Below are 144,179 nucleotides of genomic sequence, written 5' to 3' on the forward strand. Positions count from 1 at the left end.
GGTCATTTTTCTCAGCTCCTTTCAGGGAGCGGCTTGCATAAGCTATCACTCTTTCTTTTCCCTCTTGAATCTGGGCTAACACAGCCCCCAGGCCTCGCTTGCTAGCATCAGTATACAGATGGAAGGGCTTGCTGTAGTCGGGATAACCTAACACGGGAGGCTCGGTCAGTTTCTTTTTTAACAACTGGAACGCTATCTCTCTCTCTTCATTCCACTCAATGAGCACTGGAGTTCTAGGACTTTTCTTGGGCTGCCCCCTCAAGAGTTCCTGGAGAGGATCGGCTATTTGAGCAAAATGGGGGATGAAACGTCTATAGTAGCCGGCAAAACCAAGGAAACCCCTCACCTCTTTGACGGTAGTGGGTACCGGCCAGTTACGGACAGCCGCTAACTTATCAGGGTCAGGTTGTACGCCCTCTCCGCTTACCACATGCCCCAGGTATTTTACCGCAGGTTTGAGCAAGTGGCATTTAGATGGCTTTACCTTCAGGCCATATTTGACAAGGATTTCAAAGACCTCTGCTAAGTGTTTCAGGTGGTCTTCATATGTTTTTGAGTACACAATGACGTCATCTAGATACAGCAGCACTGTTTCGAAGTTTTTGTGACCCAAACACCGCTCCATTAGTCTCTGGAAAGTTCCTGGGGCATTACATAACCCGAACGGCATACAATTGAATTCGAACAGGCCCATGGGAGTGGTGAAAGCAGTCTTTTCCCTATCTGCCGGGGCCATGGGTACTTGCCAGTAGCCACTGGTCAAGTCCAATGTGGAGAAATAGGCAGCGGAGCCCAGAGCAGTTAGTGACTCTTCAATGCGGGGCAGTGGGTATGCGTCTTTGTGGGTTATTTGGTTAATTTTTCTATAGTCCACGCAGAAACGGATACCACCATCCTTCTTCTTTACAAGGACCAGGGGTGCCGCCCACGGGCTACGACTGTCCCGGATTACATTAGAGTCTTTCATCTCTTGGATCATTTCTTTTACAGTCTGATAAGAAGTAGGCGGTAAGGGTCGGTATCTCTCCTTGATAGGAGGATGAGAGCCAGTAGGTATGGTGTGTTGTATGGCACTAACCTCTCCATAATCAGCAGCATGTTTACTGAAGGCCTGGTGGTGCTCTTTGACAAGCCGTAGTATCCCTTCTTGTTGATGTTGGGGGGTAGTCTCGTCCCCGACATGTAGCTCTTCCCACCAGGGTACTTGTGACTGGGGCACCGGCGGACATCCGCTGACTGCAGCTGGCGGCTTTTCTGTCACTGGAAGACGGATGATGTCTTGGAAGAACACCTGAGAAAGCTGGGCAACAGGGTAATGCTTAGTAAGCGCCACAGGATGATCACTCAGGTTAATCAGACGGACAGGTACTTTACCTTGGGAGACGTTCACCAGGCACTTGGCAGCTCTCACATAAGGGTAGTTCTCCATCTGGATTGGCTCCACCAGGGCTGGATAATCTTGGCCTTGGACTCCCAGGACAGCACGACACCATAAGAGAGTTTGGGAATTAGGAGGCAAAGTCACAGGCCTATTATCACGAATCTTGGCAGTACAAATTTCTCCTTTCCCGTTAGCAAACCTCTGCTGGGCACTTAACACAGTGATAGTCTTTTGAATCACCCTCTTGGACGCAGAGGAAGCGGTGGGCAGAGTCTGATGTAATACGGCAAGTATTTCAGCATAACAGTTTTTGAAGACATTGGTGCCTAGAATGACAGGATGTCCTCCTCTGTCGCCGGCCTGTACTACTATCACCCCCTGTTGAGGCAAGGTGACTTCTCCCACCTGCAGGGTGGGTTCCCAGTATCCATGGATCTTTACCGGTTTGCCATTGCTGGCGATAATCTCTACCCAGGATTCAGGCGGCTGGGTCAATTGATTGGTGTCCCAGAATCTTTCAAAGGCGGGCAGCTGAATAGTAGTGACCTGAGACCCAGTATCTAATAGGGCTTCAAAGGGGACCCCGTTAATCTCCACATTGATTTTAGGATGGGATCCTACATACCGTGGCATCCAATTTGGATCTTTTGGACCTAGTGTTCTACCTCCCGAGGGGTGGTCCTCAGCCTCAGGGGTTGCCCGTTTAACTGCCAGCAAGTGGATTCTGTGTGTCCCATCTTTTTGCAGTATGTACACACGGGCCGCTGGCGACCCCTATTGCGCCTCCCAGGATCCCTGGGGTGAGTCTCTTGGTATGGAGGTGAGAACGGCTTAGAGGGTGACAGGAACTCCTCTTCTGACATCATAGGTTTTTCCCATTCCTCCATTTTTCTGCACACACTCTCTCTAGGCTTTTAGTGAGGTGATTTACTTGCTCTGTCAGCATGGCAATAGTATCGGTAGCTGTAGCTTGAACAGCTTGACCGGCCTCAGCTCGGTTAATGATAAACGGTTTTGACCTGCAGGCTGATAACTCAGGTGGGGTGCTCAACTCTGTAGATACTGCTGACCCCAGAATTTTTATAGCCAGTTCTTTAAAGTCCAGAAAGGTACTGTTGGGGTGTTGGGCGGACAGCATCTTTAATTGGGTCCTTATTTGCTCACTAGCCACTCCAGTAATAAATTGTTCCCTCAGGGTCTGATCCTGGTTATCAGCTTCCTTGGGATCTATCTGGATTACAGCCCCCAAAGCCTCCTGAAGTGATAGGGCATAGTCACGGAGGGACTCACCGGACTTCTGTTTCTTGCCAAAGAAGTGCATCTTTATCTCTGAGGCAGTCCTCGTTTCAAAAGTGGCCCTGAGGCGGGTGAATATCTGCTCTAGAGTACTCCTTTCAGCAGCAGGCCAGGATAATACCTCTCTGCGGGCAGCCCCCTCAAGTTGCGCTAGCAAGATTTCCATTTGCTGATCGGCATTTATGGGGTACAGTTTGAATAAGGCCAGCAACTTTTCTTTAAAGTCTCTTAGGGTATGGGCCTCTCCGTTATAGCGGGGAAACCATGGGGCCCCAAAATAGTAAGGCATGGTAAAGGGCATCATGCTGGGGGCTATAGGATGATTAGGAGCCGCAAGCTCTCCCGGGTCCGGCCGCTCGGCAACTCCCGGATCTGACATGTTAACTTATTACGAGGTGGCCGCTGGTGACTAAAGGGGCCGGAACAATCCCCTTCCCTCCGGATACAAGTTCTTACCGGAATCGCCGGGTTCGCGCAGGCCAAATCTCGTGAGACTCCGGACGTCCTGTGTACGCGGTGACGTTGCTGACGCAGGAAAAGCAGGGCCGCGGCGGTGCGATGATGAAGAGGGGCGGGATTCTCTGTGTCTTTGAAGGGATCCGCCCACGGAGGTCCTCAGCAGCGCGGGAAACTTTACTCCAGGCGGCCGGTGGCCATCTTGATCACGATTCCCTGACAGCAAGCAGGGTGTTGCAAAGTCCAATAAATCACAGTCCACAAATACGATTTTCCCTCTGGGGGTAGCGCAACACAGTACAGCGCCTCTGATTCCTCCTAGGCACAATTTTAATCCACCGGCTTGGAAATAAAGGGTTACAGTCTTTGCCATACGGTGGTGAAATTGTTAAAGCACACAGTTCACACTTCTCTGCACTGTAGAAGTATGCGGATCCTGTTCGTGACGCCAAAAAGAGTGATGCAGTGTCCCAGGGGGTCAGTAGTGTATGCTGGGCTTTGTAGTGCAGATTGACCACTAACCTGGGATCCACTGTCGTCTTCAATTGGGGCAAATACTGGAACAGGCAGGTATTTAACAGTTCGTGACGCCAGTGTCAATTAAACGGTGACACGCCGTGTATGGTATTGTAAAAGAATGAAGCAAGCATAGGATAGCCAACAAAAACTGGAACTTTTACTGAATATCAGTGAATACAGCTGGTTCTTGGGAGTACAGTATGGCCGGTCTTAGCAAGGCATTATACAGAGTGTTGATTACAGGGGATGCAGTACAGGCGGCTTTTCACACTATTCCTGACTGGTCCTGCTACATGTCACTTTCTCTCCAAGGTCTAAGGCCCTTTATCTGGCGTACCCTTGAAGCTGTCCTTATCTAGTACCTCCTCTGTTATCTTGAGTACCTCTTGCTTTATCTGATCGGCCTCTGTGGTATTCTGTGTCTTCAGGCTGTTTAGCTATGCCCTTCTGTCTTCTATGCATATGGACTCAGGAGGAAACCCTCTCTGCACTGAGTCTGGAAACTTCTACACTTCCTGAACTAGGCCCTAGCCTATTTATACTGAACTGGGGGCTCCCTCTGCTGGCTGTGATAAGGATTGCCAGTAACCGGCCTGACTGGCTTAAAGGGAACTACACATTCAAATCTAGCAGTGTCGGGTAGCCTACCCGTATGCTGCAAGTATAGTACAGAGCCGCGAACGCGCACGTCGGCTCTGTACTATACAGGCCAGGAATAAGTCACCATGGCGCATGTGCGGCGGCGTGCGCGTTCAGGACATTGCGCAGCGTGGCCGGGAGAAAATCTTCAGAATCCAGGAATCCAAGAAGTGAACGTCGCGCTCAAGGAAGGTAAGTATAAAAAGGGAAGGTTACAGTCTCAGGGCCCTTTAAGGTGTTGCAACTCACGTATTAGGTGAGGAATGCCAGAGTGGGATAATGTCTCTGTGTAATAGTAGGTACAGTGTCAACAGTGTTTCCTGCCTGGGTACGGCTGGACTCCTGGATCCTGGCTCACTTGCAATAAATGAGTGTGTTACTAGTAGGAGTAATTGAGGAATGAATGAGATCCAGTCTTGAAGTATAATTCAACTTGTCTTTACTGAAGGCAGCATTAATCCACATGAGATACAGCAGTAGTCTTTTAGGTCCCAGCAGGTATTTGGCAATGTATGGCAGGGATCAATATCTTTTCTGCATCTTGCATGTGCCTGGAGCTCTCTTGCAGGATTAGTCGTCTGCTTATGGCTCTGTAATATGTGGCAGGAATCTGTCTTCTGCTCTGTCTATCTTCTGCTGTGTATGGGCCTGACTAGCTGAGGAGGAATTTGGCTTCTCCTGGTCTCTGGATAGTGTGAGAAGGCACAAGGTGCCATAATAGATGATAGATACGTGTCACTGAGGTGCCTGGCCTCAGTGAAATGAACCGGTAATGCTAGAGGTAGTTTAGCTGCTAGCTGCAGCTGATCCGGGCCGGGTTTCATTGGAGTAGTCAAAGAGCAGGGTGGGATGACTACTCCCACGTATCCAGGCCAGGTGTTGGCTGGCCTATTTAAGCCAGGAATCCCAGGAGAGCTGGGGGTGTGGTTCCTAGTCTGGAAGTGTAACAGACTGGGAGTAAAGATGTGTGGTGTGTTGCTGTGGATAAGCCTGCCGTGGCCTAATCTTTTTCCCCCTCTCCAGCGGGTGGTGGAACTCTGGAACTACAGAGGACTGTGAGTTAGACCATTTCATATGAACTGTGTTTCTTTGTGTTTACCCGCTGAAGTAAGCGAGCATTTGTTAAAGCTGTGTTTGAACAAAATAAAAGACTATTGTTTAAATGACACCTGAAGTCACAGTTTGAGCTGATCCCCACAATAGTTACTTACAGTTATGCTCACAGGGAATGGCTCCTCCTGGAGGACTGGAGGTGGCAGCTTGCTTGTCAACCAGCTGAGGCTGAAGGCTCAGGCTGGGAATGGAGATCTTTGGCCTCAGCCAAGGCACGATCCTGGGTTGGGATCCCTAGAACTGGGAGCTCCTACCAGCACAGCCTTCCCCTAGCTGGGGTGGCTGACACACTAACGCTAACTTCCTTTCCTCCCCATGAGACAGGACATGGGGCCAGCCCACTTCTGCTCATAGAGGGGGAGCTAAACTGGAATAAACCATTCCAGTTTAGAAACACTAAACTGTCTAAGGTCCTGCTGACACATTGCTGGTGTACATGAAAATTACAGCAAATACATGAAACAGGCCTAGAAAATGCACATTATGAAGGATGTAATGTTATATTATACAAAATGACAAGATAAATACACTTAACATGTGGTAGCGGGGAAAAAGAGTGCAGTAACATAACTTTGGGATGTTACAGTAACAAAACACAGAATAAATAATACGATCACGTGAATAAGGCCTCCTGGCCACGACCATATGTTTTTTTTTTTCCGTCTTTTGTTTCCATTGTGTTTCCGTTTTTCCGTATGGCGTATACAATAATTACATAGCAGAAATTGGGCTGGGCATAACATTTTCAATAGATGGTTCCGCAAAAACCGAACAGATACGGAAGACATACGGAGTACATTCCATTTGTGTTCTGTTTTTATTTTTGCGGATCCATTGACTTTAATGGAGCCACGGAACGTGATTTGCGGGCAATAATAGGACATGTTCTATCTTTCAACGGAAATACGGAAACGGAATGCATACAGAGTACATTCCGTTTTTTTGCGGAACCATTCAAATAGTTCCGTATGCGGAATGCAAAAAACGGCCCGTAAACGAAAAAAAAAAACAACGTTCGTGTGCAGGAGGCCTAAGCCTAAGAGACATCTTTCTTTGCTGAAATCCCCTTTTAGGGGTAAATGCACAAGTTCAGGATTTTTGTGCAGAGAATCTGCGCTGAAATGCGCAGGTGTTTGCAGGGAAATCCATGTTGAGAATCCGCATCATTGGTGTGGATTTACTTGCGGATTTGGTGTGGATGTTCCACACACAAATCCTAAACGTGTGCATTTACCGTCAAAGGGTTATTTCAGCAGAGAAAGCTGATTCTTAGGATTATTCACATGATTAGATTATTTATTCTGCGTTTTGCTACCAAGTGACCATTTACTGTCCCATTGAAGTGAATGGAGAAAATCTGGTCAGGAAAAATAAATTGACATGCTGTGAATTTTAAAATCCGCTCCGCAGATCAAAATCCGTACAATAAAAAAAAATTTGCATCATGTACATGAAAATTTAAAATTCTCATAGAATACAATGTGCATGACCTACAGTCATGCGCAGAAATTCCACACACAATCCTGATCGTGTGCATTTAGCCTAATTTCTGAAGATCAGAAGGACCTTAGTGGTTGTTATTGGTAAGAACGATTTTTTTTGCATTAGTTTTATGCAAAAAGCCTAGTCATGCTGGTGTCATAAATCAACACTCAACTTCACCCCTTCTGCTGAATAGTAAATATCAACTACATAATGCAGCACACACTGTATTTAAAGGGGTTGACCAGTTTGAACAACAAAAATAAATGAATAAAACATAAAAACAGCCAATGATGGGAAATGGCATAACATGCTGTAATACAAGCAGCATTACCTACCCATTGGATCCAGTGCCACTTCTCTGATTCTTTCCATTGAGGTTAGTTTACTGGGATGTATAGAAGGCATAATTTCGAAACATAATCAGTGACTGGCCTGAGCGGTGCATTTTTATTGGTAAACAATCAATTTAATCAGTAATTAACTATACTTTTAATGTCCATCAGTACTAGATCCATGAATGTCAAACTCCTCCTATGAATGGTTGTGCAGGTCAGGAGGGATGAGAGACTGTTAGCTGCCTCTAGCCACCACAAGGGGAAGCTCATTGAGAACATATTTAGAACACTGAACTCAATGGTTTTATATAAAGAATCAGGAATTTGAACATGACCCATATGAGGGTTTGGAGGGGACACCTGTTGGGGGGTGCTTGAAAGTCATGAGGGCCTGGTAGCACCATATGTTTAAAAAGGGGCCATATGTTTAAAAAGGGACCTATCACCTCTCCTCACATGTTACTTGTGTTAAAATGTTAACAATAAGTCTGTTTGCATGCTGTCACTTTGTGTTTTCTTTTAATCCAATCATCAGATGGCTCATGTGTAGCTCTTATCTCTGATTTCCTGACCTCATAAACCCTTATTTAAGGTCTATTCTTATCAGTTTGATAAGAAATGAGCTATAATGAATGTTTATGAGGTCCGGAGATAAGAGCTACACATGAGCCGCCAGATGACCGGATTCAAAGAAAACACAAAGTGATATGCAAGGTATTCCTACACTCCGCTACGGTCTCTAATGGTTAACATGAATGTCATCTGTGTATTTATTTCCAGGTCCTTCACAAGTGTGCATTAATATTACTGTGATGCTCATGTATCATGCCTGGTTCACCAGCAGGTGGCAGCATATATGGAGATAGAAACAGATACTTAGAATGGAAATCCCCATTTCATTCTCCCCCTTTGGGCAGAAGTGGGCCAGTCCTGCTTCCTACCAGAAGGGAGGGGCAGCCGTTCTAGTTAATTCCAGTTTTAGACTCCATGTTGGAGCCGATAAGACCTGAAAGACATAGCAGTCAGAGGAAATTGTTCTTTGGCTGAAAATAAGTTATTTACTGAGTGTCAGGAGAGGAATAACAGTCGACGACACCCCATTAAAGGGTACCAGAACAGACCTAAAGTACAGAAACCAGACTTAAGCAGAGTTTAGTTCAGCACAGAGCAAGAAAGCAGAGTATTTAAAGGGGTTTTTCCATCTCAAACAATGGGGGAATATCGCTAGGATATGCCCCCATTTTCTGATAGGTGCGGGTCCCACCTCTGGTGCGCAGCCGCCTTCCATGTGCAGTCGCCTTCCATTCATTTCTATGGGGCCGCCAAAAATAGCATAGCTGTGGCTTGGCTATTTCTGTCTGCCCCATAGAAATGAATGGCAGCAGGGCCTGCTCGTGCGCTCCTTTTCACTTCTATGGGAGCAGCGGGGAGCAGCGCTTGGTGGTGGACTTACCCCGGGAAATCCACAGCTCTCGCTTACACCTATCAGACAATGGAGGCATATCCTAGCGATTGTCTGTGATGGGAATACCCCTTTAGGCAAGCCTGTCAGTACAGCAGAGAAAGAAACTAAAGCTATCAAGTTTGCCTGCCAGTTTATGCCAAAGCCTGCTGGAACCAAGACAAAGCCTGCAAATCATTTGGATAAAAGTTTATTCAAGTAAAGCTGTCGTTGAATTTCATATCAAGGTCTGGTTATTTTTCCTTTATCCCTCAATTACTCCCCTTTTTAATGCTTTGGAGCCAAAGCCTGGGCTCCTGCTGTATCCAGTTACGAGCATAAAGAGACATTTAGGCCGCACCACATCATTCAGCATTCCCACAAAACCTGGGGTGCAACAGGGCCCTGGGGGGCGGCACAATTGCAGATAGCATGCAAACAGAATGATTTTTATCCTCTGTCCTCAGAGACTGCTGAACTTTTTTTTTTAACCCAAAATAAGCAGAATGCAATAATAAAAAAATGCCCCTGAAGTTGTGTGTTTTTTAAAGCCTTTAAGGTAGAGTGATCATGAAGTGCTCTTCCCCATTACATCTTGCTTCCTGTCACAGTCAGTAGGAACAAATTATCCCCCTGACAAGGCATGGGATTCAGCCAGTTCCCTCAGGTTCTCCAGATCCGGTTGTTAAAATTACAGCCGGATTGGAGAACCGTGTTACCAGCTGAATCCCGATCCGGTGCTCTGGCGGCAGCAGCTTAGGATGAGCGCCTCCATTCCATAGTTTAGCTCCTTAGGCTTTTTAAAAGTTGGGTGGTATCTGTGTAGTGTGTATATATGGTGTATTTATGTGTATGTGTATTGCATATATATGGTGTATGTATAAGTAAGCATGTGTAGAGACGCCGCGTGTCCGCCGCTGAGTAGCGAACCCAGATATTTTGTAGGCAGCCCTAGCAGAATGCACGAGTTCCTCTCTGAAGCCTCATGTCTCTTCTAGTGATTAATAGTATATATGTACTTCCGTTGCTTCTGGTAATAGACTATAAAACTTTTACTAGCAAGAAGAACACATTTATAACAGAGTGGAGGAGGAATTGTTAAAGGCCAGCCATGACAGGCGTTCCCCAGGGCCTTGTCTCATTTCTCTGCCCACGGATTCAGCGTAGTCTCTGATCTTCATAATTATGTAGCAACTTCTTATTCCCTTTGTTTTTCACTTGAAGTGTATTTGATGCTTGCTGCATTAGCAAACTGTCACTCAGCCAGTGAAAAATGGAAAAGTAAAAATGTTATTGTGGACAATAATGTTGCTTCTCATTGTTGGCTATTAGCACCCCCACAAAAGAGATGGATCACTTTGATTAAATACAGTAATCTTGATAGCAAAGCACTTTCAAAATGTGCTTACAAGGGCGTATTCACATGTATCCATTTTGCTGTATTTTGTCCTCTGCAGCAATTTTTACTTTACCACAAAGGCCAGCTGTAACATTGTTGTTAAAGGGATCTTTAAAAAAAATAAAAAAAATAAAAAATGTATCTGCGGCAAAAATATGCCTAAAACAGTTGATTGGTGGGAATGCTGGGTGTCAGACCCCCACAGATCTTACATGGTTGACCTTTCTGGAAGATAGGTCATCAATATCTGACTCCTGGATAACCCCTTTAAAACCTGGGGTGATCAGTGCAGGAGGGGGTGAGATGACATCACCAGGAGGGAGGTGAAGTAGTGGGGAAGGATATGTTATGATGTCATGTGACAGAGCTTTGTATGGTGGAGAAGAAAGTGAAGATACGATGGATTCAGTGTGATAGCCAGAGAAATACTGGGAGTGGTAATTCTACCCTCATATCTCCTCCATATAATGTCCGTAAATATCACATAATAACGGCCTGAACATACAGGGAGTTGTATTTCTCTCCTATTATAACCCTTCCCTGTAATTTCCTCTGATATCACATAAAAACAGCCTGGACATGCTGAAAGTTGTAGTCAGGGGCGTACATAGAAATCACTGGGCCCCATAGCAAGAATCTGAATTGGGCCCCCGAACCCCGCCCACTACCCACCCCTGGGCCATCCCACCTCTTGTCCTGGCTCCTCCCCTGCCACCCCCCCCATTTGCCAATAAAGAAATGTATACATACATTCGTACGTATTCGTACTGACCCAGAGAATGAAGGGCACAGGTCAGTTTTGCGGGAATGCGGTAGGAACAAAACCCTGTGGTATCTGTATCCATGGGACTACTGTGGATATTCCATAAAAGTTTTATCTGCAGTCCTATGTAACATTGCAAATAACACAGTGATAACTCCGAGTACAGATAATGTAGTAGAGGTCACCTGTAGTCCTATGTAACACCACAAATAACACAGCGATAGCTCTCTGAATGCAGATAACACAGTGATGGCTCTCTGATTACCGAATATGTAGTAGTGTTACCTGCAGTCCTATGTAAAACCACAGATAACACTAGTGATGATAATGTGGTAGTGTTACCTGCAGTCCTATGTAAAACCACAGATAACACTAGAGTAGATCATGTGGTAGTGTTAACTGTGTCCTTAGTGTTCCTCCCTGTGTCTCTCCCACGGACTTTGCGCTGGCGGCGCTGCCTCCTCTTCCATCTTCTTGCTCCGCACAGAACGTCCTGCTGCAGCTGCGTCAAGACATAGGAACACTGTGGGCATGGTGATGGCGACATAAACACAGACACACATACATACCTGTCTGCTTTGGTAAAGCCGGGCATAGATGGGCTATGTCAGGTTTTAGCAGAGTGGGCACAGGACAGTGGACACAGGGCGCTATATGTATGCGAGCACAGCTGAACGAGTGCAGGGCCGGAGCCCGCATACACATCACTCCTCCTGCCTCTGTCCACTGTGCTAAAGCCAGACATAGGCCATCCCCCACATCTTAACCCCTTTGCTACCAGAGCCATTTTGTCATCACTTCTCTTACCCCAAACCCCTTTAACTCTTTGCTGCTGATGCTGAGTGTGCACATTGTCACCAATCATACCCCCCCCCAAAGGTGACTGATTTGTTGGGGGATGGGTGGCTTGGGGGAATGTGATTGGTGGCTATGTGCACACTTAGCATCAGCAGCAAGGGGTTAGAGGGGTTATCCAACACCTAATGCCCTCCGAATGCCCGGGAAAGGGGGGGTAGGAGGAAAGCACACTGTCCTCTGTGAGCCTTCCCCTCCCCCTTTCCTGAGTCCTCTATGAGCCCCTCCAACCCCTAATGCCCCCCAGAATTCTCAGGACAGTGTGCTTTCCTCCTACTTCTCTACCCCCTGGGCATTTTGGGGGGCATTAGGGGTTGGGGGCCTCATAGAGGACAGTGTGCTTTTCTCCTACTACGCCATCCCCCTGGGCATTTTGGGGGGGCATTAGGGGTTGGGGGGGACTCATGGGGGGGAGGCTCATAGAGGACAGTGCGGGAGGAAAGCAGACTGTCCTCTGAGCCCCCCCCCTCCCCTCCCTCCCTATGAGTTCTCTTGCTGGCAATGCTGCATTATCCCTTCTCATACACAACATAACCACCAACCAATCAATCAATCAATCAACAAACCACCACCCGTGTCTGGTCAGGAGCGGGCAGTCTTTCAGTCTGGGCTGCACAGTCACTCACTAGTGTCACTGCACTTGCTGTTGCCGGGACACGGCAGGGCAGTGGCAGATGACTTTTTCAGCATGTCACTGTGACTACTGGACCTCCTGCCCTGACCACCTGGCTAGCCTAGAACTGAAGCCTGAGCAGTGAGCATTGAATTAAATTGTCAGCTCTAAGGCCCCAATTCTGGCTCCCTGGATGGGAACTAATGTGCCATGCATACCATGATATCTATGGTACATAATCATAATCTCCGTTACTAATCCTTAATTGTCTGGATATATTGCAAAATATCATGGGTAGCAGTGCGTTACTTGTTAACCCTTTGCCAATCGGGCAATTTATGAGGACTTGTTTTTTTTGTGGGACAAGTTGCACGTTTTAATGTCACCATTTAATATTGCATATGATGTAGCATACAATGAAGCTGGAAAGAAAATTCCAAATTGGGGGGGGAATTGGAAAAGAAAATGCAATTCCAACAGTTTATATATATATATATATATATATATATATATATAATTTTTATTTTTTACAGCATTCCCTATGTGGTAAAACTGACCTTACCTTCATTTTGTGGGTCAATTACAAGGATACCACATGTATATATTTTTCTGATGTTTAAAAAAAAAAATATTAACTTTGGAAAAATGTTAATTTTTTGCATCAGCATATTCTGAGCCCCATAACTTTTTTTTTTTTTTTTTTTTTAGTTCTGTCTACATAGGTGTAAGGGCTCATTTTTTGTGGGATGAGCTGTAGATTTTAGTGATTCATCCATTTTGGAGTCTGTATGACTTTTTGATCAGTTTTTATTGAAAAAAATGATGAATTGGCCATTTCAATTTTTTCTGTGTTCACCATATGGGATAAATAAATTAATATTTTAGTTGTTTAGGCATTTTTTGGATGCAGTGATGCCTATGATTTATTTATTTATTTATTTATTTATAATTTTTATATTTATTTTTTATATTTTAAAAACCCCTTAGGAGACTTGAACATGTGATCATCAGATCGCTTCTCCCAGAGAAAGCAATGAATTACCATTGCAGTCTATGGCAGATTCGATACATTCCTATGGAGCCCTGCCACAGGCATAGGAATGTATTGCTTGGTAGACTTCAGCTTTCTTGCTGTGATAGCTTCAAGCCTTCCTAAGTAGGGAGAGGGGTGTTTTATAAGCTTTCTTTCCAAATAAAAGGAAGTGGGGAGGATTATGGCCTGTGGTGGTCTTCCCTATGGACTCATGCCCTCCAATGCACTTCTGCTCTACCCCAAGTATGAGTGTCCTTGGTTCAGAGGTGTAAATGGCAATTACACCTTCCAAAAAAGGGCAGGGTCAGACTGTCTTACCAGAGGAACTTCCTTTGGGCTCCGGCTCTGACACAGTAAGGGACCCCAAAAGTTCAGTGAGTTTGAAGCTAATCACTTGCCACTGTGGGCTTCTATTTTTGGGGGTTTTGCAAATAACCTATTAGGCACTAATAGTATTTCCTTGGTGTGCATTGTTAAAAACAGTGTTCATGACACAATTGAAATTAGATGTTCATATATTCTGTATAAATGGAGGTTGGGCCCTCAGAATAATTTATACTAGTTGACTCACGATAACCCTGTCAAATACTGGAAAGGGCGTCACCAAAAAGTGTTCCTGTGTTGTAATTGTCCGTAACAAAGGCCAGATAAATACCTGATGAAAACCCCCAGATAAAACCTTCTATGCATCATCAGTGCAACTCTCTAATACATGTTGTGATGATATAGCTAGCGCAGAGTAATGCTCCCAGAAGGCTTCATTATTTTTTATATTTACCTTCTGCCACGTTGGGAATAAGACATTTCTTCTACATTATCCCATGTGAGTCTTAGACATATGAGAAAGAATCCTCTCCATGGGCATGAAAGTTCACCTCTTATGCAGTGGCTACAGTTAATATCTTAGGATCATAAGTGTTGCAGAAAGAACATACCCCCAACTTAGGGATCTAAAGGCATGCATCAAAATAAGTTTACTCTATACTCCTTTAATCTGTCATACAATAATCCAGAAATTCTGTATATATGTGTTTGAAGCTCAGAACCAACCAATACTGTATTACATAATTGCATTGCAAAGTATGGAAAAAGACACCAGTCCATCGTGTTCAATGTTTCTCAGATCAATTAAATAAACTTAAAGGGGTTCTGCAGTTTGTTTAGACTTATGATCTATCCTCTAAATAGATCATTCAGCATCTGATCGGCGGGGGTCTGACACCCAGGACCCCCGCCGATCAGCTGTTTGAGAAGGCAGTGGCACTCCAGGAGCGCTGTGGCCTTCTCACTGTTTACCGCAGGCCCAGTGACGTCACGACTAATATCAATGGCCTGGGTGGGGCTAAGCTCTGTTCACCTGAATGGAGCTTAGCCCCAGACAGGCCATTGATACTAGTCGTGACGTCACTGGGCCTGTGGTAAACAGCAAGATGGCCGCAGCGCTACTGCCTGCGCCGCTGCTTTCTCAAACAGCTGATCGGCAGGAGTCCCGGGCGTCGTACCCCTGCCGATCAGATGCTGATGATCTATCCAGAGGATAGATCATCAGTTTAAACAAACTGCAGAACCCCTTTAATTGTTCGATTATTTATAACCCTCAATGACGTTTGCCCTTACATAGTTCCTTCACTCTAACTGTAAAGAATCTTCCTTGTATTGATGCCAAATCGCCTTAACTGCCCACGTAATAAGTGTACCGTGTCCTTGGAATGTATAAATGTCGTGCCAGTTCTTTGTAGTGACCTCACATGTATTTCTGAATGTAAATGAAATCACCTTCAAGGCATCTTTTTCCCAAGCTGAACAAGCTAAATTTTTAAGAGTCTCATTATAAGAGAGACCTTCAATCCCATTTAATATTTTGGTCTCCCTTCTCTGATCCCTTTCTCCCATATACTCTGTGGGGATTCGCTCTGGTAGACAGGTTAGCGGACGCAGTGGAGAGGCAACAACAAAGTCTTTAACTTAGGCTTCATTCACATCACCGTTCAGCCTTTCCGTTCTCCTGCTCCGTTTAGGGGCAGGAGAACGGAAAGGACAGATGAGCACATAACTGACGCCAAACTGAGTCAAACGGAGCCCTTAGGACCCCATAGACTATAATGGGGTCTGTTATGTTTCCGCTCAGAAGATGATTTTTAAGCGGAGACAAAAGTTGTGCATGCAGGACTTTTGTCTCCGCTTAAAAATCATCTTCTGAGCGGAAACATAACGGACCCCATTATAGTCTATGGGGTCCTAAGGGCTTTTGACTCAGTTTGGCGTCAGTTATGTGCTTATCCGTCCTTTCCGTTCTCCTGCCCCTAACGGAGCAGGAGAACGGAAAGGCTGAACGGTGATGTGAACGAAGCCTTAACCACTTCAACCCCGCTAGCTGAAACCCCCTTAATGACCAGGCCACTTTTTACACTTCTGCACTACACTACTTTCACCGTTTATTGCTCGGTCATGCAACTTACCACCCAAATGAATTTTACCTCCTTTTCTTCTCACTAATAGAGCTTTCATTTGGTGGTATTTCATTGCTGCTGACATTTTTACATTTTTTTTTATTAATCGAAATTTAACAATTTTTTTGCAAAAAAATGACATTTTTCACTTTCAGCTGTAAAATTTTGCAAAAAAAAAACGACAGCCATATATAAATTTTTCGCTAAATTTATTGTTCTACATGTCTTTGATAAAAAAAAAAATGTTTGGACAAAACAAAAAATGGTTTGGGTAAAAGTTATAGCGTTTACAAACTTTTCCAATTTTTTTATACAAAGTTGGCATTTGACCAAGATATTTATCTCACCCAGCATGGGTATATGTAAAATGACACCCCAAAACACATTCCCCAACTTCTCCTGAGTACAGCGATACCACATGTGTGACACTTTTTTGCAGCCAAGGTGGGCAAAGGGGCACATATTCCAAAGTGCACCTTTCGGATTTTGCAGGCCATTTTTTACACATTTTGATTGCAAAGTACTTCTCACACATTTGGGCCCCTAAATTGCCAGGGCAGTATAACTACGCCACAAGTGACCCCATTTTGGAAAGAAGACACCCCAAGGTATTCCGTGAGGGGCATGGGGAGTTCCTAGAATTTTTTATTTTTTGTCACAAGTTAGTGGAATATGAGACTTTGTAAGAAAAAAAAAAATCATCATTTTCCGCTAACTTGTGACAGAAAATAAAAAATTCTAGGAACTCGCCATGCCCCTCACGGAATACCTTGGGGTGTCTTCTTTCCAAAATGGGGTCACTTGTGGGGTAGTTATACTGCCCTGGCATTCTAGGGGCCCTAATGTGTGGTAAGTAGTTTGAAATCAAAATGTGTAAAAAATGCCCTGTGAAATCCGAAAGGTGCTCTTTGGAATGTGTGCCCCTTTGCCCACCTAGGCGGCAAAAAAGTGTCACACATCTGGTATCGCCGTACTCAGGAGAAGTTGGGGAATGTGTTTTAGGGTGTCATTTTACATATACCCATGCTGGGTGAGAGAAATATCTTGGCAAAAGACAACTTTTCCAATTTTTTTATACAAAGTTGGCATTTGACCAAGATATTTATCTCACCCAGCATGGGTATATGTAAAATGACACCCCAAAACACATTGCCCAACTTCTCCTGAGTACGGCGATACCAGATGTGTGACACTTTTTTGCAGCCTAGATGCGCAAAGCGGCCCAAATTCCTTTTAGGAGGGCATTTTTAGACATTTGGATCCCAGACTTCTTCTCATGCTTTCGGGCCCCTAAAAAGCCAGGGCAGTATAAATACCCCACATGTGACCCCATTTTGGAAAGAAGACACCCCAAGGTATTCAATGAGGGGCATGGCGAGTTCATCAAATTTATTTTTTTTGGCACAAGTTAGCGGAAATTTATTTTTTGGGGGTATTTTCTCACAAAGTCTCCCTTTCCGCTAACTTGGGACAAAAATTTCAATCTTTCATGGACTCAATATGCCCCTCACGGAATACCTTGGGGTGTCTTCTTTCCGAAATGGGGTCACATGTGGGGTATTTATACTGCCCTGGCATTTTAGGGGCCCTAAAGCGTGAGAAGAAGTCTGGAATATAAATGTCTAAAAAATTTTACGCATTTGGATTCCGTGAGGGGTATGGTGAGTTCATGTGAGATTTTATTTTTTGACACAAGTTAGTGGAATATGAGACTTAGTAAAAAAAATAAAATAAAAATTTCCGCTAACTTGGGCTAAAAGAAATGTCTGAATGGAGCCTTACAGGGGGGTGATCAATGACAGGGGGGTGATCAGGGAGTCTATATAGGGTGATCACCCACCTGTCATTGATCACCCCCCTGTCATTGATCACCCCCCTGTAAGGCTCCATTCAGACGTCTGTATGATTTTTACGGATCCACGGATACATAGATCGGATCCGCAAAACGCATACAGACGTCTGAATGGAGCCTTACAGGGGGGTGATTAATGACAGGGGGGTGATCAATGACAGGGGGTGATCAGGGAGTGTATATGAGGTGATCACCCCCCTGTCATTGATCACCCCCCTGTAAGGCTGCATTCAGACGTCCGTATGCGTTTTGCGGATCCGATCCATGTATCCGTGGATCCGTAAAAATCATACGGACATCTGAATGGAGCCTTACAGGGGGGTGATCAATGACAGGGGGTGATCGGGGAATCTATATGGGTGATCACCCGCCTGTCATTGATCACCCCCCTGTAAGGCTCCATTCAGACGTCCGTATGTGTTTTGCGGATCCGATCCATGTATCCGTGGATCCGTAAAAATCATACGGACGTCTGAACGGAGCCTGACAGGGGGGTGATCAATGACAGGGGGGTGATCAGGGAGTCTATATGGGGTGATCATGGGTGATCAGGGGTTCATAAGGGGTTAATAAGTGACAGGGTGGGGGGGTAGTGTAGTGTAGTGTTTTGTGGTACTTTACACAGCTACCTGTGTCCTCTGGTGGTCGATCCAAACAAAAGGGACCACCAGAGGACCAGGTAGCAGGTATATTAGATGCTGTTATCAAAACAGCGTCTAATATACCTGTTAGGGGTTAAAAAAAAAAATCACATCTCCAGCCTGCCAGCGAGCGATCGCCGCTGGCAGGCTGGAGATCCACTCGCTTACCTTCAGTTCCTGTGAACGCGCGCGCCTGTGCACGCGCGTTCACAGGAAATCTCGGCCCTCACGAGATGACGCATATATGCGCCACTCTGCGCAGGGCTGCCGCCTCCGGACCGCACATCTGCGTTAGGCGGTCCGGAGGCGGTTAAACAGTTCAGTGTTTATTCACACTTGGCAGGTTAACAAAATATAAGCAGTCACCTTAGTTTAAAGCCTGGTGTTCCATTAACACCTTGCTGCAGGTACCGCATAAGAAGGTCAAGTCCTGGTGTTCACTTCACACCATGCTGCTGGTACCGCTTAAAGAGTCCCAGTCCTTGATGTCGTTCCCTTGTCCTCCCAGACAGGTCGCAGGCATGCATCCAGCCACAAGCCTCATACACAGACACAGCCCTGACTCTAAGCGCGGCTGCCCATTAAAGAACAACCAGGTGCTGCCAAAACTCGGACTGGCACTTAAACTCCGGTCCGGTATTTGAGCTCACCTGGCTGGAAACCAGACCAGCTGCACATGTTGGGAGGAAAATACCTGCCTGCCCATACAAAACCCCTCGCTGTGTCACATACCCCCCCTTGTTCAACCCTGAGGGGGTGAACACACGCCAGACAGTGTACCCGGGACAGGGCATCCACGTTTCACTGTAACCAGCCTGCTCTATGTTCCACTGAAAACTTCATTTTGTAAGGACAAGAACCATCTGGTGACCCGAGCATTCCTTTCTTTGGCCTGGCTCATCCACTTCAGAGAGGAGTGGTGGGTCACCAGACGGAACTTTCTTCCCACAGATAATAGTGAAGAGACTGACATGCCCATTTAATGGCCAGGCACTCTCTCTCCACTATACTACACCTGGTCTTGGCTGGGTTAAGCTTCCGGCTGAGGAAGACAATGTCATGCTCCTCCCCATTGACAGTACAGCATCGAGACCTACCTCGGAGGCATCGGTCTGCACTATAAACTCCATTTTAAAGTCGGGCATCACCAAAACCGGGGACCCACACAGGCCGACTTCGAAGCGGAGAAAGCCTTTCCCACCTGCTCATTCCAGTGGACAGTCACCGACTTGCGTCCCTTCAAAAGCCCTGACAGTGGTGCGGCCACTGTAGCAAAGTGGGGGACAAATCTCATAGTATCCTTGGAATGCCTTTATTTGCTGAACAGTGACAGGTCGGGGCCAATTCCGAATTGTCTCAATTTTGTTCACCTGAGGTTTGATAATTCCGCGCCCAATCACATACCACAGGTACTTGGTCTCTTCTAACCCTATCGCACACTTTTTTGGGTTAGCGGTTAAGCCGGCCTTCCTAAGGGAGGCCACTACAGCCTGTACTTTAGGTAGGTGACTTTCCCAGTCAGTGCTGTGGATAACTATATCGTCCAGGTACGCCGAAGCGTACCGATGATGTGGACGGAGTACAATGTCCATTAGAGAAGAATGTTGTGATGGCACACTCACATTTGGTTTAATGGACTGTATTTATTAATTTTAATTGGATAATCGATTTACGTAGTTGTATATAATTGATTATATATGTAAAAATTATGTATTAAAAATAGCATAAAAATGGAATTATAAAAAGGAAGTAAATAAAAAGGATTGTGTTGTGTTCAAAGTGTTGAGATAGTCTATTCAGTTGATCCTGGAATTCAAGGTCGTAAGAATTCAGTCGGTTGGAACGTTTTTCGCGGAGTATTGATAGTCTTCAGTACGTATACGGTGACGATATAAATAGAAGACAGTCCAGTATAAATTCAATCACGTGTAAGGCGTGCAAAAGTATATATAGGTGAAAAAAATTGTATTCAAGAAAAAAGGTATAAATTGGTGCGCATACACTCAATATTATTGTGCACAATAAAAGTAAAAACGAAAAATCAGTGTTGATTATAATGTTGGATTTCAAATAAGGTGGGTAATAGTAAAAACAATGTCAAACATTTGCTGATCTCGAAGCTGCAGCGGTTAATCTTCTATTTGTCGGATGTCCCGGTAATAGAATGTCCGCTCCTTAGTGGGAGAGCAAGTATCTTACCAATAGTATATATAGATAAAATCTATTAAATGGTTTGCCTGATATAGCTCTTTCATATAACCGTCCTGTTTGGTAAAACAATTATATTCATATGAGGAGGAATAATTAATAGTTGGGAGAGTTTACTTTACCCCTCTTCATCCGTTGCGATGTACTCCTTTGAGCAAGGACCTGCGTGGCGTCCCACGTGATCGCTCGCCTTACCATGTGATGTAGCACGTGATGATGATGCTTGTCGACGTCACACGGTGTCTGAGTTCCTGATTGGCCAATCTCTTTTGCTGCGGGATATTTGAATGATTATCGCCGGGACAGATATGTTCTTCTCCGATGATTTTTCATTCCAAATGGTGGATATCCTTTTAGTCCTCACTCGTTCCTCAGACCAGACGCGTTTCGGGACACTATTGGTCCCTTCCTCAGTGGTCAAGTTGTGGTGTGTCAGGAGCGAGTGAGGGATTTAAATGCTGGTTGCTTTAAGGGGTGTTGCCTTCAATTTGTTTGAGTTGTGTATAAATCCTGGACTGGATTCGGTTTTTGTAAATCCTGGTCTGGATCAGGTTGACAATTTAATATCAGATTGCAGAATAAGAATAAAATAGACATAAAATCAGAATAAAATAAATATATAAAAAATAGAAACAAAAATAGAAGGTAAAAAAGGGACCTATTCACATTGTCTATGTGGTAATATATTTCTCCTTGAGAGTTTTTTACAAATCTGGAAGTTGTGTTGTATATTTTAGGTATCATCTCTGGATTTGTATTTACTGTTCTTCCGCTATATACTGCTGACGATTATTTTATATATATGCGGTTACAGTGCGTTTTTTTCTTAAGAGTCAGATTTTTTGTGTAAATGAGGTATGGGTTATCTGTGTTATCTTTTACCGGGACTATATTGTTTGGGTCTTTTCTGGGTGGTTTGGGTGATGGTTTCTTTCTGTTATATGGTCTGTTACTTGTGCTTGTAGCTTGATAGGTGTTTGATAGTAGTCCTGATCTATTTTGTGTTATACTGGTTGTTTTACTTGTGTGTATCTGTGTCAATAGAGAGTATATTCGATTTTTGATATTAATATATTCATTGCGTTTTTGATGCGGTTTATGTGCGTTTTTTTTCCCAAAGTACAAATTGTATGGGATTCCTCAAGATTATTATTGAATTAGGGTTACTTTTTCTTTTCTTATAATTAACTGTGTGGTTTTATGTTGACCGTGGTTTGACATTCCGTTAATATTTATTATTAGGATTGTTTTCATTTTTCCATTTCTTTAACGGTGTCTGCTAATTTCAATGTCTGTGGTTGGTTGAATGTTGGGGATACGTGTGGGGGAGAGGGGCCTAGGTGGGAGAGGAGATGGAGGTGCTGGTAGACAGCCGGACCTCCATTTCTCTTTCCCAGAGAGGCACCCCCCCGTATTTTACAAGAATCCGAAAATCTCCATTTCCGCATTTAGACCTGCAGGTATTAAGGTGTCAAATTCATAGATTCTCTTGGATTCCATACGTGACATGTTGTTTATATGATTGCCTCCTCTCCATGGTTTGTTAATCTTTTCGAAAGCTGTAAATTTGAGAGATGATGGGTCACTATTATGGTAGGTTTTGTAGTGTTTGGATAATGTATGTTGCTCGTATCCTTTTTTGATGTTTGCTATGTGTTCTGATACTCTTTTTTTCAGTTGTCTTTTTGTTCTACCAATATATTGTTTACGGCATGGGCATTCCAGTAAATATATGACGTCCGTGGTGTTACATGTTATACATTCTTCTATTTGTAGTTTAAATGAGTTTTGTGTGGAACAGACTTGTACGGTTTTTTTGGGGAAATTCGTCACTTTGCAGTTGTTGCATCGCCCACATCTAAAAAAGCCTTTCATAGATAGCCAGTTGTGTTGTGCTTTTTTTATTTTCTGTTTTGTCGTGGGAGCTATTTTTAGTCCTAGATTAGGGGCTTTAGTGTAAACTATTGATGGTGTAATGTTGAGTGATGGTCCTATAGTTTTGTCCTTGAGTAGGTGATGCCAATGTTTATTAATGATTTTGGCAATATTTTTATGTTGGGCATTGTAAGGTAAAATTAGTCTAGCTTCTTCTTTTTGTAGTGTAAGGTCTTCTTCTTTTTCTTTAAAGAATTCCTGTCTATCCATTCTTTTAACTTTGTTTAGTGCGTTGTCAAGTAATTTGTCTGGGTATTTTTTGTTTGAGAATTTATTTTTCATTTGTGTGGCTTCTTCTTCAAATTTGGTGTTGAGAGTACAATTCCTTTTTAGTCTTCTGAATTGATTTGTTGGGATATTGGTTAGCCATTGTGGAAGATGGCAACTGGAGAACAGAATGTGGTTGTTTTTCATTACTGGTTTTTGGTAGGTACTACATATTAATTTGGTGTTATCTACTTGGATTTTTAAATCAAGGAATTCTATTTGGGTTTTGGTTATGTTGGATGTGAATCTTAAATTCAGATTATTGATATTGATTTCATTTAGAAATGACTGTAAGGAGCTTTCAGTATCTTGCCATATGAATATCACATCGTCAATGTATCTTCTCCACAGCACCAGACTTGTCCCGAGCCTAGGACCAATCACCTCCCGTTCCCATTCGGACATGAAGATATTGGCATAGCTCGGGGCAAATCTGGTGCCCATTGCCGTGCCGATTTGTTGTTGGTAGAAGTCAGAGTTGAAAATGAAATAGTTATGAGTTAATATAAAGTGAACTCCAGTTGTGATGAAGTTTATTTGGTCTGTTTTGAGTGGCGAATGATCGGTTAGGTGATTCTTAAGTGCTGATATACCCTGTGTGTGATCGATTATTGTGTATAAGGAATTTACGTCTAGTGTCCCAAGTGTCCAGTTTTCGTTGTACTCTATTGCTTCTAGTGTAGTGATGATGGCCTGTGGTGTCTTTTATATAGGAGGGAATTAATTTCACATATGGTTGTATCATTTTATCGATGTATTCTGACAAGTTAGATGTTATTGATCCTATCCCTGAGATAATGGGTCTTCCGGGGGGAGCAGTTGGATTTTTATGTATTTTCGGTATACAGTAAAAAGCTGGTAGTCGTTTTTGTGTGGATATGATGAATTTATGTTCTCGTTCCAATAAGATCTCATTATTTAAACCTGTAGTGCAATATTCTACCAGTTTCTTTTGATATTCTTCTGTGGGATCGTATTTTAATTTTTGGTATGTTGTGTGGTCCATAAGTTGGCGTATACACTCTTGGTTATAATTTTTGGAATCTAGTATGACTATCGCTCCTCCTTTATCTGCTGGGCGGATGGTTATCTGTTCCATTGCTTGGAGTTCTTTCATTGACTCCCTTTCTTTTTTTGTCAGATTATTTGAAGTTAAGTGTGTTTTCAATTTCCTGATGTCTTGTTCTACGCACTTCCGAAATGTTGCGATTTCTTGACTTATCTCCTGTCTTGGAAAATGTTTAGATTTGCTTTTTAATGTTGTATGTAGGTATTCCTTGCTTTCTGGTAACTGTGGAATAAGTGAGTTTTTTAGGTGGTATTTTTTTAAACATAATTTTCTAATGTATTTTTCAATGCCTATATAGGTTGAAAATTTATCCAGATTTATTGTGGGTGCGAAGTTGAGTCCCTTGTTTAATAAGGTTTTTTGGGCTAACGTTAGGTTTATCTGGCTCAGATTGACTATGATATCCTCTTGTTCTATCTGTTGTGATGTCTGTTTGAGTATTGATTTCCTTCTTCCTCTTCGTATCTTTCTCTTCGTTGGTATGGACGTGTTTTGGATGAAATCCATGTTTGTTGTGGTGGGTCCCGGTGGTAGTGGTTTTGTTGTCTGTATTGTGTTGGGCCACTCCGTGATTGATGTATTGGATTGTTGGTTTGTCTGTGTCTCAGGTTGTAATCGTGGGTGGGGGAATGTGTCTGGTTGTATTTCTTCTCCGGGATTGGTAGCGGTGTCGTCTTTTGTCTGGTTTTGTGGTGGGGGGGAGTTACATCTAAAAAATGTGGAGACGCAAGTGTTTCATATCTATTGGTTGTTGGCACATTGTAATGAGTGGGTGAATTATTCGTTGTGGAATTATGGTTTTTCCTATTTGTTCCATTGTTTGTTTTTTCTTTTATATGTTCTTGTTCCCTTCCTTTGTCTATGTTGGTGTGGTTATGATGGTGATTGGGTGGTACATAGTTTATATGTTCTACTATTTGGTTGTTTTGTTCCTCGTAGAGGTTATGACCAGAATTTTGTGTGGTATGTTCTTCATATTGATAATGTCTTAGTTTTTTTGTTTTTTTATGTATTATTTCTTTTTCTAATGAGTCTAAACCTTTGCATAGTCTTTCTGCCCATTTATAGTATTCATCATCTTTTTGGAATGATTCCATTTTTTCTTTCAGTTTCTCTATTTGTATGATAGTGTCTTCTAGTAGTTGTTTTCTTCTTTTAATTATTAGTTCTACCAAGATGCATGATTGTGCTTTTAAACAGGAGTCCCATTCTTCTTTGAATTCTGTGCTAAGTAGATCTAGTGCTGGATCTTTGGTTAGGGTTAACCCTTTTGGTATCTGTCCTCTCTCTAGACACTGAGTGAGTGATTTTATTTCCCATCTGTGTTTTAATTGCTTGTGTAGGAGTTTTTCTAATTCTTTAAATGTAATTGATAACGATATTGTTGGATCAAGTAGGGTTTTGCTAGTATTATGATCATCAAACGAGTAAGTATCTATTTTCTTACATTTGTTTTCCATATGACTCCAAATGTCCATATTTGGTCTGCTGGGAGCACACCAGGTAGGTGTATGAATATTGTAAGTAGAAGTGTTACTGAGGCTCACCAGTCGGTCAATATGGATAGAGGTGCTCTATCACCGGTACACCTAAAAACCGTGAGAAAGTGTTATATTGGAGAAGAATGTTGTGATGGCACACTCACATTTGGTTTAATGGACTGTATTTATTAATTTTAATTGGATAATCGATTTACGTAGTTGTATATAATTGATTATATATGTAAAAATGATGTATTAAAAATAGCATAAAAATGGAATTATAAAAAGGAAGTAAATAAAAAGGATTGTGTTGTGTTCAAAGTGTTGAGATAGTCTATTCAGTTGATCCTGGAATTCAAGGTCGTAAGAATTCAGTCGGTTGGAACGTTTTTCGCGGAGTATTGATAGTCTTCAGTACGTATACTGTGACGATATAAATAGAAGACAGTCCAGTATAAATTCAATCACGTGTAAGGCGTGCAAAAGTATATATATAGGTGAAAAAAATTGTATTCAAGAAAAAAGGTATAAATTGGTGCGCATACACTCAATATTAATGTGCACAATAAAAGTAAAAACGAAAAATCAGTGTTGATTATAATGTTGGATTTCAAATAAGGTGGGTAATAGTTAAAACAATGTCAAACATTTGCTGATCTCGAAGCTGCAGCGGTTAATCTTCTATTTGTCGGATTTCCCGGTACTAGAATGTCCGCTCCTTAATGGGAGAGCAAATATCTTACCAATAGTATATATAGATAAAATCTATTAAATGGTTTGCCTGATATAGCTCTTTCATATAACCGTCCTGTTTGGTAAAACAATTATATTCATATGAGGAGGAATAATTAATAGTTGGGAGAGTTTACTTTACCCCTCTTCATCCGTTGCGATGTACTCCTTTGTGCAAGGACCTGCGTGGCATCCCACGTGATCGCTCGCCTTACCATGTGATGTAGCACGTGATGATGATGCTTGTCGACGTCACACGGTGTTTGAGTTCCTGATTGGCCAATCTCTTTTGCTGCGGGATATTTGAAAGATTATCGCCGGGACAGATATGTTCTTTTCCGATGATTTTTCATTCCAAATGGTGGATATCCTTTTAGTCCTCACTCGTTCCTCAGACCAGACGCGTTTCGGGACACTATTGGTCCCTTCCTCAGTGGTCAAGTTGTGGTGTGTCAGGAGCGAGTGAGGATTTAAATGCTGGTTTCTTTAAGGGGTGTTGCCTTCAATTTGTTTGAGTTGTGTATAAATCCTGGACTGGATTCGGTTTTTGTAAATCCTGGTCTGGATCAGGTTGACAATTTGATATCAGAATTAAACCAAATGTGAGTGTGCCATCACAACATTCTTCTCCAATATAACACTTTCTCACGGTTTTTAGGTGTACCGGTGATAGAGCACCTCTATCCATATTGACCGACTGGTGAGCCTCAGTAACACTTCTACTTACAATGTCCATTAGCCTTTGAAACGTGGCGGGAGCGCCATGTAGACTAAAGGGTAATACCTTGTACTGATACAGCCCCTCTGGTGTGATGAAAGCCATTTTTTCCTTGGAAGCCTCCGTCAAGGGTACCTGCCAGCACCCTTTGGTGAGGTCCAAAATAGAAAAATACCAGGCTTGGCCTAACTTCTCAATAAGCTCCCCAGGGCATGGGATATGCGTCAACCTTGGAAACCTCATTAAGTTTGCGGAATCGTAACGTCCCATCCGGATTAGGTATTAAGATTATCGGACTGGCCCATTCACTTTTTGACTCCTCGATGACACCTAGCTGTAACATCAGCTGCACTTCTTCCTAGATGGCTTGTTGCCGCGACTCAGGTACCCGGTATATTTTCAACCAGATTCTGGCCTGAGGCTCAGTGACAATGTCATGTCGGATGATAGAAGTCCATCCAGGGAGGTCTGAAAACATATCCGTGCTTCTGCTGACGAACTCCCTTGCCTCCTGAGTCTGTTTAGAGGAAAGGTTGTCAGCAATCTTTACTGTGGCAACTGCTTCCCTTGTATCAGACTGTGGGACCGAAAGCACTTCCCCTAGAAAACCTGGCCGTGGACTGTCTTCAGTACAGCTTTCCCTATCTTTCCACGGTTTCAGTAAGTTTACATGGTACACCTGTAACATCCCAGAGTTATGTTACCAAACTATTTTTCCCCACTTCTATTTGTTGGTAAAATGTGCCTTGTCATCTAATGTGATTTTACATAATACTCCTCACAAATGTGCACTTTCTAAGCCTGTTACATGTATTTGCTGTAATTTCCATGTTCACCAGCAGGTGGCAGCAATGTTTAGCAAGGCCTTAGTTCAGTTTAGTATTTTTAGACTGGAATAGTACATTCCAGTTTAGCTCCTCCTCTTTGAGGAGGTGTGGAATGTTCCCACATCCTGCCTCATGAGGAGGAAAGGAAGTTACAGTTAGTGTGCCAGCTACCCCAGGCTACTGCTTGGGGAAGGCTGTGCTGGTAGGAGCTCCCAGTTCTAGAGATCTCAACCCAGGATCTTGTCTTGGTTGAGACCAAAGATCACCATTCCCAGTCTGAGCCCTTCATCCTCAGCTGGTTGACAAGCAAGCAGCACCTCCAGATCTCCAGGAAGAGCCATTCCCTGTGAGCTAACTGTGAGTAACTATCCAGAGACCAGAAGAAGCCAAATTCCTCCTCAGCTAGTCAGTCCCATACACAGCAGAAGATATAGATTCCTGCCATATTCTCCAGGCACATGATAGAAGCAGAAAAGATATTGATCCCTGCCATACATTGCCAATACCTGCTGGGACCCAAGGCTATTGCTCTAACCCGGCCTTTTTTTCTGGTGGAACGCCCCGGAACGGCGTTCCGCCACCTATTTTCGCAAACTCGCCCCGCCCCCCTCATGGGCGTCCGCCCGCCGCCGCAAACTAATCCAGTATGGCATCTCCAATAATAACAACCAGTCCCAGTGAAGAGAACCCCCGGCTCCTCCACATCCGGCGCTGACATGGAGCACGTGACCGCTCTCATCTCCACAGCAACCCGCTCTGACGCTTCCTCAGTAATCTGATAGGCCCCGCTCTATAGACAGCGAGACTCCACCTCTTCCGGTGACATCACACCTACCAGGAGAGGCTACATTCTAGTCAGTACGCAGGTATGTGTGTAGTCAGTCATTAACCCCTTCGCTGCCGACTCTGTGCCCTGGCTCCCCTCTGCCCTCCAGTCTTCCCTGCAGGGACGGTGCAGTGCTGACCTCTGCCAGGTTCACCCTCTGTATACATTACAGACAATGGAGAGGTGACAGGACTGGGGAAGTCTTCAGCTTTTACATCTCTGGAGTGATGGACCAGAGTCCAGCTTTGTACAGACCTCACCGCTGCAGTGGAGCATTATGTGAGGGGTGGACGTGCTGTCACCGCTCTTACCTCAGAGGTGGAGGATGTGCCCTGCTCTTCACATGCTCAGACCTCACTGAGGAGGTGTCAGGATCTGGAGTCCTGTACGTGGCTCCTGCTCTAGAATGGAGGAAGGGGGCAGACGGCGGCGGCACCTACTGATTCTCACATGGCATTTCTAGATACACACAGCTACAGGAGAATTCATTCAAAATACTCACTAGATGGTATCTCACCAGGCACGTCTTAAACAAATGAAGTGCCTCAGCTCAGATATTTGTTGGAAATGCACTCAATCCCAGGGCACCTACTACTACATGTGGTGGACTTGCCCAATATTACAGACTTTTTGGTCAGAGGTTTTAAGGTTGAGCAAACAAATATGTTCCTCTTCCGCTACTTGTGGGCTGCGCGGGCATGAGTTCAGTCACTTCAGTGTGCAATGCCGTCCTGCAGCGTGTGATCCTGCGAGACCCGCCGCTGTAGGTCACAGGTCTCGCGGGATCATGCGCCGCAGGATGGGATTGCGCACCGAAGTGACTGAACTCATGCCCACGTAGCCCGCAAGTAGTGGATCAGTGGAACAAGTACAAGGTGGGTGGAGGGATGATCTGTGGGGTTGCCCAGATGGCTAGGCCCTTCACAGTAGTTATTAACCCCTTTCAGCAGTCCCCCATTCACTGAAGGGGGGACTGCTGAAAGGGATTAATAACTACTGTGAAGGGCCTCTCCCCCTTCACAGTAGTTATGCCCAGATATGTGCCCCCTTCACAGTAGTTATGCCCAGAAATGTGCCTCTTCACAGTAGTTATGCCCAGATATGTGCCCCTTCACAGTAGTTATGCCCAGATATGTGCCCCTTCACAATAGTTATTCTCCCTCCAACCTCCAAATAACAATCATCCACTGTCCAACAGGCCCTTCTACTGTTTTTTATGACTACTTACATAGCTTCTACAATCCCTCTCTGGATTACAGGCCAGCCAGCCAGGCCCAAAGCCTGCCAGCCGCAGCCAGCAAGCCCACAGCCTGCCAGCCAGCAACCGTAATTGAGGTAAGAGGAGCCAACTTGGCCTAGGTATCAGTGAGCTATGTTGTGTTGCTATATTGTGAATAGGAACCAGAGTGTTGGAGAGACCCCCCTCCAGGCCCCATTAGACTCCATTGTAGTCTCTAATGGGAGGGGATTCTTTCGAACACACTCTCTAAAGGACACTGAGATAGCCTCTGCTAGAAAGACCCCTCTCCATGGCCCATTAGCCCTCAATTGTACATTTTACTGCATTGCTTTTTATTTAATTCCATACATTTACTTTTATAGCCCCCCCCCCCCCTTAAATTTTACTTGCATCCCTGTTCTCTAAAGGGGCGAGTGACATACTCAATCATACTTCACAGTAGTTATGCCCAGATATGTGCCCCTTCACAGTAGTTATGCCCAGATATGTGCCCCTTCACAGTAGTTATGCCCAGATATGTGCCCCTTCACAATAGTTATTCTCCCTCCAACCTCCAAATAACAATCATCCACTGTCCAACAGGCCCTTCTACTGTTTTTTATGACTACTTACATAGCTTCTACAATCCCTCTCTGGATTACAGGCCAGCCAGCCAGGCCCAAAGCCTGCCAGCCGCAGAGAGCTAGCCCACAGCCTGCCAGCCAGCAACCGTAATTGAGGTAAGAGGAGCCAACTTGGCCTAGGTATCAGTGAGCTATGTTGTGTTGCTATATTGTGAATAGGAACCAGAGTGTTGGAGAGACCCCCCTCCAGGCCCCATTAGACTCCATTGTAGTCTCTAATGGGAGGGGATTCTTTCGAACACACTCTCTAAAGGACACTGAGATAGCCTCTGCTAGAAAGACCCCTCTCCATGGCCCATTAGCCCTCAATTGTACATTTTACTGCATTGCTTTTTATTTAATTCCATACATTTACTTTTATAGCCCCCCCCCTTAAATTTTACTTGCATCCCTGTTCTCTAAAGGGGCGAGTGACATACTCAATCACAATTTTATACGGTATGGGTTGCTGTTCGCACGCCTCTTTGGCTCTCTCTCGGTAGGCCTACTTGGGAAAACATCTCCACTAACTCTTTGGCTATGAGTTTGGCCGAGGTATGTCGCAGGGGCACCGCCTCCAGGTACTGAGTGGCATAGTCCAGGACTACCAAGATGTGTTGGTGCCCTCTAGCGGACTACGGTACTGGGCCTATGAGATCCATAGCGATCTGCTCGAATGGAACCTCAATAATCGGGAGAGGGACCAGGGGACTATGGAAATGTGGCTGGGGGCTGGTTATCTGGCAGGTTTGAAAAGACTTGCAATGCTCTTCCACCTCTCTGAACACACTGGGCCAGTAAAACTGCTGTAGAATCCGGTCCTGCATTTTCTGCTGGCCCAGGTGTCCCCCAAGAACATGTTGGTGGGCTAACTCCAACAAGAGCTTGCGATACGCCTTGGGCACCATCAACTGTTCAATATGCTCACACTGTAGTTGATTTACCCAGTACAGCATCTCTTGTTGAACCACAAAACGGAGAAACAGACTCAGCCCCTGGTTGTTGAGTCTCACCCTCAACTACTACCACATTTTCCCAGGCTCGAGATAGAGTCGGCTCCTGGTGCTGTGCTGTACTAAAATTGACTCCGGAGACTTTGCGGTCTGCCAACTCCGGACCCGTCGGCAAATCCTCCACGTCTCCCATCATCACACTTAACGGGGTTGTCTCCCCCTTTTCCACCGAAGTGGCGGTCACCCCTGCTGCTGGCCCATTGGTCTCAAGTTCCAGAGGTTCTGGTCCCCCCCCCCTCCCCTGAGCCGGGCCACTCTGTTAGGGTTATCCCTGTCTCATGGGTATTGGTGACTCTCGCCTCAGGCCACAGTGATGGGAAACCAGGAATGTCTCTCTCAATTATTAGTTCATAATGTAACTTTGTGGCGACGGCCACCGTGGATAGAGACACCAGGGCAGTGGGATAGTCCTTTAAGTCTCCATGGATGCACATGACACTGACTTTTTGGCCAGTATACTTGGCGGGCCGCACCAGGGCAGCTCTTACCAGGGACACCAGCAGCGCCACCGCCAGGGTATCTCCCACTTGCACCTAGCACAGGTGACTATTGTCTCGGGGGTACCAGTTGCACACAACCTCCTGGCATACATTGAGGGGCGGTAGCCATAGTTAGTGTCCATAGGTTCCCCCAGATGGGGAGAGTCGGCCCTTATGTGACCAGGCTCTTGACACCGCCTACAGACCATTGGAGCTGGGTCTGTAGGGAGTATATCCCGAGCTAGTTTTGCTGGCACTGGCCGCCTGGTTGAGGGTGGAGATTTCCAGGGTTTAACTGACACCCTCCCAAAAGAACCCCCCTGCAGATTTCTGGTGGCCTCATAGCGCTCTACCAGGTCAACCATCTCTAGGGCATTATCAGGGGACACCTGGCCAATCTAGTGCTGGAGAGGGTACGGCAAAGCCCTCCAGAACACATTAGCTAACAGACAGTCCAGCATAGCAGTGGGACCCAGTAAGTCAGGCTGTAGCCATTTTTGCAACCGGTGTAGCAGATCATAATACTGCGGTCTGGTGGGTTCAGCCGGGTTAAATTTTAATGCACCCGTTGGGTCCGGACCAATACATTCGCCCCCAATCTTGCCAGAATCTCACCCTTTACGGTCAGGTAGTCGGCCACTTGATCATCTGGTAGGTCAAAAAAAACACCTGCTGGGGTCCAGACGCCAGGAATGGAGCAACGACTTCAGCCCATTGGTCTCGGGGTAACTTCTCCCTCACAGCCACCTTTTTGAATACTGCCAGATAGGTCTCGACGTCGTCCGAGGGGGTCATCCTCGGGATCGCAGTGCAGACAGCTTTCCAGGCATCGTGGATGTTCTGGGACGCTACTGCCGCTTGTAACGCTATAACATGCTGTAATAGCAGCTGGTTGGTTTCCTGCTACTGCTTGTTAGCCTCCCGCTGCTGCAAGTTAGCCTCCACGAGGGCTTTCACAACCGCCTCCATTTTGTCAGGGGACACAGGTTGTAAACTTGCCGGCTTGATATAAGACATACACCCGTGCCCGGAAAAACTAAAACTTTTTGGCCTTCAGGCCAGCCTCACTGCGTGTGCCCGCTCCAAGCCGCCAATTGTGGGGATCCGCTCTGGTAGGCAGGTTAGCGGACGCAGTATAGAGGCAACAACAAAGTCTTTAACTTAAACAGTTCAGTGTTTATTCACACTTGGCAGGTGAATAATGAAAATATAAACAAAGTCACCTTAGTTTAAATCCTGGTGAAGAAGGTCAAGTCCTGGTGTTCACTTCACACCATGCTGCGGGCACCACCTAAAGAGTCCCAGTCCTGGATGTCGTTCCCTTGTCCTCCCAGACAGGTCGCAGGCACGCATCCAGCCACAAGCCTCATACACAGATACAGCCCTGACTCTGAGCCCAGCTGCCTATTAAAGAACAACCAGGTTCTGCCAAAACCCGGACCGGCACTTAAACTCCGGTCCGGTATTTGAGCTCACCTGTCTGGAAGCCAGACCAGCTGCACATGTTGGGAGGAAAAAAATACCTGCCTTCCCATACAAAACCCATCACTGTGTCACAACTCTTATAACAGTTGGAGCCTAAAACTTCTGGGCTGGAACATCATATGATAAGAAACAGAAGTAACCGATTATGGATAAAGAGAAAAAAGGGGTACTGCATCAGCTGGGGTTTATACCAGTAGTACTGTGCCCAGGTTTCTGCAGAACAATGCAACACATCAGCCACAAAACCTCCCACACAATAGCTCTTAATAGTCCACTGCTATGCCCTAGTGTCAGCAGCCATATTAAAAGTATCAACCTATACTTACATACCTGCCAGCTTTTTAGAAGGGACATCAGGGAGATTCTGATAAATAAAACAACTTAAACATACGCACCACAGACCAGACCACCTGAATAAATAAAGACCACACAAATCAACAACAAAAACTTTATTTTAAAATTTAACTTAAATTTAAAAAAGGGCCGCCCTTCTGTGCTTTTAGACTGGGAGCAAATAATCATTACAGAATGCTACAGATAATAAAGGGAGAGCTATAAATCTACATTGTGTAATTGTACTGCAAAAGTTATTCCTACAAGTAACAAGTATAAACAGCTAAAATTAATCCCCACATGGCTTACAGATACTGTAAAAAGCCTATAAATGACAAAAATGACATTTAAGGAATACAAATCTGAGGGGTTAGCTGTAGCCTTTGAAATTTACAAAGGGTTTAATAAAATCTGTAAAAAAAGAGAGAAAATCGGCAGCATGGCCACGGGGCACACACGTTTGTGTGCAAGAGGCCTAACAGCGAGATAGATGGTCACGAGCGATCAGGAAAAGGCAGTTTAAAAAAAATGTTTAACTCTGTATATGCTGTGAGGATTCGCTCTGGTAGGCAGGGTAAGCGGACGCAGAACAGAGGCAAAAGAAAGTTTGTAAAACAAAACTTCAGTGTTTATTCACACAGGAGAAAAAAAAACACAGCAACATTGACAGTCTTAGTGTTCGTTCACACAAAGGAAAGTCCAAAGCACAAAACAGTCACCCTGTTAGCATGTTCTTTCAGCGGCCACAACAGGCTTTAGGGGGCCTGTTTCCCCGCATGCGGCCCTCAGTCCTCTAGTACGGCACCATGCCTCAGATCCCAAGACAGAGACTTTGATTCTGAGCCCAGCTGCCTATTTTGGGAGGAAAATACCTGCCTTCCCAAACAAAACCCCTTGCTATGTCACAATGCAAAATAAGGGAAAGCAGCTGCTGACTGCTTGTAAATGAAGACCACACAAGGTCTTCCTCTAGCAAATTATTGTACCTATTCGCTCTAATTGGCTCTTGGTCTACCATTTATTTCTTCAGATGCCAGGCGGTATATTGAAAACAAACAAATAATGACCTTCTTGCAAAGAATTAGTGTTGAGCAAAGCTTCGGATGTTACATCTGTTATTGTACAGCTTTAGCTGAATTAGGGCTATTACAATTTTAGTAATCGAGTATGACTTTGCATACTGCTCTCCTATTGTCTTCTATCAAATTTGGTATATACTATCTTCTACATTATAAAGACTAGCCACTACATAGTCATTAGATAATCTATTTGCACTAAGGGATTTGCACTTTTAATAGAAGAATCGCTACACTATGTGTGAAATTGTGCTCAACTAGATAATATCGGACCTATAGTCTCATTTACTGTTGTGAATAAAAGCACCAGCAGTACGCTGTCATCACAGACTGCATCTGTATATAGACACTCCTACAATGAGAACCGCTTCTTAAAAATCCAAAACAGAAAAGAAAAATCTGGCTCGCTTCAGATGAAGTATAATAGCTTTTATTCCAGCGAAGTAAAATCCGTAAACAGGTGTACATGAAACAATCTACGCGTTTCAGACCTCTAAGGTATGTGGGTCCTTCCTCATGACAAACATGCATATGAAATGGGAGCACCTCCTTATGTATCCCAAACTAACCCCTGGTTAATGAGTATCACCTGGGAGGAGGAGACATGAGGGGGTGTTCCCATGCAAAATGACAAAGTCAAAAAAAACTTTATAACCCAAAAGCAAAGCAAACGTGAGGAAAAGACTGAGGTATAAATATTGCCACTAGAACAATGATCATAATAATAAGTAAAAATTCAAACAGAGCAATAATCATAAGGTCAATAAATATATATAACAGAAAAACGCCATGGTCTCATATCAATATTGTAAGATGAGATCATGGCGTTTATTTAGTCCATGGGGCTGGCGAGATTCTAGCTGGAAGATCCAGAAGGCCTCCCTGTTAAGGAGTTTCCTTCTATGATCTCCCCCCCTAGGCGGCAAAAAAACACTTTCTATGCCCTTAACTTGTAAATGGGACACATCTCCTGCATGTGCAATTGCAAAATGCAGGCTGAATGCAGAGACATTCCGGTCGTTGTAATGTGGCACATCGGATATGTGTCTGCGAATCCAATTCTTTAACGGATTGGTGGTACAGCCCACATATAGCAAAGAGCACATTGTGCATGTGATAAGATACACCACATGTTTGGTGTTGCAATTAATATAAGATTGGATGTTGTATACTTTTCCATTTTTCATAGATTTAAACGTTTTCTCAGTGGTCATGTGGTGACAACAAATACATTTTTTGTGTCCACATTAAAAGTTACCTTTATGTTGTAACCAAGTGGCTTGTGATTTTTTTCCTTCTGAGAAAAAGCTAGGGCTAATAATGTTGCCTAGGATGGGTGCTCTTTTGGCTACACACTTAATTCCGTTAGACACAATATCAGACCAATCGCCATCAAAATTGAGTACATGAAAATATTTTTTCATAATCTTACATATGGCAGAAAATTCTTGGCTGTATTGTGTAACGAAATAAGTTGCTTGTTGGCTGTGATTAGTATCCACTGGTTGTCTACGTGCCGTGGACTGTTTGGGAAAAATGAGAGACTGTCTATTCATTTGTAAAGCCATTTTTCATAGCATGTTGTATATCCTTGCATGAAAAGTCCCTGCGTAACAATCTTTCAGTTATATTAGAAGCTTCCCTTTCAAAAGCCCTCTGATCGGAACAATTCCGACGGGCACGTATCAATTCACCCCTAGGGATACTATGAATGGTATGGGAGGGATGGCATGACTGGGCCAATAGTATAGTATTCCCAGCAAGTTGTTTGCGGTGGGTAAATGTATTAACTGTGTGGGTGGAGACCTCCCCCCTCAGGCACAGATCCAAAAACTGGATCTCAGTTTGATGGGTATGAAAGACAAATTGTATGCAGTCCACCTTGGAATTAAAATATTCCATAAGCTCCGGTATGGACGCCACATCGCCAGACCATACCATCAGCAGGTCGTCGATGTAACGTCCATACCAGAGTAGGTGGTCCAGGAGTGGAAAGGTGTCGATGAGGAGAAAGTGTCCCTCCCACCATGCCATAAAAATATTTGGAATGGAGGGAGAGAACTTGGCCCCCATCGACACCCCCGACACCCCCGACACCTGGAGATAAAAATTCTCACCAAACAGAAAATAATTGTGCCTGAGGAGGAAGTCCACCACCTGAACAACATATTCCCAAGTACCTGAGTGTAATCACTATAATGTTCAAAAAAAACACCTCAGTGAAATAACAGCCAGATTATGGGGAATATTAGTATATAAGGACGTAATGTCCGCTGTTATCCACGAATGGCCTTCCCTCCACTCAAAATCAGCAAAGGCTTGTAATACTGCCCTTGTATCCTTGAGAAAGCCCGGAATGAGTGGTATCAGTGGTTGTAACAGGGAGTCCACCCACTCAGAAAAGCGCTCTGAATAAGAGCCTATACCAGCCACAATAGGTCTGAGGGGTGGAGGGAATACATCTTTGTGGATTTTGGGTAATGCATGGAAAATGGGGGCTATAGGATGTTCCACAAAGATGTATTCCCTCTCCCTGGCACTGAGACAACCACATGACAGCCCCAACTCCAGGAGATTCTTCATTTCTGATTGGAAAGCCCTTAATGGGTCCCTGGGCAGGCGAACATAAACCCCAATGTCATCTAACATAGTAGTTACAAGGGATCCATATAAGCCTTTGTCCAGTACAACCACAGACCCCCCCCCCCTTGTCTGCCTCTCTAATAATGATGTCCTCCCTTTCCCCTAGATCACGCAGGGCAATTTTTTCTGCTGCGGTCATATTAGAGTATCCCTGTGCTCTAGAGGTATCATATAAGAGACATAATTCTTTCTCTACCAATTCCTGGTATTTATCAAGAGCAATTGATCGGGATTGGATAGGGTAAAAATCCCTATTGTGTGTTTTGAAAGATGGAGAGGTATTAATGTAGCCCCCTCATCACTGATAGCAGTTTGAAGGGAGTTACATTGGACAAGATCGGCGAAACTCATGGTGTTACTATATAATGTGGACATAGCATTAACAGTGACAGACTTACTACTCTGACCGCAAGTGTATGTAGTAAAAGGAGCCGTACTGTTGTGTCCCTAGTTGATAACAGAGTCCCGTGAAACTGGCAGCGGAGGAGAAACAGCGGTGTCAGGTGCATCTCCCAAAGGTTCCCCCCGGAAATGCTTCTTCAGTGTGAGGTTCCGGGCGAATCTATTAACATCTAAAATCGTGCGGTAAAGGTTGAAATGGTACGTGGGTGAAAACGAAAGTCCCTTTTGTAAAACCTTGACCTGTTGTGATGAAATAATGGATGCCGACAGGTTAATGACTTGTATGTCCTCAGTTATCTTTTCTGCCTGGACGGGTAGCTGTGATTTTTTTTCCGGTGCCTCCGGCCTGCCCGTCGTTTTTTGAATCTTTTCTGTGTTGGGCCTCAGATGTCAAGCGGAGGTTGGGATCCTTTTCCAAGTTGTTGATGGGGAGGTTAGCGGTATCTGGTGAAGACTCCTGTGACTCTCGCTCTGTGGAGCTAAATGATACTCAGCCAGATCTTTTCTGCCTTGAGCGGGATCTGCGTAGAATGGAGCGTGGCATGTTGTTACGTATCTCAGCCCAGGTATAGACTGCATTGTTGCTGTAATCAAGCAAGTCCCTATTGAATTTGCTCTGCTTAAATAGCATAAGATCCTCCTCTACCTTCTCTAGGTTGCTCTTTAATTGATTGTCTGCTTCCGCAAAACTCGGCATATTTGAATGGACTGACAATAGATCCTGTGCTGTTTTAATTTCTTCTCTCAAGTTAGAGAGTGTGTCCTGTTCATGGTGCACTATGAATTCCATCAATTTGAAAGAGCAGTCCGATAGAATAGTTTGCCATTGTGAGACAAAGGAGTCGGTATATATGGTGGTTGGATTTTTCTTAATCCGCAGGCCACGAGGGATAATTTTCTTATCTATGTATTTTTGCAATGATGTGGCATCCCACCATGTCCGTAACTCCTTAAGTAACAGATTTTCTAGCGTTGACATTTGCATTTTCATATTCAGTACATCCTGTAATTCTTGCTTAGGAACATCAAAAATGGCGTTCATTTTTCTTACCCTGTCATCATCATTCTCCACAGGGCGTAGTGAGATGTGTGCCATGTTCCAGAAGAAAACCGGAAAACCACGCTGTATTATTGAAAGTCCATACAGGGAGTGCACGCCACCAGGTAAGCAATATAGAAAATTGTAAGGCAGCTCTCACCTGCAGTGGTTGAATCACCTGTGGTGCACGGATGCCGCACCTGGGTGCGGTGAAAATCCAAAACAGAAAAGGAAAATCCGGCTCGCTTCAGATGAAGTATAATAGCTTTTATTCCAGCGAAGTAAAATCCGTAAACAGGTGTACATGAAACAATCTACGCGTTTCAGACCTCTAAGGTATGTGGGTCCTTCCTCATGACAAACAGGCATATGCAAGCCACTTGGTTACAACATAAAGGTAACTTTTAATGTGGACACAAAAAATGTATTTGTTGTCACCACATGACCACTGAGAAAACGTTTAAATCTATGAAAAATGGAAAAGTATACAACATCCAATCTTATATTAATTGCAACACCAAACATGTGGTGTATCTTATCACATGCACAATGTGCTCTTTGCTATATGTGGGCTGTACCACCAATCCGTTAAAGAATCGGATTCGCAGACACATATCCGATGTGCCACATTACAACGACCGGAATGTCTCTGCAGTCAGCCTGCATTTTGCAATTGCACATGCAGGAGATGTGTCCCATTTACAAGTTAAGGGCATAGAAAGGGTTTATTTGCCGCCTAGGGGGGGGAAATCATAGAAGGAAACTCCTTAACAGGGAGGCCTTCTGGGTCTTCCAGCTAGAATCTCGCCAGCCCCATGGACTAAATAAACGCCATGATCTCATCTTACAATATTGATATGAGACCATGGCGTTTTTCTGTTATATATATTTATTGACCTTATGATTATTGCTCTTTTTGAATTTTTACTTATTATTATGATTATTGTTCTAGTGGCAATATTTATACCTCAGTCTTTTCCTCACATTTGCTTTGCTTTTGGGTTATAAAGTTTTTTTTGACTTTGTCATTTTGCATGGGAACACCCCCTCATGTCTCCTCCTCCCAGGTGATACTCATTAACCAGGGGTTAGTTTGGGATACATAAGGAGGTGCTCCCATTTCATATGCATGTTTGTCATGAGGAAGGACCCACATACCTTAGAGGTCTGAAACGCGTAGATTGTTTCATGTACACCTGTTTATGGATTTTACTTCGCTGGAATAAAAGCTATTATACTTCATCTGAAGCAAGCCGGATTTTTCTTTTCTGTTTTGGATTTTCACCGCACCCAGGTGCGGCATCCGTGCACCACAGGTGATTCAACCACTGCAGGTGAGAGCTGCCTTACAATTTTCTATATTGCTTCTTAAAAATGTCTCAACAAAGTCCCCGCCACAGACACACATTTTTCACTGTGTATGCGGCTTCCTCAGGGGTCTTGTGGAAACTACCAGAAAAATTGCATGCTTTCTGACAGATCAGGAGGGAGTGCACTGGTCACTATTTGGAAGGAGGTGTAATAAGAGACATCTCTGCTCAATTTGCCCTTTGCATGCTCAATTTACTGTACAATAGTGGTGTAATAAACTTACCTATCCGAGCTACAGTGACACGACTGCATCCTTAGCAACAGGATGCAATGCTCGGTTTCTCTCTGCAGCGCACGAGCGCTGCGGATGACAAGCAGCGGGCATAATGACTGCCCAACTGCTCAATTGCAAGTGTTGTTTTGTTCTGACCTATGGAGCACTGGGCCACTGGACCTTTTAGGTTTTCATCCCAGGACCCGGCGCTCTATTTAAAGCCCCTCCTCTCCATTCACCATTGCTATTGATAGTCTTTTGGCTCACTAGCATGGTACTTGTTTAAATATATAAATGCTAAAAGCAGATAGGTCCCCTGAACAATAAGGCCTCTTTCACACGAACGTGTGCGCTCCGTGGCCGTATTGCGGACTGAATTTGCGAATCTGCAATACACGGGCCCTGTTCCGTGGGCATTCCGCATCACAGATGCGGACCCATTCACTTGAATGGGTCCACAAATCCGGAGATGCGGAATGGTGCGGAACAGAAGCATGGAACAGAACCCTACGGAAGCACTACGGAATGCTTCTGTAAGGTTTCGTCCCGTACTTCCGTTTCGCAAAAAGATAGAGCATGTCCTATCTTTTTGCGGAACGGGCGGATCGCGGACCCATTAAAGTGAATGGGTCCACGTTCCGCTGCGGCTGCCCCACGGTTGGTGTTCGTGCAATGTTAGGCCACGAGGCACACAAGTTCGGCAGAGTTACTAAATGTTTTTTTTTTACCTTGGCTTGTTTCCTGGCCTTCCTTTGTCTCATATTTTGGTACTGCGTAGGCCGTCTGGTTCTAGCCCATTTCTTACGACCCTGCTTTTGTGTTTGTCCATATTGTGTGTTTTGTTTGTCTTGCACATACTCTTGTGTAGGGACTGTCATCCAGCTGTGGTTCTGCCATTTAAAGGCTATGTGCACCTTTGGGGGGGCAATTTCTTTTATTATTGCATTTTACTCATTTGGAGCAAAAAAAAATTTTTTTATTGGTCTTTATTACAAATATGGAGCCTTTTGTTCTGTACAGGGATGAGATGCTCTAATTGAGGGACCTAATTTTTCTCTCTGCTCCATCAGCCAGCTAATCTGACAGGCCCCTTATCTCTGCTCTCTGACCTTATAAACACTCATTATAGCTCAGTTCTTATATTACTGATAAGAATGTGGCCCAAATCAGTGTTTATGACCTCCTTAGTAAATTAGCTATAAGGGTTATTAGATAACCGGCACAAAGTGAAAGTATCAGTCACACAGTTAGAAAAACGGTTAACCCTTTGTGACAGAACAGCTCAACATTTTTAATAAAGACCAATAGAAAAAATTATTTTAGCCCAAAAGAGGTAAAATGCAATCATAAAAAAGTTTGCCTCTGAAGGTGTATATTTATAATGCAAGTAGGTGGTGGAAGCGGGCTGGGTTCTAGTTCAGGGACTCACTGTCCTCGTCTGTCCCTACCTACAGTCGTCACAAGGATCATGTCACGACAGAGGCATGGCGGTACCGCTTTCCGACCACTATATGGAGCTACAGTGTCTAGTGCAGTTTGTAGTCACTGTAAAGAGCAGCAATGTGTCTTATTGCATGCTGATGATTAGAGAGAGCGCCAACATGTAAGGACTTTTAATAAAATGAAAGGCAAAAAGGATATAAAAGGTCACACTGTGCAAGATAATCTCTGGGTACTAATACAGTGTACAAAGCAAATGCACATCCTCAAGCTGTGGTGCACATAACTGGGAATCTATCTTCAATGTTCTTTGAATATTTGTGTCATGCACTCACCCCCTACAATAACACAGAACACTTTTACCCAGACTGGTTCTTCAATAATAATTGCAAAATGAAAAAGTTGTATTTCACAGTCTGAACAGTAGAGGTCACCCATGTATTGTATAGAAGAACTGCAACATTATATAATCATACAGGATTAGTTATAGTATTAAAACAACTGAGAGGTGAAGTGAATAACACTATATTAGGGGTTACTCTCTCTCCTTGCAGAGAGCACCTTAAAGGGGTTCTCCATCAATTAAGAATATAAAATTACTAAAAATACTTAAATATTACTTTATTATAAATATATTCCCAAAATACCAGTTATTAGTTATGATGGATCATTTTGTCTAGGGAGCAATCATTAGGAGAAATAAAATGGCCGCCCTAGTAGTTCACACTGAACCTGTCTTAATCACAACGGAGGACAAGTTAATTCATAACACTGAGGTAAAGAGCTGCTCTACTTGTCAGGAGTTATGCTCCTAAACACAGCTGATAAGGTCTTCAGCTGAATCTCTGTAGGAATGGATTTCATGAGGAGACATGAAGTACGGAGAGGAGGTGGAGATGAGGCTGATGAGCAGCAGCACTTGTATGCAGTCTCCATTACCACAGTCTGTCCTGTCTGTCCTCTCTGTACTTCATGTCTCCTTATGAACTCTGTTCCTACAGAGATTCAGCTGAAGATTTATCATCTGTATTCAGGATGATCATTTCTAACAAGTAGAGAAGAAAGGAGGATGAGGTAGCTCTTTACCTCAGTGTTCTGAAGTAACTTGTCCTGCTGTGTGATTATGACAGAAGCCATGTTATTTCTTCCTTGATAAAATGAGTCATTATAACTAATGAAAGGTACATTATTTGTGAATATATTTACAATAAAGTAATTTAAGAACATATTTTGGTTTTCTGAATTCCTGAAAAACTCCTTTAATCGGCGTGAGGAGACTTATAGGCCATACATGCTCCTCTGGAATAGGTCTACTCGAGACATGACTAAAATATTAAGTAAGCCAGCACCTCATCTGCAGACAGCTGTTTTGGGGTGATTGCCCCTCATCAGGACATAGCAGAGAGTACTGGCTTAACTGGGTGAGAGGCCTAACACTATCTTGTGACAATTACACCCATCAAGGATATATGGGATATTTTAGGCATCAAACGAACAGTCAGTTCTTGAAGTTGATGTGTTGGAAGCAGGAAAAGTGGGAAATCATAAGGATCTGAGTGACTTTGACAAGTTCCAAATTGTGATGACTGGACCATAGGATCTCTAAAATGGTAGGTGTTGTGAAGTGTTTCTGGTATGCAGTAGTAAGTGCCTACTAAAAATGGTCCAAGAAAAGGCACTATATGAACTGGTGACAGGGTCATGGGTGTCCAAATGCTAATTAATGTGTTTGTAGCGTAAAGGATAGTTCATCTGATCTGATCCCATATAAGAGCTACAATGTTCCAAAAGCTAAAAAACGCAATGTATGTCTGTAGCCTTGTTTTAGTCATACAGTATTTTATATTTCTCACCGTATCATAACATTTGAACACCAGTGAAAAAATGTGCACCAGATACATTACCTTATGAAAAATCAAAATTTTTTGAAATTGGTATACTCTTTTAAAGGGCCACTTCTATCAGAAAGGAGATTTTTTTTTTTTTTTATTGTCTGTTAGTCTTTAATTCTGGCAGCACTATACCATAGAAGTTAAATATTATTCTTCTGTATCAGCCAACACAAATTATAAGACCTTCTATACAATTGGTAATCCATGGTCATTTTGCTGCTGCTGTGAGGGGAAGATGTTACCTGCAAGGCAATCCTCATCATAATGGTACAGTAAAGTGTGTAATTGGGATAACAGTGTGACAGCTGTTTTGTTCTCTGTATAAGTCCAGTTAAAAAGCCACATAAGAGCATTTTACTTATCAGTATGTTATGCTCTAAGTCACTACAGGAGACTTTCTCTGGTCACTGTGATGGTCTGACTGGAAAAGTTAAGTAAGGCTGTTTGCTGTGGCATACAAGTCCAAAGAACGAGGAAGTTAAAAAAAAAGAAGCTATTTTGGGGCTGCAGAGAGCCTTTATAGTGGTGTAGGACACTGTGTCTTGCAGTAACACGCATAGTGAGTCTGCTGTGGTAGTGAGACAATACTGTGAGTCAGTATGACATGCAGATGACAGGCGTCGCTCTTAGAATCACTGCGCACTTCACTTATTGGGGCAGTCACGGGCCCAAGACTGACCAAATAACTGAAGTATCAACTCAGCCTTAGGCCGAATGCACACGGCCGTGTTTGACGGCCGTGAGCGGTCCATGGAACCACAGGCTGGATTCCTGCTGAGAGCAGGAGCGCACGGCATCATTGGTTGCTATGACGCCGTGCGCTCCCTGCTGCCGCCGCAATACAGTGGTACACTGGTATGATCTATACCAGTGTATTACTGTACTGTGGCGGCAGCAGGGAGCGCACGGCGTCATAGCAACCAATGACGCCGTGCGCTCCTGCTCTCAGCAGGAATCCAGCCCGTGGTTCCACGGACCGCTCACGGACGTCAAACGTGGCCGTGTGCATGCGGCCTTACAGGTCGATGTTAGCATCAAGAAGAAGTGCACTCCTTTTACACCCTCGTCAGCTGATTCCACATAGATTTCTACAGAACCTGTTTTATTAAACGCTTATACAAGTAGAGCCCCCCTGACAGAGTGGAGAGGGTGTCAGCAGTAAGTTTGTGTTGACGTCGCTATTTAATTTGCCCTTCCTCTGATCCGTCAAAACAATAACCCACCAAAAAACGGATCCTGTCTGTTGAGCATCTACCTTTACTCGATCAGCATTTGCTCAATAATCCATCAGTATTGCTAATGCCCAAAAAAACAGGAGTGGATCTGAAACAGAGATAACACATGAATGGAATATTTGCATGTCTTCTGTGTTTTGTACCCACTCCTGCTTTTGGCTACCAAATTATAAGTCAATTCTGATGGGTCCATACAGGCCTTACAGCTGCTACACAGACAGGATCCGTTGTGATTCTCCTTTTTCCTTCCTTCTGACAGACCAGAAGAAGGGTCAAATAAATTATGTCAGCCAGGCTGAAAGAAAAAATAATGGTACAGTCATGAAGTGGGGAGGGTAGGTACAGCATGAGAAGTCCACAGAGTGGCCCTATGACATAGTGGTGAGGTTGAAGCAGCATGAGGAGACCACAGAGTGGCCCAATGACAAAGTCTGGAGGTGGTGACAGCATCAGGACGCCACAGAGTGGCAAGGTGACATAGTGTGGAGATGGCAGCAGCAGCATCAGGAGATCACAGAGTGGCAAGGTGACATGATGGCAGCACAATATTTTCAACTAACTGAAGCTGTTCGGTTTAATTGTGAATAGATGGTAAAGGCACCCATCAATTTTATCGAAAAAAATAATAAAATTGAAATAAAAAATTTCACGACAACGTAATTCGGTCCTTACAGCAAAAGGAGCTCTTCAAGCACTCATCAATTTCCCTGAAAAAAAACATGTATGTGAATCTGACATGTCTTTCTGTGTTTCCCTTCTGTTTGTTGTTGTGGGCAGGATCCCACCTCTTCACAGGTTCTGCTCGTTAGCTGTTTAAGAGGCTCTATTTAGGTCCGCCTCTTACTGCTGACTTTGCGGTTGATATTTTCCTTCTGGAGTTCTATACTGGTTGTTTGTGGATCCTCTACTTCCCGCTCGTCTCAAGCTAAGTCCTCCTGTTTTCTCTTTTGTGCGTGTGTTGCTTCTAGGTCTCAGGGAGACGCTGGTCCCTTCACAGTGGAAGGTACCAGCAGCCTCATTCCCCGCTCCCTAAGTTAGGGTTTGCTACAGTGGTCAGCAGGGCTTAGGTTCCAGCATATGAGTTCATTCACCAACAGGACTTGCTCATACTGTCAGCAGTCAGGGAGAGGGTCAGGGATTGTTAGGAGGTTACCATTCCCTCCTCCCTAGCTTTGAGGCCTAGTCTGTTTACCTGTTGCTGTTTGTTTACTTGGTGTTCCCCTTATACCCACTTGCCATGACATTATCAACTGCCCCTACCGTCATTTTTTTCCTTGCTTGGTGCAGATATGGATACTGTTAATGCACTGGTGGATCGCATGCAGGGATTATCTTTGGAGGTAGCTGACCTCTGTAATTTAGTTGCACAGCTTCGCGGATAGGTTTTCTGGGGGGAGTGATAATTTTGTTCGGTTTAGAGAATCTTGTAAACTGTATTTTTGACTGCGTTCGCTATCCTCTGGGGACAAAAAAGAGTGGGGATTATTATTTTTCTGCTGAAAGGTGATGCTCAGTCCTGGGCCTTTTTATCTACCAATCGGTTCCAAATCTCTCTGATCGGTGGATGAATTTTTCAGATCCCTGGGCCTTATTTATGATGATCCTGACCGGGTTTCTCTGGCCGAATCTAAGCTGCGTAGTTTGAGTCAGGGAGAACGTTCTGCAGAGTCATATTGCTCTGAATTTAGGAGATGATAACTAATTCGGAGTGGAATAACCCAGCACTCCGTAGTCAATTCTGTCAAGGGCTGTCTGAGAGACTAAAATACGCCCTGGTATTCCACGAAAACCCTGATTTATTGGAGGCGGCCGTACGGATGGATAGACACCTGAGAGAGAGGTGCAAGGTTCCACTCACTCGGGATGCACTACCATATGGGGAAAGAGCCTCTTCTGTCCCGCGGGGTACAGAGACACTCGAGCTCATATCTGGTGATGAGCCTATGCAATTGGAACAGGTCTCTTCATGCCCTGGTAATAGGAACTTCAGGGTTCAGAGAAGACTTTTTATTCTGTGGTAAAGGACATTTTATTAAGGTATGTCCTTATATTAAACTTCAAGGTAGAAAAAAAAAAAAGGTTTCAACTAATGGGTCTGGTCCTCTTACTCTTTGCGGTGTGTGTGGGGAGTCGGAGAAGGTATTTTTGTCTTTTACCGGTAGTACCATGGTGGCGCTAGACTCCGAAAATATTGAATTGGAAGTATTTGACAGTGGGGCAGGGGTTAACCTTGTGGACTATCAGTTCGTTCAGAGTCATGGTTTTAAAACAAGCGCATTAAACAAGGGGATAGCTGTGTTTGCTATTGATTCCGCCTCTCTCTCACAAAAGTGTCTGAATCATATGATGCATGATATTCATTTGAGGGTGGGTGATTCCCATGTTGAGTCCATTTCTTATTTTGTACTGAAGGGTTTGTCTGCTCGTCTAGTGCTGGGTTTACCATGGTTGACCAGACATAATCCTACCATAGATTGGCAAGCAAGACAGATCAGTAATTGGAGTAATTTCTGTATAGACAACTGTGTCGGCACGTCACTTTCTGTGGTATCCACTAAGGTGTTACCCCTGTTTCTTTCTGATTTTTTGGAAGTATTCTCTGAGGGTGGATATCAGGAGTTACCCCCTCACTGAGTATGATTGTCCGGTCAACCTTATTCCAGGAGCTAAATTGCCAAAGTCTCAGTTGTATAATCTTTCCCAACCCTAAAGAGTAGCTATGCAAGAGTATATTGCCGAGAGTTTGGCAAACTGACATATTAGACCATCTAAGTCACCGGTGGCTGCCGACTTCTTTTTTGTTAAAAAAAAAAAGATGGGCCCCTTAGACCGTGTTTAGACTTCCGGGAGCTAAATTTTATCACTGTCCGTGATCCTTATCCTCCTCCCTTGAGCCCAGATTTATTTGATCAGATTGTAGGAGCCAAGGTGTTTTCCAAGTTGGATTTAAGAGGGGCTTATAATCTGATAAGAATCAGGGAAGGGGACGAATGGAAGATGGCCTTTAATACCCCTGAGGGCCATTTCAAGAACTTGGTCATGCCCTTTGGGTTGACTAATGTCCTGGTGGTCTTTCAGCACTTTATCAATGACATTTTTCATCATTTGGTGGGGAGGTTTTTTGTTATTTAACTCGATGACATACTAATTTACTCGCCCGATATGGAAACTCATCAGGAGCATTTAAGACAAGTATTACTGACCCTTCGAGAGAAAAAGTTATATGCTAAGTTAAAAAAAATATGTGTTTGCTGTTCAGGAACTGCAGTTCCTGGGTTACCTGATTTCTTCCTCAGGTTTTCTTATGGATCCCGAAAAGGTCCGTGCGGTATTGGACTGGGATTGACCTGAGAATCAGAAAGCGCTGATGCGGTTTTTGGCGTTTACTAATTACTACAGAAAATGATTCCTGAATGATTCTACTGTTGTCAAGCCTTTGACCGATATGACCAAGAAAGGTGTGGATTTCTCAGTCTGGTCTGAAGAGGCATTGCATGCTTTTTCTGCAATAAAGAAATGTTTCGCTTCTGCTCCCATTCTGAAGCAACCTGATGTCTCAGCCTTTCATTCTGGAGGTTGACGCGTTAGAAGTGGGAGTCGGAACAGTTTTGTCGCAGGGTCCTTCTCCCGGCAAATGGCGCCCTTGTACTTTTTTTTTCTAAAAAACTCTTCTGCTGAAAGAAATTATGATGTTGGTAATAGAGATTGGCTGGCCATTAAATTGGCCTTTGAAGAATGGCATCATTGGTTAGAAGGAGCGATTCATCCTATTACTGTAATTACTGATCATCAAAATCGGACTTACCTGCAATCGGCGAAGCGTCTGAACCCAAGGCAGATTTAATTTTGTGGTCACTTATTGCCCTGGGGTCAAAAACATCAAGCGGATGCTTTGTCACATAGCTTTCCTGGGGGGGGGGGGGGATTCGGAGGATCCTGCTCCGATTTTGGATGATGGGCTGGTGGTTTCTGCCCTTTATCCCAAACTTGAGGCGGAGGTGTTGGAAGCTCAAGGTGAGACACCAGAGTCCTGTTCTCCAGGGAGGTTGTTTGTTCCTTCTGGGCTTCGGCACAAGGTGTTCAAGGAACATCATGATACTGTCCTTGCAGTACACCCTGGGAGCAGATCCACTGTGGATTTTATTTCCCAGAGATTCTGGGGCCAGGTTTATGTAGAGGTGTGGAGGGTTATGTGGCAGCCTGTGAGACCTGTGCACGTGCAAAGTCATACTCGGCCTTCAGGATCTCTTCTTCCTTTGTCCATCCCATCCCGTCCCTGGACGCATTTGTCCATGGACTTCATCAATGATTTGCCTAGTTCCTCTGCTGGTGGTGGACCGCTTCAGTAAGATGGCGCACTTTATACTATTATCAGGTTTGCCCAATGCCAAAACTCTCGCTCAAGTGTTTATTGATAACATTGTGAAATTACACGGCATTCCCTCTGATGTGGTGTCTGATAGGGGGACACAATTAGTTTCCAGTTTCTGGAGGGCATTCCGTACTCGTCTGGGAGTTTAGTTGTCCTTCTCTACGGCTTTTCACCCTCAGTCGAACGGACAAACTGAGCGCACTAACCAGAATCTGGAAACTTATTTGAGGTGTTTTGTCTTTGGCTGAGTTTGCCTTAAATAACCGTAGACAGGAGTCCACTGATAAGTCACCATTTTTTGTTGCATATGGGTTTCACCCTCAGTTTGGTACCTTTTCTGGAACTGAGTCCTCTGGTATACCCGAAGAGGAAAAATTATCTTACTCATTGTCATCTATCTGGTGGAAGATTCAAATCACTTTCAAAAAATGGGCGAAATATATAAACGTATGACTGGTCCGGACCTGTGTGTGCGTGATTTGGTGTGGTTGTCCACTAAGAACATTAAGTTGAAGGTACTCTCTTGGAAGTTGGGCACAAGATTTATTGGTCCTTACAAGATCTCTGCGATTATTAATCCGGTGGCGTTTTGAACTTCCACAGGCTTGGAAGATCCATAATGTGTTTCACAGGTCTTTGTTGAAAAGCTATGTGAAACCTGCTGAACGATCTCCCTTGCCACCTCCTCCTGTTATGGTAGATGGTAATCTGGAGTTTTAGATCTCCAGAATAATTAACTTACGTATTCTTCGTGGTTTCCTTCAGTACCTTGTACATTGGAAGGGTTACAGTCCAGAAGAAAGAATGTGGGTTCAGTCGAATGATGTCAGTACTAGTCGCCTTCTGAAGGCTTTTCACAGGGCGCATCCGGATAAGATTGGTCCTGGGTGCCCGGAGGTCACCCGTAGAAGGGGGGTACTGCCCTGTGAGAGATCTGAGAAGACCAGATAGATTTGCAGCAAGTGAGTCTATCTGACAGGTCTTTCTGTGTTTCCCTTCTGTTTGTTGTTGTGGGCAGGATCCCACCTCTCCACAGGTTCTGCTCGTTAGCTGTTTAAGAGGCTCTATTTAAGTCCGCCTCTGCTGACTTTGCAGTTGATATTTTCCTTCTGGAGTTCTATACTGGTTGTTTGTGGATCCTCTACTCGCTGTTCGTCTCAAGCTAAGTCTTCCTGTTTTCTCCTTTGTGTGTGTGTTGCTTCTAGGTGTCAGGGAGACGCTGGTCCCTAAACGGTGGTAGGTAGCCTCATTCCCTGCTCTCTAAGTTAGGGTTTGCTACAGTGTCAGCAGGGCTTAGGTTCCAGCATATGAGTTCGTTCACCATCAGGACTTGCTCATACTGTCAGTAGGGTTAAGCGAACCCAAACTGTAAAGGATTAGGATTTTTTCAGCAAAAGTTCTGGTTCGAGTTTGGTGATTAAATGGCGCTTTTTGAAAGGCTGCAGAGCAGCCAATCAACAAGTGTTTAACTCTTGCGCCCTTAGAAGTCATCACAGCCATGCCTACTAATGGCATGGCTGTGATTGGCCAGTACAGCATGTGACCCAGCCTCTATATAAGCTGGAGTCACGTAGCGCTGCACGTCACTCTGCTCTTACTAGTGTCCACTAGGATGCTGCTGCTGTGAGGGAGAGAATAGGAAAGAATCTATCTGTTATCAGAACTTGTTAACTCTGCAATCTACATTGATTTTGTTTTGTGGGTGCAGTGCAACATTTTTTTACCCTGCCCTGAGCCCAGTGACACAGAAAAATAACTGTTATCCGTCTGTTACTTAGGTGGGGGTCGGCGGCCAATTTGTGCAAGTTTAGTGCACCAGCACAGCATATGTGCCAGGGACAATAATTTAACCCTGTTCTTTTAGTTCAGTGGGCAACATATACCCATTTTTTAAGTGCACCTGCACTGTATATGTGCCAGGGGAAGGCAAAATAATATAGGGAATCGTTCTGTGAGTTCAGGGACCCAGGGGGGGACATATTGACATTTTCTTCTGTAAAGTACAATCCAAGTAAAACCATCTGTTAGATTATGTGGGGACAAATTATAATTTTTTTTGCTAAAAAGTACATTTGCGCCCTGCACTGCATTTGTGACAGTCCAATACAAGTGTTAAATACTGCTGTTATATTCTGTTTAAAAAAAAATAAAAAAACATTTTGTGCAAGACCCTACATTTCGGGCCTTGCCTGCATTTGTGGCAATCAAATACAAGCTTTAAATACTGCAGTTATATTCTGGGTTTAAAAAAAAAAAAAAACATTTTGTGCAAGATAATACATTTTGGGCCTTTGCTGCATTTGTGACAGTCAAATACAAGCGTTAAATACTGCAGTTACCGTATATTCTGGGTTTAAAAAAACACCCATTTTTTGCAAGACTCTACATTTCGGGCCTTTGCTGCATTTGTGACAATCAAATACAAGCTTTAAATACTGCTGTTATATTCTGGGTTTAAAAAGAAACACCTATTTTGTGCAAGACACTAGATTTGGGGCCTTTGCTGCATATGTGACAGTCAAATACAAGTTTTAAATACTGCAGTTATATTCTGGTTTTAAAAACAAACAAAACATTTTGTGTGAGATAATACATTTTGCAAATGTACAACTGGCAGCCGCCCTGACACCCTCTACATCCTCGTCTTCCTCCTTATTTGGGGAACATGGAGCCATACCACAAGTGATGGTACCAGGGGTCAATGCCATACCACCGCCTTTTTTAGCACCGGGGGCAAAATTAAGAGACAGGGACAAGTGGGGCTACAACCAGCAGAAAATTTAGCGAATATCAACATGCTACAAATTATTAATGTATCCGGAGTCAGTCTAGGACCCCAATATGAATCACTGTTAAGTAAGGGCCTTTCTTTTACCCCGACCCCAGTATTCAATTGTTTCACCTGGGTGAAAGATGTAAATCTTTTTGCCAGGAAGCTGGCATTACACATAGAATATAAAGAAAAAGATAGGCAAGACCCTGGTAGGAAAGAAAGGGAAGCCCTGTCTGTCCTAGAAGAACTGTTTAGAGAAGGTCGAGGCGAAGTTAGTACCCCGGCAGCCCCTCTAACGGATCTGGGTCCAAAATCCAGATACACTCCTCCCTTCTCGGGATATGCCAGTGTCGAGACCTTCGTGAATGCAGTAACTAGAGATCTTGAAAAAATCAAGACAAAAAAAAGTGATGTGGGAAATAATCTGACTCTAGAAGAGAAGGGAGTATTAGAAGACCTGACCAAAAAAGATGGTATAGTGATAAAGCCCTCTGATAAAGGGGGCAATATTGTTATAATGAAACAAGAAGACTATATAGATATGGTCATGAGACTGCTGAAAGATCAAAACACTTATAAAAAACTAGAGGCTAACCCCACAACCAAATTCAAATTAGAACTTGAGATTCTCTTAAAGACAGCTAAAGATTCAAACTTGATCTCTAAAGATGAATATAAGATCCTATTTAATGCATATCCCACAACTCCTACCTTCTACGCGTTACCGAAGGTACACAAAAAACGTGACCCCATACCAGGCAGACCGATCGTGTCTGGAAATGGGAGTATGTGCGAAGGAATTAGCACGTATGTGGATCTAATCATTAGGCCCTTTGTCGAAACTCTCCCATCCTATATAAAAGACTCTTTAGATCTGGTCAAAAAACTAAAGGATATTGCAGTAGGCCCCAACACCCTGATAGCCAGCCTTGATGTCGAGGCCCTCTACACAAGTATAGAACACGAAAAGGGGATACGAGCGGTCAAGCACTACTTGTACACTAAAGGGATACAATTTTATAGTCACAATGATTTCGTCATTAATCTCTTACGTTTTATACTCACCCACAATTATTTTATGTTTGATTGCACTTATTATTTGCAGACACGCGGCACCGCTATGGGGACGGTTTGCGCACCTACGTTCGCTAACCTGTTTCTTGGGTGGTGGGAAGATCAACACGTTTTCACTGAAGAGAATACACAGTACACAAATTTAATTTCTTTTTGGGGTCGTTACATAGACGACATTATAATTTTCTGGGATGGCACGGTCAGGGAGTTTAAAGAATTTACTGATAAGCTAAATAACAATCAATTAGGCCTTATCTTTACAACGGAGATCCAGATGGAAAGCATTAGCTTTCTTGACCTTAAAATAACATTGGATGGAAGAGGAGGTATTAAAACCGAAATATTTAGGAAACCCACGTCATCAAATAGCCTCTTACATTGGCAAAGCCACCACCCTTTGCCGCTGAAAAGAGGTATTCCCGTGGGCCAATACCTGAGAGCCCGACGAAATTGTTCGGATGACGAGGCCTTTCAAAAAGAGAGTAATATTTTATACTCCAGATTTCGTATGAGAGGCTATCCTAAAAAAGTCCTGCACCGAGCCTATAATAGAGCTCGTAACGCCGATAGAGATGAATTGTTAAATAAGAAAAAAACGGAAGAAGGGAAAGTTGTGAGATGCATTGGCACCTTTGATGTGCAAAATAGGAAGGTGTACGAGGTCCTAAAAAGACACTGGCATATCCTCAGGATGGATAAAGACCTTAGACAGATACTCCCGAAAAATCCCAGTATCACATATAGAAGGGGCCCTAACTTAAAAGAAATGCTGGTCCGAAGTCACTTCCAGAGAACATCGAGAAGTAAAGAAACATGGCTCAAAACCACGGGATCCTATCCATGTGGGGCGTGCAGCTTTTGTAAATTCATGATTCCTAAAAAGGAATTTGCGAACCCAATAGATGGTCGAGTATTCCAAATTCGTGAATTCATAAACTGCAAAAGCACGGGGGTAGTCTACTGTATTCAATGCGAATGTGACAAACTGTATATCGGTAAAACTATTCAGGAATTGAGGAGGAGGCTGTCGAAACATTTCAGCATACTCAATACAAGTGAGGAGACGCCATTGTCTAGACACCTACAGGAGTGCCATGATGGTAAAACTAATGGTCTAAAGGTATGGGGAATACAAAAGATGAGGAATTCACCTAGGCAGGGCAGCGTAGACCGAAAGCTGCAACAAGAGGAGACGAGGTGGATATATCGTCTCCAATCACTAGCCCCTAATGGGCTGAATGAGGGTTTTACTTTTACCTCTTTCTTATAAAATGCAGCTGTTTTGAATTGTAGTGAACCGGCCTGTTTCAAAATTAGTAAGAAAACAAAATACTAAAGACAGCACTAAAAATATTGATTATTTATTAGACACCTTAGGGATGAATTTAGTTGCTACGTCTGAAAATTTAAGGGACTGGAACAAAAGAAAACGGTAACAAGAGAGCGATTAGTAGTTGGAAAAATATCAGTCGTCCCCCCACTAGTTTATGGGGTCATTACTCACCTGGGGATTCTTGCGGGCCGTGACTGGGGGTGTCAGCATGTGGGGTGAAGTCGCAGCATTGTGGAGTTCATGGATGGAGGTCCACTGCCATTAAAACCTGTAAAGAGGTGTAAAATTCCATCAAAACAATAGTGACAGTAACACATGAGTATGCATAAGTAATAATAAAAAGTCCTTCTTGAAGTGCCACATAATACATTTTTGAGGACTATTGTATGGATCTATATATATACACATATATATATATATATATATATATATATACATGTTAGAGATGGGTACCCATCAAGAGGTATAGTTAATATCGATACATGTAGAGATCCATCAATACAGAGGGTACCCCTAGGGCACGAAAATAAGATCTACTCATACAAATGTTAGTATAAGGACATAGTTAATGCAATTTTACATTAGCAGAAATCCAATTGCTGGACGCAGGCGCAGTTTACCTCTGAGACTGAGGAGCAGCTATCCGGAGCATGCGCGATAGAAGGTAAATGATAGCAGGAAGGGACGAAGCCTAGCGCATGCGCAGAAGTGTCCGATGGAGCGTCCATGGTAGCATAGGAACGGCGCATGCGCACGTACGGATGAAGTCCTAAGGAGGCACGGCTGCATATCCCGGTATGGCGCATGCGCGACGCACCCCGATGATGCCCTTTGGCCGCCACGGACCATGAGAGCAGAGCCCGGTCCAATAGGAAGGTCCTTCCGGGTGACGTGTACACACACCTATTTAGGTAAGGGTTTTGACTGGTCTAAAACGATCGCTAAGCAATCCGGAAGTTTTAAATGCCCTGGCCCCGCCCCCAATTTTCAGTACCTGTGTTGTTTTCCCCTGAAGAAGCCGAATAGCTCGGCGAAACATGTAGGGAAGCAGGTCTATAGCTTTTAGGCAGGTAGGGTAGATTCAGACATACCTATCATTAAAGTATCAGAGTGCGGTCCCCTTCCCCCAATGGGGAGGATACGAATGCACATGTGAAACACGCATCAGCAGCAGATTCATTCACCTAGGAATCTACCCAGACCTGATAGTTTTAAATGTTTGTCCCTAAGTGTACATTATACATTTGTGTAATCTAAGGATTTCAATAAAGAATTATTATTAGATTTAGTTTAAGTTATATTATCAGAGAGGTTGCAGACACACGCTTCAGGTCCAAGAGACCATTTAAATATTTTCTGTTTATCAAAAATTAGCGTGGTAACCTCCTGCGGGATTTTTTGTTTGTCAATAATATCATTATAATACATTTTGGGCTTACCTGCCCAAAAAAAAAAAACGAAAAGAGGCTGCACAGTAAGAAGCAGGGTGTGTTCCTGAGGAAACAAAAAGCATGGTGTCTGTGTAAATTTGTCCTCCATCAGAGATCTGCTGTAATCCACAAGATAAGTTCAGAAGCAACTTAATCCGGTTATCCTATCTCTTAAGTAAAGAAATGGCAACAAATAACATCCGACGAGCGATCTCAGGGGGAGGAGATGGTATAGGTGTTTTATGCTTATCCTACACCTCCCTCCCTGGTGAAGTAAGTCCCCCTTCGTTTTAACATTTTAAAGGACCCCAGTAATACATGTTCCACCATATATTCACATTGTAAAATAGTATAGGCACTGCTCCTAACAGGTTCACCTCTACCTAAACTCATCCTATCAATCTCATCACTACCTTGGCGCCCCTGTGCTATTGCCTTCCCTCCCCACACACCATCTGGGCCATCCAAGGGAAGCACCAGCACTTATATTTTTCTTTTTTCTATTCCTGCACATACCTTGCAGTGTACACACGTACACTGCTATAGTGCGCAGCCTCGGTAACGATCCCCAACCACCACCACCTACCTAACCCCAACATCCCCGTACATACCAATAGTCCTCCTGGCACTCCTCAATCCATTCATTTTTCTTCATTTTTACTACCCTAATTTTCCTTTCCCTCATCAATATACCCCAAGTCATGCAGCAGTCTCTTCTGCTTTTTGATGACTCTGTTAGCAGGGTTTCCCAGGGCCATCCACATAGCCCTGCCCCAGAAGTGGAAGAGATTGAGTCCACCGATGCCCAACCCCTTATGTTTCAGGATGAGTACATGGGAGGACCACCGCAGCACGTCTCGGATGATGACGAAACACAGGTGCCAACCGCTGTGGCTTTCTGCAGTGTGCAGACCGACAAGGAGGGCAGGAGTGAAGACTGGGTGGAATATGATGTGGAGGACGATGAGGTCCTCGACCCCACATGGAATCAAGGTTATGCGAGTGACCTGTGTAGTTCAGAGGAAGAGGAGGTGGCCGCACAGAGCCACCAGCACAGCAGAAGAGGAAGCAGGGTGCAAAAGCGGAGCGGCCATGTCCTAGACAGTGCGCCTGCAACTGCCCACCGCACCAAGGGAACGAGCACACCAAAGCCAGCTCCAAGGAGTTACCTGGCGTGACAGTTCTTCAGACAATGTGCTGATGAGAATACACTGTGCAATCAGAGCCTGAAGCGAGGCATAAAGGTTCTCAACCTGAGCACAACTTGCATGACCAGGCATCTAAGTGCAAAGCACGAGCTGCAGTGGAGTAGACACCTCAAAAACCAAGAAAGGTCTCTGGCTCTTCCTGCTTCCTCTTCTGCTGCAGTATTGGCCTCTTCATCCCTCTCTGGAGCGACAGTGGCACCTGCCACTCTGCAAACAGAGGATGTGCCAACAACACCACCACCTCGTCACCAAGCAGCTCCACAATGTCCCATGGAAGCGTTCAGCTGTCTATCTCCCAAACACTGGAGCGTAAGAGGAAGTACCCCCCTACCCACCCGCGATCCTTGGCCCTGAATGCCAGCATTTCAAAATTACTAGCCTTTGAAATGCTGTCATTCCGTCTGGTGGAGATGGAGAGTTTTAAAAGCCTTATGGCGGTGGCTGTCCCACAGTACATTGTGCCCAGCCGCCACTATTTTTCCAGGTGAGCCATCCCTTCCTGCACAACCAAGTGGGGGACAAAATCAGGTATGCACTGCGCAACGCCATCTGTGGCAAGGTCCACCTAACTACGTATACGTGGACCAGTAAGCACAGTCAGGGACATTATATCTCCCTAACAGCACACTGGGTAAATGCAGTGGTGGCTGGGCCTGAGGCGGATAGCAGTTTGGTGCATGTCCTTCCACCACCGAGGATTGCAGGGCACTTCTCTTTACCTCCTGTTGCTTCCTCCTCCTACTCCGCTTCCTCATCCTCTACCGCCTCCTCATCTGGTCAGCGTAACACCTTCACCACCAACTTCAGCACAGCCAGGGGAAAACGACAGCAGGCAGTTTTAAAACTTATCTGTTTGGGGGACAAACCACACAGGAGCTGTGGACGAGCATGGAACAACAGACCGATGAGTGGTTGGTGCCAGTGAGCCTCAAGCCCGGCCTGGTGGTGTGCGATAATGGGCGAAATCTCGTAGCAGCTCTGGGCCTAGCCGGTTTGATGCACATCCCTTGCCTGGCGCATGTGCTGAATTTGGTGGTGCAGAAATTCCTTAAAAATGACCCCGATATGTCAGAGCTGCTGCAGAAAGTGCGGGCCGTCTGTATGCGCTTTCGACGTTCTCACCCTGCTGCTGCTCGCCTGTTAGCGCTGCAGCGTAACTTCAGCCTTCCCAGTAATTTACAAGTTGTCTCAGAGGGTGGGTTCCTGCACCCACATATGCCAGGTACACAATTGTCCATCCAGGGCACAGTTCTGGAGGATGAGGAGGTGGAGGATGAGGAGGAGGAGGAACCGTGTTCACAGCAGGATGGCACCCAAACCAGCTCATGGCCATCACTGGTGCGTGGATGGGGGGATACAGAGGACACAGACGATACACCTCCCACAGAGGACAGCTTGTCGTTGCCTCTGGGCAGCCTGGCACATATGAGCAATTACATGCTGCAGTGTCTCCGCAATGACTGCCGAGTTACCACATTCTAACTTGTGCTTATTACTTGGTGGCCACGCTGCTGGATCCCAGTTACAAGGAGAACGTACCGTCCTTAATTCCGTCACTGGAGCGTGATCGTAAGATGTGCGAGTACAAGCACACGCTGGTAGACGCACTGCTGGTGGCATTCCCACCTGGCAGCGGGGGCACAGTGGAAGCACAAGGCGAAGGCAGAGAAGGAGGAAGAGGTCGCCAACGCAGCTGGGGCACCACCAGCACCTCAGAAGGCAGGCGTTATAGCATGGCAGAAATAAGCTTTGTCAGCACGCCACAACAACAAGCACCACCAGCTGATATGGAACATCTTAGCAGGAGGCAGCATTTCAGCAACATGGTGGAGCAAATGTAAGGAAAAAGACTGCGCTGCAAGAGGAAAATCTTCTCTGTGTATAAAGTTCACTTTTTAAATCTTCAACTAGTAGAATCACAAGCCACCTCACAATCCAACATTAGTGTGCAAACCTGTGGATGATGAAAACGCACTATGGTGTAGCAGGTTCCAAACAACTAACGCTCCATGTGAACAAATTTATACTCACAAGATCCCTTGTAAGTGAAGGCGTGTATAGATATCGATGGTATCAAGATAGAGCTAGGGCTTCACTTGTCAGGTGCGCATATAAGATATTCTATAGATCGCTCAGATCCTGGATTATACTCGATGTCCAAAAACTCTCAGAGGAAAAGGCCACAAGAGGAATATGTGCGTACCAGAGGTCAGGTTGAAAACAATTTAATATTGGTAAAAATTACAGCTAAAACATATAAAAATCAGGAATATAGCCCAAATACCAGCACACGCTGGTAGACGCACTGCTGGTGGCATTCCCACCTGGCAGCGGGGGCACAGTGGAAGCACAAGGCGAAGGCAGAGGAGGAAGAGGTCGCCAACGCAGCTGGGGCACCACCAGCACCTCAGAAGGCAGGCGTTATAGCATGGCAGAAATAAGCTTTGTCAGCACGCCACAACAACAAGCACCACCAGCTGATATGGAACATCTTAGCAGGAGGCAGCATTTCAGCAACATGGTGGAGCAGTATGTGTGCACACTCCTACACATACTGAATGATGGGTCTGTCCACTTCAACTTCTGCGTCTCCAAATTGGGCACATGCCCTGAGCTTGCCCTTTACACCTTGGAGGTGTATTGTCTGAACGTGTGTTTAGCACGGCAGGGGGCGCTATCACAGACAAGCGCATGCCGCCTGTCCACAGCCAATGTGTTATACTACAGCGCAATTGCTCATTGTTATATTTTTTATATTTCCCACTCTTTTGGGGTGTAGCCTTATTTAAACAAAAAACAAATAAATAAATAAAACTAAAAACCAGTGTTGGCTACCTCGTCCTCCTCCACCGCCGCTTCCACCTACACCGCTACGTCCACCGCAGCAGTCTGTTATGCTTTTTGATGACTCTGCTGGCAGGGTTTCCGTGGGCCATCCACATAGCCCTGCACCAGAAGTGGAAGAGATGGAGTGCACTGATGCCCAACTACTTATGTTTCAGGATGAGGACATTGGAAGACCATTGCAGCACGTCTCTGATGATGACGAAACATAGGTGCCAACTGCTGCGGCTTTCTGCAGTATGCAGACCGACAAGGAGGGCAGGGGTAAAGAATGGGTGGAAGATGATGTGGAGGATGATGAGATACTAGACCCCACATGGAATCAAGGTCATGCGAGTGACCTGTCTAGTTCGGAGGAAGAGGCGGTGGTCGCACAGTGGCACCAGCACAGCAAAAGAGGGAGCAGTGTGCAAAAACTTGGGTGACATTTTACCATTTTTACCGTGAATAAACCCCTGCTCTGCATAGGTGACAGGGACATAAATGTTAAAAAATCATCTGTTCCATTGGTGGGTGACATTAACCGATTTTTGCCAATTCACAGCGTCTGATCTATATGAACATCACTCATTACATTATATCTGGTGAGATCATAAATGTAAGAAAATAAAGAACAATACAGTCTCTGATAATGAATTTTGTGTTAATGATTTTCTTACCCCGACACAGGTCTAGCGCCCCCTGCTGTGAGGATCCAGGCATGATAGTCATCAGGGTGATGATCGCTGAGTCTAGGGTTATGATCGGATTGTTTTAGACCAATAGAAATCTGCTCCAAGTTTTCAGTGACTGATGGGAATCGTGTCTGCTGGGAGTTATGATTATAGATCTTACCGGCCATATTGGAGGTATGATGGGGAAATTCTGGAGAGAAGATGGAGAGAAGGAGCGCTCCTCTGGAGATGCTTCCAGCTGCCGCTTAGTTGGAGGTTCTACGGTTACTATAATGATTGTAACAATTGGACCCCACATAGTCGTTATGGTGAGCAAAAATTAAAGGGCCAGTCACTCATCCTGTGCGGGGTCTGAGTGGAAAAACATAAAATAAAATAATGTTTTCTTGTATATAGTGCCAACATATCCTTCAGCGTTGTACAGGGAAATCACTCAGCATAGCACTTCTCATACTAGGGACCAATTCATAGGAGACCAATTCATTTACCAGGATGTTTTAGATGTAACTGGATTGAATAAATATGGCAATATCTTTTATTTCGAAGCATTTTAGAATTCTCTGTGATTTATTGCATATATGACAATAAATTTCCTATATGGGGCCAAATGGTACACTGACTGGACACCACCACACAACGCCCCTCCATTTACCTATTGCACCAGTAACCACATTAATCTTACCAGGATCTAATCAGCTTCTAAATCTGAGATCTGTGTGGTCTGCCATATGACATAGGGTGGTCTGCACAGGACATAGGCTCCAAATCAAAAGACATCTGTCATTTGCAAAGGGGAAGGGGCCAGAGATGTCTGCATCTGCTATGAAAATACCAGCCAAAAATAAGGATGTGGGTTGTTCAGTGCAATTGAAATATACACCCTTCCCCCCGCACACAAATGGTACCCCTGTGCCACAAGTTATAAAACCCTTCCCAATGTCACTGTATTACAGTCATGGGTCAGTGGCTGCAGTTTTTCCTTGCAGCCCTGAGGTCCCAGCTGTATGAAGCGAGTATATTGTAGCCCTTTTTGCAGGGGTTAAAGGGGTATTCCCATCTTGCTATTTCATCCTCACCTGCAGCCAGCTCTGCCGTTCACTTCCTGGTTTCCTGCTTCTAAGGCTGGGCGGGCTTAGGAAGTTTGAGTGAAGGCCGACCACGCCTCTGTATGACATCACACTGAGAACTCAGTCCTTGCGTGCTTGTTCATGCTGATATAATGTCCTTCCCTCTGTGTTCCTCCAATCCATAAATTCATCCCCTTTGTTCCCTCCATTACATCATGTCTTCCCCCTATATTCCTCTCTTACATAATAGAGTTCCTCCTGAATTGCAGAGGAACCCCTTTATTGTTATATATTATAAAATCATTGGTGGATTTGGTGGTGCATTTATTCATGTAAGAATAATACTCATCTATTTTTAACTTGTCCCGGTCCTCCGATCCTTCTACGGCACGTCCTCACTCTCCACTTCGATGTTTGAAGTCTTCAGGCGGCCGTGCATGCGCTGATCTATATTCCTTTGGGCCGCGTCTAAAATGGAGCTGCGCATGCGCAACTCTGCTTTAGACCCGGCACAAATGAATAAAGATGAGCGCATGGGCAGCCGCCTGGCGCCGTGCTCGTTCACGATGGCAAGGAGAGGCCGGCCACTGGATTCATCTGCGCAAGCGTGGCCCATGGATGTGGCAGGCGAGAGGTGACCGTATCTATGGGAAACAAAACTAAACAATGAGGTAGGAGACATCTAATTTTATGAAGTGGAAGAAAGCAGCATCCCTCGGCGGAAGGAACCAACCAGATGCGGATGATGAATCTTCAGATATATTTATTGCAACCACACTATGCGTTTCGGGGATAAAATCCCCTTCATCAGGTGAAAAATATTGCATAACACATGGACAAACATGCTGGATATATATATACATACACAAATGGTCACATGCAAATAAGGTCATAGGGGAGGTGGGCGTTACCCTGAAACCTCCCTAAACTAGGGTCATAAAAACAATGTTCAAACTAAATAAATGAGGCACATACAGATATTTGCTGCCACATTGGGCTTACAAGCTAACCTTATAAATGTATTATGATACATGACATACATAAAGATCGCTGTAGATATTTCCAGGTTCAGCCCATCGCTAAGGGGGAAGAGTTACATCCCCCTGGGTCACATGATCGCTGTTCCGATCATGTGAACTGTGATGCAAGCTGTTGCTAAGAGACGTGACGCCTCCAGGCAGGCGTGAAGGGAGACTCGGCGCTCGGAGGAGTCAGACATCACGCCGCCTCCGTAGGGCCATCTGCAGTGGTAGTGGAAAATTACTTAGGTGCTGTTCTTCAAAGAGTGTGATCAAGGCAATAGATTATTTAGATGTAGAACAAGAAGAGACATTCCCACATATAGCAAAAAGAAATACGTACATTTATAAAATAAGGGCCTGAATAGAAAACAAATAATGTGTAATGTATATAATGTATATAACTACCGTATTTTTCGCCGTATAAGACGCACTTTTTCCCCCCCAAAAGTGGGGGGGAAATAGCAATGCGTCTTATACGCGAATGTAGCCAATTTTGCCGAGTTTTCAATGATACACCCGCGCGATGCCGTGCGGCGGGTGTATCAGCTGTGAGGGAGGAGGGGCTGGGGGCGGCATCTGCATTTATAATGACAGCGGGGCCCGTGCAGTGACTGTATTCTACTACACGGGCCCCGCTTACTGTATAATCATATCCCTAATAGTTAATTATGTGCATGTAATCGCATAATGAGCGATAATGATGAGCGCTATTACTTACAATTAGAAGCGCTCGCCGTTCGGAGCAGAGAGGAGGGAGGAGGCAGTGGCAACGTGAGTCATACGTCACGCGCCTGCACCGCCCACTTTATGAATGAAGCAGGCGGCGTGGGCGCATGACGGATGACTCACACTGCCAGCGCCCGTCCTCCCGGCCTGCCTCCTCCCTCCTCTCTGCTCCGAACGGCGAGCGCTTCTAATTGTAAGTAATATCGCTCATCATTATCGCTCATTATGCGATTACATGCACACAATTAACTATTAGGGATATGATTATACAGTAAGCGGGGCCCGTGTAGTAGAATAGTCACTGCACGGGCCCCGCTGTCATTATAAATGCAGATGCGACCCCCATTATAAAAGCAAATAACTGTCATACACAGATCCTCATAACAGTGCCATCCAGAGAGGATCCCCCATAAGTGTCACCCACAGATCCCCCATAACAGTGCATCACCCACAGACCACAATTAGTTCAAAAGCGCACCTTTTTGGTTCAAAATATTTTTTTTTCTTATTTTCCTCCCCAAAAACCTAGGTGCGTCTTATTCGCCGGTGCGTCTTATACGGCGAAAAATACGGTAATTACAGGGGGGGAAAAACACATAAAAAGAAAAATCACATAACCCCTAAATAGTGTGTTGTAAAATCAAATAAATACATACAGACAATTGGTATAATTTAGATATAAAATTTTATATAAAATAAATAATACAAAAAATACAAAGAATAGACCCAATAGTAGTATGGGTGACTTTAAATAAATGTATATATACTACAAAAATTATATGAATAATTAATTAAATGATCAATTAAAATGACCCAAAATGTATATATAAATAGTATTATATAAAAAAATATATAATAAAATATAATAAATAGTAATAATAATTTCTCTCTCTATTCACCATAAGAAAATCTTCAATCTCAAACCATAGATCCTAAAGATTTATTTCAAATGCTTCATTCAGACCGTTCGGATTAAGACAATTCAGTTTAAAAATCCCAAACATTTTGCGTTTGCAGAGGGTATGAATGGCATTACTGTAGCCGTTATTTACCTGTTCGATGGGCGTGATCTTAAAGCAAAAAATTATACCCATTGTGATACTCTGCCGCATAGCGAGATACACTATGCTGCAAAAATTAATTTTTTACATTAGATCTATGCTTGTTTAGCCTATTGCGTAACGTTTGGATAGTGTGACCTACATATTGTAGGCCGCATGGACATTCCAGCAGGTAAATGACATTCTGGGAACCGCAGCTGAGATTTTTTTTATGGGAAAAGAGTCCCCAGTGGATTTACTACAACAAAAAAATTATACTGATAGTTACACAACACAAACATCTAGGTAGGTTGCATTTGTAACCCCCTGTTGGTCTTGAGACTAAGTAACTCACAGTCAGCTTCAAATGCTGTGGAGGTGTAGGTCTAAGTCTACTGGTGGCCAAAATGTTTTTAAGTGTTTGAGCCCTTCTGAAGGTTAGTCTGGGTTGTCCTGGTAAAATTTGTTTCAATTAGGGATCCCTTTTTAATATTTGCCAATGTTAGGACAATATGTTTCTAATGGCATTATGGTTAGTGCCAAATGTTGTCGGGAAATTCATGCTGAAACAATTATTAATGACTTTAGTTTTTTTGCTCTTAGTAAGACATACATCTTGGGATAAGGCCCTAGGCCTTTCATATGCGGCTTCAATGATCTTCGAGGGATGCCCTTTCTTCAAAAACCTGTCACGGATAATTTCACTTTGACGAATAAAGTCCCTATCAAGTGAACAATTGCGTCTTACTCTTTTAAACTGACTAAAGGGGATATTGACCTTCCATTTTTTTATAGTGAGTACTGGAATAGTCCAGATAACTATTACAATCCACCTTTTTGAAAAAAGTATGCGTAATAATGGCCTTTCCAACAGTTTCTAGTTCTAGATCAAGGTATTCGATCTTGAAGCAGTTGGACGTCCCCACCAAATTAATGCCCCAATCAGTAGATTTAATTTCATCAAAGAAAGAAGTGATGGAGATATCATCACCATTCCAAATAAGGATCAGATCATCTATGTATCTACGGTAGAAGATGATGTTATCAGTCCAGTACCTAGACCCATAGATGTACTGATCCTCAAACCGCCCCATAAATAAATTTGCTAAACAGGGCGCAAATTTCGTCCCAATTGCGGTTCCCTTCCTCTGTAAGTAGAGTGAGCCCTCAAAGGTAAATACATTATGTGTTAGTATAAACCTAATACAGTCCTGTATAAAACCTCTTTGCTTATCAGGTAATAGGGGGTCATTGTCTAAGTACCATTTTATACATTCCATTCCTTTGGTGTGTGGAATATTGGAATACAGGGCCATCACATCTAGGGTGACCCAGTTATATGTATTCTTCCATTCTATATCTTTTAAGGACTGTATTAGGGCTGTGGAATCCCTTAAATATGAGGGTAGTAGACATATTTTTGTAACAAGACATCCACATATTTCGAGAGATTACAGGTAAGGGAGGAAACACCTGAAATGATCGGTCGCCCCAGTGGGTTCTTCGCATCCTTGTGAATCTTGGGTAAGTGGTAGAACAATGCTGATACTGGATATTAGAATTCATTCTTTTTCCTTTTTGTCATGTATATGGGATGCTGATTCAATGAGGCCCTTAAACTCTGAAATGTGCTTCTCAGTGGGATAAGGGTAGATAATCCGCATCTGACAAAATATGGAGTGCTTCATTGGTATAGGTCTGTAACATCCTGAAGTATGTTACTAAACTCTATTTCCCTGCTACAACATGTCAGGTGTATATTTATTGTCATCTTGTGTAATCTAACATTGCATTTCCCTGTATATGTATTTTCCAGGCCTGTTTGATATATTATGCTGTAATTTCCATGTGCACCAGCAGGTGGCAGCAATGTATTCAGCAGACCTCTGCCAGTTTAGTATTGCTGGACTGGAATAGTTCATTCCAGACTAGTCTCCCCTGTGTGAGCAGAAGTGGGATGTTCCCATGTCCTGTCTCATGAGGAGGAGAAGGAAGTTAAAGTTAGTGTACCAGCTACCCCCGCTTGGGGTAGGCTATATTAGTAGGAGCTCACAGTTACAGGGATCCAAACCTAGGATCGAGTCTTGGCTGAGGCCATGGATTCCTCCTCCCAGTTTGAGCCTTTCAGCCTCAACTGTGGACAACCAAGCAACACCTCCAGAACTACAGATCTCCAGGAAGAACCATTCCCTGTGAGCAGTCCTGTGAGTACTTATCCAGAGTCCAGGAGAAGCCAAATTCCTCCTCAGCTAGTCAGGCCCATATCAAGCAGAAGATAGACAGAGCAGAAGATAAATACCTGCCAGATTCTCCAGGCATATAGTATAGGAGGAGAAGAGATATTAATCCATGCCATACATTGTCAATACCTGCTGGGACCTAAAGACTATTGCTGTAACAAGTATGGATTTCTGTTGCCATTCAGTAAAGACAAGTTGCATTATACTTCAAGTCTGGATCTAATTCATGCCTCAATTACTCCTATTAACAACACTTATTTTATTGCAAGTGAGCCAGGATCCAGAAGTCCATCAGTACCAAGGTAGGAGACACCGTTGACATTACACAGAGACATTACCCCCCTCTGGCATTCCTCATCTGGTACGTGAGTTATAACATCTTAAAGGGCCCTGCTACAGTAACTGCGCAAGCTGCAATTGGCGTCACGAACAAACTATAGACTTATATACATATCTATCCTGACCCACTGCATTGTATCAAAGCCCCTAATGGATGCAGAAGGACAAAACGACAGGCCTTTAGATAAAATAGATGTTTCTTCAGGGGCCAAAATATGTTTGGACAGATTGAAAATTTTAATCTCCTGTGGAAAAAGGGCACTACGGGCTATATTTTCCTTTTTACTTTTGCCCCCTCTGCATCCTCTCCTATATTTTTTCTTTTGGAGGGTCTTGGGCCCAAAGGGTGGAAGTAATTGGTTATCGCTACTGTATTCGGGCCCTTTAGGACTGGATAAGTCGTGACAGAGTTTAGAATAGGAGGTAGGGATAAAAAAGAAGAAGATGAAGAGGAAGGACCAATAGTGGAGTACGCAGTATTATCTAGCAGATCAATGTGTCCAGGAATGGTCTGTGATATACTAGCCTGTATTGATGGACCTGGTGGGCTAGTATTTAAAGGTGGTGAGAAATGAGGAGGTGAAACATCATGAACAGTGAGAAGAGAGTCTGCCTCTAAATCAGTTGTGGAAGCAGGTGATGATGGAGCTAATGGACAGTGTATGGAACCTGGATAGGGAGGGGAGGCCTGAGGATGGGACCTGAGGGGAGAAAAAGAGGTAGGCGGAAGATTGAGTGGCCCACATTTGGATGTGATGTCTGTGTCAAATATAGTGGAGGGGATAGCCGAATGAGGGGTCACCACTCCTAACCCTGGTGAGATAGTGGATGGTGCAGGATTGGCCATGGCAGGAGCAGCTTGTTTAAAATCCAATGTATTCATGAGCTGAGATGGATTAACCTGGAAGGTGGACGGGCCCATGGAAGGGCTCCTAGATGAACCATTAATGGGCACGTGTGAACCCCTTGGTTGCGATTTGGTTGATGGTTTAGTACATCTGGAATTATTGTAGAAAGTGGGTCCCCGATGATAGGCAGGATGTGAAGGTGGTTTGGATCCTTTGAAAGGAATGGAACTATTGTATGATGGTGGATGACCAGATTCCCAGACTGGAGCATAGGATTTGTTATTAAGTCTATCATCAGTGGGATCCTTCTGCCAGTATTTGATGTTATCAGTTTTGAAATCAATCCTATCTCTACTTAATTTCCCTACCTTTTAAATTGGGGATTGAATATATCTCCGACACGTCTTCAGTAGCGTTGTGCCTATATTTGCACAACCCTATAAGGTGAGCCTCCAAAATTGGAGTTTATTCTAAATTCCCAAATGTTTACACCCTATGGTGCGCCCTGTTTTTCTGTTTATTTAGTAAACAACTTGCTTTTAAACCTAATTTTATGAGGAAGGGTTGGAATTTGTTAATAAACATATATACACAAATGATCAATGGGACATCATTATCAAAATAAACTATGATCAATGAGATGTGAATAACCCTTTAAATACACTTACACTTGGTAAATGAATTGGCCTTCTATGAAATTGTCCCTGGTGAGATGCTATATTCCCTGTACAATGCTGTAATTATGTTGGCTCTTAAAAAAAGAGTTAGGAGCTCCCTTATACACATAAGGTTGTAGGCTGCCATTCTCAGTAGGTTCAGTTGACAGTACACTAATGTGTGTGGGGAACTTGTATTTGGCTCAAGGACCTGGATAACTCGATTAATTGACAAAAAGTTATTGCACAAGTAACGTTATCCAATAACAATAACACAATTAGTCACTAGGTGGCAGCAGAACCCTAGAACGAAAACAGTATTAAAGGGCTTCTGTCGCCCCCCAAAAGTCATGCTAATTAAAATCCTTATACTGCGATTTTTCAATATATAGGGCTCTTACCCTTTTCTGTTGGCTAGTTTCTTTAAAAACGGCACTTTTATAATATGTAAATTACCTCTCTTACAGCAAGTAGGGCGTCTATTTGCTGGTAGCCGCCGCATCCTCGTTTAAAAAAAACGCCCCCTCCTCCTGCTGATCGACAGGACCAACGAGTGCTCTCCTCCTCCGGCTGGCTCTGTCTGCAATTCAAATCCCGCGCCTGCACCTCATTCGGCGCAGGCGGTCTGAGAGAAGGAGGCTCGCTTCCTCAGCACTTCCTCAGTGCGCCTGCACCGATAATGTCACCTCTAAAACCGAAAGAGAAGACGTCATCGGCGCAGGCGCACTGAGGGAGTGCTGAGGAAGCGAGCGTCCTTCTTTCAGAGCGCCTGCGCCGAATGAGGTGCAGGCGTGGGATTTGAATTGCAGACAGGGCCAGCCGGAGGAGGAGAGCACTCGCTGGCCCTGTCAATCAGCAGGAGGAGGGGGCGTTTTTTTTAAAGGAGGATGCAGCGGCTACCAGCAAGTAGACGCCCTACTTGCTGGTAGAGAGGTAATTTACATATTATAAAAGTGCCGTTTTTAAAGAAACTAGCGAACAGAAAAGGGTAAAAGCCCTATATATTGAAAAATCGCAGTATAAGGATTTTAACTAGCCTAAAAAAAAAAATATGACTTTTGGGGGGTGACAGAAGCCCTTTAATGCTTATACACATGGCAGTTAATGTTTTGCGCTTCGTGAATCGTGGATCTGCAAAACAAGGAACCTGGAATTATGCCACCTTTATTTTTACCCGACATGAATAGAACATGTTCTATTTTTTTGCAGGGCCTTGGAATGGAATTGCGGATATGCACAACACACGGATGTGCTGTCCTCATCTTCAGCAGCCCCATTGAGATGAATGGGTCATCTTGGTCACAACTGAAACTACGATCATGTGCATGAGGCCTAAGGAAGCAAAGTGACGGCTACAACCTACGTATAGTATATGCTATGCCATCAACATCCTTCATGAGGGAAGGAGTTCGGTGTCTCCTCCAATATATAGCCCATTAGTAATGTCACCAGTATCTAGTACTCCATATACGAGGCCTGAAGTATACTGGGTGTTTATGCAGTGCCCCAGAGCAGGGAGTATCTGCAAATGGTTTGTAATGTAATGTATTGTATCGTTATGCAGTTTCATGTTGTGTATTATAACCAGCATAGCTGTGTAAGGATGGCATGGCCAGGGTTAACAATCCTGGCTCAGACCTTGTAGAAAGCTCGGTAGTGGCTGGCTCCACCCCTAGCTTGAGGTTGTTTTAGGGAGAGTTCAGAGAAAGAGGAGACAAAGTCCATGTGGTCCCTCTTCTCAGGCCCAGAAAGCTTTAGAGACTAATCTCTGCAAGATCTAGAGAAAGAGGAGAGAAAAAAAGGAGAATTAGAGAATTTGGAATCATAGGAGTCAGTAAGTTGATCTGTTACTATGGCCATTTAGAATTTGCTGTAGTGAGGGACACCGTTAAGACACCCATCATACTTGGACACGTCCTGGCCAGATGTGCCTTTGAAACCCTGTAGCTTGCAGTGCACATTACAGCCTTTCTTGCAAGAGTACTATTGCCCACCATAGATTCTACTGGGAGATACTGTGGCAAAATTGTGTAGAAAAAGAGAATTGCAATGTGTACATTGTTGGAACCGTGTTTTAAGACTATTACACACTCTACATGAAATGCCTTGCAACCATACAGACATTTAACATCATAGACGTCCCAACTACCATCAGAAACAGGATGTGCCCCAGAGGAAGGAAGGGTGCACCCTTCTTGGTCTGCACAGCTTTAGGGAGCAGTGGTGGGAAGAAAGCCACTGTGATAGATAGTGATGTGATAGCCAGAGCCATTACCACTCCCATCCTCCGCTCTGGCTCCTCCTGGGTCGCTGCATTTCTACTTACAGTAGTGCATATATCCAGTACCCTAGAGCAGGGGGAATCTGCAAATGGTTTATTATTTAATGCTATGTTAAATTATGTATTGTGCCCAATATAGCTGTGTATGAATGGCACAGACAGGGTTAAAAATACTGGCTCTGTTCTTGTAGGCAGTTAGATGTGGGCTAACCTTAGGGGAGTGTAAACTGGAGTTTAGAGAGAGAGGGGGAAAAGTTAATACGCTCAATCTTCTTAGGCCCAGACAGCTACGGAGACTTGGGGCTGTATTACACCCCGTGATAGTGTAACGCCCCAGAGGTGGTACCACCTATGCACCTCGCTACTATCTCTAATGTGCTAGTATAATGTCATTCTATGTATTCATTTCCAGGTCCTGCACAATGTGTATTCATAATCTTGTTATGTAACTGTTCACACGTAATATGCCTGATTCACCAGCGGGTGGCAGCATAATTGGCAGAGCTACAGGTACATAGAATGGAACCTTCTTTTCCATTCTAAACCCCCCTCTGTGGTGTGGTGGGCGTTTTCCCACTTGCTGCAGGAAGGGTGGAGTTCTAGTTAGGAGTTTTTAGGGGAAGGTTGTAGCTTACCCCCTAATAGGGGAAGGCAGCAGGAGCTCTATGGTAAGGTTTGTCTTTTTGCTGATGACACAAAGATATGTAACAGGGTTGATGTTCCTGGAGGGAAACGCCAAATGGAAAAGGATTTAAGAAAACTAGAAGAATGGTCAGAACTCTGGCAACTGAAATTTAATGTGGATAAGTGCAAGATAATGCACCTGGGGCGTAAAAACCCAAGGGCAGAATATAGAATATTTGACACAGTCCTGACCTCAGTATCTGAGGAAAGGGATTTAGGAGTAATTATTTCAGAAGACTTAAAGGTGGGAAGACAATGTAATAAAGCAGCACGAAATGCCAGCAGAATGCTTGGGTGTATAGGGAGAGGTATAAGCAGTAGAAAGAGTGAAGTGCTTATGCCGCTGTACAGAACACTGGTGAGACCTCATTTGGAGTATTGTGCTCAGTACTGGAGGCCATATCTCCAGAAGGATATAGATACTCTAGAGAGAGTTCAGAGAAGAGCTACTAAACTAGTACATGGATTGCAGGATAAAACTTACCAGGAAAGGTTAAAAGACCTTAATATGTATAGCTTGGAAGAAAGAAGAGACAGAGGGGATATGATAGAAACTTTTAAATACATCAAGAGAATCAACTCGGTAAAGGAGGAGAGCATATTTAAAAGAAGAAAAACTACCACAAGAGGACACAGTTTTAAATTAGAGGGGCAAAGGTTTAAAAGTAATATAAGGAAGTATTACTTTACTGAGAGAGTAGTGGATGCATGGAATAGCCTTCCTGCAGAAGTGGTAGCTGCAAATACAGTGAAGGAGTTTAAGCATGCATGGGATAGGCATAAGGCTATCCTTCATATAAGATAGAGCCAGGGACTATTCATAGGATTCAGATATATTGGGCAGACTAGATGGGCCAAATGGTTCTTATCTGCCGACACATTCTATGTCTATGTTGGAAGTGCTATGCCAAGCCAGCCAGAGCACCTTCAGCTCTGCTGAACATGGAGGCAGAAGCCTGAAGCCTCAGAAGCCAGGAGTGAAGTTTTTCCTGGACAAAGCTAGAGACAGACCAGATTACCAAGTGAAGTACAGCATAAAGAGGAAGCTGAGTTCCATAGCCATCCTGTTGGCACAACAGAATCAGAGAGCAACTGAAGAGTTGGCCTGCCACAGTTAATGCCAAAGCCTGCTGGAAACCAAGATAAAGCCCGTAAACTATTTGGAAAAAGTTTATGCAAAGTAAAGCTATCAACTTCATCACAAGTGTAGTGTCCCACTAGGTAAATGTGGGCACTACACAAGGGTCAATTGGGCCACGTTGTTCTCCTCCTTCTGTGGGACAGAGTCATTGTATTTTATATATGTTTTTATGTGTATTTTCCCTGTTATCTCTGTGTATCAGGCTTGTTAGGGGTAGTTCCTCCTCCTAGACAGTAGAGGGAGCTAGGGAACCCCTTAGTAATTATAGTCAGGTCCAGCTCAGGGAGAGGCAGTCTGTGCAGAGTTAGAAGTCAGTGTGGACTTTAGCTAGGCAGCAGCTGAAGTGGAGCTTCTGACATGCAGCTAGATAGCCCAGCTCCTAGCTTGCCACCAGGAGAAGGGTTTTCTGCCTGAGAAAACCAAGTTCCCTTAAAGGTGCAGTGCAGAGCCAAGTGTATTTCCAGACAGAGAGCTGAAAGGCAGAAGGATATTCTACAGCAAGGATATATATACCAGAGGAAGTTTTCCCTTACCCAAGGATAAAGCCAGCTATAGGGCATACGGTCCTTGGAGAAAGACAGACAGGATTCTGAGGAAAAGTGCAGCCTGATCTGTAAGTGTTATTCCTTCTGAGTATCTTGCAATGCAGACATTGCCTGCCATTTTTTATATCAAGCCAGCCTGTTACAACCTGTTTACATGTGGAACTGACCAAAGACTGTAAATAGTTGAACTGTTTTCAGTAAAAGAAGTTCTGGTTCACTATAGCATTGTGTTCCTCAATTATTCCTACCATAAATCGGTGTGCCACCGTTACCGGCACTGGCGTCACGAACTTAAAGGGATCTTGCCACCAAAACATTAAAAACCTGCAACATCCAGGGCACCTACCATCAGGCCTGGTCCCTATACACAGAGAGTGCCCCAGTGGACCCCTGTGCCAGCCTCTCCACCACTGCTGTACGTCTGCCCAGGGTATATAAAAGACTGAGTACTATAACCACCCTCAGTTAGTAACTACCCTTGTGACCTCACCATTCGCCTCACCCTGCAGGGCTGCGTACTGCATATTGTCTGGACTCCATTTATTCCTTTATCCCCTACTACTACCCCTTTTTCTGCTTCGGATGACAATGCCTGGGTTCCAGTGTATCCAGGTAGGAGCACCATGACACATGCACAAGTACACATAAAGGGACATTGTAGGCTACCCTACACCACTCTGGCATTCCTACACCTGGGTAACATCTACTAAATCACTAAAAGGGGCCCTGTGCCCTTGTTGCTTCACTGCAACTGGGGTCATGAAAAACATGTACTTTAAGGGACCCCCTTCGTGCGTCACAATATTCAGGCAGATCATCACTAACAAGCGTTCATAGGAACGCTCTTTAGCAATGACCTGCCTGTGTAATACTGCCACGAATTAAGTATTAGGGCTCATGGACACCCTTCCGGGCCTGTGCTGCGTACCGCAAATTGCGGTCTGCAATGTACGGGCACCGACCGTGGGGCACTGCATGCGGATCGCGGACCCATTCCTTGAATGGGGTCCACGATCCACATCCGACTGTCCACACTGCAAAAAAGTAGTTTACAGTGCAGAGGCACGGATAGAAAACCCACGGAAGCACTCTGTAGTGAAGTTCCGCACTGTATCTCCTGGATTGCGGACCCATTCAAGTTTTGTTTGGAAAAAGGCCATCCGGCAGGGGTGGATTGGCCATAGACCTTACAGGGAAATGTCCCGGCGGGCCAATGCCCAGGGGGCCGCCTGAACCCTCCTCACGGCCGGCCAGTGAAACTTTTTGGGGATATATTTTGTGCTGCTGATAGGTGTTTGTGATGGACTCTAGTATTTGGCTCTGTTCGGCTGGTATATTGTGCCACAAAATGGCATTGCTGGCCTGCCTACTTGTGTTGGCCCTGGCTTCCATCAATTTGGACCTGACTACAAGATGGGGCCATTTTAGTATTTTTTCCAGGGCCACTTAAGTTCCCAGTCCGCCCCTGCTGTCCGAACCAGCAACAGACACAGAAGAGGAGGTACTGTATGTCTGTATCAGGCCAGTGCTGCAGTGCAGACTGTGGGACAGTGTGGAAGGGAGGCCACAGAGAACACCTGAAGCTGCAGCTAGCTTTCTGTTCTGTATAGTTACATAGTTAATACAGTTGAAAAAATACATAAGTCCGTCAGGTATTGGCAGACAACAGCTCTCCCCCCAAATTCCTCTCTGCCATCTTTTCTACTCCCTCACCTGTCATTTACTGTTTACCACCTGCTCCTGCCAAGGATCCCCAGCCAAGGTTTTCACCCTACTGCCCCACACAGAGCACCTTAGTCTGAACGTGCTCCCCCTGCTGTCACCTTGCTATCCATAAGGGGGCTCAATCACCGCCATATTTGAGGCGTTCAACCTCATAGGCCTGAAGCCTATGAGGCAGAAGAACGATGGAAGAGTTCACTGTGACCTCTTACTCCGGGTCTCTTGTGATCATGTCATCGTGCAAGACTCCGCACAGGAGTGGCGATGTCATTGGGACCGCAAGATCATACTGTGGCCTGCATTGCAGTCGGTGGTGGGAAATGGAATGAGGTAAGTGGTTTGTTTTTTTGTTTTAATACTAAACGTCAGCACTACTGGGGGGCACCAAGGAAGGGTGGCAGCATTATATTTAACTGAAACTACTGGGGGCACCAATTATATAGGCCTGAAACTATTGGGGGCACCAAGGAAGGGGTGGAGCAGTATATGGACCTGGTACTACTGGGGGCACCAAGGAAGGGGAGGAGCATTATATATACTTGGCACTAGAGAGTAGGGCATTATCTACTGGTACTACAAGAGGAGCATTATCTACTGCCACTACAGAGGAGATTTTATATATTTATATATATATATATATATATATTCACATTAAAGGGGGCATAGGGGAGCATTATATGTTGGCACTACAAGGGGGCATTATATATACTGGCACTATGGGGTCATTATGTATACTGGCACTACACGGGGCATGGAGGGAACTTTCGTTTGCATAGGTGGTATGCTGGAGGGCCACTGCATACTGTTGGATCACAGTAGGCATGAATAAAACATAACTTTTAATATTTAATGTTAATAATTTTCACCACTTCAAATGATAGATATAAACAAATATTTTTGCGACATCATATTTTCTTATCACCTTGATCAAGTCTGAGGGGAGAGACTGATCAAGAAGACACGTGGGGGACCACGCTATCCCTATGAGGACCCTTACTAGTGCCACAACCCACAGGAACACCCTGATGGTGGATGGCCTGTGGTCTCGTACCTGCCCTGGCTCTCCCTCATGTGACCCTAAAACCTCCAACGCGGTTCCCCTAGTAAAGGTTCATCAGGGGAGAGATAATGGGTAAAGAAACAAAACACAACATAAAATAACTATAAATCTTAGATATACAAGATGAAAAACCGATATATCACCCAAAACTGGGTATAGATAGTTTAACTAGCCAGTCACTGAATTGAGTATCTCATTTGTGTCATGGTCTTACCTTCTTGCTGTTCTCCTTCGTTTGACATGTGCTGGCGGCCATCTTGGTTTCTGGGTTTCTTGTAGCCTCCCACCCTGCGGCTTCTCCTTCCCACTGGGAGGAGCTGGATGCCTAGCTCATATATATAGGAGGTCTGTGGCTTCAGTTCCTTGCTTGGTCCTCCTGTGTTCACATGCTTCTAAGACTGCTGCTGCTTCTGGTTCCTGATCCTGGCTTCGTCTGACTACCCTGCTGGTTCCTGATCCAGGCTTCGTCTGACTACCCTGCTGGTTCCTGATCCAGGCTTCGTCTGACTACCCTTCTGGTTCCTGACCTCTGGCTTCACAAGACCCTGCTTCGGTTTAGCCATCCGTTTGGACTTTTGCCTTACAGCTTGATTTTCAATAAAGCCTTCTTATTTCCACTTATCTCTTGTTGTACGTCTGGTTCATGGTTCCTTGACATTAGGACCAAGCCATGAATTCTGACGGTACAGGCCCATCCTCGCTACCTACGCTGGTTGCCAGACTTGATCAGCAGGATCACCTGTTGGGTCGGTTCGCTGTGGCGTTGCAAACCCTGCTTGAACGCACGGCTCATTTAGCTTCCGTTGCCGATGGGTTGATTGTCGCTCCTGGGCCCGCTCCTACTGCCGCTCCAGTTGTTGCGCCAGAGTCTACCCCGACACCTGTTGCTGCGCCTGCGGTGTTTCGGGGTATGACCGGTTCTGCCCCCCTTCCACAGCGCTTTGGGGGAGAGCCAACTCAGTGCCGAGGTTTCCTTAACCAGGTGGGCATTTATTTCGAGTTGCTGCCACATGCCTTTCCTACTGAGAGATCAAAGGTGGGCTTCTTGATCTCGCTGCTCTCGGACAAGGCCTTGGCCTGGGCCAGCCCTTTATGGGAGAACAACAATCCGGTGGTTGCCGAGTTTTCCGGTTTTGTTGCTTCTCTTCGGAAGGTATTCGATGTGCCGGCTCGTGCTGCCTCTGCTGCGAAGCTCCTTATGTCCATCAGACAGGGTTCACGATCCGTAGCTGAATACGCCATTGAGTTTCGTACCCTGGCAGCAGAGGTGGGCTGGAATAATGAGGCTCTGGTCGCTGCTTTCTCTCATGGTCTCTCGGATGCCTTGAAGGATGAGGTTGCAGCTAAGGACCTACCAGTGGAGCTCGAGTCTCTTATTTCTTTCCTGATTTTGATTGACACCAGACTCAGGGAGAGACCTTCCTTTAAGGAGAGCCTGCGGAGGTCTTCTAACAGATTGGCGCCTACGTTTGCTGTCCCACCCGTGCCTCCCTCTCCTCCCACGCCTCCTGGGGATGACTTGTCTGGGGGTGAACCCATGCAGCTGAGGTTTGCTCGCCTGTCCGAGGGGGAGAGGGTACTCCGGAGACGCGAGGGCCGATGCATGTACTGTGGTCTCGGTGGGCATTTTCGGTTGGCATGCCCGAACCGTCCGGGAAACGCTCGCACCTGAGATCCTGTCGGGGGCAGATCTTGGGTGGAGTCTCCTCGTCCCCGGTTTCCCGTGTTGACAAACCACTGATTACTGTTGTCCTCTCCTGGGTCGGGGGCTCGGTGACGACCCAGGCGTTGGTGGACTCTGGTGCTGGTGGTTTGTTCATTGATAGTGAGTTCGCTGCCGCCAATTCCATTCCTCTGCAGCCTCGAGGTTCCCCACTGGCTCTTGAGGCGATAGCCGGCAGACCCCTTCTGCCGCCACACGTGACTCAGGAGACCCTTCCAGTGGGGATGGCCATTAGTGCCGTTCACAGAGAGTCGGTCTGTCTCCAGGTTATTTCGTCTCCACACTACTCGGTGGTCTTGGGGTACCCCTGGCTCCAGAAGCATAATCCGACTTTCGATTGGAGATCGGCCGAGATCCTCTCGTGGTCACCGCAGTGTGGGGCTAGTTGCATCCATGGGCCTGTCAAGTTGCTGTGTACTTCCTCGGACTCTCTGTTGCCTCCTGAATACGAGGAGTACCGGGATGTATTCGATAAGGTGCGTGCGGTTGCCCTACCTCCGCACCGCCCATACGATTGTGCCATAGAGTTACAATCTGGTGCCGTTCCTCCTCGTGGCAAAGTCTATCCACTGTCGGTAGCGGAGAATGAGGCCATGGAGGAGTACGTGAGGGAGGCGCTTTCACGCGGACACATTCGCAAATCCTCGTCCCCGGCAGGGGCTGGATTTTTCTTTGTGAAAAAGAAGGGCGGTGAGTTGAGGCCTTGCATCAATTACAGGGGTCTCAATCACATCACGATCAAGAACGCTTACCCGATACCCTTGATTTCCGAGCTGTTCGATCGCCTCAAAGGGGCCACGGTCTTTACCAAACTCGACCTGAGGGCGGCATATAACCTGGTAAGGATCAAGGCGGGCGATGAGTGGAAGACCGCGTTTAACACCAGGACCGGTCATTATGAATCCTTGGTTATGCCCTTTGGGTTGTGCAATGCGCCCGCAGTCTTCCAGGAATTCATCAACGATGTTTTCCGTGACCTGTTGCAGCAGTGTGTGGTGGTCTATCTGGATGACATCTTGGTATATTCTGAATCCATGGAGGCCCACATTCTGGATGTCAGACGAGTGTTGCAACGGTTACGAGAGAACAAGCTGTTCGGTAAGCTTGAGAAATGCGAATTTCACCGATCCCAGGTAACCCTCTTAGGTTACATCATTTCCGCTGAGGGGTTCTCCATGGATCCTGAGAAGGTTTTGGCTGTCTTACAGTGGCCCCAGCCCAGTGGTCTTCGTGCCCTGCAGCGCTTTTTGGGCTTCGCCAATTATTATCGGAAGTTCATCAGGGACTTTTCCATGCTAGCCAAGCCCCTCACGGATCTGACCAGGAAGGGCAGTAATCCCCAGGTCTGGCCGCTCGAGGCCATCCGAGCTTTTGAGGCTCTAAAGTCCGCCTTCGTGTCGGCTCCGATTCTGTCGCATCCCAACCCTGGGTTGCCTTTTGTCCTCGAGGTGGACGCGTCTAAGACGGGAGTAGGCGCCCTTCTGTCTCAGCGTAGAACACCAGAGGGTCCTCTGCTTCCTTGTGGGTTTTACTCCCGGAAACTATCTTCCGCGGAGTGCAACTATCAGATTGGTGACAGGGAGTTATTGGCCATCGTGCAAGCCCTTAAAGAATGGAGGCACTTGCTCGAGGGCTCGGTGGTTCCGGTTCTCATCCTGACGGACCACAAGAATCTGACCTACCTCTCTGAGGCCAAGAGATTGACACCACGTCAGGCCAGATGGGCTCTGTTCTTGTCACGTTTTAATTACGTGGTCTCCTACCTACCCGGTTCCAAGAACATCAGAGCGGATGCCTTATCACGGCAGTACTCCGAGCTGTCCGGGGAGGAGTCGATTCCGACTTCGGTCATACCTCCGAATCAGATCCTGGCCGCCATTCGCACCAGCCTGACCTCTCCCCTGGGTGAGCAGATTTTGGCGGCTCAATCTGGTGCTCCCTCTGGGAGACCCAACGGCAGATGTTTTGTGCCTGAGGAGTTGCGCACTCGGTTGTTGCGAACCTACCATAACTCCAAGGCCGCGGGGCATCCTGGAAAGAATCAGCTGTCCTGGGCTGTTTCACGTCTGTTCTGGTGGCCTTCTCTATGTTCCGACATCGCCGCATATGTAGCGGCATGCTCCGTTTGTGCCCAGAGTAAGTCCCCTCGGCACCTTCCGTTGGGCCTTTTGCAACCCATAGCCACCGGGGAGCGTCCATGGTCACACCTGGGGATGGATTTCATTGTGGACCTCCCTGCATCCCGAGGCCATACGGTCATTCTCATGATTGTGGATCGGTTTTCCAAAATGTGCCACTGTGTTCCTCTCAAGAAGTTACCCTCTGCACAAGAGTTGGCCTCGATTTTTGCCAGGGAGGTCTTCCGGTTGCACGGTTTGCCCAAGGAGATTGTGTCGGATCGGGGGAGTCAGTTTGTGTCCAGGTTCTGGCGCGCCTTTTGCTCCCAGTTGGGGATTCGTCTCTCTTTCTCCTCGGCCTACCACCCTCAGTCCAATGGGGCCGCAGAACGATCCAATCAGGCCTTGGAGCAATTCCTTCGTTGCTATGTCTCCGATCACCAAGACAATTGGGATGACCTCCTGCCTTGGGCTGAGTTTGCCAGGAACACGGCGGTGAACTCTTCCTCTGGGACGTCTCCCTTCATGGCCAATTATGGGTTCCAACCTGCCGTGCTACCGGAGGTATTCTCTCCCCAGGATATTCCGGCTGTGGAGGATCACCTTTCCGTCCTACGTGCTTCTTGGGTACAGATCCAGAGGTCCCTTGAGGTCTCTGCGCAGCGCCAGAGACTCCAGGCTGATCGCAGACGAGCGCCCGCTCCTTCCTACCAGGTCGGAGACCGCGTATGGTTGTCCACCCGCAACCTCAACCTTCGAGTGCCCACTCCCAAGCTGGCGCCTCGCTTTGTTGGTCCCTTCCGAGTGCTTCGCAGGGTAAACCCGATAGCCTATGCCCTTGCGCTTCCTCCTGGCATGCGGATCTCCAACGTGTTTCATGTCTCCCTGTTGAAGCCACTGGTGTGTAATCGTTTCACTTCCTCGGTTCCTCGGCCTCGTCCGGTCCAAGTGGGCAATCGTGAGGAGTATGAGGTGAGCAATATCCTGGACTCACGCCTGGTCCGCAGTCGGGTGCAGTTTTTGGTCCATTGGCGTGGTTATGGTCCAGAGGAGCGTTCCTGGGTTCCCTCCGCAGATGTCCATGCTCCTGCCTTGCTCCGAGCCTTCCACGCACGCTTCCCTCAGAAACCGTTCTTTACTCCGCGGAGGAGGGGCCCTTGAGGGGGAGGTACTGTCATGGTCTTACCTTCTTGCTGTTCTCCTTCGTTTGACATGTGCTGGCGGCCATCTTGGTTTCTGGGTTTCTTGTAGCCTCCCACCCTGCGGCTTCTCCTTCCCACTGGGAGGAGCTGGATGCCTTGCTCATATATATAGGAGGTCTGTGGCTTCAGTTCCTTGCTTGGTCCTCCTGTGTTCACATGCTTCTAAGACTGCTGCTGCTTCTGGTTCTTGATCCTGGCTTCGTCTGACTACCCTGCTGGTTCCTGATCCAGGCTTCGTCTGACTACCCTGCTGGTTCCTGATCCAGGCTTCGTCTGACTACCCTTCTGGTTCCTGACCTCTGGCTTCGCAAGACCCTGCTTCGGTTTAGCCATCCGTTTGGACTTTTGCCTTACAGCTTGATTTTCAATAAAGCCTTCTTATTTCCACTTATCTCTTGTTGTACGTCTGGTTCATGGTTCCTTGACAATTTGATCCAAATATGACATCAATATCTAGAGATACTACCCTTTGGGTAATAGTTTTGGTGGTATTAACTCTATATGTGTGAATTTGATTGACATATACTTAGTTTAGCATCCTACATTATCTAAGTACATTATAATATATCAGTGATATGTAGCATTGGTAATCCCAAAAAAGAAATTAGGTGGACACGTGCTTAGTTGAGCATCTTATACTATCTAAGTGCTTTATTATATATCAGTAATATATGGACACACTGTATAAATTATGTATAACCAATAGAAGGACAGGGCAAATGGTGAACGAGCTGGTCTGTAGAATTAAGGCCAATAAGTGCTTTATTATATGTCAGTGACATCTGGACATACAGTATAAATTATGTATAACCTATAGAAAGATAAGGACACGGGTGAACGAGTTGGCTGCAGAATTAAGACCACTCGTGAACGACGTGGCTGTTGGGGCTACTGGCTAGTTAAACTATCTATACCCAGTTTTGGGTGATAGATTTTTCATCTTGTATATCTAAGATTTATAGTTATTTTATGTTGTGTTTTGTTTCTTTATCCATTATCTCTCCCCGATCAACCTTTACAAGGGGAAACGCGTTGGAAGGTTTTAGGGTCACATGAGGGAGAGCCAGGGCAGGTACGAGACCACAGGCCATCCACCATCAGGATGTTCCTTTGGGTTGAGGCACTAGTGAGGGTCCTCGTAGGGATAGCGTGGTCCCCCACGTGTCTTCTCTATCAGTCTCTCCCCTCAGACTTGATCAAGGTGATAAGAAAATATGATGTCACAAAAATATTTGTTTATATCTATCCTTTGAAATCGTGGAAATTATTAACATTAAATATTAAAAGTTACGTTTTATTAATGCCTACTGTGATCCAATTGTACGTACTGCAGGAATTGACAATTATCCTATATGCATATCCTTGGTGAGGTCTAATAGTTTCCACTGCATACTGTACCTAGAGGGGAGGGTGAGGACAAGTTTATCAATGAGGAGGCAGAGAAGGATATTGACGCAGAAATCCCAGCATTACAATGGGAGGAATCACCTGGCCAAGTTGTGAGCCTGGTCCAGAACAATATATACCCAGTGGGCTGTGAACGACATACTGTATATTGTCCTTGACCATAGTTACAACTCCATACGTCAGCGCTGGTGTAAACTCTACCAGACACTGAGAGGCCTAAGGACTGCACACCTTCTGCTCAACATATGCGTGCAGGGCAGGTACAGCTTTTTTGGAAAAGTAATGTGAGCTTGGGACTCTCCATCTTGGGTGGGCACAAGCCATCCGTTCTCTGAAGTGTGCAAAGTCAACTACATGGAAAGGGAGGGACTGCAGTACCAGCAACTTGGCCAGGAGTACGTTTAGCTTCTGCGCCGTTGGATGAGAACACACATACTGTTGTCTTTTTGCAATGTGACGAGGAGGGGGAGCATCAGGAGCAATAGATAACACTGAAGTCTGACAGCTTCCTTCTGCTGACGTTGTTGAGCCCTGACTGCTGGAGATGGGCGGTTGCTGCACCTGGCTGTAACACTAAATGAGTGGCATAGTTTTCCCACATCATTTTATGGTAACACTCCATGTGTTGACACAGGGCCGTTGTGCCAACATTAGCACCCTGGCTGTGTTTACCCTTCTGCCCACTTATCCTGCATACCACCACGCTAACGTCCCTCAGCGACTTGCTGAAAAATTCCCACACTGCAGAGTATGCCATTTATCCTCCACCACTGGGTGATGCCTGCCTGCCGCTGCTTTTATGAACCCCTGCACTGCTAGTGTGTTCCTTATAGGTAGTCTCCCGAGTAGCAGACGGTGTACCCCTCCTCTGTTTGGCTGCAGACCTCCCACTGCTTCCAGCCATCTCATGGGCACACTGCCACCCTAGCCCCCTGAGGATGACAATGCCCCCTTTTCACCTGGCTCCCAAGTGTGATCGGCTATAAAATCATCTACATCTGTTTGGTCATGACTTGTATCATCCTCACCTGTCTCTTGCGAATGTCCCTGACCGCTTGTCATCATTGGTAGTTGCACACCTAGAGGAGTCTGCGGCGGACCTCTCCTCCAAGTCTGCACTGGCCTGTAACTGCTGACTGTTCTCACAAAGGTCATCCTCGCTGAAAAGCAGAGCAGAGCCAGCAGCTATCATTACTAAACTAGCAGAAGGAACAGCAAAAGCAAGCGGCAGGTTCAAGACAGATGAGGACACAGAGGCAGTTCCTTGGCCATGCCAGCTAAGTGTGGTGTCAGAGGAACCCACCGATTCCTGGTTGTGTGTATCTGTTATCACTTGAGATGATGTTGAAGAGCAAGTCAACCATTCCAGTACAGCTGGATTGTTGGTCAAAACAATAAAGCTGGATGACAGTGGCAGCTGTGACCTGTTGCTGCGGCTGCTGCTGCGACTACCCCTTCTTCTGCTGATACATGTGCCAGCTACAATAAATTTTTTGCCATTGCCCATTCCTTTGGAGGGCCTAGACTACTGTCTGTTGGCCATAGTATACAGCAACTGTATCAGTAATGTACAGGATTAAATTAAAAATTTGGCAGCGGTACAACAAGATACATGCAGCAATATATTAGACCGCCTTTCAATACTTAGGCACAGTAATTCTATGTATAAACTAACAGATTAACAGGGAATGTGGCACCAGTTCCCTAAGATGCACACAGTGATATATTAGACCGCCCTTTAATACTGAAGCACAGTAATTCTATGTATAAACTAACAGATTAACTTGGATTGTGGCAGCAGTTCACCAAGATGCACACAGTGATATATTAGACCGCCCTTTAATACTGAGGCACAGTAATTCTATGTATAAACTAACAGATTAACTGGGATTGTGGCGGAAGTTCAACAAGATGCACACAGCAATTACACTCAACCTGCACTGTCCCTGCAGTCTCCCAATGCTCTCCCTACTGTCTTTAAAAACTCTCCATATGATCTCCCTGCACTCTCCCTATCAAATATTATCCTAGAGCATGAAACACTGTCCCTAGAGCATGTGTCTTTCCCTAATCTCAGTTTCTACTGAAATGGCGGAGACTGTGTAGGATGAGGATTTTATAGGGCTGTGAAATCACAGGGGATGACTATCTGCTGATTGGCTGGCTGCACAGCATTATGGGTAATATTGCATTCCCAGGCATCTTACTTTTATTTCTTCACACGTGCAGCAAGGAAATTTGGATTCACAACAAATCAAATTTTTCATAAACTTCCGATCAAATTCCACTTCGGATGCCTTGATTTGCTCAACTGCAGCACTGCATGCCCCAATTTGTCAATATGAACAGATGTATTAGTCTGTTATAGGCCAATTGCAATAGAGTAGTACCAGCATTTATACTGATATTGGGGCACAGGGGGCAGTCTGTAGCAGACTAGTGCCGGTCCTCATATTGATAAAGGGGCACAGGGGCAGGCCGTCGCAGACTAATATCAGCCTTCATATTGAGAGTGGGGCACAGGGGCAGGCTGTAGCAGACTAGTACCAGTCCTTATATTGATACTGGGGCACATGGGCAGGCTGTAGCAGACTAGTATCAGTCCTTATATTGATAGATAGTGGGGCACAGGGGCATCCTGCAGCAGATTAGTACTAGTTCTCATATTGATAGTGGGGCACAGAGGCAATATGCAACAGACTATTACCAGCCCTCATATTGATACTGGGGCACAGGGAAAATCTGTAGCAAACTAGTACAATTCCTCATATTGATAGTGGGGCACAGGGGCATCCTGCAGCAGTCTAGTACCAACCTTCTTATTGATAGTGGGGCACAGTAGCAGGCTGTAACATACTAGTACCAGTCCTCATTCATAGTGGGGCACAGGGGCAGTATGCAGCAGACTATTACCAGCCCTCATATTGATACTGGGGCACAGGGGTAATCTGTAGCAAACTAGTACCAGTCCTCATATTGATAGTGGGGCACAGGGGCAATCTGTAGCAGACGAGTACCAGTCCTCATATTGATAGTGGGGCAGGCTGTATCAGACTAGTACCAGTTCTCATATTGATAGTGGGGCACAGGGGCAGGCTGTAGCAGACTAGTACTAGTCCTCATATTGATAGTGGGGCACAGGGTCAATCTGTAGCAGTTTAGTACCATCCATCGTATTGATAGTGGGGCACAGGGGCAACCTGTAGCAGACTAGTACCAGTTTTCATATTGCTGCCCCAATATCAATGAATGGGCATCATATGAAAAGTTATGTACAGCCTGGTACTAGTCTGCTGCCCCAATATCAATGAACGGTTTATTATGGTTCCAAGGGTATGGAGGCTACCCTTAATATTCAATCACATTGCTGCTGTGGGCGACCTCTTGTCTTTGGCCCTCAGGCAGTGGCACCTCCTTGCCCCTGCTATTCCTGTGGTGTTACATAGGACTACAGGTAACATCTACTACATTATCTGTTCTGAGAGGTATCACTGTGTTATCTGCAGTGTTACATAGGACTGAGGAAATAAAAAGATATATGTTACAGATAACACAGGATGCTGATAAATCAGTGTCTGTAAGGTAATATATTACTGATAGTAACATAATAATGTGTATATGCAGCACGCCAGACATGCAGGGTATTGCGAAGTGAGGTCACGGTTATGGGCAATCGAGGGTTACTCACTGTTTGGAAGAGAACCCTGGGCAGGTATGCGGCAGTGAAGGAGAGGCTGGCACAAAGTTCCTCTGGGGCACACTCTGTATGTAGGGACCAGGCCTGATGGTGGATGAGGTGCCCTGGATGTTGCAGGTGTTTTGAGTGCCTGGGGCAAGGTCCCTTTAAGTATCGTGACGCCAGTGCCTGTAACGGTGGCACGCCGGTTGGTAAGAATAGTAATAGTAATTGAGGTACACAGATTGTATGGTGAACCAAACGTTGCTTTACTTTCAACAGTCCAACTTTGTACATACAAGATGGCAATGCAGTCCCTTTTGTCATATATTTCACAAGCAGGCTTATTCTCAACAATGGCAGGTATTAATCTTGCAAGATACTTGGAGGGTAAACAATTAATGCTTCCCAGACCAGGCTGCACTATCCCACAGCTATTCTGGCTGGCTGTATCCCAAGGCCCGGATGCCTGAATGCTGGCTTTAATCCTTGGTACTTAATCTTCCTCCCGTATTAACCCTTGCTCTCACTTTATAGTACCTCTGCCCATCAGCTTACTTATCTGAGCTGGTTGTACTCGCACTGCTTGGCTGGAGGGTAGCTGCAGGTTTCTCCCAGGAGGACCATCCCTACTTCTGGGGTTACTTCTTCTGTGCTAGCTGGATTCAGGATCTCCCGGCAGGCTGTACTTCTCTACTAGCCTCCTGGTGGCAACTAGAAGCCTGGACTATCTAGCTGCATGTCAGGAGGAGGCCCTCAGCATATCTCTGGCTGGTGCCTTCTCACTTCTGTCTCCACAGACTCCTGACTATGATCTCCTCCTCCCTGTCTGGGCCTGAACATTTATACTAGGGGCTTTCTATCTCCCTCTAGTGTCTAGGATGCCTAACTACACCCAAATAGGCCTGCTGAGCATGTGACAGGAAAAACAACACATGTAAAAGCACATAGAAAACACACTAAAATGCATAGATAAACATAATGCCACTGTCCCTTAGGAGTGGGAGTAACACGTGACCCAATTGACCCTTGTGTAGTGCCCACCCCTACCTAGTGGGACACTACATATAGATGTAGCAGAGTTAACACTCAAACTCTTAACTCACATTTCTTAACTCATTGCGTTATCTTGAAACAAAAGCCATTGAAAAGCAATTGAATGTGTTTGCTTAAGACAATTAGTTTAGATAACACGTCTCATAAAGCATGTGTGTTAACTCTACTGCTCTACTACTATCACATTATTACCTAAGACATCTTTTTCTCAGTATAATATCTTGTTATCGGTAATATATTGTGCTATTACCTCGGAGACGATTTTGTATTGGCAGTATTATTGCTTCCCTTCTCCAGTCTTTAGTGCAGGAGTAGGTAACCTCCGGAACTCCAGCTGTTGTAAAAAAACTACAACTCCCAGCATGCATACTTCCTCTACTCTTCTCAGACATCTCATAGAAGTGAATGGAGCCTGCTGGGAATTGTAGTTTCACAACAACTGGAGTGCCGAAGGTTGCTGACTAGGGATGAGCGAACTCGAACTGTATAGTTCGGGTTCGTACCGAATTTTGGGGTGTCCGTGACACGGACCCGAACCCGGACATTTTCGTAAAAGTCCGGGTTCGGGTTCGGTGTTCGTCGCTTTCTTCGCGCTTTTGTGACGCTTTCTTGGCGCTTTTTGAAAGGCTGCAAAGCAGCCAATCAACAAGCGTCATACTACTTGCCCCAAGAGGCCATCACAGCCATGCCTACTATTGGCATGGCTGTGATTGGCCAGAGCACCATGTGACCCAGCCTCTATTTAAGCTGGAGTCACATAGCGCCGCCCGTCACTCTGCTCTGATTAGCGTAGGGAGAGGTTGCGGCTGCGACAGTAGGGCGAGATTAGGCAGATTAACTCCTCCAAAGGACTTGATTAACTGATCGATCTGCAGCTGTGGATCATTGAGCTGCTGATCCTCAATTGCTCACTGTTTTTAGGCTGCACAGACCGTTTGTCAGTCTCATTTTTCTGGGGTGATCGGCGGCCATTTTGTGTCTTGTGGTGCGCCAGCACAAGCTGCGACCAAGTGCATTTAACCCTCAATGGTGTGGTTGTTTTTTGGCTAAAGCCTACATCAGGGTGAAGCTGTCACACCAAGTGCATTTATCCAGCAATAGTCTGTTCATTTTTTGGCCATATACAAAATCAGGGGCAAGCTGCGCCTGTCACCAAGTGCATTTAACCCTCAATGGTGTGGTTGTTTTTTGGCTAAAGCCTACATCAGGGTGAAGCTGTCACACCAAGTGCATTTAACCAGCAATAGTCTGTTTATTTTTTGGCCATATACTACATCAGGGGCAAGCTGCGCCCGTCACCAAGTGCATTTAACCCTCAGTAGTGTGGTTGGTCAAGCTGTGACACCAAGTGCATTTAACCAGCAATAGTCTGTTCATTTTTTGGCCATATACAAAATCAGGGGCAAGCTGCGCCTGTCACCAAGTGCATTTAACCCTCAATGGTGTGGTTGTTTTTTGGCTAAAGCCTACATCAGGGTGAAGCTGTCACACCAAGTGCATTTAACCAGCAATAGTCTGTTTATTTTTTGGCCATATCCCAGTCTAATTCTGTCACTAAATCCATACCGGTCACCCAGCGCCTAAATACTAGGCCTCAAATTTATATCCAGCTAAATCTGTCCCTAGTGCTGTAGCTGGGCGAGTTATTTAGTGTCCGTTCAAGCACATTTCTTGTTCTGGGTTGAAATACAATTCCCAATTTAGCAATTTCATAATTTAGTGGTTCCTGCTATATCAGAGCTATTTGAAATCTATCCCAAAAAGGGTATATAATATTGAAGGTGCACATTGGGTCATTCAGAATAACTTCACACACACCCGCTACTGTGTATTTCCAAGTCTAATTCTGTCACTAAACCCATACCTGTCACCCAGCGCCTAAATACTAGGCCTCAAATTTAAATCCCTCTAAATCTCTCGTTACCCACCGCTGTACTGTTGTTGCTGGGCAAGATATTTAGTGTCCGTCAAAGCACATTTTTTGTTCTGGGTTGAAGTACAATTCCCAATTTAGCAATTTCATAATTTAGTGGTTTCTGCTATATCAGAGCTATTTGAAATCTATCCCTAAAAGGGTATATAATATTGAAGGTGCACATAGGGTCATTCAGAATAACTTCACACACACGCTTCTGTGCATTTCCAAGTCTAATTCTGTCACTAAATCCATACCGGTGACCCAGCGCCTAAATACTAGGCCTCAAATTTAAATCCCTCTAAATCTCTCGTTACCCACCGCTGTACTGTTGTTGCTGGGCAAGATATTTAGTGTCCGTCAAAGCACATTTTTTGTTCTGGGTTGAAGTACAATTCCCAATTTAGCAATTTCATAATTTAGTGGTTTCTGCTATATCAGAGCTATTTGAAATCTATCCCTAAAAGGGTATATAATATTGAAGGTGCACATAGGGTCATTCAGAATAACTTCACACACACGCTTCTGTGCATTTCCAAGTCTAATTCTGTCACTAAATCCATACCGGTGACCCAGCGCCTAAATACTAGGCCTCAAATTTAAATCCCTCTAAATCTCTCGTTACCCACCGCTGTACTGTTGTTGCTGGGCAAGATATTTAGTGTCCGTCAAAGCACATTTTTTGTTCTGGGTTGAAGTACAATTCCCAATTTAGCAATTTCATAATTTAGTGGTTTCTGCTATATCAGAGCTATTTGAAATCTATCCCTAAAAGGGTATATAATATTGAAGGTGCACATAGGGTCATTCAGAATAACTTCACACACACGCTTCTGTGCATTTCCAAGTCTAATTCTGTCACTAAATCCATACCGGTGACCCAGCGCCTAAATACTAGGCCTCAAATTTAAATCCCTCTAAATCTCTCGTTACCCACCGCTGTACTGTTGTTGCTGGGCAAGATATTTAGTGTCCGTCAAAGCACATTTTTTGTTCTGGGTTGAAGTACAATTCCCAATTTAGCAATTTCATAATTTAGTGGTTTCTGCTATATCAGAGCTATTTGAAATCTATCCCTAAAAGGGTATATAATATTGAAGGTGCACATAGGGTCATTCAGAATAACTTCACACACACGCTTCTGTGCATTTCCAAGTCTAATTCTGTCACTAAATCCATACCGGTGACCCAGCGCCTAAATACTAGGCCTCAAATTTAAATCCCTCTAAATCTCTCGTTACCCACCGCTGTACTGTTGTTGCTGGGCAAGATATTTAGTGTCCGTCAAAGCACATTTTTTGTTCTGGGTTGAAGTACAATTCCCAATTTAGCAATTTCATAATTTAGTGGTTTCTGCTATATCAGAGCTATTTGAAATCTATCCCTAAAAGGGTATATAATATTGAAGGTGCACATAGGGTCATTCAGAATAACTTCACACACACGCTTCTGTGCATTTCCAAGTCTAATTCTGTCACTAAATCCATACCGGTGACCCAGCGCCTAAATACTAGGCCTCAAATTTAAATCCCTCTAAATCTCTCGTTACCCACCGCTGTACTGTTGTTGCTGGGCAAGATATTTAGTGTCCGTCAAAGCACATTTTTTGTTCTGGGTTGAAGTACAATTCCCAATTTAGCAATTTCATAATTTAGTGGTTTCTGCTATATCAGAGCTATTTGAAATCTATCCCTAAAAGGGTATATAATATTGAAGGTGCACATAGGGTCATTCAGAATAACTTCACACACACCCGCTACTGTGTATTTCCAAGTCTAATTCTGGCACTAAACCCATACCTGTCACCCAGCGCCTAAATACTAGGCCTCAAATTTATATCCCGCTAAATCTGTCCCTAGTGCTGTAGCTGGGCGAGTTATTTAGTGTCCGTTCAAGCACATTTCTTGTTCTGGGTTGAAATACAATTCCCAATTTAGCAATTTCATAATTTAGTGGTTTCTGCTATATCAGAGCTATTTGAAATCTATCCCTAAAAGGGTATATAATATTCAAGGTGCACATAGGGTCATTCAGAATAACTTCACACACCCGCTACTGTGCATTTCCAAATCTAATTCTGTCACTAAACCCATACCTGTCACCCAGCGCCTAAATACTAGGCCTCAAATTTAAATCCCTCTAAATCTCTCGTTACCCACCGCTGTACTGTTGTTGCTGGGCAAGATATTTAGTGTCCGTCAAAACACATTTTTTGTTCTGGGTTGAAGTACAATTCCCAATTTAGCAATTTCATAATTTAGTGGTTTCTGCTATATCAGAGCTATTTGAAATCTATCCCTAAAAGGGTATATAATATTGAAGGTGCACATAGGGTCATTCAGAATAACTTCACACACACGCTTCTGTGCATTTCCAAGTCTAATTCTGTCACTAAATCCATACCGGTGACCCAGCGCCTAAATACTAGGCCTCAAATTTAAATCCCTCTAAATCTCTCGTTACCCACCGCTGTACTGTTGTTGCTGGGCAAGATATTTAGTGTCCGTCAAAGCACATTTTTTGTTCTGGGTTGAAGTACAATTCCCAATTTAGCAATTTCATAATTTAGTGGTTTCTGCTATATCAGAGCTATTTGAAATCTACCCCTAAAAGGGTATATAATATTGAAGGTGCACATAGGGTCATTCAGAATAACTTCACACACACGCTTCTGTGCATTTCCAAGTCTAATTCTGTCACTAAATCCATACCGGTGACCCAGCGCCTAAATACTAGGCCTCAAATTTAAATCCCTCTAAATCTCTCGTTACCCACCGCTGTACTGTTGTTGCTGGGCAAGATATTTAGTGTCCGTCAAAGCACATTTTTTGTTCTGGGTTGAAGTACAATTCCCAATTTAGCAATTTCATAATTTAGTGGTTTCTGCTATATCAGAGCTATTTGAAATCTATCCCTAAAAGGGTATATAATATTGAAGGTGCACATAGGGTCATTCAGAATAACTTCACACACACGCTTCTGTGCATTTCCAAGTCTAATTCTGTCACTAAATCCATACCGGTCACCCAGCGCCTAAATACTAGGCCTCAAATTTATATCCCGCTGAATTTGAATACAATACATTGGGCCAAATAATATATTTGTTGTTGTGGTGAACCATAACAATGAGAAAAACATCTAGTAAGGGACGCGGACGTGGACATGGTCGTGGTGGTGTTAGTGGACCCTCTGGTGCTGGGAGAGGACGTGGCCGTTCTGCCACATCCACACGTCCTAGTGTACCAACTACCTCAGGTCCCAGTAGCCGCCAGAATTTACAGCGATATATGGTGGGGCCCAATGCCGTTCTAAGGATGGTAAGGCCTGAGCAGGTACAGGCATTAGTCAATTGGGTGGCCGACAGTGGATCCAGCACGTTCACATTATCTCCCACCCAGTCTTCTGCAGAAAGCGCACAGATGGCGCCTGAAAACCAACCCCATCAGTCTGTCACATCACCCCCATGCATACCAGGGAAACTGTCTCAGCCTCAAGTTATGCAGCAGTCTCTTATGCTGTTTGAAGACTCCGCTGGCAGGGTTTCCCAAGGGCATCCACCTAGCCCTTCCCCAGCGGTGAAAGACATAGAATGCACTGACGCACAACCACTTATGTTTCCTGATGATGAGGACATGGGAATACCACCTCAGCATGTCTCTGATGATGACGAAACACAGGTGCCAACTGCTGCGTCTTTCTGCAGTGTGCAGACTGAACAGGAGGTCAGGGATCAAGACTGGGTGGAAGACGATGCAGGGGACGATGAGGTCCTAGACCCCACATGGAATGAAGGTCGTGCCACTGACTTTCACAGTTCGGAGGAAGAGGCAGTGGTGAGACCGAGCCAACAGCGTAGCAAAAGAGGGAGCAGTGGGCAAAAGCAGAACACCCGCCGCCAAGAGACTCCGCCTGCTACTGACCGCCGCCATCTGGGACCGAGCACCCCAAAGGCAGCTTCAAGGAGTTCCCTGGCATGGCACTTCTTCAAACAATGTGCTGACGACAAGACCCGAGTGGTTTGCACGCTGTGCCATCAGAGCCTGAAGCGAGGCATTAACGTTCTGAACCTGAGCACAACCTGCATGACCAGGCACCTGCATGCAAAGCATGAACTGCAGTGGAGTAAACACCTTAAAACCAAGGAAGTCACTCAGGCTCCCCCTGCTACCTCTTCTGCTGCTGCCGCCTCGGCCTATTCTGCTGCTGCCGCCTCGGCCTCTTCCTCCACCTCTGGAGGAACGTTGGCACCTGCCGCCCAGCAAACAGGGGATGTACCACCAACACCACCACCACCACCTCCGTCACCAAGCGTCTCAACCATGTCACACGCCAGCGTTCAGCTCTCCATCTCACAAACATTTGATAGAAAGCGTAAATTCCCACCTAGCCACCCTCGATCCCTGGCCCTGAATGCCAGCATTTCTAAACTACTGGCCTATGAAATGCTGTCATTTAGGCTGGTGGACACAGACAGCTTCAAACAGCTCATGTCGCTTGCTGTCCCACAGTATGTTGTTCCCAGCCGGCACTACTTCTCCAAGAGAGCCGTGCCTTCCCTGCACAACCAAGTATCCGATAAAATCAAGTGTGCACTGCGCAACGCCATCTGTGGCAAGGTCCACCTAACCACAGATACGTGGACCAGTAAGCACGGCCAGGGACGCTATATCTCCCTAACTGCACACTGGGTAAATGTAGTGGCAGCTGGGCCCCAGGCGGAGAGCTGTTTGGCGCACGTCCTTCCGCCGCCGACATTCTTTGCCTCCTGTTGCCACCTCCTCCTTCTCGGCTTCCTCCTCCTCTTCTTCCACCTGCTCATCCAGTCAGCCACACACCTTCACCACCAACTTCAGCACAGCCCGGGGTAAACGTCAGCAGGCCATTCTGAAACTCATATGTTTGGGGGACAGGCCCCACACCGCACAGGAGTTGTGGCGGGGTATAGAACAACAGACCGACGAGTGGTTGCTGCCGGTGAGCCTCAAGCCCGGCCTGGTGGTGTGTGATAATGGGCGAAATCTCGTTGCAGCTCTGGGACTAGCCAATTTGACGCACATCCCTTGCTTGGCGCATGTGCTGAATTTGGTGGTGCAGAAGTTCATTCACAACTACCCCGACATGTCAGAGCTGCTGCATAAAGTGCGGGCCGTCTGTTCGCGCTTCCGGCGTTCACATCCTGCCGCTGCTCGCCTGTCTGCGCTACAGCGTAACTTCGGCCTTCCCGCTCACCGCCTCATATGCGACGTGCCCACCAGGTGGAACTCCACCTTGCACATGCTGGACAGACTGTGCGAGCAGCAGCAGGCCATAGTGGAGTTTCAGCTGCAGCACGCACGGGTCAGTCGCACTACAGAACAGCACCACTTCACCACCAATGACTGGGCCTCCATGCGAGACCTGTGTGCCCTGTTGCGCTGTTTCGAGTACTCCACCAACATGGCCAGTGGCGATGACACCGTTATCAGCGTTACAATACCACTTCTATGTCTCCTTGAGAAAACACTTAGGGCGATGATGGAACAGGAGGTGGCCCAGGAGGAGGAGGAGGAGGATGAGGAAGAGGGGTCATTTTTAGCACTTTCAGGCCAGTCTCTTCGAAGTGACTCAGAGGGAGGTTTTTTGCAACAGCAGAGGCCAGGTACAAATGTGGCCAGCCAGGGCCCACTACTGGAGGACGAGGAGGACGAGGATGAGGAGGAGGTGGAGGAGGATGAGGATGAAGCATGGTCACAGCGGGGTGGCACCCAACGCAGCTCGGGTCCATCACTGGTGCGTGGCTGGGGGGAAAGGCAGGACGATGACGATACGCCTCCCACAGAGGACAGCTTGTCCTTACCCCTGGGCAGCCTGGCACACATGAGCGACTACATGCTGCAGTGCCTGCGCAACGACAGCAGAGTTGCCCACATTTTAACCTGTGCGGACTACTGGGTTGCCACCCTGCTGGATCCACGCTACAAAGACAATGTGCCCACCTTACTTCCTGCACTGGAGCGTGATAGGAAGATGCGCGAGTACAAGCGCACGTTGGTAGACGCGCTACTGAGAGCATTCCCAAATGTCACAGGGGAACAAGTGGAAGCCCAAGGCCAAGGCAGAGGAGGAGCAAGAGGTCGCCAAGGCAGCTGTGTCACGGCCAGCTCCTCTGAGGGCAGGGTTAGCATGGCAGAGATGTGGAAAACTTTTGTCAACACGCCACAGCTAACTGCACCACCACCTGATACGCAACGTGTTAGCAGGAGGCAACATTTCACTAACATGGTGGAACAGTACGTGTGCACACCCCTCCACGTACTGACTGATGGTTCGGCCCCATTCAACTTCTGGGTCTCTAAATTGTCCACGTGGCCAGAGCTAGCCTTTTATGCCTTGGAGGTGCTGGCCTGCCCGGCAGCCAGCGTTTTGTCTGAACGTGTATTCAGCACGGCAGGGGGCGTCATTACAGACAAACGCAGCCGCCTGTCTACAGCCAATGTGGACAAGCTGACGTTCATAAAAATGAACCAGGCATGGATCCCACAGGACCTGTCCGTCCCTTGTCCAGATTAGACATTAACTACCTCCCCATAACCATATATTATTGGACTCCAGGGCACTTCCTCATTCAATCCTATTTTTATTTTCATTTTACCATTATATTGCGATGCTACCCAAAGTTGAATGAACCTCTCCTCTGCCTGTGTGCTAGGCCTAAATATATGCCAATGGACTGTTGCAGTGGTGGCTGACATGAAGCCTGATTCTCTGCTATGACATGCAGACTAATTCTCTGCTGACATGAAGCCAGATTGTCTGTTACGGGACCTCTCTCCTCTGCCTGGGTGCTGGGCCTAAATTTATGACAATGGACTGTTGCAGTGGTGGCTGACGTGAAGCCTGATTCTCTGCTATGACATGCAGACTGATTCTCTGCTGACATGAAGCCAGATCCTCTGTTACGGGACCTCTCTCCTCTGCCTGGGTGCTGGGCCTAAATTTATGACAATGGACTGTTGCAGTGGTGGCTGACGTGAAGCCTGATTCTCTGCTATGACATGCAGACTGATTCTCTGCTGACATGAAGCCAGATCCTCTGTTACGGGACCTCTCTCCTCTGCCTGGGTGCTGGGCCTGAATATATGCCAATGGACTGTTGCAGTGGTGGGTGACGTGAAGCCTCATTCTCTGCTATGACATGCAGACTAATTCTCTGCTGACATGAAGCCAGATTGTCTGTTACGGGACCTTTCTCCTCTGCCTGGGTTCTGGGCCTAAATTTATGAAAATTGACTCTTACAGTGGTGGGTGACGTGAAGCCTGATTCTCTGCTATGATATGAAGACTGATTCTCTGCTGACATGAAGCCAGATTGTCTGTTACGGGACCTTTCTCCTCTGCCTGGGTTCTGGGCCTAAATTTATGAAAATTGACTCTTACAGTGGTGGGTGACGTGAAGCCTGATTCTCTGCTATGATATGAAGACTGATTCTCTGCTGACATGAAGCCAGATTGTCTGTTACGGGACCTTTCTCCTCTGCCTGGGTTCTGGGCCTAAATTTATGAAAATTGACTCTTACAGTGGTGGGTGACGTGAAGCCTGATTCTCTGCTATGATATGAAGACTGATTCTCTGCTGACATGAAGCCAGATTGTCTGTTACGGGACCTTTCTCCTCTGCCTGGGTTCTGGGCCTAAATTTATGAAAATTGACTCTTACAGTGGTGGGTGACGTGAAGCCTGATTCTCTGCTATGATATGAAGACTGATTCTCTGCTGACATGAAGCCAGATTGTCTGTTACGGGACCTTTCTCCTCTGCCTGGGTTCTGGGCCTAAATTTATGAAAATTGACTCTTACAGTGGTGGGTGACGTGAAGCCTGATTCTCTGCTATGATATGAAGACTGATTCTCTGCTGACATGAAGCCAGATTGTCTGTTACGGGACCTTTCTCCTCTGCCTGGGTTCTGGGCCTAAATTTATGAAAATTGACTCTTACAGTGGTGGGTGACGTGAAGCCTGATTCTCTGCTATGATATGAAGACTGATTCTCTGCTGACATGAAGCCAGATTGTCTGTTACGGGACCTTTCTCCTCTGCCTGGGTTCTGGGCCTAAATTTATGAAAATTGACTCTTACAGTGGTGGGTGACGTGAAGCCTGATTCTCTGCTATGATATGAAGACTGATTCTCTGCTGACATGAAGACAGATTCTCTGTTACGGGACCTCTCTCCTCTGCCTGTGTGTGTGCTGGGCCTAAATATATGCCAATGGACTGTTGCAGTGGTGGCTGACGTGAAGCCTCATTCTCTGCTATGACATGCAGACTAATTCTCTGCTGACATGAAGACAGATTCTCTGTTACGGGACCTCTCTCCTCTGCCTGTGTGTGTGCTGGGCCTAAATATATGCCAATGGACTGTTGCAGTGGTGGCTGACGTGAAGCCTCATTCTCTGCTATGACATGCAGACTAATTCTCTGCTGACATGAAGCCAGATTGTCTGTTACGGGACCTCTCTCCTCTGCCTGTGTGTGTGCTGGGCCTAAATATATGCCAATGGACTGTTGCAGTGGTGGCTGACGTGAAGCCTCATTCTCTGCTATGACATGCAGACTAATTCTCTGCTGACATGAAGACAGATTCTCTGTTACGGGACCTCCCTCCTCTGCCTGGGTGCTGGGCCTAAATATATGCCAATGGACTGTTGCAGTGGTGGCTGACGTGAAGCCTCATTCTCTGCTATGACATGCAGACTAATTCTCTGCTGACATGAAGACAGATTCTCTGTTACGGGACCTCTCTCCTCTGCCTGGGTGCCGGGGCCTAAATATCTGAGAATGGACTGTTCCAGTGGTGGGTGACGGGAAGCCAGATTCTCTGCTATGGAACCTCTCTCCAATTGATTTTGGTTAATTTTTATTTATTTAATTTTTATTTTAATTCATTTCCCTATCCACATTTGTTTGCAGGGGATTTACCTACATGTTGCTGCCTTTTGCAGCCCTCTAGCTCTTTCCTGGGCTGTTTTACAGCCTTTTTAGTGCCGAAAAGTTCGGGTCCCCATTGACTTCAATGGGGTTCGGGTTCGGGACGAAGTTCGGATCGGGTTCGGATCCCGAACCCGAACATTTCCGGGATGTTCGGCCGAACTTCTCGAACCCGAACATCCAGGTGTTCGCTCAACTCTATTGCTGACCACTGCACTAGTGAATGTGACACTGACAGGACCTAGAGACTGAGGACCTGTCGCCTGATCTGAGCCCCAGACTGCCTCTCTGACTCATTGCTGTTCATTCAGGAGAGGATTATTATCCTCCATATCCAATCACCATCATTAGGTAAAGACCAGAGTTGAGCTCAGGGATGTTCTCTAATTCAGATGGTCCTCTGTAGGAAAATGTTCTTGTTTTGATGACAGTGATGATACACTGAAAGAGACGGTTGATGTTACCAGATATGACCACTGCCCATTACAATACTGGGGGAGTGTGCTGTGCATGGCTACTGGAATAAGAGTTTGACTACTCGTTGCTGGCTTTCTAATCCAGTACAGATGTACTCTACAGAGTTTTACTCCTACCTAGGCTTGCCTTCTCCTGGCACTCATTCACCAGTATCTCAAATTCCCTGGCCAGAGTAATTGATTGGCACCCCCTTGACACTCTGAAGACTACAGCCAGGGGACACGTTCTATAAACTATTTTGGGTGCCCTGCAAATCTGTAACCAGCCTCTGGGTCAAAAACTTTGAGTTCTTTGCTGCAGAGATTAAATGATCAGTGCTTGGGAACGGATATTTTGGCTGATTTGTACATAGCGGCAGAGAATTTCTGGGTTACGATTGTTCTTATGATGTTTAATTGAATGTGGATACTTAAATCATTCTTTCTTCCAGTGACACCAGATACCATAACAGGACTCTTGAATGAAACAATGAAATGTTCGTATCCCAGTGGTGCTGAAAAATGAAAGAAAACAAAGGAAAGGAAGCCCAGCATAGAAATCCTGCCAAAGATTGCCAAATTCTTCACTAGGTTGTCAGAAGAAGCTGAATCTGGGGCTCAAGTTTCTAGTCCTACCATTTCTCCTGAGACCTCCCAGTCACAGCCGTTAAGCATGGAAGAGGTGGGAAGTGAAACTAACCTTACCATTTTTTCTGACGATCTGGCATTTTGGCTGGAAACATTGGCTGAAAAATAGTGATGCGAAATTGTGAAACGTGGGCCAGTTCAAATAAGGGATTCTGATTTTCCTCAAAATTACTACAAAGTCCCGTGTCAATTTACTGTTGACAGTCACCATACGAAAAATTAAAAATGGAGAGAAAATACATAGAAATTGGCTTCAGTGAGCAGTGATTCTGTGTTCTGCTTCTGTGATGCAAGTTTGCTGTTAGTAGTGGTTTGTTTCGCTTGTGGATCAATATTCACAACCATTCAGAACACGGAAAATGTTTGTCATGAATTAGCAGAGCCTAAAAACAGGCACCACCATTGACAGTGCTAACCAAGAATTATGTTCTCTTTAGAGACAGCAATGGAGTGCCATATTAAGGCCAGCTTCACACCATGGCTAAAATCTTCTGGAAGGGAAGGCTGTTCTGAGCTCATCATATCCAGCATAGCTGGAAAAGACCGGAGCACCAGCAGGGGCCATTCAATATGATGGGATCCAGCAGGGATCTGGCCTGTTTTAGGCATTAGCGACGGCCGTACCTGCAACTTGCAACTTTTTTTGGCTACATGCAGTTGAGGGCACAGTTTGAGCCAACACTTTGAGATTGACAACGATTGACATGAAGTAGATCAAAAATCACTACTTCAATAACAGAATCCAGAATGAGCTTATTGCATCTGTTGGGCAGAAAAGAAAGGATGCAATTGTACAAAAGGTTACCAAGGCCAAAAACTTTTCAATAATAATGGACTGCACCACAGATACGTCAAAATGAACAATTTTCCCTGGTGCTACACATTGTGAATTGTGAGTCAGCCAGTGTCGGGGGGGGGGGGGGCAGCCAGGGAGAGGCAGGGACGGGGAAGAGCCTCTCTAGCGTCACCCACGATGCTAGGACGGCTCATCCCAACCTCCCATTGGCTGCACCCATCCCCCCCGACACCGGATGTTTTCATCCAGGCACAGAGAGAAGGAACAGCGGTGGTGTGGGGACCAGGAGTGGTGCAGGGAGCGGGGAGCCAGATAAGTATATTCAGTGTTCAGTTCTATTCAGTGTTCAGTTCGGATTTGATAACCCCTGGCCAGTGTCCTATACTGATGACCTATCTTCAGGATATGTCATCAATATCAGATCAGAGGGGTCTGACTCCCAACACCTCTGCTGATTAGCCGTTTGAAGAGAACACAGCTCTCATGTAAGTGCTGCATTCTCCTCACTGTTTACTTGCTCGCCGTTGATATTGCAACAGCTAGAAGATGTACAGTAATTGCAGCTCCTCTATCCCCAATTCACTTCAATGGGAAAGATGAATTAGACTCCTTCTGCTCTTTCTCATTGAAGTGAATAGAACAGAGATGCTACTGTTACACCAGCTCACTGCTGCGATGTTGATGGCGAGCAGGAGAATGCAGCTCTTGCATGAGCACTGCATTCTCCTCAAACAGCTGATAGCCGGGGGTGAAAACTGGCCAACCCCTTTAATATTGCAGACTGTCATGGTCAGTTTATGATAACGGCAGCAATATTATGGGAAACAAACATGGGGTCTAGAAAAGACTGCTGGAGATCAAAAGAAAAGCCATGTGAGTTCTCTGCAACAGTCTTGTTGTGGCTGATGCTGCTAAGTCTTCTGTGTTGTCCATGGCTTTTTATTTTTATTTTATTCTTCAGCGCTTTTACAACCTTTTCAGTTCCTGGTCAACCCTACAATGTCAAGTAAAGCTCACTGTGAAAAATCAATCACAAACCAGATGGGAATCGCTGTATTCAAAGTGTAAAAGCCCTACTCCACTAATGTCCTGAGATGGTGAAGGCCCTATGCACTGATTGAAGATGCTGCAGAAAAAAACGATAAAGAAACACTGTCTTCACCACAGAATCTGTATAAGAAATTGACATCATAGAGATTTATTCTTTTTCTTGTGATCTGTAAACATGGGTTGTATCACTTTAACCATATAAGCAAACTCTATCAGAGCCCTAATACGGCAAATGATGCAGTGGAGAGAGAGATTGACAATGTTAAACAGTTTCTCCAAGACTCCTTGGATCATAGACTTTCATAAGCCTAAAGAGAAGCAGAGAAATTGCAGAGAAATTACAGATAGATATGACATTCCCAGTGGTAAGACAACGAAGAATAGCCCGCAAGTTCCTCTGTGATGGAAATGAGCGAGCTCAGCTTAGAGCAGAACCAAGGATTTTTTCCTACCCTGATTGAAACTGCACTAAATAGTATTAGTTAAAGGTTCATATTTTTTTCTCTGGATTTTTATATTATGCAAATAACATGAAAAAGGTAGTTCAAGAGAAAACATGTTGTCTTCAATATCCCAAAATGTTTATATACCAATATAAGCATTGCATTGGTGAATAAACATTTTTGGATATTGAAGACAAGAGAGTGCTGCGGTTTTCCTACAAAGTTTGTTTACGTCTGGGGGAGCTTCGGACTGGCTTCCAACACACTAATAAAGGAATGGTAGACATATATCTTAGTTGTTGTGCTGCTACACTTAGTTTTTTTTTCTATGAGAAAACACGATGACATCCAAGACTTGGAAGTGAGGGCAGCTGTCAGTGTTTTTCCAGATCACATATTTTCTCCTACATGTGAAATTACATTTACAAAGAGAATCTCTTGGAGCTTTATGGCACTTTAAGCATTGTCCTGCACTTATTCTTCACACTGCGCATCACTGTTGCTTCAGGAGAAAGAAACTTATTAAAAATGACCTGCACTCTACCATGTCTCAGGAAAGACTGAATGGCTCAGCAATGATCTTTATTGAACAGAGAGACCACAGGTCATTGAACATGAAGGACATAGTCAAATCTTTTGTGGAATCCAAAACAAGATTGGTTCATTTCTCACTGCAGTAAGAACATAAAGATTGTACACGGTGGGTAAATATTCTATTTTGCAATACAAAGATGTCTTTGATTTGAACCCCTGGACACAACTTTGCTTGGGGCCCCCAGAAATGCAAAGCCTGCCCCTGGGCATAACTACTTTGTAAGGGCACTAAGGGGACATGACTAATGTGTGGGAGCACTAAGGGGGCATTCTAATATGTGGGGGCACTAAGGGGGTATTCTACTGTGGGGGGCACTAAAGAAGAATAACTGCTGTGTGGGGGACTAAGGGGGAATAACTACTATGTGGGGCACTAAAGGGGAATAACTACTGTGTGGGGCACTAGGGGGGTGTAGTGTAAAGTAAACTCTTGACTCTTCCTTTTGTCCAGTGAAAGACTAACTGCAGGAGGAGAGGATGTGGGGAAGTTGGAGAAGTAGAGGGTCGTTCAGGACTGTACTATGGGGTCTAGCCGTTATTACACCCCTGACTTCAGGGCATAGATAGTGCCACGGAGCAGCTGATCACCTCAGTTCAGAGGCAGAGCCTATAGCCGGGTGTCACGAGGGTATTGAGAACCACGCCTGACTCCGTTATACCCGGGGTCAGGAAGTCGCAGCGGTTGGCTGCACGCTCTATTTAAGATAGGGCTGTTTTCCTTATGGTAGCTTTCTGGGTTTGCTTTGCAAACCCTTTTGGCTCACTCAGGGATCCGTAGCTCCTTCTCCTCAGCTGTTCCTTGTCCAACACTCCCAAACCTCCTTATATTCCTCTCTCACACTTCTCTGGTTGCCAGAGATAGAGCTTCCTGCCTGGACATCTATCCTGACCCACTGGAGCTGTGTTGCTGCGTTCTCTGTCTCTGTGGATTCAGAACACTACCCTCCGGATCCCTGTTGGACCTTTGTGGACAGTTGTTGTCGTCCACCTGGGTGTTTGTGTTTGTCTGTGTTTGTCTGTCCTCTCCCTGGTGTTTCCCTCTTAGTGCAGTGGTGAGGACTAGCGATCCCACCGGCCCGTTCACTATCTAGGGCCCATTTCAGGGAAAGCCAGGGTTTAGGCACGTGATCGCCGCACGGGTGAGGAACCCGTCTAGGGACGTCAGGGCAGTCAGGTGCCAGCCGCAAGGTGAGTTAGGGGTCACCACCTTTCCCTCTCCCTTAGGCAGGGCTTTCCCTGTTTTCCTCCCTGTGCGTGACACCGGTCATTACATTATGTCTGGCCCTTATTATTATTATTTTTACCTACTTAGAATCCAGTATGGATCAAATTGCTGCTCTGTCCAAACAATTTCATGGCCTGTCTTTGGAGGTGGTAGGATTGAAGGCGTCGGTCCTCCAGCAACAGCAGCAATTACAACTGACCGCAAGCCCAACGGTTGCTACTGGTAACCAGGTTGTTGCGGAACCCAAGGTCCCTCTCCCTGACAGATTTTCTGGGGGAAGGGACAAGTTTTTGGCATTCTGTGAGGCCTGTAAGTTATATTTTAAACTGCGCCCTCACTCCTCTGGTAATGAAGATCAGCGGGTGGGGGTTGTTATTTCCCTGCTGCAGGGGGACCCGCAGTCCTGGGTGTTCTCTTTACCTACTGATTCCCAGGCTCTTTGGTCAGTGGATGAGTTTTTCGGGGCCTTGGGTCTCATATATGACGACCCTGACCGTGTAGCACTGGTTGAATCAAGATTACGGAGACTCTTACAAGGAGAACGGCCGGTAGAGGAGTATTGCTCTGAATTCCGTAGGTGGGCTACGGATACCCAATGGAACGACCCGGCTCTCAGGAGTCAGTTCTGCTCTGGGTTATCCGAAAGGGTTAACCCCTTAGGGACACAGCCTTTTTACACCTTAGGACCAGGCCATTTTTTGCAAATCTGACCAGTGTCACTTTAAGTGATGATAACTTTAAAACGCTTTGACTTATCCAGGCCATTCTGAGATTGTTTTTTCGTCACATATTGTACTTCATGACACTGGTAAAAAAAAGTTAAAAAAAATATTTTTTTTTGCATAAAAAAATGTCAAATTTACCAAAAATTGGGAAAAATTAGCCAATTTCAAAGTTTCAGTTTCTCTACTTCTGTAATACATAGTAATACCCCTAAAAATTGTGATGACTTTACATTCCCCATATGTCTACTTCATGTTTGAATTATTTTGGGAATGATATTTTATTTTTTGGGGATGTTACAAGGCTTAGAAGTTTAGAAGCAAATCTTGAAATTTTTCAGAAATTTACAAAAACCCAATTTTTAGGGACCACTACAGCTCTGAAGTCACTTTGCGAGGCTTACATAATAGAAACCACCCAAAAATGACCCCATTCTATAAACTACACCCCTCAAGGTATTCAAAACTGATTTTACAAACTTTGTTAACCCTTTAGGTGTTGCACAAGAGTTATTGGCAAATGGGGATGAAATTTGAGAATTTCATTTTATTGCCTAATTTTCCATTTTAACCCATTTTTTCCACTAACAAAGCAAGGGTTAACAGCCAAACAAGACTGTATCTTTATTGCCCTGACTCTGCCGTTTACAGAAACACCACATATGTGGCCGTAAACTACTGTACGGCCACACAGCAAGGCGTAGAGTGAAAGGTGCGCCGTTTGGTTTTTGGAAGGCAGGTTTTGCTGGACTGGTTTTTTGACACCATGTCCCATTTGAAGCCTCCTGATGCACCCCTAGAGTAGAAACTCCATAAAAGTGACCCCATCTAAGAAACTACACCCCTCAAGGTATTCAAAACTGATTTTACAAACTTTGTTAACCCTTTAGGTGTTGCACAAGAGATATTGGCAAATGGGGATGAAATTTGAGAATTTCATTTTATTGCCTAATTTTCCATTTTAACCCATTTTTTCCACTAACAAAGCAAGGGTTAACAGCCAAACAAGACTGTATCTTTATTGCCCTGACTCTGCCGTTTACAGAAACACCACATATGTGTCCGTAAACTACTGTACGGCCACACAGCGGGGCGTAGAGTGAAAGGTGCGCCGTTTGGTTTTTGGAAGGCAGGTTTTGCTGGACTGGTTTTTTGACACCATGTCCAATTTGAAGCCTCCTGATGCACCCCTAGAGTAGAAACTCCATAAAAGTGACCCCATCTAAGAAACTACACCCCTCAAGGTATTCAAAACTGATTTTACAAACTTTGTTAACCCTTTAGGTGTTGCACAAGAGTTATTGGCAAATGGGGATGAAATTTGAGAATTTCATTTTATTGCCTAATTTTCCATTTTAACCCATTTTTTCCACTAACAAAGCAAGGGTTAACAGCCAAACAAGACTGTATCTTTATTGCCCTGACTCTGCCGTTTACAGAAACACCCCATATGTGGCCGTAAACTACTGTACGGCCACACAGCGGGTGTAGAGTGAAAGGTGCGCCGTTTGGTTTTTGGAGGGCAGGTTTTGCTGGACTGGTTTTTTGACACCATGTCCCATTTGAAGCCCCCCTGATGCACCCCTAGAGTAGAAACTCCATAAAAGTGACCCCATCTAAGAAACTACACCCCTCAAGGTATACAAAACAGATTTTACAAACTTTGTTAACCCTTTAGGTGTTGGACAAGATTTAATGGAAAATAGAGATACAATTTCAAAATTTCACTTTTTTGACAGATTTTCCATTTTAATATTTTTTTTCCAGTTACAAAGCAAGGGTTAACAGCCAAACAAAACTCATTATTTATGGCCCTGATTCTGTAGTTTACAGAAACACCCCATATGTGGTCGTAAACCGCTGTACGGTCACACGGCAGGGCGCAGAAGGAAAGGAATGCCATACGGTTTTTGGAAGGCAGATTTTGCTGGACTGGTTTTTTTGACACCATGTCCCATTTGAAGCCCCCTTGATGCACCCCTAGAGTAGAAACTCCAAAAAAGTGACCCCATTTTAGAAACTACGGGATAGGGTGGCAGTTTTGTTGGTACAAGTTTAGGGTACATATGATTTTTGGTTGCTCTATATTACACTTTTTGTGCGGCAAGGTAACAAGAAATTGCTTTTTTGGCACCGTTTTTTTTTTTGTTATTTACACCATTCATCTGACAGGTTAGATCATGTGGTAATTTTATAGAGCAGGTTGTCACGGACGTGGTGATACCCAATATGTATACAATTTTTTTTATTTATGTACGTTTTACACAATAATTTCATTTTTAAAACAAAAAAAATGTTTTAGTGTCTCCATAGTCTAAGAGCCATAGTTTTTTCAATTTTTGGGCGATTATCTTAAGTAGGGTCTCATTTTTTGTGGGATGAGATGACGATTTGATTGGCACTATTTTGGGGTGCACATGACTTTTTGATTGCTTGATATTACACTTTTTGTGACGGAAGATGACAAAAAATGGCATTTTTTACACCGTTTTTATTTTTATTTTTTTACGGTGGTCATCTGAGGGGTTAGGTCATGTGATATTTTTATAGAGCCGGTCAATACGGACGCGGCGATACCTAATATGTATACTTTTTTTTATTTATGTAAGTTTTACACAATGATTTCATTTTTGAAACAAAATAAATCATGTTTTAGTGTTTCCATAGTCTAAGAGCCATAACTTTTTCAGTTTTTGGGCGATTATCTTGGGTAGGGTATGATTTTTGCGGGATGAGATAACGGTTTGATTGTTACAATTTTGGCGTAGATGCGACTTTTTTGATCACTTTTATTACCTTTTTTGGGAAGTAAGGTGGGCAAAATTCCAATTTCATCATAGTTTTTAATTTTTTATTTTTATGGCGTTCATCGTTCGGGTAAAGTAACATTACCGTTTTATAGATCAGGTCGTTACGGATGCGGCGATACCAAACATGTGTAGGGAATTTTATTTTCATTTTTAATCAGTGATAAATGTGTTTTTTGATTTTTACTTTATTTTCACTTTTTTCACTTTTTTTTTTGACCCAGACCCACTTGGTTCTTGAAGATCCAGTGGGTCTGATGTCTGCATAATACAGTACAGTACAATATATATTGTACTGTACTGTATTTTACTTACACTTTGTCTGAACAGATCTATGCTTTCAGCACAGATCTGTTCAGAACCATGGACAGCAGGACGCCTGAGAAGGCGTCCTGTTGCCATGGGAACCTTCCCCGTCTGCTCAGTAGTGTTCAGAACTGCGCAGACGGGGAAGGGTAAGGACGGGGCTTGGGGGGCTGCCTGGAAGCTCTCTCCCTCTCCATTCAGGGGACTGCAAAGGCACAGCAGCCCCCCGATGGGAGAGGGAGGGAGCTCCCTGAGCTGTTAACCTTTTCCATACAGCGGTCCGTACGGACCGCTGTATGGAAAGGGTTAAACGGCTGACATCGCATCACCGATGTCAGCCGTTTATACCAGGGTGCCAGCAATGTGCTGGCACCCTGGTATACCCACTAGACGCCAACGATTACGCAATGGGAGGCGGGCGGGGGATCGCGATCCCGCCTACCGCACCGCTCGCCTCCCGCACCGCCCGCACCGCCCGCAACCCTCCCCCTGCACCTCCCACCGTGCTCAAATAACTCAGGGGTGCAGGGGGGAGGGATACTGGACAACATTTTGAATCCTAAAGTTTCTGATCCCCGCGGTCAGGGACCGCGGGGATCATAAACTGCAGAAATCGCAGCAAACCGCAGGTCTGAATTGACCTGCGGTTTGCCGCGATCGCTGACATGGGGGGGACACGGGACCCCCCCCGCGCATTTAGCCTAGGTGCCTGCTCAATGATTTGAGCAGGCACCGGGTTCCGATCACTGCCAGCCGCACGGCAGTGATCGAAAATGCAGAGGGCGTACATGTACGCCCTGTGTCCTTAAGTACCAGGGCACAAGGGCGTACCTGTACGCCCTGTGTCCTTAAGGGGTTAAGGATGCGCTTGCATTATATGAGACCCCCTTTTCCCTTGATGCGGTTATGTCCCTTTCTATCCGTATAGAGAGACGCCTTAGGGACAGGTTGAAAGAACCGGAGAAATTGGTAACTCCTCTCAAGCAGCAGTTAGTCTGTACGGACTTAGACGAGCCTATGCAGCTAGGAGGAACTACTCGTCAGGTCCGTCCTCCTGAGGCTCGCCGTAGGCGTGGGGTTTGTTTTTTTTGTGGGGAGAGGGGTCATTTCATTAATGTCTGTCCTTCTTTACTCAGAAACAAAAGACCGTCGGAAAAACTACTAACCCCAGGCTGTGTGGAGGATGTCAGCCGGGGGGTATACGTCTCCTCCATACGTACATCGCAATTTGTGTTGCCAGCGGTTATTGTTTTTGGTGATAAGACGGAGACTATTTCTTTCTTTTTAGACAGTGGAGCAGGGGTAAATTTGATAGATGCCCATTTTGCCCGCACTTTGGGTTTGTCTCTCTGTACGTTACAGAGACCCATTCCCATATTCGCTATTGATTCTGCTCCCCTGTCTCAGAGAAACCTCACCCACATTGTTCATAATATACACCTTCGGGTAGGGGACCACCATAACGAGATGCTTTCAGGTTATGTTCTGGAGGGGCTTCCCACTCCGGTGGTGCTGGGTCTTCCCTGGTTGGTAGCGCACAATCCAGTAGTGGATTGGCAGGCCAGGGAGATATTGGAGTGGAGTGAGCAGTGCAGAGAAAATTGCTTAAATAGCAATTGCTTAGTCGCCTCCATAACTACCCTACCTACATTTATTTCGGATTTTGAGGATGTTTTTTCTGAAAAGGGTTGTCAGAAGTTACCACCTCATCGTCCTTATGATTGCCCGGTTAACCTTATTCCCGGCGCAAAATTACCCAAGACCAGGTTATATAATCTTTCGGGTCCAGAGAGACAAGCCATGAAAGATTATATCTCCGAGAGCTTGGCTAAGGGACACATCAGGCCCTCTTCTTCACCCGTGGCTGCAGGGTTTTTCTTCGTTAAAAAGAAAGATGGGGGCCTGCGTCCTTGCTTAGATTTTCGCGAATTAAATCGGATAACCATCCGAGACCCATACCCTCTTCCTCTCATTCCTGACCTGTTTAATCAGATTGCGGGTGCTAGGTGGTTCTCCAAACTTGATCTTAGGGGGGCCTACAATCTGATTCGTATTAAGGAGGGGGATGAGTGGAAGACAGCGTTTAACACCCCTGAGGGGCATTATGAAAATCTAGTTATGCCTTTCGGTCTGACCAATGCTCCTGCCGTCTTTCAACATTTCGTTAACGACCTTTTTAGTCATCTAATCTGCAGGTTTGTGGTAATATACCTAGATGATATTTTAATTTATTCGTCTGATCTGAGAACACATGAGGAGCATGTCAGACAAGTACTGCAGGTCCTACGGACGAATGAATTATATGCTAAGATTGAAAAATGTGTCTTCGCCGTTCAGGAAATACAATTCCTGGGTTATTTTTTATCTGCTTCAGGTTTCCGTATGGATCCTAGGAAGGTCCAGGCAATTTTAGATTGGGATCTTCCTGAGAACCTCAAAGCACTACAACGGTTCTTGGGCTTCGCAAATTTCTATAGGAAATTCATTAAAAATTATTCACTTATTGTAAAACCGCTTAATGACTATGTGTGGTTGTCTACTAGGAATATTAAATTGAAGGTTCCCTCTTGGAAACTGGGTTCTAGGTTTATTGGCCCTTACAAAATTGTAGCCATCATCAACCCCGTGGCTTTTCGCCTGGAGTTACCTCAGACTTTTAAAATTCATAATGATTTTCATAAGTCGTTACTCAAAAAATATGTTTCACCTCTAGAACCATCACCGCTGCCACCCCCTCCTGTTGTCGTGGATGGTAATCTAGAATTTCAGATATCCAAAATTGTTAATTCTCGTCGGGTCCGCCGTTCTCTTCAATATCTGGTGCATTGGAGAGGTTACGGTCCCGAGGAAAGAATGTGGGTTCCTGCGTCTGAGATAAACGCCGACAGGTTAGTTCGGGTTTTTCATGCCTCTCATCCTGAGAGACCTGGTCCTGAGTGTCCGGAGGCCCCTCGTAGAGAGGGGGGTACTGTCACGAGGGTATTGAGAACCACGCCTGACTCCGTTATACCCGGGGTCAGGAAGTCGCAGCGGTTGGCTGCACGCTCTATTTAAGATAGGGCTGTTTTCCTTATGGTAGCTTTATGGGTTTGCTTTGCAAACCCTTTTGGCTCACTCAGGGATCCGTAGCTCCTTCTCCTCAGCTGTTCCTTGTCCAACACTCCCAAACCTCCTTATATTCCTCTCTCACACTTCTCTGGTTGCCAGAGATAGAGCTTCCTGCCTGGACATCTATCCTGACCCACTGGAGCTGTGTTGCTGCGTTCTCTGACTGTGGATTCAGAACGCTACTCTCCGGATCCCTGTTGGACCTTTGTAGACAGTTGTTGTCGTCCACCTGGGTGTTTGTGTTTGTCTGTGTTTGTCTGTCCTCTCCCTGGTGTTTCCCTCTTAGTGCAGTGGTGAGGACTAGCGATCCCACCGGCCCGTTCACTATCTAGGGCTCATTTCAGGGAAAGCCAGGGTTTAGGCACGTGATCGCCGCACGGGTGAGGAACCCGTCTAGGGACGTCAGGGCAGTCAGGTGCCAGCCGCAAGGTGAGTTAGGGGTCACTCACCACCTTTCCCTCTCCCTTAGGCAGGGCTTTCCCTGTTTTCCTCCCTGTGCGTGACACCGGTCATTACACCGGGGTAGCCAATTTGTACTTCCCATCTCTTGTGCCCTGAATTAGCTAGAGACCTGCGGGGAAGCCAAGTCAGGATCACAGAGACCAGCTAGCCTGCCACAGCGCAAGCCATAATTGTATGTGTCACGAGGAGAGATAATACTGCAACTGTTGAGACAGGGCAAAGTGTGGGCATCAACAGTAAGGATGGAGATGGCGCAACCTAGAAGCACCTATGTAGAGTTACCATTAGTGTATCGTGAAGAATAGAATTAGCATGGCCTGTTAAAGGCTAAGCAGATTGTGCCACACTGCCCATGTGTAGAGAAAGCCATGTGAACAACTAGAGAAACAACCAACTTTATTACCGCCACTCTGAAGAGACCAGTGCCCATACCCATGGATTTGCATAGTTGGCAGAAGTCCAGAATTTGCAGGAACTGTCCGTAATATTCTGATACAGTTCCGGAAAATTTAGGCTATCCTGTGACAAAAATGGGTGGGACTTATTTAGATACTGCTCATAAATGGGACATCTTGGGTTGATTTCTCATGACGGGGTTTACATGCCCCAAATTCACCACCTGGTATGTTGATAACAATGGAGTTGGGTGCAATGCAAGCCAGAGGGAGAATGAGTTGTTGCCACTTAGAGAGCCAGTGTACCCATTTACTATTGCCTCTGAGTAAGCCAGTGTCCTTATATTCTACTTACCTTTTGTGAGAACTCTTACACATACATCCCTACACACATGAATTTGGCTCTGGCATTTTTTTACTTTAAAGCCCATTTCACACGGGCGAGAATTCCGCGCGGGTGCAATGCGTGAGGTAAACGCATTGCACCCTCACTGAATCCGGACCCATTCACTTCAATGGGGCTGTGCACATGAGCAGTGATTTTCACGCATCACTTGTGCATTGCGCGAAAATCACAGTATGTTTTATATTCTGTGTTTTTCAAGCAACACAGACCCCTTAGAAATGAATAGGTATGCGTTAAAATCGCAAGCATCCGCAAACAAGTGCGGATGCGGTGCGATTTTCACACATGGTTGCTAGGAGATGAAATGGATGAGCAACCTTGGACCCCCAAGTCTATTCACTGTATTATTTTGCCTTATAACATTGTTATAATGGAAAATAATAGCATTATTTAATACAGAATGCTTAGTAACATGTCAATTGAGGGTTAAAACATAATAAAAACATAACTCACCTCATCCACCTGATCGCGCAGCTGGCATTGTCTGCTTTCTTCTTCTTTCAGGACCTGCATAAGGACCTTTGATGACGTAATCATGCTCACCACGTGGTGACGTCAGCGCAGGTCCTGCTGAATGAAGATAGAAGGAATGCATTGTACTCACGCGGAAAAAACTGAACATCGGAATGCAATCACAGATAAAACTGACTGCAATTGTTGCCTACTGGCGCGGGTTTCCAACAATGCACCCTGAACGTATCCGGCCCTTACCCGCGACGCGCGAGTGAAGGGGGCCTAAGAAAAGGTGACTAGGTGAGAATAAGCATTGATGTTTTTTCTTGGCCAACACCAGTTTTAGTGTTTTTTTTTTATTCTGGCATTTTCTGCACAGTGATATGCCTGGAAATTGTCTTTGCACCAAAATGTGTGGTAAATATATTAAGTGTATGAGCCACAATTTTTGTTTTAATTAAAACAACCTGGATGCAAGTTTTTTTTTAGTCTAGTCCTATTTTACACTTTGTTTTGTTGCAGTCTGAGGTTACTTTCACACTTGCGGCAGCAGGGTCCGGCAGGCTGTTCCGGTGGGGGAACAGCCTGCTGGATCTGTGCTAACGCTAGCCCACCGTGCTGCCGGAAGTCAGCTCCGGCCCCATTCACTATAATACTATAATGGGGGGGGGGGAAGGAGGTCCGGCAGCAGCACAGCAAATATGCCGAGAGGTGGACGGATATAAACTACAGCACACTGCGTTTATTTTCCGTCCACTTCTCGGCTTGTTTGCCTGCCGGACCCTGCTGCCGCAAGTGTGAAAGTAGCCTTAGACAGTTTTTGCCATATGTTTTTGACAAAAGCTATACCAGCTTCAAGGTAGTCTAAAAAGGTAGTATAACATTCTGATAGTATAAAACCCTATGGCATATTGTGTTGCAAATAGGGATTTTTGTGTCATTTTCTAAAACAACATCACAGATTTAGACACATTTAACAATCCAAATAATACATTTGGCACAGACTAAAATGGAACAGTCACAATATTCTGGCTCACAATAAACTTTATATTTCTTTCCTAATGTCTTTCCACTAGCGTTTTCTTCGTGGCGTTTTTCCCCTATAGAGAAGGTAATGTCAAAACGCCAAAAAAACACCAAGAGCTACAACATGTTTTTTTTTTTTTTTTTTTTTTAAAGAAGCAAGAATGAAAAAAATACCACGTAATGAACAAAAATGAGAGAGAAAAAAGCCTGTGTTTCATAGTCATATTTCTCACATACCTTCAGCTAACATCTGGAATTGATATTTTTAGCATTCAAAAATGCTGCAATATACGCTAGTGCAAAAAAAAAACACTAAAAAACTACATGTGAAAGCACCCTTAGGGCTTGTTCACACGACCGTGTGAAGCCCACGCCCGTGCTGTGGACCGCAAATTGCGGTCCGCAATGCACAGGCACCGTCTATGGGGCAGCCGCATGGGGATCACAGACCAACTCACTTGAATGGGTCCACGATCCGTCCGTTCCGCAAAAAGATAGAGTAAGGCCCCTTTCACATGGGCGAGATTTCTGCGTGGGTGCAATGCGTGAGGTGAGTTAAATTATTATTTTATTTTTATTTAACCCCTCCAGCCCTATTGTACTATGCATTCTGTATTAAGAATGCTATTATTTTCCCTTATAACCACGTTATAAGGGAAAATAATACAATCTACACAACACCTAAACCAAACCCAAACTTCTGTGAAGAAGTTTGGTTTTGGGTACCAAACCTGCCGATTTTTCTCACGCGCATGCAAAACGCATTACAATGTTTTGCACTCGCGCTGAAAAATCGTGCATGTTCCTGTAACGCACCCGCATCTTTTCCAGCAGCGCCCGTGTGAAATCGGCCTAAGTTATATCTTTTTGCGGTGCGGAGGCACGGAAAGGAACCCCAGAAAGCACTTCGTAGTGCTTCCGTAGTGTTCTGTTCTGTGCTTCCGTTCCACATCTCTGGATCATCCGTGATGCAGGGAATGCACACGGAACGGTGCCCGTGTATTGCCGATCTGCAAATGCGTTCCACAATATGGCAACGGGCAACACCCATTCATGTGAATGAGCCCTAATTGAGTACTTGTTGCTACAAGTAAGATCAGTAAAGCCATTGTTTTCCTGTTACAACTGTGTCCAACTGTTTCCTGAGTAAGCGGAATTGGCAAACATGGTGTCACTGGAGCCCTGTTCTATAGATATGCCATAAATGCTTAAGATTGGAACGCAGTTTATCAATATAGCCACTGTTGGCATTGCTATTTGAATACAGAGCTGGCTGACCTAAAATTACAGCTCAATACTTATGGACATGTTTAGACTTAAATTGAGAATCAGCCGATCTCTATCCAAATATTATCTGCAAATATCATTTTACATGGACAACATAGTTGGCAAAAGAGCACTCGGAGTAATCAAAGTACCAGTTACTACCTGCAGATAGCTTGTCTGATACGATAAAGTTCTGTAAACTATGTGTAACATGACATGTTCTGGGCTAATGGTGAAATCTGAACCTATATAACGAGTTCAAAGTTAAGAGCATGTTCAAGGTTAACTGTATAGTTTCAAACTATTTTGCCCAAATACATTCACAATAATAAATTTGCTTTGTAAAAATGAAGAAATCAATTCTACCAAGAAATACAATTGTTAACAATCTGTCTTTTTAATTCTGATTCTAATTTTTCATGCAGTTTTTTTTAGCCCAATTCAAAAATGGGTTGAAAGGGAATGAGAAATATATTGGAAAGACTTCTAATTCTCCTTCCAGCTGAATCCACTCTGGATAGGGCCCAAAAAACTGCATCAAAAACCGCCACAAAAAGCAGTGTGTGACACCAAACAGTTACTGAAGCAGATGAGCTGAAACAGTTAGGCGCCTTGCAGACGAGCGCGAGCAGTCCGGATGCGCTGAGAATACGTTCAGTGAAAAATGCGCGATTTTGCAAGCAAGAGCATTCAGTTTTGTATGCGAGCTGGAAAAAATGAAGTTTAATTCACATGCAAATAAGCACTCTCAAGTGCCCAGGGGCGGCGTTCACTGTGTTGGAGCCCAGGCTGCTGTGCTTTTTTTCATTGTTTCCCCGCCCCAGCCCCAGCCTATGCCCGCCCTCCTATTCCCTTGCATCAACCTTCAGTCCGGCCGAGATCCCGCGCCTGCGCACTGCCTCGCCGGGCCTGGGCATACACACTGCGATGCCCATTGTGAGCACAGCATCGCTTTAACTACTGCGCATGCACCGGCGAACTGCGCAAAACCAGCGGCAATGTGGCATTTGCCAGCACATGCGCAGTAGTTAAAGCAATGCCGTGCCCACAATTGGCATCGCAGTGCGCACTCTCTGGCCCAGCGAAGCAGTGCACAGGCGCGGGATCTCAGCCGGACTGAAGGATGATGCAAGGGAATAGGAGGGCGGGCAGAGGCTGGGGAGGGGAAACAATGAAAAAAGGCAGAGCAGCCTGGGCTCCAACACAGTGAATGGCGCCCCTTGGCACTTGCGAGTGCTCATTTGTATAAGAATTAAACTTTGTTTTTCTAGCTTCTGCAAGTGTAAAGACAAAGACAAAGGTACCGTTACATTCATGTATAGGTGTGCTATAGGGCAATGTAAGCACTGTATATGGCCATATAGTGGTGACAGACTCCATTTAAAGGGTTTCTATCATCAGAATTAACCCTATTAAACTAGATGACATTAGTGCTGTGCTAATGTCAGCTGAACCTAACTAACCTATTCCTGCTTGTATCTATGCCCCCATTACTCCAGAAATCTAAATTGTATTATATGCTAATCAGCCTCTAGGAGCAAAGGGGGCATTGCCCCTGCTCCTAGAAGCTCCGTTCTCCCTCCTCTGGACGCGCCCCGCTGCACTTGATTGACAGGGCCAGGCAGCCTTGGTCTCCTCCTGCCGCCCCTGTCTGCCATGTATCTCGCACCTGCACCGTCCCATTCAGTATTCCCATGGTGATGGACCATGTGATGGAGAAAGTGATGAGCGCAGTGATGTCACCACAGGTCCTTTTCATCAAAAAAGAAAGAAGATATGCCAGGGTGAGCGTTCAAGTAGATTAAGGTGAGTTTATTAATAGTTTTTTTTTTAACCCCTCCATCACTATTTTACTAAGCATTCTGTATTAAGAATGCTATTATTTTCCCTTATAACCATGTTATAAGGGAAAATAATAAACATCAGGTCCCATCCCGATCGTCTCCTAGCAACCATGCGTGAAAATCGCACCGCATCTGCACTTGCTTGCGGATGCCTGCGATTTTCACGCAGCCCCATTCACTTCTATCTATTTGTCACCTTACATCACAAAAAGTGCAATAGCAAGCGATCAAGAAGTCATACGCACCCCAAAATCATACCATTCAAACCGTCATCTCATCCCTCCAAAAATGAGACCCTACCTAAGAAAATCGCCCTAAAAATAAAAAAAAATATGGCTCTCAGAATATGGAGACACTAAAACATTATTATTTTTTGTTTCAAAAATGCTGCTATTGTGTAAAACTTTAATAAATAAAACAAAGGATACATATTGGGTATTGCCGCATCCGTAAGAACCTGCTGTATAAAAATACCACATGATCTAACCCCTCAGATGAACACCGCAAAAAATATTAAATAAAAAGTGTGTCAAAAAAGCCATTTTTTTCACCTTACATCACAAAAAGTGTAATAGCAAGCAATCAAAAAGTCATATGCACCCTAAAATAGTACCAATCAAACCGTCATCTCATACCGTAAAATAAGAGCCCCTTCATAAGACAGTCGCCCAAAATTTAAAAAAACTATGGCTTTCAGAATATGGAGACACAAAAAAATCATTTATTTCAAAAATGCTTTATTATGTAAAACTGAAACAAACAACCCAACTCATATTTGGTACTTGGGGGCTCACGGCTGGGCGGAGTTCCGGTGGAGGCACGTCAGCACTCGACAAAAGGCTGCCGGAATAAAAGTACGACGTGTCTGGCATTTATTCCGGCAGCCTCTTGCCGTGCACTGCCGTGCCTCCGCCGGAACTCCACACCGCCCCTATTATAGTCAATGAGGACAGAACGGCAGTCCGGGGGCACACAGTCACTAGCAGCAGGACAAAACCGGCAGGCTGTTCACTCGATGGAACAGCCTGCCGGATGTCCGTGCCGCTGGTGTGAAAGTAGCCTTATCCCTTAGTAAATGGGGTAATTTTTTTGGAGATTCTACTCTAGGGGTGCATCAGGGGAGTCTGCAAATGTGGCATGGCAGCTTAAAATTATCCCAGTGAAATCTGCCTTCCAAAATCTATATGGTGTTCCTTTCCTTCTTCTCCATGCCGTGTGCCCATACAGCAGTTTACGACCAGATATGGGGTGTTTCTAAACTACAGAATCAAGGCAATAAATATTGAGTTTTGTTTGGCTGTTAACCCTTGCTTTGTTAGCGGACAAAAAAATGCATTAAAATGGAAAAATCTGCCAAAAAAGTGAAATTCTGAAATTCCATTTTCCATTAATTCTTGTGAAACACCTAAAGAATTAACAAAGTTTATAAAATCAGTTTTGAATACCTTGAGGGGTGTAGTTTCTAAAATGGGGTCATTTTGGGGTGGGTTCTGTTATGTAAGCCTCACAAAGTGACTTTAGACCTGAACTGGTCCTTAAAAAGTGGGTTTTGGAAATCTCAGAATGGCCTGGATAAGTAAATGTGTTTTAAAGTTATTACCACATAAAGTGACATATGTCGGATTTCCAAAAAAATTGCATGTGCAGGAAGGTTAAAAGGGTTAATGGTATCATCAAAAGTAGCTTCAAGTTAGTGTCAAAGGGGCTCATTGCTTACGTTTCTTAGTGAGAAGAGGGATGGTAAATTTACTTTGCCAAAATAAAACCATGAACTTTTATACTGTGTCTATATATTTTTTTTTCCGTTTACGGGCCGTTTTTTGTGTTCCGTATTCGGTCTGTATGCAGAACCATTAATTTCAATGGGTCCGCAAAAAAACGGAATGTACTCCGTATTCATACCGTTTCCAAACAAGTTCTATTATTGCCCACAAATAACGTGCGCTATTTAGCGCAGGGCAATGGAGCGCATTGGAGCATGAGATGCTCCAATGCTAGCCTCAGGGGGGCTTCCTGGGTGAAAATAAGGGTATGTCCGGGTTCAGCTCTGAGCCCGGACAACCCCTTAAATAGGCTAGTAAATGCTTTTAGCAGAAATAAATTCACCAGTGAAGTGCATATATGTTTTTCCTTCTGTACTGAAATAAACCAGTAAACGCTTTCAACACATATAACTGCAGAAGTGAACTGAAAACATATTTTTCTTTTTGTACTGAAATAGGCCAGTAAACGCTTTTAGCAGAAATTAATGCACCAGTGAAGTGTGTATATATATTTTTTCTGTACTGAAACAGTCCACTAAACGCTTTTGAAACAAATAACTGCACCAGTGAAGTGCTTATATTTTTTGATTTCCGTATTGAAATAGGCCAATAAACGCTTTTACCAAAAATAACTGCACCAGTGAAGTGCGTATGTTTTTCTTTCTGTACTGAAATAGGCCAGTAAAGCTTTCAACACATATAACTGCAGAAGTGAACTGAGAATATATTTTTCTTTTTGTACTCAAATAGGCCAGTAAACGCTTTTAGCAGAAATAAATGAACCAGTGAAGTGCATACTGAACTCTTTATAACTGCAGAAGTAAAATGGGTATATATTTTTCCTTTTTTGTACTGAAATAGGACAGTTATATGTGAACGCTTTCAGCACATATAACTGCAGAAGTGAAATGCGTATATATTTTTCCTTCTTTGTACTGAAATAGGCCACTAAACTTTCACAAATAAATGCAACAGTGAAGTGCGTATATTTTTTTTCCTTTTTGTACTGAAATAGGACACCGAACGCTTTCACCACATATAACTGCAGAAGTGAAATGCGTATATATTTTTCCTTTTTGTACTGAAATAGGCCACTAAACTCTTTCACAAATAAATGCAACAGGGAAGTGCGTATATTTTTTCCTTTTTGTACTGAAATAGGATACTGAACGCTTTCACCACATATAACTGCAGAAGTGAAATGCGTATATATTTTTCCTTTTTGTAATGAAATAGGCCACTAAACTCTTTTGCAACTAAATGCAACAGTGAAGTGTGTATATTTTGTTCCTTTTTGTACAGAAATAGGACACTGAACACTTTCACCACATATAACTGCAGAAGTGAAATGCGTATATAATTTTCCTTTTTGCACTAAAATAGGCCATTAAACTCTTTCATAAATAAATGCGACATTGAAGTGCGTATATTTTTTTCCTTTTTGTACTGAAATAGGACACTGCACGCTTTATAACTGCAGAAGTGAAATGCGTATATACTTTTCCTTTTTGTACTGAAATAGGCCACTAAACTCTTTCACAAATATATGCAACAATGAAGTGCGTATATTTTTTTCCTTTTTGTACTGAAATAGGACACTGAACACTTTCACCACATATAACTGCAGAAGTGAAATGCGTATATATTTTTCTTTTTCTACAGATATAAGCCACTAAAGGCTTTTCAACATAGCACTTGCACTTGGATCCCCAAATAATGTTTCCCTGCACTTGTGAATCAATTTTTTTTTTCACAATGAGGTTTTTCTAGCACTGCCCCAAGCGACTTCAGACGTCTCTCCCTGCACTAAGATGCTATGAAATTATTCCTCCCTATCCTTTCCCTGCACTTGTAAATCGCTTTTCTGGCACTGTCACTAGCACCTTCTGACGTCTCTCCCTGCACTAAGATGCTGTGAAATGATTCCTCACTATCCTTTCCCTGCACTTTTTTTTTCCACAATGAGGTTTTTCCTATTGCTGTCTTTAGCGCCTTCTCACGTCTGTCCCTGCACTCTGAACGCTGGAAAATGTCTGAATCTAAGATGGCCGCCGTATTTATAGGGCTGTGACACATCACAACTTCCCAAAGTGCCTTGCCCCATGTCCACACACGTGTAGCCACCACTGTAGCAACCATTTGAAAAATTGCGATTCGTTACTATGAAACAAGAGGAAATTTGCATTTGTTGCAATTCGAATTTCACTTCGTCTGATTCTATTCGCTCATCTTTAGTCATAATAAACTCACCTGCTTTTCTTATATTATTAACACGGCCAGTCCAGTCTTCCTTCCGCTGTTTGTATTAATGGTTGCATCAGTAGAGGTATACAGCAAATGACCACTGTAGTCAATCATGTCCTTGTAATCATCTGAGGACAGTGATAGGCTGCAGTGGTCATTGTTTACTGTCTTACATTTAACGTATACAAACTATGAATAAGTTAAACAAATGCCTCTGATGGATGCCATACAGTAGTGTCTTGTCTTTCACCATAGGGTTCCATTGTAAAAAAAAAACAAAAAACTTATAAGTAAAGAAGAACTCCCGCAAAAAAAATTATTCTCTGACCTTTTAAAAAGGTGCATGATGTAATCTGTAGTGAATGTAATCGTCTCTTCAGTGACTGCATTTGTGAGTTGTCCCCTCCCAATTTTAGCTGTCATGTGACCAACTCTCCCCACAGATTACATCATGTACCTTTCTAGCAGGTCAGAGAATAAACATTTTTTGCGGGAGTTCTTCTTTAACTTTTCTTGCTGGACTCTGCATGATGGAAAAGAATAGTGTACTATGATATTACATCCTTTTTTTCTTAAGGCTGAGTTCCCATGGGCATTGCGGGAAAAGGTGCGGGTGCGTTGCGGGAACATGCGCGATTTTTCCGCGCAAGTGCAAAACATTGTAATGTGTTTTGCATGCGCGTGAAAAAACTCAGCATGTTTGGTACCCAAACTTCTTCACAGGAGTTCGGGTTTGGGTTAGGTGCTGGGTAGATTGTATTATTTTCCCTTAAAACATGGTTATAAGGGAAAATAATAGCATTCTGAATACAGAATGTATAGTACAATAGCGCTGGAGGGGTTAAAAAAAAAAAGAAAAAATTATTTAACCTACCTTAATCCACTTGCTCACGCAGCCGGCATCTCTTCTGTCTTCTATTTTTGCTGTGTGCAGGAAAAGGACCTGTGGTGACGTCACTCCGGTCATCACATGGTCCATCACATGACCCATCACCATGGTAAAAGATCATGTGACGAACCATGTGATGACTGGAGTGACGTTACCACAGGTCCTTTTCCTGCACACAGCAAAAAAAGAAGACAGAAAAGATGCTGGCTGCGCGAGCAAGTGGATTAAGGTGAGTTAATTTTTTTTTTTTTTTAACCCCTCCAGCCCTATTGCACTATGCATTCTGTATTCAGAATGCTATTATTTTCCCTTATAACCATGTTATAAGGGGAAAATAATAATGATCGGGTCTCCATCCCGATCGTCTCCTAGCAACGGTGCGTGGAAATCGCACCGCATCCGCACTTCCTTGCGGATGCTTGCGATTTTCACACAGCCCCATTCACTTCTATGATAAACGCACAATATAGAGCATGCTGCGATTTTCACGCAACGCATAAGTGATGCGTGAAAATCACAGCTCATCTGCACAGCCCCATAGAAATGAATGGGTCCAGATTCAGTGCGGGTGCAATTTCTGAGTTCACACGGAAATCTCGCCCGTGTGAACTCAGCCTAATGTATACATTAAACATAGGGCAAAAACGTGATGTGAACTCAGCCTTAGAAGTGCAGCACCAATACAGAAGAGAGGTCAATTACTACATAGCTCCTACTAAAGTCAATGGGGGTCATTTATCAAACACCAGTGTTTTGCACCATTCTTTGATATCACGCATACTGCCGGCGCATGAGCTTAATCTATAATGGGGCACAGTCCTCGTCATAAATTAGGTGCATTTTCTGGAAGTCCATGCTCCTAGACTGACATCTACTCCAATCGTCATTTACGCTCATAAACTGGCTTAAATTACAGCAAATGTACCTGGGTCAATGGCCCTGCCGACATCCCACGCGTGCCCCACCTCCACTACTCCCCCTTTTCAGAAAGGGATGGGTGCACTGTACAAACTGCAGGCTTGGAACTTTTTTTTGCGCCAGTTTCTGGTGTAGGGGGTCATAGTAAATGATCCCCAATTGATTTTGTACTGCATGGATGTTCTGGGTCATGCCGATGAGGAAACGCTCTTTATAGTTGCTTTACCTCAGGCTAAATAAAGAGGATCTCCCTCTGATTAAGAAATTAGAAACCCCCTTTAGTTATGGTGTATATTCATTTATTTCATTTATAATGAAGGAATCCACTATGGATACAGAATGACACTATAAACAGTTAAACATGAAGCCATCCCGTATATTACATTTGTAGTTACTTAAAGCATATTTGGCTGGTTCTTGCTTCCCCCCTAATAGTTAGCAGAATGCTCCTACACATGTCAGCCTGGTGCGATTTGTTTTCACTTTTCCTAGTGAGGATACAAAGAGCACAATTATCCGCTAGCTGCACGGGGACTCACACAGACCAGGATTCCAGCAAAGGTCAGGTCAATATTTATGTTGGATCGTTTTTAGAGGTGTGAAAGTGAAAAGGATATGATCGCAATTTCATGGATTAATAACGCAGAGTGTCAGGGTATCAAACAGTTCTCTAAACTCCCACAGCAGCTGAAGCAGCCGAGAGCCCCATTTCTGATTTGCATCAGGTGGGATTCTGGGAGACTGGAGCGGTTCTTAGAAAGATTTTCTCAGCATTAGGCCCTGATGTATTATTTCATGTAGAGCAGCAGCATGGGTCTTTTAGGCAGTGTGTGTTTTTACAACCTCCTCTTGTGATAAAACACTACTCTGTCTTCATTGCTTCTTAGCAAAGTTGCAGAAGTGTTAAAAAAAAGTTGAAACAAAGTGGTTGCCCAGCCTTTTCTAAGTGATGGCCAACTACTCAATGGCAGATTATAATAGGGGCATTTGGGTTGGCAGCCCCAGGCCCGGCATTGCTGGTGGGCCCAACGCTGACCCAAACACCCACATACTGTGGTGGGGCACTGGAGCGCATAGTTCCCTGCCCCACCTCCGATCACCACTATAGGCTTCAGGCCTAGTAGGCCTGAGGCCTACGCGATAGTAAATTACCGGCGCAGATGGGCGTGATGACATCACAGTGACAAGTGCGCACCTGCCGTCCCGCACCAGCAGCGAGTGAGTGCCTGGGCATAGGTGAGTATCTAGCTTTTTTTTTTTTTTTTTTTTTTTTTTTTATGTGCCAACTTTGGGGGACTTTACTGGAGGAGCACAGGAGGACATATTAGTGAAGGGTCAGCAGTGGCAAATTACTACATCGGCAGTGTGGGGGGAAATTACTATAGGGCAGCTGTGTGGTGGCAAATTACTATATTGAGGCTGTGTGGGGGAAGATTACTATATGGCAGCTGTGTGGGGACAAATAATTATATGGCGGCTGTGTGGGGCAAATTACTGTGCATGGGGAAATTACTATGTGAGGGCGGTGTAAGGGGAAGTTAGTATGTGGGGGGAAATTATTATGGGGGGATTACTATGTGGGAGCAAATTATTATGGGAAAATTACTATGTGAGGCCTGTGTTGGTCAAATTACTGTGTGGGCCAGTGTGGGGGAAATTGCTATGTAGGGGGTATGGGGGAAATTATTATGTGGGGGCAGTGTGGGGGAAACTACTGTGTGTGGGCAGTGTGGGGGCAGTGTGGGGTAAATTAATATGTGGGTGCAGTATGGGGGAAATTACTGTGTGGAGGAAATTGCTATGTAGGGGCAGTGTGGGTAAAATTACTATGTGGGGGGAAATACTGTGTGGGGGCAGTGTGGAGAAAATGACTGTGTGGGGCAAATTAATATATGGGGCAGTGTGGGGGCATTGCTATTGGGGAGGCACTGTAGGGGCATTTCTATTACATGGACATATTAGGGGACATTATTTTTGGGGACACTATAGAAGGAGTACAATGGAGCACAATGTAGGGTGTTATTATTATTACCGGGGGCACTCTAGGGGACACTATAATTGCTATACACTAAAGGGACATTTGGAGTAATTTATCAAACTAGTGTAAAGTAGAACTGGCTTAGTTGCCCATAGCAGCCAATCAGATGCCACCTTTCATTTTTCAGAACTCCTTTCAGAAATAAAAGGATCAATCTGATTGGTTGCTATGGGCAACTAAGCCAGTTTTTCTTTACTTCAGTGTTGATAAAGCTGCATCTATGTTCTAATATTTAAGGAGGATCTCTACCTCCTGTAAAAAGTGGATACCAAAGGATTCAGTTATTGGGGGCTCATGAACCAAGACCCCCTACTGATTCTCATAATCAAGAGGACACATCACAAATATCCCTTTGGTATGGCCAAGAAATATGGACATTTCAGAACAGCGCTAGATTCTACCTTTCATTTTTGACAGCTTTTTTGGAAATCCAGTTCTACTCTACACCAGTTTAATAAATGACTCCAATTATGTCTACTGGGGTCACTATTTTTTCTGCAGTTTAGCACCTGGGGCATTGTGGAACATAGATGGGAGTGACAGCAGGATGATATTGTTGGGACACTAGGATGGAAATCTAACATGTCTGTGCAACAAACTCTGTAGAGACGGGATGCGGCTGAAAGACTGTGATGGCGGTCTGGGTCAAACAGAGGAGAAGAGGAAAGAGAAGGTCTACATGACAGGGGATGTCACTGGATGTAAGATGTATGTGGTGCTGTATTCTTTTTTATTATAATTATATGTATTTTAAATTTGGCAACCAAAAATTTAATTTGGCTCCTAGATTTTTCCGTTTGGGAGCCAATTTGCGGTAATTTGGGATATTTTTTTTAGTCTGTAGCACTATGTGCTGCTGTGTCCTAGATGAATGTGATGTCATATGGCCTAGGAAAAGACTGTGGCACTCATGGAGCACTGCAGCCTCTTCATACAAAAAAAATCTAAACTAAAATGGAGGGAGGGGCCCATGTTGGGTAGACAGCCCCGGGCCTATCATGCACTTAATCCGCCCCTGCAACCACTATTGTAGTACCCCAGAGCGGATAGTACCATTCCTACACCCGTCTATTGTCTCTAATGGCTAACCAATAATATCATCTGTGTATTTATTCCAAGTCCCTTGGTATTGTGCTTTAATAACTTTGCTATGAAACTGCTATGTTCATGTGTGTGCCTGGTTCATCAGCAGGTGGCAAAAAAAGGGGGGGGGGGTCAGTTCATCCCAATACGCAGGTGCACGTTGCTTGTGGCTGCAAATATACATATCTGACAAACACAAGGTGCAACAGCACTCTACAAACCAAAAGTAGAGTACAAAAGTATATTACATTGCAAATGCTATGCTAATAACTTAGAGATGCTTAGCAAATACATTTTGTACAAAATCATTTGAGCCCGTCTGCCGAACGCCAAGGCGACCTCTATAAGACGGCCCAAGGCCATTTTGGCTCCACATAGACGTAAATCAAGGGGGCCCAGCATGCATGTGGGACCTGCACTTCCTGGATTCATGGTCGCTGTTATTGCACCCAACGGGTGAGTTTTAGTGTTAGGACCCGTCTTATAGAGGTCGCCGGTCACCTTGGCGTTCGGCAGACGGGCTCAAATGATTTTGTACAAAATGTATTTGCTAAGCATCTCTAAGTTATTAGCATAGCATTTGCAATGTAATATACTTTTGTACTCTACTTTTGGTTTGTAGAGTGCTGTTGCACCTTGTGATTGTCAGAAGTGTATCTGGCACAGAGAGACCTTTAGATAGGATGGAACTTACCATTCTCCCCCTTTTTTGGGCAGAAGTGGGCTAGTCCTGATTCCTACCAAGGGAGGGTTGCAGCAAACTATAGTCAGTTGAGTCTAACTGAGTCTAGTATTGAAAGCTGATGAGTCAAGTCATGGGGCAGTGAGGGGGATGGCTCCCCCCTCCTGCCTCAGAAGTCTCCCACAAGCAGCAGCTCATATAACAACCAGACTCGTTACAGAAACAGAGTATGGTGAGGGGTTCAACAGCCAAAGGCTGTTCAAAGTTACCAGAACAGTCATAAAGTCCAGATACCAGACTGAAGCCTAAGTTTAGTGCAGTATATTCAAGTTTGCCCGCCAGTTTACCCCTAAACCTGCTGGAACCAAGAGAAAGACCAAGTATTGTCTGAATGTAAGTTTATTCCAGTAAAGCTGTTGAACTTTCATCAAGTCTTGACTCTTACTCCACAAACTATCACTCTCCCCTTTATTGCTTCAGAGCCTAACCCTGAGGAGCGACGGTATCCAGGTCGGAGCACCGTGACACAAAAAACTATTCAGGCCATTCAAACTAGGCATTCCTAAAAACCTGGGACACGATCGGCCCTGGGGTGCGGTGCATTGCACTAGCTGTTCAGCAGGGGTCCAAACCCCCCACCCGTGTCAATCTGCTGATTTTGGTATAGCTCTATCGCCAAAAGTCAGCGTTAGAACTACATAGCATGTCAAGATTGTAGTGGACAGAAATCATCACTGCAGCCCTGCTCCCATCAACTTCCAGTGACTGAGCTACAGGTGCAAGGCGTTGGACACCGCCAATCAGCTAGTAATGGCCTATCCTAATGATAGGCCATCACTTAGAAAAGGCAGGACAATCCCTTTAATTAAACACTTGGTTAGTAACTGAGCTGCACCCGAACAGCTGATCTGCAGAGGTGCGGCGTGTTGGATTCCCACCGATTAGCTATTGATGGCCTATCCTAAGGATAGGCCATCGCTTAGAAAAAGGCTGGACAATTCTTTTAATGAAACACTGTTAATATAGATCATATAAAACTGATTGCTACGAGTGTAAGCTGCTTGGGTGTGTTTCCTAACTTTTGCTAACTTTTGAACCCCTGGTCTAATTCGTGCCATTTAAAATTTCTGTGTTTACTGTAATGGTTCGGACATTGTATATTTGAATTTTGATTTCTGTCCTATTGTCTCCACATGTGTATTGGTGATTTCCCTTTGTCCTGAGAGATAATTGAATTACTCCTCGTTTGTCTCCAGGACAGAAGACATTGTGTATTCTCCTGCCTGTGATAATTACATCAACCCATTGTGTAAGGTAATTGTATCACAGGCAGAGGGGAGGATTTTGTGTGGGAGTGTTTTACTATATTGTACGTGTTTTTGGTGTCTTACAAAACCCTGTGGGTGGTACTAATGTGCAACAATGTTATATAAGAACAATAAACACACTGCTCTGGCTGACCACTGCTTGACCCTCAACATGGAGCCTCGTCTCGTTCTTTGGGGGATTCACTGTATGCTGTTAGAGACTGATTGCTAGGAGTGTAAGGCTACTTTCACACTAGCGTTCATAGGTCCATTCGTGAGCTCCGTTTGAAGGAGCTCACGAGCGGACCTGAACGCCTCCGTCCAGCCCTGATGCAGTCTGAATGGAGCGGATCCGCTCAGACTGCATCAGTCTGGCGGCGTTCAGCCTCCGCTCCGCTCGCCTCCGCGCGGACAGGCGGACAGCTGAACGCTGCTTGCAGCGTTCAGCTGTCCGCCTGGCCGTGCGGAGGCGAGCGGATCCGTTCAGACTTACAATGTAAGTCATTGGGAACGGATCCGCTTGAAGATGTCACCATATGGCTCAATCTTCAAGCGGATCCGTCCCCCATTGACTTTACATTGAAAGTCTGAACGGATCCGCTCAGGCTACTTTCACACTTAGAATTTTTTCTAAGTTATTAATGCAGACGGATCCGTACTGAACGGAGCCTCCGTCTGCATTAATATGATCGGATCCGTTCAGAACAGATCCGATCGAACGCTAGTGTGAAAGTAGCCTAAGCCGCTTGAGTGCATTTCCTATTCGTCTGCTAGCACCTATGCGTGAGGTTTCGTTCGGAGTTTGGAGCATTCACTTGTATGCCATTACATATGGTGAGTGTAAGCATTCTTAATATATATATTTATCATATAGTGGGATAACCGCTTTAAGGTACATCTGCACAGGTCTGAAACACTGCTGATTTCCTGACATGCCACCGATTAACAGTGTTTTAAAATATCAACAAAGTGGATGACATTTTAAGAAATTTGTGAAACAAATCACAGCATAAATTGACTTACTGTACAGATTTTAAATCTGCAGCATCCACAAGGGATCTAACCCTTTGCAATGCTGAGGGTGAAATCTGTGGCAAACTCCACCTGTGTAGCTGTACTTTTAAAAAGTAAAATTATTTCTGCACCCACATCGGCAGCACACCTCATACTGCTTTATTATTTTAATTGGAGCTGTACAATTCTTTATGTTGCATGTTGGAACCAACATGCTTCGAAACCCACCTTTAAAATGCTAAGTTTGCCTAGCATGCAATATAGGCATTTCAAACATGTGATGTCCAACTTCAAAGCCATGTGATGCTTTTCTCCATCACATGCACGGTCTTTGTAGGTGGCATACAATGTTACGAGTTCAGATCAAAAGTATAGTCTAATCCTTTATGATATAAAAACCCCTTGGCTCCAAGATCATCCTGCTCTTGTGACTGTGCTGTAGCAGATAAGAGCGCGTCTCTCATAGTCCTTTCTCTTATACTGAAATATTATTCAGTATCAATTCTAAAAGTGTTACTTTGAAACAAAATGTTAATTCAACTGTAAAGGGAATCTGTCACCAGAATCATCACCATTAAACTAAAACTATTGTCTTGTAGCACTTACTACCTCCTTTTCAGATGTGCTTTTCTTTCCTTGCTGCTTGGTTTCTATCTTGAAAAAATCCACTTTATTCTTTATGCAAAAATGAGCTAGTAAGGTGCCCAGAGGGGCGCTATTTTTGTTCAAAGGCACCCAGGAACACCCCCATTGAGTGCCCAGGCCCGCCCTCCAGCAGATCCCAAGCACGCCTCTCCTCGGCTCATACTCTACGCACACAGCGCTGTTGTCCCCACCCCCATATCACTAATAGCAGAGAACCCTGCCCACCCTTGCCTTCAGTGTCACTGACAAATCTCACCGCGATCTTCCAGCAGAGGATGAAACCGTCACTGGGCTCGGCGCATGCCCAGTGAAACATTTGAGCCTGATGCCCTCAGTTCCGAACACTGCCTGAGCCTCCACTCTTCCGGTTCAAATTAGGGAATCAGCCTCAAATGTTTCACTGGGCATGCTCCGAGCCCAGTGACGGTTTCATCCTCTGCTGGAAGATCGCGGTGAGATTTGTCAGTGACACTGAAGGCAAGGGAGGGCGGGGTTCTCTGCTGTTAGTGATATGGGGGGAGGACAACGGCGCTACTGGGTGCGTAGAGTATGAGCCAAGGAGAGGCTTGCTTGGGATCTGCTGCAGGGCGGGCCTGGGCACTCAATGGGGGTGTTCCTGGGCACCTTTGAACAAATATAACACCCCTCTGGGCACCTTACTAGCTCATTTGCCTAAGGACTGAGGTGGATTTTTTCAAGATAGAAACCAAGCAGCAAGGAAAGAAATGCACATCTGGAAACGAGGTAGTAAGTGCTACAAGACAATAGTTTTAGTTTAATGGTGATGATTCTGGTGACAGATTCCCTTTAAGGTTTTACAGAAGGCTGAGCAAGTCCATGTATTATATAGTCCACTTGCTTCAGGTGCTAGTCAATTTACCAAAAACATTCATTGGTTTTTACATATGTGTTCAATATCCCAATTATGTTGGGCCCCTCAGGCATCTGGAGCAATTGTAACCTTTGTACCACCCCCTACAGCTGAGCTGCTACTTGGCATTATGTACATTTTTGCAGAACCCACAGATGTCTACATCGGACACTATCCCGGATACTGTCATTATTGCTGGAGAGTAGATGTATTCTGCGACATGTATGTATCTGTACATTATCTGTCCTGCTGGCTAACATTCTGTAATCTAGCCTTGTAGAGGCTATGCATTCTGTTTTTCATGTGGTTTTAATCCGGTGTGCATGCTAAATGCATTTAAACCAGATGAAAAGCGATCTTGTAAAAAAAAGCCTATTAATGATATCTGGCTTCCTTTGATTTATAAGTGTATGATTTATGTACGGATTTTGTCTGATGAAAAAGAAATCCAAACGCCAAGCCAGGGAAATACTGTATCCCTTTACTCTCCATTTTTGTGAGTGATTCACTGGTATATTTACTGAAGGAGCAGGATACGTGTGAGTCCTATTTCTTCTGTCACCCAATAGTTGGCTGATAATGACAATCCCTGTTACTTTACATCAGCTGGGAGTAAATTAAAGGCTATAAGACTTCAGATACACGGTTAGAAATAGAGTCTTCCATAACAGTACCTGGACTGGAACTACACGTTGTTATCACCTGGATACCACAGTGGCATAGGCATAGATATTAGTGTTGATCGAGCACCAAAGTGCTCGGGTGCTTTGGCCAAACACATCGGGATGCTCGGGTGCTCTACCGAGTACTCCAGTCTAATGGAAGTCAATGGGAGAACCCAGGCATTAAACCAGGCACCTCCTGCTCTGAATAGGGGAGGGTGCCTGGCTCATAGGAAAAGGTCAAAAATTGATGGAAACACTACCGAAATGGTTCTGGAACAGCATGGGGAGGATGTCTGGATGCATCTTGGACTCCCAGGTCGCTGCAAGGAACAATGTTATCCAAATAGTACGCCACTTTTACAAACTGACAATAATATGCACAAAACCAAAGATAAAATCGATTTTACAGAAACAATTGTCAAGTTCTGCCAAAAATTACAAGCAAGAGGCACTCGGATACAACCTGTATATCACATAAAGGAGGGCCTCACTCACATTGTGGTGCAATTGTTCATGTAGCGGGACTCCTACAGTCATAAAGCCTATGCACTAAGTGAAAGGGCTGCCAAAAATTACAAGGAACCGGCACTCCAACACACCCTTTGTTACACATAAAGGAGGGCACCATACACACCCTTGAAAAATTATGATTGATGGCCTGCTCGTGACCCTCTAAAACATTTGAAGCAAGGGCCTGCTGATCTGACCATCTAAAACATTAGGGGCGAGGGCCTTCTGCTGAGTTGACCCTCTAAAACATTATGGGTGAGGGTCTGCTGCTGAGCTGACCATCGAAAATATTATGGTTGAGGGCCTGCTGCTGACCTGACCCTCCAAAAAATTATATGCCAGGGCCTGCAAATGAGCTGACCCTGTAAAACATATGTGTGAGCCTGCAGTTGATCTGACACTGTAAAAGATTGTAGGTGCAGGCATGAAGGTGAGCTGACCCTGTAAAAGATTGTAGGTGAAGGTCTGCTGGTGAGCTGACCCTGTAAAACATTATATGCGAGGGCCTGCTGGTGAGCTGACCTTGTAAAACATTATATGAGAGGGCCTGCTGGTGAGCTGACTTTGTAAAAGAGTTTAGTTGTGGGCCTTCACAAGAGGTGACCCTGTAAAAAGTTTAACGTGTGGGCCTGCTGGTGAGCTGACCCTTTAAAATATTTTAGGTTTGGGCCTGCAGGTGACTTGACTCTGTAAAAGATTGTAGGTGAGGACCTTCTGGTGAGCTGACCATCTAAAAGGTTGTAAGTGAGGGCCTGCAGGTGAGCTAACCCTCTAAAACATTATATGCAAGGGCCTTCAGGTAAGCTGACCCTGTAAAAGATTGTAGGTGAAGGCCTACTGGTGAGCTGACCCTGTACAAAATTATATGCGAGGGCCTGCTGGTGTGCTGACCCTGTAAAACAATATATGCGAGGGCCTGCTGGTGAGCTCACCCTTTAAAAGATTTTAGGTGTGGGCCTGCTGGTGAGCTGACCCTGTAAAAGATTGTAGGTACGGGCCTGCAGGTGACTTGACCCTGTAAAAGATTGCTGGTGAGATGACCCTCTAAAAGGTTGTAGGTGAGGGCCTGCAGGTGAGCTGACCCTCTAAAACATTATATGCGAAGGCCTGCTGGTGAGCTGACCCTGTAGAAGATTGTAGGTGCGGGCCTGCTGGCGAGCTGACCCTGTAAAACATTATATGCGAAGGCCTGCTGGCGAGCTGACCCAGTAAAAGATTTTAGGTGCGGGCCTGCTGGTGAGCTGACTGTCTAAAAAATTATATGTTGTCTGCCTGCAGTTGATCTAACACTGTAAAAAAATGTGGGTGTGGGCATGTAGGTAAGCTGACCCTGTGAAAGATTGTAGGTGAGGGCCTGCTGGTTAGCTGACCCTCTAAAAGGTTGTTGATGAGAGCCTGCAGGTGAGTTGACCCTCTAAAACATTATATGTGAGGACCTGCAGGTGAGCTGACGCTGTAAAAGATTGTAGGTGAAGGTCTGCTGGTGAGCTGAACCTGTAAAACATTATATGCGAGGGCCTGCTGGTTAGCTAACTCTGCAAAAGAGCTTAGGTGTGGGCCTGCAGGTGACTTGACCATGTAAAAGAATGTAGGTGAGGGTCTTCTGATGAGCTGACCATCTAAAAGGTTGTAGGTGAAGGTCTGCAGGTGAGGTGACCCTGTAAACATTTTTACATGTGGGCCTGCTGGTGAGCTGACCCTGTAAAAAATTTTTGGTGCGGGCCTGCAGGTGACATGACCCTGTAAAAGAATGTAGGTGAGGGTCTTCTGATGAGCTGACCACCTAAAAGGTTGTAGGTGAGGGCCTGCAGGTGAGCTAACCCTCTAAAACATTATATGCGAGGGCCTTCAGGTAAGCTGACCCTGTAAAAGATTGTAGGTGAAGGCCTGCTGGTGAGCTGACCCTGTAAAGAATTATATGCGAGGGCCTGCTGGTAAGCTGACCTTGTTAAAAAATTATATGCAAGGGCCTGCTGGTGAGCTGACCCTGTAAAACCATATATGCGAGGGCCTGCTGGTGAGATCACCCTTTAAAATATTTTAGGTGTGGGCCTTCTGGTGAGCTGACCCTGTAAAAGATTGTAGGTGAGGGCCTGCAGGTGAGATGATCCTCTAAAACATTATATGCAAGGGCCTGCTGGTAAGCTGACCCTGTAAAAGATTGTAGATGCAGGCCTGCTGGCTAGCTGACCCTGTAAAAAGAGTTATATGCGAAGGCCTGCTGGCGAGCTGACCCTGTAAAAGATTTTAGGTGCGGGCCTGCTGGGGAGCTGACCCTGTAAAAAATATTATTTGCGAGAGCCTGCTGGTGAGCTGACCCTGTAAAACATTATATGCGAAGGCCTGCTGGCGAGCTGACCCTGTAAAAGATTTTAGGTGCAGGCCTGCTGGTGAGCTGACTGTCTAAAAAATTATATGCGTGGGCCTGCAGTTGATCTGACACTGTAAAAGATTGCAGGTGTGGGCATGAAGGTGAGCTGACCCTGTAAAAGATTGTAGGTGAGGGCCTGCTGGTTAGCTGACCCTCTAAAAGGTTGTAGATGAGAGCCTGCAGGTGAGTTGACCCTCTAAAACATTATATGTGAGGACCTGCAGGTGAGCTGACCCTGTAAAAGATTATAGGTGTAGGTCTGCTGGTGAGCTGACCCTGTAAAACATTATATGCGAGGGCCTTATGGTGTGCTGACCTTGTAAAACATTATATGCGAGGGCCTGCTGGCGAGCTGACCCTGCAAAAAAGTTTAGGTGTGGGCCTGCAGGTGAGGTGACCCTGTAAACATTTTTACATGTGGGCCTGCTGGTGAGCTGACCCTGTAAAACATTTTAGGTGAGGGCCTGCAGGTGACTTGACCCTGTAAAAGATTGTAGGTGAGGGCCTTCTGGTGAGCTGACCATCGAAATGGTTTTAGGTGAGGGCCTGCAGGTGAGCTAGGCCTCTAAAACATTATATGCTAGGGCCTTCAGGTAAGCTGACCCTGTAAAAGATTGTAGGTAAAGGCCTGCCGGTGAGCTGACCCTGTAAAAAATTATATGCAAGGGCCTGCTGGTGAGTATACCTTGTAAAACATTATATGCGAGGGCCTGCTGGTGAGCTGACCCTGTAAAAGATTTTAGGTGGGGGCCTGCTGGTGAGCTCACCCTGTAAAAGATTGTAGGTGAGGGCCTGCTGGGGAGCTGACCCTGTAAAAAATTATTTGCGAGGGCCTGCTGGTGAGCTGACCCTCTAAAAGATTGTAGGTGAGGGCCTTCTAGTGAGCTGACCATCTAAAAGGTTGTAGGTGAGGGCCTGCAGGTGAGCTAATCCTTTAAAACATTATATGCAAGGGCCTGCAGGTGAGCTGACCCTGTAAAAAAATTTAGGTGCGGGCCTGCTGGTGAGCTGACCCTGTGAAAGATTGTAGGTGCAGGCCTGCAGGTGACTTTACCCTGTAAAAGATTGTAGGTGAGGGCCTGCTGGTGAGCTGACCCTCTAAAAGGTTGTAGGTGAGGGCCTGCAGGTGAGCTGTCCTTCTAAAAGGTTGTAGGTGGGGGCATGCAGGTGAGCTAACCCTCTAAAACATTATATGCAAGGGCCTTCAGGTAAGCTGACCCTGTAAAAGATTGTAGGTGAAGGCCTGCTGGTGAGGTGACCCTGTAAAAAATTATATGCGAGGGCCTGCAGGTGAGCTGAACTTGTAAAACATTATATGCGAGGGCCTGCTGGTGAGCTGACCCTGTAAAACAATATATGAGAGGGCCTGCTAGTGAGCTCACCCTTTAAAAGATTTTAGGTGTGGGCCTACTGGTGAGCTGACCCTGTAAAAGATTGTAGGTGAGGGCCTGCTGGTGAGCTGACCCTGTAAAAGATTTTAGTTGCGGGCCTGCTGGTGAGCTGACCCTGTAAATGATTTTAGGTGCGGGCCTGCTGGTGAGCTGACCCTCTAAAAAATTATATGCGAGGGCCTGCAGTTGAGCTGAACTTGTAAAACATTATATGCGAGGGCCTGCTGGTGAGCTGACCCTGTAAAACAATATATGAGAGGGGCCTGCTAGTGAGCTCACCCTTTAAAAGATTTTAGGTGTGGGCCTGCTGGTGAGCTGATCCTGTAAAACAATATATGAGAGGGCCTGCTAGTGAGCTGACCCTTTAAAAGATTTTAGGTGTGAGCCTACTGGTGAGCTGACCCTTTAAAAGATTTTAGGTGTGGGCCTGCTGGTGAGCTGACCCTGTAATAGAGTAGGTAGGTACGGGCCTGCAGGTGACTTGACCCTGTAAAAGATTGTAGGTGAGGGCCTGCTGGTGAGCTGACCCTCTAAAAGGTTATAGGTGAGGGCCAGCAGGTGAGCCGACCCTCTAAAACATTATATGCAAGGGCCTGCTGGTGAGCTGACCCTGTAAAAGATTGTAGATGCGGGCCTGCTGGCGAGCTGACCCTGTAAAAAATTATATGCGAGGGTCTGCTGGCCAGCTGACCCTTTAAAAGATTTTAGGTGAGGGCCTGCAGGTGAGCTGACCCTCTAAGACATTATATGCAAGGGCATGCAGGTGAGCTGACCCTGTAAAAGATTGTAGGTGAGGGCCTGCTGGTTAGCTGACCCTCTAAAAGGTTGTAGATGAGAGCCTGCCGGTGAGTTGACCCTCTAAAACATTATATGTGAGGACCTGCAGGTGAGCTGACCCTGTAAATGATTGTAGGTGAAGGTCTGCTGGTGAGCTGGCCCTGTAAAACATTATATGCAAGGGCCTGCTGGTGAGCTGACCTTGTAAAACATTATATGCAAGGCCCTGCTGGTGAGCTGACCCTGTAAAACAATATATGCGATGGCCTGCTAGTGAGCTGACCCGTTAAAAGATTTTAGGTGTGGGCCTGCTTGTGAGCTGACCCTTTAAAAGATTTTAGGTGCGAACCCGCTGGTGAGCTGACCCTGTAAAAGATTGTAGGTGAGGGCCTGCTGGTGAGCTGATCCTGTAAAAACATTTAGGTGCGGGCCTGCTGGTGAGCTGACCCTGTAAAACATTATATGTGAGCGCCTGCTGGTGAGCTGATCCTGCAAAAGATTTTTGGTGCGGGCCTTCTGGTGAGCAGACCCTGTAAAAGATTTTAGGTGCGGGCCTGCTGATGAGCTGACCTTGTGAAAGATTGTAGGTGCGGGCCTGCAGGTGACTTGATCCTGTAAAAGATTGTAGGTGAGGGCCTGCTGGAGAGCTGACCCTCTAAAAGGTTGTAGGTGAGGGCCTGCTGGTGAGCTGATCCTCTAAAACATTATATGCAAGGGCCTGCTGTTGAGCTGACCCTGTAAATGATTGTAGGTGAAGGCCTGCTGGCGAGCTGACCCTGTAAAAAATTATATGCGAGGGCCTGCTGGCAAGCTGACCATGTAAAAGATTTTAGGTGCGGGCCTGCTGGTGAGCTGACCCTGTAAAAGATTGTAGGTGAGGGCCTGCTGGTGAGCTGACTGTCTAAAAAATTATATGCGTGGGCCTGCAGTTGATCTGACCCTGTAAAAGATTGTAGGTGAGGACCTGCTGGTAAGCTGACCCTCTAAAAGGTTGTAGGTGAGGGCCTGCAGGTGAGTTGACCCTCTAAAACATTATATGCGAGGGCCTGCAGGTGAGCTGACCCTGTAAAAGATTGTAGGTGAAGGTCTGCTAGTGAGCTGACCCTGTAAAACATTATATGCGAGGGCCTGCTGGTGAGCTGACCCTGCAAAAGAGTTTAGGTGCGGGTCTTCAGGTGAGGTGACGCTGTAAATTTTTTTACGTGTGGGCCTGCTGGTGAGCTGACCCTGTAAAACATTTTAGGTGCAGGCCTGCAGGTGAGCTAACCCTGTAAAACATTATATGCGAGGGCCTTTAGATAAGCTGACCCTGTAAAAGATTGCAGGTGAAGGCCTGCTGGTGAGCTGACCCTGTAAAAAATTATATGCGAGGGCCTTCTGGTGAGCTGACCTTGTAAAACATTATATGCGAGGGCCTGCTGGTGAGCTGACCCTGTAAAAGATTGTAGGTGAGGGCCTGCTGGGGAGCTGACCCTGTAAAAAATTATTTGCGAGGGCCTGCTGGTGAGCTGACCCTGTAAAACATTATATGCAAGGGCCTGCTGGTGAGCTGACCCTGTAAAACATTATATGCAGGGGGAGTGGCCTGAGCGCAAGATGGACGGTCGCTTTGAAACCGAGCTCCGTCACTGTAGCCCTAACTTTGCATTTATCCTGAACATACCAACCGCAATCATACCATCCACAGAGGAGAGAAGAACGGGACGTTCCCGCAGAACCGGGATGGCACGTAACAAGGCGCTGTCGGCGGCTGAGAAACTTATAGAGTTTGCCCGATCTGACTTCCAAGATGGCGCTGGTTCTGGGCCGCGTGCGCCTGCCCCGACCTCCAGGAGTGTCTCTCCTGCTCCTAGCAAGGAAAATACACCGGACACCTAGCCTTTCCTTAAACAGGTGACCGATCAGCTGCTACAGGCAATAGCTACCTGCCGCTCTTCTCTTTCTGGGAAGATGGAGGAGGTGAAGATCGATATTGGTCTCCTGAGACACGACATGCAGAACATGTGTGACCGCATTGCAGAGGTGAAAACCGTGTGTCTACAGTGGAAGACCAGGTGAACCCACTACCAGCTCGCTTGGCTGATTTGGAAAAGAAGGTGGATTACTGGCAGCACAAGTGCGACGATTGCGAAAATCGCACGCGCCACAACAACCTGCGTATAGTGGTACTACCTGAATATGCAGAGGGTAATAACCCGTGCGATTTTGTGTCAACATGGCTGCGAGCCACCTTCCCTGATGCCGGCTTCTCTTCTGCCTTTTTTTGTTGAGAGGGCACACCGGGTACCGGCCAAACCGTTGCCTCCTGGAGCACCACCGCGGGCATTGTTGGCGTGACTACTAACGTCTGCAGACCGAGACCTCATACTACAGCTGGCTCGTCGCATGCAAGAGCTCCGCTTTGAAAATGCGAATATCATGCTCTTTCCGGATTTCTCAGCTGAGCTTCAGAAACGCAGAGCGACATTCACAGTGATTAAGAGGCGTCTCCGGGACTTGAGCCTTCCATACTCCTTGGCCTACCCAGCAAGGCTACGGGTAGTGGACGGAGAGTCCATTAAGCTCTTCAATACTCCTGCAGAAGCCGCGGCCTGGTTGCAGGGTAAGCCGCGTCCAGCGAGATCCCCGAGATGAACATTTGCTGCAACCCTCAGATGTTATCACCTCTCAGGTGGGGACCCCTTTCTTCCCCCCCCCTTTTTTTTCGCCCTGAAGTTCACAAGGGACTTACTGAAATATGTTATGCCAAATGTGGGCCTTATCTACCTCATGGGGGGCACAGTATGATGCCCCCCCATGCTTTGCCCCGTAACATCAGATTTTTTACTGCTTGGGGCCTGGCATGCATCTCATAGAATTACACTGATGCATAATGTTGTTACCCTGCATTAGATGATGTAAAGCGACATATATGATAAGAGCAACCGATGGCAACCCGCAGACTTACTGTTATGGAAGGGCAGAACTGTAACTGCGGGTATAAGGGCGAAAGGGTTTTTTCCCTCAGATAGGTGTATTTACATACCACAAAGTTAGGGCATGAGTTTTCAGTGGGCTACTTAAGTCTATTTCAGTGTGAAGGGTTAAGTTAACCATTAGCACACCCCGTACACTGTTGTGCCACGCATGACCTACCACTGAGTATCCCGCTGCATACATTTGGTGCCCCGGATACCCGGTGCTAGATCTGCTTTTTCAATGACCTTTAATAAACCACTGTTAAATGTTTGGCTTTTCCTAGTTCTTAACTACCATTGCATACCTACCTATGTACTATCATATCATGTAAAAGGTACAAAGATGTGTAATCGGATGGGGCCGTATGTAATAGGATGTAGGGAGAGATATGCATATTTTATGATGTTACAATGGCAGACATAAGGCTGATGTCCTGGAATGTCAGAGGCCTTGGGAGTGTTAGGAAGCGTACCATTGTGTTCTCAGTGATTGGTCAGTTTAATCCTCATATCCTGTGCTTACAAGAGACCCACTTACTCCCTGACAAGACTAGGAGGTTATGTAAACCTTGGGTCCAATGGTCTCACCACTCATGCTACTCTAACCTGGCCAGGGGAGTTTCTCTTATGGTTCACAAGTCCCTAAGATGGGAGGTGGAGAAACTACAGATAGACAATGCTGGAAGATATATTTTTGTGGCAGCATATATTAATTGCATACTACACTGCTCAAAAAAATAAAGGGAACACAAAAATAACACATCCTAGATCTGAATTAATTAAATATTCTTCTGAAATACTTTGTTCTTTGCATAGTTGAATGTGCTGACAACAAAATCACACAAAAATAAAAAATTGGAAATTAAATTTTTCAACCCATGGAGGTCTGTATTTGGAGTCACACTCAAAATTAAAGTGGAAAAACACACTACAGGCGGATCCAACTTTGATGTAATGTCCTTAAAACAAGTCAAAATGAGGCTCAGTAGTGTGTATGGCCTCCACGTGCCTGTATGACCTCCCTACAATGCCTGTGCATGCTCCTGATGAGGTGGCGGACGGTCTCCTGAGGGATCTCCTCCCAGACCTGGACTAAAGCATCTGCCAACTCCTGGACAGTCTGTGGTGCAACGTGACGTTGGTGGATAGAGCGAGACATGATGTCCCAGATGTGCTCAATTGGATTCAGGTCTGGGGAACGGGCGGGCCAGTCCATAGCATCAATGCCTTCGTCTTGCAGGAACTGCTGACACACTCCAGCCACATGAGGTCTAGCATTGTCTTGCATTAGGAGGAACCCAGGGCCAACCGCACCAGCATATGGTCTCACAAGGGGTCTGAGGATCTCATCTCGGTACCTAATGGCAGTCAGGCTACCTCTGGCGAGCACATGGAGGGCTGTGCGGCCCTCCAAAGAAATGCCACCCCACACCATTACTAACCCAATGCCAAACCGGTCATGCTGGAGGATGTTGCAGGCAGCAGAACGTTCTCCACGGCGTCTCCAGACTCTGCCACGTCTGTCATGTGCTCAGTGTGAACCTGCTTTCATCTGTGAAGAGCACACGGCGCCAGTGATGAATTTGCCAATCTTGGTGTTCTCTGGAAAATGCCAAACGTCCTGCACGGTGTTGGGCTGTAAGCACAACCCCCACCTGTGGACGTCGGACCCTCATATCACCCTCATGTAGTCTGTTTCTGACCGTTTGAGCAGACACATGCACATTTGTGGCCTGCTGGAGGTCATTTTGCAGGGCTCTGGCAGTGCTCCTCCTGTTCCTCCTTGCACAAAGGCGGAGGTAGCAGTCCTGATGCTGGGTTGTTGCCCTCCTACGGCCTCCTCCACGTCTCCTGATGTACTGGCCTGTCTCCTGGTAGCGCCTCCATGCTCTGGACACTACGCTGACAGACACAGCAAACCTTCTTGCCACAGCTCGCATTGATGTGCCATCCTGGATAAGCTGCACTACCTGAGCCACTTTTGTGGGTTCTAGACTCCGTCTCATGCTACCACTAGAGTAAAAGCACCGCCAGCATTCAAAAGTGACCAAAACATCAGCCAGGAAGCATAGGAACTGAGAAGTGGTCTGTGGTCACCACCTGCAGAACCACTCCTTTATTGGGGGTGTCTTGCTAATTGCCTATAATTTCCACCTGTTGTCTATCCCATTTGCACAACAGCATGTGAAATTGATTGTCACTCCGTGTTGCTTCCTAAGTGGACAGTTTTATTTCACAGAAGTGTGATTGACTTGGAGTTACATTATGTTGTTTAAGTGTTCCCTTTATTTTTTTGAGCAGTGTATATGTTATACTGGGAATTTATGTCCCTCCTCCTTCTTCCCTCCAAGTAATACACCAGGCGATATGTTTCGCAGCCACTTTCCCCTCAGCATAGGGTATATGTATGGGGGATTTTAACATGACCCTACACCCCCTACTGGATAGGTTTCATGGCGAGGATCAGCCACAAGGAGGTAATTCATTGGAATGACCATTGTCCAGATTGATGACGGAAGTAGGCTGGGTGGACTTATGGCATAAACACCCTGATGAAAGGCCTTACTCATGTCAGTCAGCTAACAATAACTCCTTATCGCACATTGACTACATTTTTGGTGGATCCACAGTGTGTTCACTCTCCTATCAGGTGGAATTTGGAACTAGGGGGGTATCGGACCATAACCCTATCCTACTATCCCTATTGATGAATGTAAAGAGCACAGGGCGTTCCATGAGGATACACCCCTTCTGGCTTACATTGTCCCCGCCTTCAAACCGCATCTCAGACCAATTGTCTGTGTGCAGCTTATGATGATAGGTCTGTGGTGTGGGAGACGTTGAAGGCTTATCTGAGAGGGTGCTTGAGATCTTCTATTTCCTTTTTCAGCGCAACTTTGCTAAACAGGAAAAAGACCTAGCAGAGGAATGTGCTGGGTTGGAGACGCTGTATGTTGCGGATCCATCATCCCAGAATAGGGAGAGGTGGTTACAAATTGGGAGATGTTACCTTACTTTATTACAGGAAAAGCCCAGCGCAAAATGTTTTTTACCAAACAATCTTATTTTGAACTAGGCAACCAGTCTAGTAAGTTGCTGGCACATATCGTTCACCAGAATCAGGCATCTCCCACCATCCTTCGTATCCGAGATGGAGAGGGCACCATAGTAGTCGAACCGGAGGCCATAGGTCTCCGTTTCCAGGAGTTTTATCAAGACCTGTATGAGGCCCGAGCAGATTACACTAGGGAGGCAGTTAATACTTACCTGATGGAATTGGAATACCCCAACCTAACGCAAGAGATGGCTCAATCTCTGGAGAGCCCAATGACGGATCAGGAGATATTAGAGGCCATTAAATCTTTGGCAAATGGGAAATCCCCTGGCCCGGATGGGCTACCCCTAGCAGTATATTCTAGATATGCTGAACAATTGGCTCCTTCCTTGCTGCAAATGTATCATGACTCCTTTTCGAAAGTTGCCCTACCACCTTCATTATATGAAGCTACCATTGTGATACTCCTTAAACCAGGCAAGGATTCGGTTGATTGTGGGTCATACAGGCCCATATCACTATTAAATCTAGACTATAAGATCTTAGCTAAGATATTGGCACGGCGGTTGAACAAGGTTATTTTAAACCTTATTCATCCAGACCAATCCGGATTCTTGCCTGGTAGGGCCACAACAGATAATATCCGTAGAGTGCAGGTTGTCACCCAAATAGGCCTTCAGTGGAAGAGTCAATGGGCCCTGGCATCCTTGGATACGGCCAAGGCCTTTGACTCAGTGGAATGGCCATACTTGCTGGCCGCCTTGGAATGCTTTGGAATAGGTCCCGTATTTATTAGGTGGATATCAATTTTATATAAACAACCTTTGGCTGGTATTCTGGTGAATGGTATGTGCTCGGCGAACTTTGATCTGGTCCGCGGCACCAGGCAAGGATGCCGGTTGTTGCCACTATTATTTGCTTTAGCAATTGAACCTTTGGCTATTCGTATTAGATCTGATGACCAATTTAAGGGGAAATTTATAGGTGATCAAGAGGATTGAGTGGAACAATACGCAGGCGACATGGTACTGTTTATGTCAGAGGTGGAATCTACACTGCCTCGTGCTACTCATCTCATTGAAACATTTAGTCAATTTTCCGGTCTGAGAATAAATTGGTCTAAATCTGTCCTATTTCCGTTATACTCTCTACCCTCATCCTCTCTTAATACCGAACTACCTATAGTATCTGAATTTAAGTATTTAGGAATCCATATTACCAAGGCCGCTGCTTCTTTCCACACCCTCAACATACAGCCTCTTCTGGACTATAGTGCAGACAAATTTAAGGTGTGGGGTGATCTCCCATTATCTGTCCCGGGTCGAATAAACTTGATTAAGTTAATCATTCTACCTAAATGGTTATATGTATTAGAGCATGCACCCTTCATTGTTCCCAAAAATATATTCCAGCGTTATAAGTCACTAATGTCTCCATTCATATGGGGTAATAATAGGCCTAAGTTATCAATTGACGTACTGTGCCGCCCTAGAGGAAATGGAGGTATGTCCTTGCCTGACTTACATTTATATTATTTGGCAGGAAAATTGAGACGACTACGATCATGGATTTCTTCAGGGAATGTTCTAGCTAGAGCAGAAAGGCAACTGGCTGCATTTTTGGATATCTCCTCGTTATGGCCAGTGCTGGAACAGCCGAAACTATTTAGCCGAGCACTCTTACCCGTACACAAACTAGCCAGTCAGGTGTGGGAAGCTGGCAAGAAGATGCATTCTTATACAGAATTGGCCCCTAACATACCTTTATGGTAAAACCCTATGTTTCCCTCTCTTCATACTGGGATAGGTAAACAGTTCTGGAGGGATCATGGGATTATCGTCCTGGGCGACCTATACTCCAGCAATGTATTCAGCACTTTTGAACAACTGAAAGAACGTCATAACCTACCTAGAACCACATTTTTTAAAGAATCTTCAATTACGACACGATATGAGCATGCATTTTAGGGATATCACCATGTCAATCTCTGATTACCCACTGATTGGTGTCATACGCTCTCAGGGCCCCAAGGGATTTATCTCTGCCCTCTACACTCACTTACTGAGTACCAAAATGCATAAGGCCCCCCTACTGGTACTATCCAAATGGGAAACTCTAATATCGGGTATTACAAAATAGGAAATTAATGATCTATTGGAATCTCCGGTATTGGTTTCCTCATCTATCAATGACAAATTTATACAGCTATGTATTATTCATCAAATCACTCGTCCGGCTGCAAAAAATAGGCAAAATGTCACATTCTAGATGTCATAGATGTGACGCGGAGGGGGCAACTTTCTGGCACCTTATATGGGAATGTCCGCATATACAAACCTTTTGGTCTGACGTCACAAACGTTCTTTCTATACTTATACAACCTTCGATTCGCATTAACACCTCAAGTGTGCCTGTTTGGTATACTTGATGAAGAGGTATACCCTCACCATGTCAGAATACTCTTGAGAGAAACATTGTTTCTTGCACAGAAAGCTATTGCGATTTGCTGGATGGGTGATAGACGACCTTCTCTTAACCAATGGAAAGTACTTGTGAATAATGTAGTATCCTATGAGAACATTGTATTCAAGAATCGGGGATGTCCTCAGAAGTTTAATAAGGTATGAAGACCTTGGTGTTCATCTATGCAAGCTAAGTATTCAGCTCCTAGATTTTCGGATAATCTTAGCTCTATATTAAGATAGATGATTATGTACTCAGCACAAACATGTGTCCTATCAAATATAACTGCTCTGTACATGTTTTACATGTGTGAATTGCTATCTAACCTTTATTGATCTTGGTATGTATATGGTAATGTTTCTGTTTCTAAATGTCTTATTGAACTTCATGTATACTGTTGTTCTTTTGACTTTTCTGATGATTCGTTCAATAAAACGAGTTTAAAAAAAACCCATTATATGCTGACCCAGTAAAAGACCTAGTAAAAGATTTTAGATGCAGGCTTACTTGTGAGCTGACCCTGTAAAAGATTTTAGGTGCGGGCCTGCTGGTGAGCTGACCATGTAAAACATCATATGCTAGCGCCTGCT

Source organism: Bufo gargarizans, chromosome 9 (genome assembly GCF_014858855.1).
Source record: "Bufo gargarizans isolate SCDJY-AF-19 chromosome 9, ASM1485885v1, whole genome shotgun sequence".
NCBI lineage: Eukaryota > Metazoa > Chordata > Amphibia > Anura > Bufonidae > Bufo > Bufo gargarizans.